A 126,123-nucleotide genomic window follows, 5' to 3' on the forward strand; every position below is an offset into this window, starting at 1 on the left:
GAACAGGTGTTCTTTATGTGTGTTGTTACACCCTGTATGAGTTTTAAACTTCAATTTGAACTCGAGTCATCGTTGTCCTTGATTTTAGCTGTTGGTTCCAAAACGCCGCATTTATACCCGTTTTTGTTGTAAAATGTCTAATCATAACAATTGTTGTAACTACGCAATTAAATTCTCATGTCGATTAAATTTAATTTCAAACTGCATTACACATAATACCGCGTTCACAGTTTTGGACACAAATCCATACTTCTTGGCTTCTCACACCATCATCTTCTGGTTGTTGTCTATTCCAGATAGACACGGTAGATCCGATTGATTTTTCATATTATTGGAAATCACCTACAAAGCTAGAACTTATGTAACGTAGTGTCAAGATGCAAAACATGAGCTGTAGCAATACTATCACTTGCACTGGTAACCGTTGATCGACTTTAATATTATTTTTATGACATTTCATAACTAAAAAAACAGCAGGGGCTTATATACTTCCATCATATTATTACTTCACTATGTTTCCTTGAATCGAGAGGGTGGAGCGCTCGTGTGAGTCAAGCTTCTCAGAGATGACTGCCCCGTGTCCACTGGTGGTGATTTGACCCCACTACCCCTTCCGTCACCTCCAAAGTAAAAATAATTTCCTTCCCACGCGTATTTGCATAACCAATTACTTGGAATCTTACCACACTAGGATTATACGCTATACAATTAAAATATGTAATTTTCATTCTAATTAGACATACCACAAAGAAATTTTGCTAGAATACGAAAGAAGATTCCAAAATATGAATCGAAAAAAGGGAGACCGCAACGACGTCTTCAATCAAGGGAACGCCGTCTACTTTGGCACCGTTCATCATTTGGAATACACTTGCAATTGGTTTTACAAAGCGGGAAAAGACTTGCATTACGGTAGAGATCCTTTCTTCCAGATCTCCTTCGCTTTCCAAGTGTCCAAGGCAGCTTCGAATACATTAAAAGACTTAGTCAATCTGAGGTAAGACACCATGTTATTGGAAAAATCATTTGCTGAGATTTTATTTACGCGAAAGAATAATGAACTATTGGGAGTCTGGACATGATATCAGAGCCAACTTTCTGTTGAACAAGAACGCCTGCTCAAAATACTTGAAAACAAAGCAGGGCTTAGCGTTTTCGAAGACGTCTCTTGATGATTTTGGAGCCATATTTCTCGTGTACATCTCTTCAATGGCCATTTCCTTTTTGGTAATGCTCGTAGAGCTACAACATGCTTTCAACAACTATCATGCGGAACGGAGTTCTTGAACTGAGTAACAATAGCATGAACTAAAACTTTTATTCTGAAAGCATTGATTGTATTAGGCAAAGTCCCAAAATTAAACAATTCGTTTTAGGGCTAATTAAAAAATACTGTGCGAGTAGGCAAAGACTTAAAAAAGTAAACGAAAACCGGACAAAATGGATACTTTCGAAAACATGATTAGAATTTAACTATTTTAAAAAATAACTGCATTAGTTTTTTATCAAAGTTCCCTTTTCCGAAAATATTTTATGATGAAATGATATCATACAAGTTTCAGTGAAAACAGTTAGTTGCCCGTTTTTTATTATTATTTTAATATTTTTTAACGAATATTCCACTAAATTAAGGGGAATTGTTTTTTACGGTTCAATAGATTGTATACTGTATATTGTATATTAAATAGTATTTAATTTAAAAATAACCCATCCAGCACAAGCACGGAAAAAGCACAGTGACAGTTTGGGGTTTGTCAAACCCTCCAATAGATATGTTAACTAGTAATGGGCCTGTCCGAAAATCTTTCAAGGGCTTGGGGCATCTTGTTGAAACGGTCCCGCCACGTGCGTATGAAGGTAATAAACTTCAGCGTGTGAGGATTTTAACGTTGAAATCAGGTTAGCTCTTCGTTTCAATTATGAAGCGACCTATAAATTAGCGTAACTGCGCTGGCGATTGTAGCCATAAGACCACTCACCGAGGATTCTTTTCAATCTATTCGGAAAGTCATATGTCGTAACTTGTTCGGTAAGAAGTTAAACACGATTCAATACCATTAAAACTGGATTGAGATCAAACCGTTTTAATTCAAAACACAAAACTACATGTATAACTCTAACGTCTCAAGATGCAGTTTTAAGATATTACTGTTGCACCTTTTTAAATTACCTAAGTATACATGTAATTGGTTCTGTGTAGGCTTAATAAACATTTATGTAACGTAACGAAAAATAAGTATGACAATCGATTTAACACGCTTATGAAGGTACGTTTGCTACAACTAAGATTTTTTCAAAACTAGCTTGCATAGAGGTGACCCCTACCATATCGTTCAATTGTCTCTAAAATAGTCAAAGGCCATGTTCTTGCTATTTCACAACCCCAAAACAATTACTTGATATATTTTAATGAAAATAACACTTTTACTAACAGAAACGTTACCTTTGGGTTTAATTTTTGTTTCATTAAGTGTGCCAGGTAAAATACTCAAAATAGGTAGCTTTTTAAAATGTTTTTAGACGTTAACTACGACCAAGGCTTAAGTTGCCTGTCTTAGGCTGTGTCTCTACTTAGTGTCTCTACTAGTGTATACCTTGGGTGATTGCACTTATAACTGCCGCCAGCAAATGCCTTGCCAAGCCAAAAGTGGAGTTCGTAAGGAAAGTCAACTTGTAAGGGAACCACGTGACCCTTGCTATGCTTTAAAAGCTGACTCCTTTGACCAGAAAGAGCAAATAAACATTTAATGAAAACAGTGTAAACAGGGAGAAAATGACATTTGTGAAACGAAAAGGCTCTTGGTCGTTTTAGTAGACATAATTTGTATACTAAACGACCCCCCCCCCATTTTTGTCGTCCATTATATTCCCAATTGTACCTGCGGTACCGCCGTCAAGGCACACGGGGACGACCAGTGGGCCCTTGAGCAGTTGACTGAAGCGGGACACCGTCAGCGGCGAGCCCAGCCTGGAGTTGGTCGGCGACAGGGACGGACTAAGGCAGTAGAAGGCTTGAGGGGACGGGGGAGGCCCCATCGAGCACAGCAGTACTATACGGTCCAGACGTGTATCCGCGACCCTCAGAGGGTTGCCAAGATCTGGGAATGAGCCAAAGCAAGACCCTGGTGGGGACGAAGAGCCGAGCAAAACGTACGCGGAACGGGGCAAGGAACGGTCTGAACCAAGGGTGAATCCCAGGAACTCGCGAACCGGCAAACTGAATTCGGGCCAACTCCACGACGACAAGGCCTTTTGCTCTGCTCCACCACAGTCACCAGCCAATGAAGCCGGAGGGGGTATAATTGACCACAGGGTCAAAATGCGCAAGATGGTCAATTTGTTGCTTAACGTGTCCATAGATATGAAGTAGTTCAGCCTTCTCTCGCAAACGTTTTAGCTTTGTTTAATTTTGCACAGGGTTCGAGCAAATTTTCAGCTGAAATTCTATTCAATGTCAAGAAAGAGTTAGATATGATCGAAGGCATAATCTAATATCTAAGTTACACAATTGTCCGAAACCAGAATAATCTTCATCAGACATAGACTGTACAAATTTTACCAAATGCGATTGGTATTTCCTGCAATATAAAATTAAACAACGTACGTATAGCTTCGTTTTTACCACTTTGCTCTATTTAACCTCATCATTTGTAAGAAAAAATGAACATTACGCTTAATGGCGTCGAAAACATAATGATGAAGGGAAAATGAACGCCCAATGGCTGAACGATTAAAATGCTAATTGCTTTCTTGACAATAAAAGCCACACTCAAGAAGAGGTGATTAACGGCGTTGTAATGGAGACTGGACGTTTAAATGACTTTAAACTTGGTTGCTCGATAACAGCTAGGGTGATGTGTTTGAAGCGTTGCCATGGTTTTAAAATAATTTAGCAGTTGGGAAAAACTTTGAAGTTTTAACCACTCGAAAGATCGTGCTAAAAATCTCAACTGGCGAGAACACTCCTATTCGTTTCATTGTGTTCAGGGTTCTTAGCATGTTTTGACATAAAGTTAAAATTAATGTGAAGAAATTTTGAAAGGTTAATCGTAAAAAAACAATCGAGTACCTTATTTACATAATTGGGTCACGTGGATATCCTAGAAGGCGACTTTCCTTTCGAACTCCAGTTTTGGCTGGGCGCGGGCAAGAGGCATTTATGGGCGGGATTTACATGTGCGGGATTTACATGTGAACTTATAAATCGCGCCTACTTGCTATATAAAATGAAAAGTAAACTTGTAGGGATCCCCTAGAGTCGCTTTATGCTGTAGTTAACCCGGTCGTTGCAGTATGTTTCTACTTAAAAGTATAATATTAAAGCCTTCATTAGTACAACTTTGCACTATTAAACGACTAAATCCTAGAAAAGTAATTATATAAAGTCAAAACCCATTATTGATTGGAAATCTCGTTAAGAGGAACGGACGGTTAAATGACTACTTAATTATTCTCAAACAGTGGTAAGCGCTAAAGAGGATCAATAATGGCCAAGTGATACGCTGTGGAACGGACGCGTTACAGAAACAAATCAATCTCGAGAAGATAATGACCCACATATTGGCCGATACTGAAGAAGATTAATTTTTTTTCAATCTCCCTTTTCATTTATATACTAAACACTAAAAAAATGAAAAAATGTTCACTCTCGCATTTCATTCATCTACTATACACATTTTTATCTTCGAAGATAAGACAGACTGAAAGCTCATAAGTCTCAAAGCGGTAAGAGGAGTAAGTGTACCCTGCCATTTAATTTTTTTTTGATTAAGCATACATTTTAACTCCCCAGATAGCCAGTGCGAGATTTCTATTGTCTCAAAGTGGTTCGAGGTTGTTGGTGGTGTAGCCTGTGCACCACCGGCACCGACTTAATAATATGTACTGCCCGATCCAAGGTTACGTCGTCTGCTGTAACTTCTAAAGGCAGGCAGTGTTCAACCAGTTGTCGGATAATAAACATGTTCTAACTTTAAACTAGCGAGTCTTTAATTCCCCCGACAACATGGTGTCAGAAGCGGGGTCGTAGTAATTCGCTTAAACAATAATTCAGTTAATAAACTCGTACTAGAAATTCCACTCGGAAAGGAAACATTCGTATATAGTATGGCCCAGCCAAGCCACAACGTACCGATACCAAGGCCCATGGAATGCTCGGGTGATATGGCGGAAAATTTTCTATCTTTTCGTGAAGCCTATCAAGATTACGCAACAGCGACAGCGCTATCCGCCAAAGCACACCCAGTACAGGTGGCTACGTTGCGCTCTATAGTTGGAGAGGAATGCCGTAAGATTTTACGTAACCTAGCACTATCAGCCGAAGAAGCTAGTACTACAGATGGCATTCTACAGGCCCTGGAAAAACATTTTGCGCCGATCAAAAACGTAAGATACCAACGTTTTTTTGTTTCGTTCTGCTGTCCAGCTACCAAGCGAGTCCGTGGATTAGTTTTATGTAAGAGTGCGAGCACTCGGAAAACTCTGTAAGTTCAACGCCTTGGAAAATGACCTTATCGCCGATCAACTCATCTTTGGAACACGGGACAAGGCCGCGCGCGCTGAGTTGTTCCGGTCCAAGGACGAAGTAACCCTCAGCCAAGTACTGGTAGCTCTCCGCATCAGCGCTACAACTCAAGCAGAGTTGAAACATTTTGACTCAGAATCATCATCCTCAGCTAACGCCGAAGAAGTAAGCTTTGTCCGTTCTTTTCCTCATCAACACCGGTCACAGTCGGCACATCCCCGAGGAGCCTCAAGCCATGCTCAAATGCCATTTCGCGCGCGAGCCCAAAGCCTGGGCTCTTGGCAGCGCTTCCCAGGCCGCACTGCGAGACGTTCTACACCAACATGTCAATACTGCGGCACAGCCCATGGTCCACAGAGACAATGTCCCGCGTCCGGTCAAGAATGTTCTTTCTGCCATCGCCTCAACCATTTTGCCAACGTATGCCGCCGGAAACGAGCTTTACAGGCGCCCGCCAATAATCCTTCAGTTCATTATGCCAACGACCAGTCGCACGCGCAAGATCAGCCAGACCAAAGCTATGGGTTTTTACAAACGCCCCGCTCACCCCCGGAAAATGAAGTCTATAACCTAGCACCTGACGAAGTACCCTCAGATTCGGAAGATCTATTCTGTATGACTACATTGCTTTCAGACCAAAACTCGCAAACACCAAAGAAGTTGTTCTGCAATCTCTTAGTTCATGAGGCGGGCAAGCCCTCGAAGAACCTCCGTTGCCAACTCGACACCGGCGCTACCATCAGTGTTTTGAATGCGATAGATCTACAGCGTTTAGACCCGGAACCCTCAGCTTTCACGGCCCATAGCCCACAAATGCTCTCTCTATATGACAGCTCGTTACTGCGGAAAATCGGAGAATGCAAACTGGAATGCTCAGTCGAGCAACGCCGTCTACTTGTCACGTTTAAAATAATTGAGGGTCCCCATAAACCGCCGCTGCTCTCAGCACGCGCGTGCTTTGATTTGGGACTAATATCAGTCAACTCGTTATGTTATACTTCAGAGCCGCCACCGGAAGGAGCCAGATATGCACAGGCGCAGCGATTAGCGGCGGATAAATTGGCACGTTTCCCAAATACCTTTGAAGGGCTAGGACAACTGCCGGGAGAGTACCACATAGAAGTAGACCCAACGGTCACGCCAGTACAGCACGCACCCCGGCGAGTGCCGTTAGCACTAATAGAGCCGCTGAAGCAAACGTTAGCAGAGCTAGAACAAAAAGGAATCATAGCTAAGGTGGCCACCCCAACGGATTGGATTAGTGGATTAGTAGCTTAGTAACCGTACACCGTAAGAACAAGATCCGATATGTATAGACCCAAAGGATTAGAATCAAGCTATCAAGCGACCCAAGTACCCCATGCCGATACTTGACGACATTTTACCGCACTTGACGAAGGCCAAGATCTTCTCCGTATTAGATGCAAAGGATGGACCCCGTTTGGGAGGTATCGGTTCAAGCGCATGCCTTTCGGTATATCCTCGGCCCCAGAAGAGTTGCAGCGAAGGATACTTGAAGCGCTAGAAGGGCTTGACGGGGTATTCGCTATCCACGACGATGTCTTGGTTGTTGGACGCGGCGAAACGGTGCAAGAAGCGATAGTCGACCATAACCGAAACCTGACAGCGCTGTTGGAAAGAGCATCAGAAAACAACTTGAGATTTAATCGAAGCAAAGTGCGCTTAGCACTACCGGAGGTCACCTATATGGGAAATGTAATAGCAGCCGATGGCATTAAGCCGGACCCGGGGAAAATAAGAGCGATCGTGGACATGCCAGCACCCACTGACAAAAAAGGCGTGCAACGCCTTTTGGGATGCGCGAACTACCTCGGCCGGTTTGTTCCTGCGTTATCGGAGGTCACAGAACCGTTAAGGAAGCTAATGGAGAATGAGGTCGAGTTTATGTGGCAGCGGTCACAAATAGAGGCGTTCAAGCTACTCAAAGAAAAACTCACACAAGCACCTGTTTTAAGCTACTACGATCAACGAAAACCAGTGACCATACAGGGCGACGCGTCCGAGGCGGGCCTAGGAGCCGTTCTTCTCCAAGAGGGGCGTCCGGTAGCATATGCGTCGCGCGCCTTAACGTCCACAGAGAAATGCTATGCGCAGATAGAGAAAGAATGCCTAGCCATAGTTTTCGGATGCAAAAGGTTTGTCCATTACATTGGAGGGTCACGAGAGGTCGTCGTTGAAACGGACCACAAACCCCTCGTACCCATTTTTGGAAAAGCACTCCGGTCACTCCTAAAAGACTACAAAGAATGTTGCTGGCGCTACAGCCTTACTCCTTGAAGGTGATATATAAACCAGGATCCACGCTCTACATTGCGGACACCCTGAGCAGAGCGTACCTTCCACACGTGGGGCCAGTTCAAGTCCCCCTCGTGTATATATACCGGGTCGAAGACTCAATCTTCGAAGAAATTGCTGCCGCAGAAAACGTTCGATTCCTCCCAGTCAGCTCGGAGACACAGAGGTTAATTAGGTCAGCCCCCCGGCAGATACAAACATGAAAAAACTGTACCAGACTGTGTTACAAGGCTGGCCTAGTACTAAAGAGAAACTCGAGCCGGGCATAAGAGAGTATTGGAACTTCCGGGACGAACTCACGGCGCAAGACGATCTGATCTTCAAGGGGACTAAGCTAGTAATACCGGCAGCAATCAGAAAACACATCATGCACCGCCTGCATTACAGTCACGTTGGAGCAGAAGCGATACTGAGGAAAGCAAAGTATTTAGTGTTCTGGATAAACATGGGAAGCGAAATAGTAGACTATGTAGATAAATGCACCTGTTGTCAAGCATTTCTCGACCGGGCAAGACGGGAACCTCTACAACCTTTGGAAATCCCTACATTGCCGTGGCAAATGGTCGGACAAGACATCTTCGCGTTGAACCAAGTGAACTATTTAGTCACAGTTGACTACTATAGTAGCTTCTGGGAAATGGACGTACTACCCAATATGGGGGCATCGACGATACTACGCTGTACAAAGGCACACTTCGCCAGGCATGGAGTACCGCAAGTAGTGGTCACCGATAACGGCACAAATTTTGTGAGTCAGGAATACTCGAACTTTGCGAGAGAGTGGGGATTCAACCACATCACCACGTCACCTTATCATAGCCACGCAAATGGAAAGGCGGAGTCCACGGTAAAAATAGTCAAACGACTCGTAAAGAAAGCATGCTACGCCCGACAAGACGTGATGTTGGCCGTGTTGGATTGGCGTTGTACACCACAGGCAGATGGCACTACCCCAGCGCAAAAGCTATATTCCAGGAAAATCAACTCCCTGCTCCCGCTAACGGAAGAAAAACTCCGGCCTGTGGTTGTAGAGAAAGTCACCGATATCATCGCCAGTCGTCAAGCAGCTATGAGGCCGTGGTACAATAGGGGCACAAAAGCCCTTGCGCCGCTGAGGATAGGCGAAACTGTTCTGGTTGATCCTCGGAAAAAACACACCCCCTGGATTCAAGGAGTTTGTCAAGCAGAAAGTGGCCCAGGGTCGTATACAATCATAACTGAACAGCGAAGTGCGATAAGGAGAAATCGAAGGGATATGCGGCCGTTAAGGGCCAGTGAACAACGTCAACCAAGAATACTGTCGCCGCCAGCTAGTAGAATCCTAAGGGGCGTCTTGGGATGCTCCGCTCTTCGGGTAAATACAGCCAGTGAAAGCGAGCCAATCCCAGCAAGCACGTTCGGGATGAGCTCAAGTCAAGACCACCCGAGCCAGCCCTCACAAACGGTGAATCAGCCAGTGTGCGGAAACGCACTGCAAGTACAGCCACCAGCTAGTCAGTCACCAGCGCCTGTGTCACACTCAGAAGGGGCCACTCAACTAAAGAGGGTAGTCTGGAACAGCCACTATCCCAGACACTACCAAAGTCCACAGTGAGAGGAAACACCTCGCTGGATAGAACTGAACGCATCCTACGGCCGAAGGACAAGTTGGTGAAGCCTAAGAAGTTTAACTAAATCTCGGTCAAAGAAAAAAAATGACAGTAACATGTAATAGTTAAGAAACCAATGTTGTAGAATTTTATAGTTTATTGTTTATGTGTTAAAGTTAATCGTTCGGAATAGTTTACTTTAATGTTGAAGATAGTTTTAATATTGGACAGAGTGTTTATTAAGTTCTGACTGTTAAACAAAAAAAAGGGGGAGATGTTGGTGGTGTAGCCTGTGCACCACCGGCACCGACCAAATAATATGTACTGCCCGATCCGAGGTTACGTCGTCTGCTGTAACTTCTAAGGCAGGCAGTGTTCAACCAGTTGTCGGATAATAAACATGTTCTAACTTTAAACTAGCGTGTCGTTAATTCCCCCGACAACAGAGGTGAAGTCGGTATATAAACCCCTGAAATATTCCTCATTATTCTACTATTATTACACCCTCCATAAACGTAGTAGTATTTCAAAAATTGGTTTAAATGTTTGTGTAACATTTGTGATAAGCGGTATAAGAGTAAAAACATTCTGTCGAAACACGTATGCAAGCAGCATGACGATTTTAAATGCCCCATTGGTGATCGGAAATTTATGATAAAATATACGTTGGAAAGACCCATCCGCGAACAGCATCGCGATACTAAATTAATCAAAAATGTCTTGATTAGAATCAAGACCTAAAAAGTATCGATAACACTGAGGTTATCACTTGACTGAAGGATCAGATATTAATTTTTCTTTTTAATTGAAACTTAAAGGCATGCTTAAGAAAAAACAACGTTCCATTACCGTTTTCCGTTGAAATAACTTATTTTACAGGTAATCAATTTCAAAAATTTACTTATCTCGGCTTTTCGACCACAATTCCATTCCCCGAAAACATTTTATCATTACATAAATGACTTTTGAGAGAGTACGTGTTTGGATTTTCTTTTTAAAAGGTTCCTAAAGACTAAACATCCACATTCGTGCCGGCACGCTTCGCAGTGGAACATTTTAATAATTCTAAAACAAATGGCGGCTAATGCAATAGGGACATGGTTTTGCAAAGTGATGTAATATAGAGTGTACTTTAGTCAACCGTCATATTGTTCTTTCTCATAGTTCAGGGCATGATCGCTGTTACTCCCCAATTTCTCTCTCTAGTTTCTAATAGTGGTTAGAGACTTTTGGTACAAAACGTTATATACATTCGTAAATTCTAAGTTGCACAAAAGGAAAAAGAATTTTTTTCTATTTTGGTTTGAAATAAATAAACTCATGAGAGAAGTTATAACGAACTGAAAGTCAAGGGAGTTAAAATAGTAATCTGGAATTTTGTTCGTTCAAATCTTAATATATGATGAAAAATTCAAGTGAGGAGGCGGCACTCCCTTGAAAGATTGATTTGACGTAAACGAGTAGTCCGTGAAATAGCAGATAACAGCGAAAAAATGGTTCTCTTCCTTTGGATCATAGCCCAGTCGATCCATGCTCACGGACGAAAGCTGCTCGCGCTAGAGCAGCTTGTGTCTTTAAGCGTGCGTGATCGAGTGGGCTATGCCTGTTACCGAAGTCCTCCCAGCATCCTCAGCGTTTAGATGATGCATCACAAGGTACACTGGGAGAGTTTCAGTTCCACAGGTCGCACACGATGATATTACAACTGCAGTTCACATCAATTCTCCCTGGTCGTACTAGTAGCGGTTTAAGCTCTAGTTTGTTCAGGTCCTGTTATGCTCGAAAGGGTTATATCGTGCTTGTGACTTTTAAAAGGTTGTCGTCATGGCTAAACAGACCGCTATTACAGTTTTATGGCTTATTTTGACACTTATCGCCCCAGGGTTGGCAAGTTTTAAACAAATTGTTTTAAACTTTGGTTTAAAACTTGTTTAATCTGTATTGAAGACTGATACTCAAAATTACGGATAACTTATTTTTTCGTCTACTTAAAACAATGCAACAAAGTTTCTCCTATGTGGTCTCTCTACACTGTTGGGACATTTTACTGTTCTTAACTGATTACGCGTAATCTTTAAAGCCAGGCCCTTGACAGTGCTAAAATTAATACGCTTAATACGTAAACCGAAAACATGAAGCTTCTAGAATGTAGTAAGGGGTGTGACGTTTCAAATGAGTTCTGACCAAGAAACTCTGAAGTACGGAAGCGGAAATTCCTTAATATTGGCCACAAAAGAAATCCAGCATTTAGACATAAATTGCATTTCCCTTTTGAAAAGATCACTTTGCTCTTTTTATACAGTCAGTAGAATATTTCAAATATCCAATATTAATTCAAATCGTACTCCCTTCTAAGTAATTAATTTCACGAAAAAACGTTGTAGGAATATCTAATTTTAAATCGTGTTTTAACCAATAAAGAACAAAACTCTTTTTCAACTAAATTTTTTCCAACCCTGGAGAGGATGCTTTCTTACATCTTCAAATTCCAAATTTTAGGAGCTCTTGATTTTCGTGTTTGACTTCGCACTACGTTTTCGTGTTCCGTTAGTCTAGGGGTATGATACTCGCACTGAATGCGAGTGGTACCGGGTTTAAATCCCGGAGGGTCCCGTCTTACAGTTTCATATTATAAATTTAGGAGTTTTTGATTTTAGTGTTTTTCTTCTAAATACGTTTTCTTGGTCCGTTGGTCGAGGTGTATGATACTCGCTTTAGTTTCAAGTGGTCCCTGGGAGGCTATTCTATAACAGCTCTCGATCTCGATATCGTATCGAAGTCGATCTCGAAAGGACTCACTTCGATCGAGAAGTTACATCTCGAAAAACGCTATTCTATAAAATACGCGAATCGAGATCGATAAACTCAGTCTCGCTTTTCGAGAAGCGAAATGATCATGTGACTATGACGTGCTTCCGACTTATCAGGCCCAATAAGAGAACATCCTTCATAAGCAGACACCATAACAAATACACGTGCGTTTTCCTTCATAAGCAGACAGCATAACAAATACACGTGCGTTTATCCTCATAAGCAGACACCATAACAAATACACGTGCGTTTCTCCCTATTTTCTATGTAGTTTGTAACGAGGCATCGTTTACTTTGTAGAATTATTTGGCAATAAAATATATTTTGAACAATATTTCGAGTAATATTTTGATTTGTAATATAAGCAATGAGTGAGGAGAAACGACAAACTAGAGTTTCAACTAGTCAACAAGAGACTATTGTTCAATTTATTATTCAAAATGAAAAGTTTAAAACAAAGAAGTTTTCCTCTTCATTTACGGCTGCTAATTACGAAAAAATGTGGCTCGATTTAAGCAACCTTTTAAATAGCGACGGTACTGGGCCAACCAAGACTGTTGATAGATGGAAAAAGGTTAGTTAATTCTCTCCTTAAGAGTTACAAGAATGCGTAACATTGTTTCAAATTTCAACGTGAAAAGGTTCTTTCTGACTGGAAGAGCAACACGAAAAACAAGAGTGCCAGGATAAAGAAGGCGGCCAAAGGAACTGGAGGTGGGGAAAAGTCCTCCGAGTCTCTTTCTCCACTAGAAGAAAGACTTCTGGCTGTTTATGGGACAGAATTTGAAAGCGGACTTTCAAACACCAAGGAATTTGGCATAATTGTTAGTACAATTAATAATTTCAAATAGATTAGATACCAATGAAATCTAATCCTTCGTAATGCTAGAGACTTACTGAGAGCTGGTTTGAGAGCGTGACAATTGACTAAACGCGGTTTTGCAGTCCATCAATTGATTTCAATTCCTATTTATTCTGTACCGAGCCGTTCACCGCGCCTCACCTGGCATACTTTGCTTTACGAGAATCTATAACGTTTAACCAACATGCTCTCAGTAACCAGTTATTACAAACTTATGGAACATCTCGTAGGAACTTATGGTCTAATTTATAACTGATAATGTAGGAGAACAACCATGATCATAGCGATTGCGGAAGTAATAATGGTCCAAAAGATAGGTCCAGTGAAAGTGGATGTAGTAAAGATCCATAATATATGGAATCATTGGTCATGGAGGAAACTCCAATTTATGTCGGGTTGGAAAACTTCGAGGTGATTGAAAGCCCTCCAAACCCCAAAAAAAGATCTTCCGCACATAATCCATGTGTCGACGAAGGCAGTTGTGACGTCGTTGAAAATCACGGAAAAAAAAAGAGGACTGAAGCAGTGAAACATAGTAAGTTGTCTCCTATGATAAAATTAGTGCTTTTCTGTTCATTCTGCTTAAACGACCATTATTTTCTGAAATCTGTAGGTGGATTAGACGAGAAGGGCAAATGCCATCAGAATTCCAAAAATGATTCGGCTTTAAAAGCGTCATCAGACATTTTAGAGAAGTTACAAGTGACTCAAAACGAAGCACTGTCAGAAATTTTAAAAGCTATAAATCGACAAGCAAAAGCTAATGAAGAAATAGCTGCAAATCAAAAAGTTATGATTGAGCAAACAAAAGAATTAATTTTAATTAAAAAGGAGAAAAATATGGTGGCAAAATTAAAATTGGCAGCAAGCAGAAGGCAAGCGGATGCAATGGTGGCCGTTTTAGAACAAATCGCCCGAAAATGACCAATTTTATTCAAGCCATGCTATTATTTATAAAAGCCATTCTATTATTTATTCAAGCCATGCTATTATTTTTTCAAGCCATTTTATTATTTTTTCAAGCCATTTTATTATTTTTTCAAGCAATTCTATTATTTTTTCAAGCAATTCTATTATTTTTTCAAGCAATTCTATTATTTTTTCAAGCAATTCTATTATTTTTTCAAGCAATTCTATTATTTTTTCAAGCAATTCTATTATTTTTTCAAGCAATTCTATTATTTTTTCAAGCAATTCTATTATTTTTTCAAGCAATTCTATTATTTTTTCAAGCAATTCTATTATTTTTTCAAGCAATTCTATTATTTTTTCAAGCAATTCTGTTATTTTTTCAAGCAATTCTATTATTTTTTCAAACAATGTTCAAAAACATGCAAAACCATAAAAAATAATAAAATTTTTTTCTTATGTTCAACGTGTAAATCTCAGTCTTATGATTTGTTGCCTTGTTTCCATCCCTGCTAAAAACCAATCGTCTCGCCTCGGTCCAGCTGGACCTCTGACTTCGCGCCACACTGGATTATCTTCCCATAGTCTGTCCATTTCTCCAAATTCACCAGGTTGTAAAGGTTCTAAATCATTAAAATCTTCAGGGACTCCTCTTAACCGACATATGTTATGAAGAATAATACAAGCATAAATAATTTTGCTTGCTTTATCTGGTGCGTAGTGCCTTATCTTTGAGAAGGCAACGGAAACGCTGTTTGAGAACACCATTACAACGTTCTATAACAGAACTGGCAGACTGCTGACACCTTGAAAATCGCTCCTCTGGCGAGTTTTCAGGCGGAATAATAATTGGTGTTATTAACCATGGGCTAAGCGGATATCCACTGTCACCTAAAGAATAAAATGGGTTAACTTTAATAAAACTATTTGCACGATTAGCGTAAGCCTAAAAGATCTGTTCCATAAGTTTGTCATCAGTTAATGAGAGCTTGTTGTAGAGTACTGCTAGTGAAACGTCATAGAGTTTCGTAATATGTTATTCTTACCTAGCAGCCAAGATCCTTTTAAAACTCCTTCCCGGTGGAGCCTCTCCAAATACCCAGATATATGGGATGTTTTGTATATGTATGTATCGTGTGTTGAGCCTGCAAATTTTGCATTTGCTTGCAAAATTACAAGATCGTAGTCGCAAATCTATTTGATGTGTAAATTTGTTTGAAGATCAATATACATTTTAACAACGCAATTGCAAACAACTGATAATTCTATAGTCTTACAAGTTGTACGTTTATGGAATGAAAATGTTTTCTATTGACATATATAAACTCCCTGTTTTCACCATTAACTTTGGAAGGAGGAACAATAGCAACATGTGTGCAATCTATTGCACCTAACACTCCGGGAAAATTAGTTTTTTCCATGAATCTATATGGAATTTTCTATTCGTTAAAAACCACCATTCTAGAACTCTAAATAATTAACATTATTACCTAAAGGGATCTAGAGGCTTCTGTTGTAGGAAACTTGATCCATTTATCCCCCAAATTGTCCACGATAGCTGCCGTAACACTGGTCAAAACACGACTTACTGTTGGCTGACTCACATTCAAGTACAAATCCTGCCCTACACATAACTGATAGGAGCCTACAGCGTAAAAACGCAAGGCTATCAATATCTGAAAAACGTCAACAGTCAACACACATCAATATACCACTACACCATAAACAACTGTATAAGATCATGGATTAAATATACCTTAAGGTATATTTAATCCATGATAAGATTAATTAATACTACTCACTTTTGAATCAACAGGCAAATTTGTTTTCCTCTTTCCCGACAAAGGCCTAGCTAACACTTCGCATAATTCCAAAACTATGCATTTTTCCAACCGAAATAATCTTCTAAAGCTTAAGTCACTTAACTCGAACGCTTTTGACTTATCGCGTATTACTCTTTCACGTCCAAAATTGCGTCTATTTACTCTTTCACGTCGAAAATTGCGTCTATTATTTTGGTTTTCTATATCGTAAGCTAAATATAGCAACTCGAGGCGAGCTGCACGCAGAGCCATTTTTTATTGACACTGTGAAGTGAATGGGGTAGTGTATACGGGGAATTAACGGAACGGAACGAACGTTCTCGTTTCATTGGACAAAATCCCATTCGAGATCGTTCTCACCACCTAAAAAACCGATGAGATCGAGATCGAGAACTCTGTCGACATCGATAAAGATGTCGCTCGACAAATGCTTATAGAATAGCGTTTTTCGAGATCTCGGCGGGTACTATCGAGATCGAGAGAGATATCGATCGACAACTGCTTATAGAATAGCCTCCCTGTTTCGAATTCCACACGGACAATTTCTTACACCTTGAAATTCTAAACTTTAGGAGTTCTTGCTCTTTTTATACAGTCAGAGTATTTCACATATTTATTACTGTTTTTTCTACTTGTCTAAAAACAGTTTAAAACAACAAATCGTGTTTTGAACAATAAAAAACACAACTTGAAAATAAAACCAATCTGGAATTTTCTGAGCCTGTGAAACCCGAACCACCTAAGTTCGAGAAAATTTCCGAGTTCAATTTCCAAAATTCTAAACTTGGAAAAGTGCTCATCACACATTTTGAATATCTTGGCCACGCAATAATTTTCGACGAGAAAGGTTCAAAGCTTTATGGATCAACATTCCTAAAGTGCCAGTAATTTTGTAAAACCATCAAAGGAAGCATTGGAAACGCCATTTATAATTTCACAAGACATATTGAGGTGAGTAACGTGCAGTTTTTTTCTCGTAAATAAATTCAAAAATATATTTTACAGTAAAGGGAGGGTGATAAGAAAAATCAAGTAATCTACAAATTATAAGACCAATCTGCATAATGAAACACGGGAAAAACCTGCGAATGATTCTAAAAATTTAATAAGTTTGAGATTTCAACAATAAATTTAAGTCGCGCCTTAGATCAATCTCTTAACGCCTCACCAAGGTGGATGACTTCATTCTCCTTGGCCTCACTTTCCCGCTAACAAAATTTCCATGGAACGATCTAATTTGAACTCTAATTTTAAAATCATTCCGAGATATCTCTGCTTTACCATGCACTTCGTTTTCTTTCTTTCTTCAGGCTTTACAAATCGAAAATGTTTTACCAAATTATTTGATAACCAATTCTTTTTTAATAAATGATCAGCTATTCTTTCAAAATTATCTCGGAACAAAAATCCAAATTAAAAAAGTCTACGGAACTAAAATATAGACCAAACAATCCAAGGAACATAAAACCACCAGCGGAAAAACCCAAGAAAAAATCCACAAGGTTCAAAAGCCAAAAAAATCTTTATTTGTCGAATAGTATGATTATCGAAATCTTATAGGGTAATGGCAGCTCACTGCCTTCGACTGTATTAAGCTCTATGTGGAAATAACATGGGGTGCCGCTAGTCTATTGTATAAGATATAGCCCTTAAAAAATTTCTAGTTGGCGAGTACCAGCATCGTACTCTTCGAATAAACCTTTCAGTTTTTGTTGAAAACTTTTGTGCTGAAATAAAGAAAAGCTTGTTGTCTTTATCATGTATTTTTTTCATTTTTTCGATAATAATGGTTCCCAAATCCATTTTGTGAAGAGGAATTAGATTAAAGAATAATTTTATGCAATTGAAGTTTGTTTTCTTCCAAATCTTCAGGCTTTACAATTCTAGACAAGGTAATGATTGCCAAGTCTCTAACTTCTTCATTAGGTAAATGAATCATGAGCTCGCCTTTTTGGAAAATTAGAAAACAGCGAGAGAAGGCTTGGCAAGCCGAAATTGCCAAATGGATTAGAGGAATTATCCACTTTTTACGTAAAATTTGATATATGGCATGATATTTCTTGTTTCCTTCTAGACCCAACACTTTTTGCTTATCTGGTTTTGCCAACTCATTCAAAAAGTAATCTTTAAGAGGTTCGATTTGTTCAAGCAAACATCCAGAAGCTGGTTGTAAAGTTTGCCATCTTGCCTCAATATTCTTGATAAAACAACGGGATGGAACTTTGTGTTTCATTTGTACTCTCTCGTAATCTTCTACACGAACTAATGACTCTAAACCAGTAAAAAATCAAGTTTGCAAGTTCAGAAACATCTTCTCCAAACTGATCAATGCCTTTCTTTAGGGCATTGTTCATATTGTGCAAAATGCAACTTCCAATATCCAAAAGGTTCACTTTACAATCGTATGATCGAGACTCTATTATTTGTTCATTGACAAGTCGCCAAACCTTCTTATTTATATTTTGATCCATCACTTCGCAACGCTATCATATTTTTCGTCAACAAGCTATTTTTCTCCACACTGTCAATAATATTCATTGATAAGTCTTCGCCTTTTGCATGACCCAGTAGATATCTTTGAAGATGGCGAACAACAACTTCGTTAGATTTCTCAGACCAAAATCTAATTTTTATCATTAGCTCTTTCTTATTCTGAGAATTGGTAGTTTCATCATATTGTAGACTAAAATATGGACTAGAAGAGTTTCTTAAACCATGTAACATCTTCTCGTGAAAAAAAGGTCCTAGACCTTCAGAAATAACATATGACAATTTTGAGTGACTCATGTTAAACGATTCATCTGTAACTGATCCTGGAAACATGGCTTGGAACATTTTCTCCATTCCATCACAAGACGCGAAAGACCAGTTAGGCGCAACAACCTTTAAAGCCCAAAAAATTTCTGCCGTGGCTTGTTGATTTTTGAGGCTTATCAAGTTGAACGAACACACTTCTCTTTATTCTCACTGGCACTATCACTCTCAACTACCTTTAACTCAGTTTGATTCTCCAGGGCCTTTAAATTTTGTAAATGTTTCTTGCCCGAAGAATGTTTCTGCACAGTAAAAAATAATGGTTTAGGTTTAAACCATTAAGTGGTATGAAACTTTTGTTAAAAAATCGTAACCTAAATGGTTTCATTTGAATCCATTAATGGTATGAGAATGGTTTACTTCGCAACCCTTTTTGAACCGTGTATGGTTTACTTCGCAACCCTTTTTGAACCGTGTATGGTTTACTTCGCAACCCTTTTTGAACCGTGTATGGTTTATCTTGAGAGCATGTACCGTTTGGAAGTGCATTTCCTTTAAACCATTTACGGCTTTGATCTGGTGTGCCATCAAACCATTTTTAAACCACATTTGGTTTCTTTCCAAACCAGAATTAAACCGAACAAGGTATATTTCCCACCCAATTTTAAACCGCAAACGGTTGCTTTCCCACCCAATTTTAAACCGCAAACGGTTGCTTTCCCTCTCAATTTTAAACCGCAAACGGTTTCTCTCCCAACCAGTTTTAAGCCATAAACGGTTTCTTTCCCAACCAGTTTTAAGCCATAAACGGTTTTTTCCCAACCAGTTTTAAGCCATAAACGGTTTCTTTAACAACCAGTTTTAAACCATAAACGGTTTCTTTCCCAACCAGTTTTAAGCCATAAACGGTTTTTTTTCCAACAAGTTTTAAGCCATAAACGGTTTTTCCCCAACCAGTTTTAAGCCATAAACGGTTTCTTTAACAACCAGTTTTAAGCCATAAACGGTTTCTTTCCCAACCAGTTTTAAGCCATAAACGGTTTCTTTCCCAACCAGTTCTAAGCCATAAACGGTTTCTTTCCCAACCAGTTTTAAGCCATAAACGGTTTCTTTCCCAACCAGTTTTAAACCATAAACGGTTCCTTTCCCAACCAGTTTTAAACCATAAACGGTTTATTTCCAAACCTGTTTTAAGCCATGAACGGTTTATTTCCAAACCTGTTTTAAGCCATAAATGGTTTCTTTCCCAACCAGTTATAAGCCATAAACGGTTTCTTTCCCAGCCGGTTTTAAACCAAACAAGGTTTCTTTCCGAACAAATTTTTAACCAGAAGTGGTATATTTCCCCCCACTTTTAAACCACACATGGCTTTTCCCAACACCACTTTCTAAACCAGTTTGAAACGATACATGGCAAGTTTCTAAACCAGTTTAAAAATTATTAAGCATATAATAAAATTCTATAACAAGTTTATTATTAACCGCGTTTTCGCGTAGAAATCAACAAATACATTTAAAGATTTGAAAATTAAAATTATGCAATACTTCATCTTAATTGATCGCAAAAAACTTGGTACCAAGCACGTTCTACCATGCGAAATATGAAAAATGAACTTTAAAAAATTATATTTTACAATATTTTTCAAATTGTTTTACAGAGGCGTGACATTTTGTATATGACAAACCTAAGTAGCAAGACTCTACGAAACTTAAAGTTTTATACAAAACTGTAGAGTAGGCCACATCAAAAATCCAATACAGAGAAATAACAAGTGTTATGGCCTCTTCAAACCCTGCTGCTTCTGTAACTTTAACTCCATCCAAATATATTTCGTAATTCGGATTCGATAATGGTTTTTGTCCACTATACACGATAGTCGGTACTTTAGGGTATCGTGAAGGTTCATCATTTTTGAGGAAAAAAAACTTCTCATGGTTTTCTTGAAAACGATGTGGAATAAGCAAAACTGTTAAATATCTCTTCGCATCTGAAAATTTCAAATACATAATATGGACATGTTGATGTAGTTCAGTAAGTAAATACAGGGTGGTTCAGATGATAAAACTCAATACGTATATTTTATTTATTTATATATTTTTTTTTCAAAATTCTTCACTTGGCGAAAATGTTTAATTATGTTTTAATTTGACCTAGTTCCATCTAACTAAAAGATAATTTTAATTTTTCGCCAAGTGACTAATTTTGAAAAAAATAAAAATAAAATATACTATTGAGTTTTATGATCTGTATAGGTAAATGGTGAATGCTGTGATCCTACTTTATTTTCCTTCTAATTCTCCAAAGAAACGAATAGCTCACCCAGCAAAGCCTCTGGATCCTCCTCCTTTTTGATCTCCGCCATTATTTCAGCTTTTAAGGATCCTACATTCTTTTTAACTACTTTCCAAATTTTTTCAGGGTATAGTTTTGACGATTCTTCGAAGTTTTTTTTAATATTTATTTTAGTTTTTCTTTCCAATTCCAAAAATATCTTTTAATATGCTAAAATTAATAACGTGCTCAGGGTTTTGAGAAACATGCATTAGGCTTTACTTGTCTGGCATCACTCAGATCAGGATCTTCTCACAAAACATTACCTACGTTTCCATTCTTTACTATTGACATTCTATCCGCCACTGTTTTATCCATTTTAGAATCGATCACCTCCCAATCAATTTTTTTTTCAACTCTTCCTTCATCTGACTTTTGTGTACAGCGATGCTCTCCTCGTCTTCGAAAACGTCTATGTCAGTGGGCTTGAAATATAAACAAAGTTAACACGTTGTATAAACTCTATTTTGAAATTATTTATAGAAAATCATAACTGTGGATAAGCGAAATTAATATTAGGGTATTTACCTCCACTCTGTTAACGTTTAGAAGAGTTTTTTCCGTCAGAGCCTTGAATTTCAGACTCGGATGCATTTTAATATGATGCCTTTCCATATTTTTCGTTACGCTCAGCCACAGTTGAAAAGTTTTGTAAATTTTGACGGAAGTTTTTGAACTTGGACCTTAAGGATATATACCACCAATCCTGCAAAAAAATATTAATTCGTGGAAAATGCATTTTAGAATGGATTTACAGGAGGGTTAAGAGAAAAACTAAGTGACTTTTTTTTTCATTCTACTAAATATAAGACCACAAAATTATTTTAAAAAGCGAAATTAAGAGTTCTATCTCCGACGAATCGTGTGACGCCCGCCTTCCAGTTAACATAATACCCGTGACATGCTCTATGTCGCGTGCCTTATCACATCTCGCGTATAGCGCGTGCCAAAGAAATTTTGTTAACTGAAAGGGTGGGAATTGATAGGAGTTGGAACTTTTAATAGATCGATGGAATTTGAAACTTTGAGAACAACTTCTAATTGAGCAAAAAATGGCAATTAAAATGCTTATGTCTAAGTTCTAACGAAATAAAATATAATGAACTGTTATTTCGATATCCCTATAAAAAATACCTACACCAGGTTCCGTTTTTAAGTGAGGATATTGCAAGATCAATTTCTCCGCAACAATTTTATGAAAGGATACCTACAAAGTATTATTATTTGAATCAAATTGAATTGTTGTTCAGTTTGAAAAGATAATATTTACAATCCAAATCTTTTAATTAGGTTGCTGAATAGCAAGTTTCTTAATTCTCTATTCATGGTAATCTTTTCATTGGATGAAAGGCTGGTATATTTATCAGCATTCTGAAAAACTTCAGGCAAATCAGGAAGCGAATACTTAAATGCAAATGTGGTTCTGGAACAGTTACTGCCAACGTCTCGAGATATATTTTCAGAAACCCTGAAAACAATATTATAGACAGATCCATAAATTACATGCAGGGAAACTAAGACAAAGGGGAGGCCTGCCATCTTAGGTTGTTTCCTTCGCGTCAAGAGGCAACGCCTTACGGAGCCCGAGATCACAAAACCCGGGAAGCTAGCCAACTATCCTACTGCCCCTAGCTTCTTGGCGCGAGTGAAATAACATAAGATGGCGACTTCCTATTGTGGGTTGGTTTCCTTGTCCGTAATTTATGGATTGGTCTATAAGTCTAGCAATAGAGAGGTAGGCCTTTTAACATAAAGGATTATTTAGCTTACCAGGCAACTAGTTCCGACTCCTTTTCAAGGGATAGTCTTTCATTTGTGTCATTCTGTTTATAACAAAAAATTTTCAGTGACACCTAATCATAGTTTTTCCTCTTGCAGGAAGGATTTGAGACTTGAGCATTACTTACCGGTTTTTCGTAAGAAGTCGATGGAGTCGCCATGTCATTTTCAGACACCCTTTGTATTTTCTTCGGCTGTAATTCTGAATCCTCGTTACCTCTTTTTTTCTAATTAGAAATGATTTCACTTGTACATGCACATTTCAAGTATGATGTAATTTAAATACATTAGGTTTCAGGCGGTTTTATAACTTTTTTTTTACCTTTAAAACTACCATCACTCTGGTTTTATTTTCCAAAATGCTATTTGGTTCCAGATTTACGTACTCTTCGAAATCTTTATCATACACCTATGATAAACAATCCTGAGAAATTTCTAGGTCACGTGTTTAGTTGTTTGCCTGTAGCTGGGTAACGCTGTATGAGTACATGACAATATCTAAGTGTCTTAAAGTTAGTTGCAAAAAATTCACAATGTTAAATATCTTAGAGAGGTTATAATGAAATTTCCAATTGAGTATGGACATAAAATTCCCGCCGCGCATACACTACAAACTGGATGTTAGAAAAAGATATGCTTTATATTTAGATATGCGGTTAAATCCATTGGAAATTTTTACAGGTTTCTAAAACCTTGAAATATAAACATTTAAAGGGAGGGTGAAATGGAAAAGCAAGTGATTTTTTTATTCTTCTACTAATTATAAAGGTAGGTCCACACTATGCTTATATCATAGACTTAAATTATGTCCAGAAACATAGACTTATGTCACCCAAAGAGAAATAATTATTATAAACTACTACTACGTAGACTTTAAGATTTATTTTAAGAAGCAAAGTAAATCGAAGGAGAAAGAATTTGGTAAAACACCCAACTTCAGTTCTTTCCCTAATAAATTCCGAAACTTTTGTTAGAGTTGACAGGAGAAAATTACCCCACATGAAGGGAAAAATAGCTCTATAGAACACACGTCCCAGTCAGGGGCTTGAAAAACTTCCAAGCAAAAACCCAAAAATCAGCTGATCTTTTGTGTCAGTATCCGAACTATACAAATTCAGTATCTGAACTAAGAGCCTCTACGTTTACTACGATGTGGCTGAAAAGCGAAACTAAGCGAAACTAAATTCCAATCGACGAGCGATACAACTACTACAGCAACATCTCAGTGAAACTAACAGCCCATCTACGATGTGGCTAAAAACCAAGTATAGGGTGTTTTCACACGTGGCGGATTCATACTATTTACACAAGGAGGCTAGGCTACTTGTAGGGCAAAAGTGTAGACTATTTTGCCTTGCCTCCTTGTGCAATTGGTATGAATCCTCACCGTGTGAAAACACCCTATATATAGGTTATACCGAATTTAGCACAGAGTGCAGTCCAGATATTCGTTGGTCGTTCTCTGACAAGCAGTAGCGCCGCCAGGATTATTTCTTGCGTAGGCACAGCATGATCTACAGGCCCCCCTCCCTCCCTTTTGTTTTGAAAATTTGTCATGCATAATTTTTTAATGTATTTCAGGATTTTGAGGAATATAATAGATTTAACGATTAGATTTCAGTATTTCCTTTTTTGTGAGATTATTAAGAGTACGAAGTTTTTGGCAACCGTGTCCTTGCGACCCTTCTTATAAATTTAGTCAATAATTACAGCTGTCTTGAAGTCTCTTATCAGGGATTATCTTTCGTTTCCGTGAAGCACCTAAAAAGTTACTCTAGTGTAATCTTGGTGTGTTTACAGTTGGAAAATTTTATTCCTCTCCGCGACGCATGCCGCCTACCGTTTTTAGGTTGGGAGGCGAATTTCCAACTCGTGTCCTTTCTAGTTTCTATACAAGAGAGGTGTAACCTGGGGGTCAACGGTCAACACTTTCGCGGGGGGATCTTGTTCTTTAGAATATAAAGAAAACGGGTTTTGAAAATGCTCTCTTGTACATTACAAAAGCTTAGTGTAGCGAATATGTCAAACAGGTGCGAGATGTTGTGTTAGATTTTTACAGGTAGAAATATAAACTATGAAAGTACATAAAGTAATTAAACGCTGTTAATGTAAGAAATAAAATTTAATTTGAAGGCCTCTATAGGCACGTTTTTAAACATTTGAAGGCCCCTCAAGTAGGCCAAATTTTCCACGTAGGCACGTGCCTACCCGTGCCTACTGCTGGCGGCGCGACTGCAAGCTCTCATTAAATCAAATGCATGTAAAACCACAGAAGTGGCATACTTATCGAAGATAAGTTAAAAACTTATGATACATTAGGGTTGTAAGTGGGAAACTTTTCCGGAAAATGACCGAGCTATATTTTTTCGGAAAATTTTCCGTATTTTTCCGCTACCAATAGAGTAATATCGGTACAGAGGGGGAGTGAACTGATGTGTATCCCCTTCGTCGGAGGCAACTTTGTATTAGAGAATACTATTTGCCTTGGGAAGGGGGGATATCACTAAGGTAAGAGATAGAGGTTATGACGTTGCCATATGTGAAAGATATTACTCTATTTTTTAATTAAAAAAGTTTAAACTTAAAATTTTTTTCAATTGCTTTTCTCTTGAAAACATTAATTTTCGGTGTTTTCGGAGGTAAAAAAAATTATCCGAGCGCGCAAAGGGTCTAATGATCCCCAGTGGCGCCGCCAGAGGTAATCGCGGTAAGCGACTGCTTACTTCAAATTTTGAAGGGGGCCTAATTTTGGAGGAAGGGCCTCATTTACAAAAATACGATTTTACTGAAAATATTCAAAATTTAGTCCTGGAGTCGCAGGTGGAATACCGCGGTGGCTATTACAGGTTTGGCCGACTTTTATCGCTATCATAATGGGATCGGGTTAGGTTAGTAAAGAATTCGCTTTGGGGATGGGGACCTTTAGTCCTACCGGGCCTAGAAGTGAGACGCGAAAATACTTTCACTTGATCGAAACCTCCTTCTGGTAGGAATTTATTGGAAGCGAAAGAGGTAGCTAAACCGAGCACTTTTCACTTCGACCAGCTCTATTGTGTTACTTTTTTGTGTACTGATAAGGATCGTCAACGGGACGGCGCTGACTCGAGGATTATTATTAGAGAGTTTATGCTGCACTACTTTTAGGCTTCTACGGTGCATTTGTCCAATGCACTGTAGAACCTTACACGTATAGCAACTTAAACTCTCTACTGTTACTTCTTATTTCGAAATAGTAAATACGAAGAGGAGAGAAAGAGGGAGATAGAAACGCGCTTTATAAAATCCGCCGAAAAATGGGAAAATAGGGGGTAGTAAAAACAATTTTCGGTACGTTTAGTTTTAGGACGCACATCCTTTGCGCAGGGGGGATTGACCTCCTCGCCCTATCTCTGTCATCCTCTACGTCAACTGTGCGCGAGAAAGCAGCGCTCAGGCACCGCGGTGCACCTTAGATTTACCCCCGTTTTCACCACGCATGGATCACGGCTGGGTAGGGGGCCCATACATAAAATACCGCTTACCCCGCAAAAGTTTCTAGCGGCGCCACTGATGATCCCTTTTCTCGATAGCAAAAGCTCAGTTATTGGGTTACTGTTTAGACGTTAGAGAGACCGAACCGTTAAGAGACATAAGTCTAACTAAATGTTTATAAAGTAAATCTTTAAATGTTTTAAAATTTACTCAAAGCTCACTTAATTGCTATTTCTATATTTTTCCGATTTGCGGAAAATTTTCCTCTCTCCGGAAAATTTTCCGCGTTTTATTTTCCCGGAAAATTAACAACACTATGATACATACTAGGTCAGGGTTGCAAATTAAAAGTATCTTATTCTGATGTATTGTATGAAATAATAGAAAGTGTTTAACGTCATTGGTCAAAGAGCGCGGGCCACTATAGAGGCGGACAGACAGACAATATTCCGGAAATATGTATAAGCAGGAATTCATAAAGCTAATAGGAATCATTGTGTAGTCATAATAATTTATCTCGCCGCGCGTTCAACCTTCACACGTGACGTGACGGATAGTACTCAAGCCCAGCCCACATAACCCGCATAGATATTAAAATGGAAGATATGGGGGCACAATGATTCCTATTAGCTCTATGGATTCCTGATATAAAATATAACACATAAGTTAGATACCTGATAAATTTTATCCGGCCCGGTGTAATCTCGTAAACTTTCATCGGTCTCGAGATGTTCCAAGAATGAGGAGTACCGTTGGTTTTTTATTTTAATTTTCCTCTTTTCGTCACCGAAGCACAAAAGCAACGTTATTTCTTCTTCCATTTTAGAAACCGTTTCGCGTCTTAACTAGAACTTGACTGGCCTTCGGCTGTAGGCTACAAGGTCAAAGACGTACTTGGTGAGAGGGATGGAAATGGGCAACCCGTTTTCTTTCTTTAACCCTTTGACGAGTAGAGATCGAACCAACGATTGTTTACTCTCGTTTCCGTTTTCCAGAAGAAATGACTCAAAGGAGGTATTTTTAGGTAAAATAAGACTCGGTGGATTTAGGCTGGTTTTTTGGGAGTGGCAGTTGCAAAATTTATGGTCTTCACTCAAACTCGCGATTTTTAAGGCTTTCTTCTTCTATAGAAGTTAGATAATTATGGCTCCGTCTAAATTATACAACTGTGTAAGATGTGTTTTTATTGCCAAAAGATTTGGAACTTTGTTAAATCACATGCGAAATAAGCATTCGCACGATCGGAACTTCAATATTGTTTGTGGCCTTGAAAATGTGGGAGGTCGTATAATAAGATTCCCTCGTACTATCGTCATGTCAGATATAAGCATAGCAACTTTCTTAATGATTCAAGTGACGAAATCGGTTCGGTTGATGATATTGAAAATGATGTTCAAGAGGTTAAGGATGATGATGATGATATCGAGTCTAACATAAATGAAAATAATTTGAAACACCCTGAAATTCGTGAAATCTTGATAAAAAATTATCCTTAAATATCAAAACGGTGTTGCAATCACTTATTAACGATCTTCTAATTTTTTGCGAGTATCTTTTAAATACTAATAAGGAAAACGTTTTAAAAGTGGTTCGCTTAAAAAACACCAACTTGGATGAAGCTGAGTTATTTCCAAAAAGCTATGAAGTGCGAGAAGTATTTGAAAGTTTGAACTCAAACTATAAAATCAACGCTGTTTGCAAGTCCGATTATGGATTAGTAGAGCCGATTGAAGTTACTTTTACTGAATCATTGGACAAAAAAAGACATTTTCGCTATGTTCATATCATAAATGTAATTGAAAAGCTATATACTTCGGATCTACAGTTAGAAAAACATGAAGATTTGGCAAGAATTCCAAATCAATGCGTTGGACACTTTCTTTAAAGTGAAACAGCTCAAAAAATAATTGAAAAAGACTCAAACTTCTCTTTAAACACACTCCAAGTACACCCCCACACACACACACACACACAGACATGCCTGTCGATTTTAGAACCTCTCCGTGACATACGTCACTCGGAGAGGTAAAAATACAAGGAGAAACCGTTTAAAGCCAGATGTTGTAGAGCGGCTAATTCTCTACCGGGAAAGTCGAATGGCTGATGTAATGAGCAAGCTGGATGTTTTGGAGAAGCGGCAAACACCTCTACAACCTGCATAAAAAGGCAAAAATAAAAATATCTATTTTTTTCACGCAAGTTTTAATCCTTAATTACACGCTGCTCAAAAAACGTTGACGTCTACCGTCTACGGTCCTATAGTTTAATCTACCCTTTGTGCTCTGATTTCAATCTCTCCCCGGCCTGTAGCCTATCGGTGCAGAAGATAATTGCTTTAAAATTTGGTATCCATAGAATATGTAGAATCAATTTTTAGGCTTAAACACATATAAATCTATTTTTATTTAAACAAGTTCCTTCTTTATGGTAAGTACCTGCCGATTCTAATATGCAAATTATTGTACCTTAAATTGACACCGCGCAGAAAGCCAATCTAGCGTTCGGCGTGCTATCGAAACAGAGAAATAAATTACTAAATAAAACTGAAATGAGTGGTGATATAGTGAGTTTTTTACAAATGAGATGAGTGAGATACAATAAGAATATCATAAATGAGATGAGATGAATGGTGGTACATAGAGAATTTCATAAATGAGATACAACAGGCGGTTATACTGTTCGAAATTTTTAATTGAGAAGAGTACCAACACGATTACAATTTAAAATGAGATGAACTTTGAAAAGAGGTCATTAATATGAGCTTTGACAATGAGTCGAGCGGTAAAATATATGAAGAACGCCAGAAATAAATGAAAAGAAAAAAAGATAAGCCTTAAAATTTTAATGAGATGATATTTGGTATTGAATTGAGAGCGAAATATGAGATGAGCGTCATAAGCTATTGAGTTCACAAAAACCATAAAGAGAGGTGAGCTTCGAGTATCGAAAAAACCAGTTGAAATGAGATGAGAGGAAACCCATAAATTCCTTGTGGAAATGGGCCCAATAATTTAGAGCTGACGGACTTGGTTTATGGAAGAGCGGAGAGCACTGTGAGCTCGCCATATTTTTTTGTGTCAGTGTGAGGCGAGAGCTTTTTGTGCCATTTATTTACTAGAGTAATTGAGCAGAGAGCAGCGGCATCTTGGAGAACACGCACATATTATTTTATGAGAGGAGAGGCTATGACAAATATATTGTAAAAGAAAGCGGAGAAGAGTAGCTACTCTTTTTCGCAAAACCAAAAGTGAGCGAGAGCTGAGAGCTCCTACTCTCTGAGTAAATACTCGTGAGCGTGAGCGTGAGAAAATGAAAAATCAGGAAAATGCCCATCACTGGGTTGGAATTTATTATAACAGCGTACCAACCTCCGTAATTTTAAGTTGTAAAGCTAGGTGATTCTTTAATTTGGGAATGGGTTAGTGATCACTTGAATGTGTAGTGAAATCATTTCTAAGAGAGTCAGCAACGTAATGCCCTTGATTCTGACTGATAATACTTAGTAATGGACGTTTAGTTATTGAGTTAATTATGTTTAAGACATAAAAATTGTTTAGTCTCTGACATAGCTGCAAATTATCTCCCAAACGTTTCTGAAGTATCCGTTTTTCTTTTCGTAGTTTCAATCTTGTCGACAAGATAACTAGAATGCTAGCCGAATCCCAAAAAACCTTAAGCGACACATGGGCCAAGATTGGCTTATGTGAAAAGGACCAAATGGTTAGACTGCAAAACGTCTTCAAATATCACCAAGACCTGCAACGTCAAATGGTAAACGAGGAGAAAGATCTGCGTGTTCGAATGGAAACCTTCGTTAAAGAGTTAGAAACCAAGTACCACAATCTCTGCCAAGAATTAATAGTGTTCCCGTTCTACGATTTTAAGGACAGGGGAAACATGGGACTCCTACAACAGGAGTTCCATTTGAAAGGAAGAGTCGAAAGGCTTTTGAAGGAAAAGTACCAACGTATGGAGCAGCTAACCAGTTTGCTCAAGGATGAACGAGAACTCAGCCAGCTTCTTGGCATGCCTCCAATTGATAATGGAACAGCCAGAACTGGAGACGAGGATCTCGATGAGGCCAAATTTCCATCCAAAGAACAATTGAATGAAAAAAAAACAACTTATCCTGATGTTACAAGAAGAAAAGGTAAAATAAAAACTCGATTTGAAGCCAGACTGTGTAAAGATGAATCGTTCACTGCGGCCACAATTCTAAACCCAGCAATTAAACTGGGGCTTTCTGAAAGTGAGTTTTTTATTTCATTACAACGAAACGCGCAAAGTTTTGCGTTAAAATTTGTGGGGCACATGCAAGAAAATATGATAATCTGATTCAGAACAAAATTATACTAACCCAAAGTTCAACGACTTAACTTTTTTTATATACTCAAATTACCAAAAATATATCTTAGCATGTTATGCGTATAGCAGGGTTCTAAATTTACTCTCTGCACTCTTAATTTAGTAATGTTCAAATATAGCTGGTTTATCGTCAAGAAACATGACGAAATATTAAAAATGTTCAAATTTGAAACAATATTATGAACTTTTAATGTTTTTTTTAAATTCTTAATCCTATTTCTAAATATCAATACAGATGCACTGGCGAAAAATCTTGGTTTACCAACAATTGAAGAGGCACGAGAAGCCCTTATCAATCAGCTAAACTATTATGTCCCAGATGATGAAAATCTCAATGTAGAGTCTGGTGAAATAGAACTGGATAGAAATGACTGTCATGAAAGCAATGATGATAAAGTAGAAGATAAAGGTATTTGTTTTTCTAAAAACGATCGCTATCGTAACCTCTATATGGGTAACTTCCATAGATGGCTTTAAGTGTTTTCTTGAAAGAATTTCACAAAAAAATCGACTAAATACATGCTAGTCCAAAGTGTCCGAGATAGAAGCGTATTTAAAAGAAGCATTTTCTGATACACAAAACCTTGAAAATCCAATAATATATTGGAAAAACAAAGAAGATTTATTTCCTAGGTAATATTATTCAATGCCATAATTTATATCGACTGTATATAGCTATACGAAAAACGTTACAGGCTCGGTGAATTGACCAGAATTCTTCTGGCAATTCCAGTCTCGTCAAGGGACGTGGAACGACTTCTTAGTGTTGCCGGATTCATCAAAAATACAAGGAGAAACCGTTTAAAGCCAGATGTTGTAGAGCGGCTAATTCTCTACCGGGAAAGTCGAATGGCTGATGTAATGAGCAAGCTGGATGTTTTGGAGAAGCGGCAAACACCTCTACAACCTGCATAAAAAGGCAAAAATAAAAATATCTATTTTTAGTAGTAGGGACTATACAAATAGCCACGGATCCAAGATGGCCGCCACCTCAAGATGGCCGCCCTCTCCCCATCCACCAGACTCAAACCAAAACTTTTCAGACAAGTCTGGACTAGCCCGAGCTGTTAGTTTCAACCCCCATGACATCATCTTCTTAACTTAAACCAAAACTAAACCTATAGTCAACCTTGACGTCATTCCCTGGCTTGCTAACATTGGGTGTTGCCCTTTAACCACTCCAGCTTTCTGTAAGCCTAAAGTTAATAAAAACACAGATTTTAAGACATCAAATATTTACTTTTTATAAGATGTACAGATATGGGTGATAAATAAATACAGAATATATATTACAAAATAATCAACAACCAACAAGGATAAACAAACATGTTTTAAAGAGTTCATTTTTCACGTTAACCCTGTATCGTTATTTGACTCGGAAGTGCAATCGGCGGAGGGACGTTTGGGTTTATTTTCTAATTGTTTTCTGCTTCGCCGTTCAATTTCGTAAAGAGTTAACAAAACGTTGACTATTAACCCGTAAACAAAAAAGAAAATGAGGCACAACATATTGCGAGGGCTATGATAGCAAATGATATTTAAATAGCTAGTACGTGCTATATGTAACATACTAGAGAGTTAAGCGGCAGTTTTAATTGGATCCTATTTGTCACATTAGGCGGAGCGTAAGTAAAGAGCTAATATCATTGGATAGGCTAATTAAGGTGGAGTTAGAAAATAAGCCTATAATTATAAGTCTGACAAGAATAACAAATATAGAAATAAAGATTTTTTAATAACAAACAATATAATATATACAATAACAAATATTTATATGAAAAACCCACCACCATTTAAAAAGATTAAACACCGGTCGACCCAAACCCCCCACTGCCGCGTGACGTCGGGGTCAAAGTCTAGAAACAACATAAAAATGTGTTACGTGCTGAAACCTAAATTAAAAAAACTTGAAAATATTTACCGCCGTTTCCACCGGTCTTAGCAATATAACCGGGGTCACTATCAATTGGGCAAGCCTATTGCCCCGCCGAATATTGTAGGCGGTGTCCCCGACGTTGGCTATGACGACTTTTATGGGTCCCCGATAGTCGGCGTCTATTATTGTTAAGAATTATTATACTTTTAAGCATTATAAAATAACTAATAAACATACCTATCGTCCCCTCGGCGACAAACAGCCCTTGGGCCGTTAAGCTGCTACGGCCAACAAGGCGGCCGTAGCTGTTCTCGGGCAGCATCACGCCTAACCCAGTCGACACGATTTTGATACCGTGAGGGTCGATTACGGTATCCACTGGACAATATAAGTCCAGTCCGGCCGACTGGGGGGTGGCGCGACGGGGAGTAAGCGCTGCCGGATGGATTTTAATCACGGGCAGGCAGGGCAAACGAGGAGCAGTAGAGAAAGACATCTTAAAGTTTTTGGGACTGGTGTTTCAGAAACAGAAGTTAAACAACTGATAACTTTCATTTTGAAACCTGGGGCTTATATACAAAATTAGCGAGGTCAAATCTAATAGTGTCTAGGCAATACTTTCAAGATTCTTAAAATTCAATAAATAGCCAAAAAGTTAATTAGATATATAGGCATAAAATTACAAAATCTCTCCGAGGTCTAAGTTTTTTTTCGTATGCAAAAAAGTTGTCTAGGTGTGTTTTAAATAATTCAAACGAGATCGTGTTATATAAAAAAAAACCCTTTAGCGAAGGTTAAAAAGAAGTTACTTTGATAAATGCCTAAGGGGACAAATATTATTCGTATGCAAAAACTTGTTTAGGCGTGTTTCGAATAATTTGAATAATTCTCACGAGATCGCTTTATATAAGAAAAACAATTTATTAGTGAAGGTTAAAACTAATTACTTTGGGAGGGACGGAAATTGTTTTTTAACATGATTTAAATTTAAATAAATGTATATTAATATTAAACTAGAGAGGTTATTTTTTATATAGATAGATATCCTAATGTCTTCTATAATCTTTAGTACCAACTCCACAGTAAAAAAATGTTTTTTAGGTCAAATTAAAAATAGCGTATCAGACATAATTATATTTTTTAAATTCTTAATAAAAAAAACCATGTCTAAGCCTGTATTCTAAAAAAAAATGGCCCTGAGATTTTGGGTATAAAAGCTTGAGCATTGGTATTGGATTCTCACAATCGATCCAGCCATGAACAAGTACCAAGAGTCTCAATCTATGTTTGAATCTCCACCGTCTTCTCCTAATAATCGACAAGGATCCAGCAACGGTCAACGAACGCTGAGTCAATTTGTAAAACCCGACCCCGTTGAGATCCTCCTCGATTCTGACGACGAGGAGTTTGTCCAGGACGTGTTGCAGAAACACGTTGTCGGCGTCAACGGGGTTGAGGGGTCCTATCGCTTGAGAAGCGACGGGCAATATTTCGAAACTAAAATCCCCCCGCGAAAGGGGGATTTCTACATAGATATCAGTATATATAAATTTAAAGATATAAAAGACGCCCAGGCGGACAAACTGTGGGAGTGTAGACATAAACGGCTAAAAAGAGTCGTTGACGCTAAAAACAAAGACGCCATCAAACTTCTAAACGCTTTCCATCGCTTGGTGGACGACGTGAAGAACGACGCAGAAGCCGCTCAGCAGCCGCCAAGCAAAGTAAGTATCTTATTAACAATAAATTTACAAACCAAAAATTTTGTTCCAATTTTTATTATTTCTGATAGAGATTCAAAAAATGAGTTCGAGCAGCGGCAGCAGCGGGAGTGACTCGGAGGGTAGTGGCGGAGAGGAACACGCACAGGTAAACCGGTACTACACAATTGAGCGGCAGATTGACAAAACGAGTCGCAAGTGGCATTGTAAACAAATCGATTTGCGTATAGCTTTTAAAAATTTGAATGACATTCCAACGCGAGATTTTTTTCGAATTTTTCGAAAAATTCTCGACGAAGTTATACGTAAATTAGTAACCGAGAATCCCGGGTATAATCGGGTTCGATTTGTTTTAAGCTCCCCCGGATTGACGACTCCTGTTAATATTAAATTTATAAAAATTGACAAATTCACCAGTAAGCGAATCATGCGAACCATCTATAGAGTAACGCAATCTAGTCGGGACTTTGTCTTTAATGGGGAAGATTTTCAGTTTGACATTATTTTTTTAAACCTCGACGCGAATATAGGAGTTTATTATAAGTCCATAAAAAATAGAACTTTGGTTAATTTGGATTATTTCGTTAAACAAAATAACCAATTTATTTTTATGGAGAATAATGATAACCTTTGTTTTGCTCGGAGTTTAGTTTTGGGTAAAGAGCTGGCCGATCGCAATTTTTATCGACAAAAAAAGCAAGGTCAGCCCTTTAACCAGAACAATTTCAAAAAACTGAAACGCGATAGCACCCTTGTGGGTAATATTGCAAAAATCTTGCACAGGAAAGCCGGAGTCCCCGAAGGTTTTGTTACTCTAGAAGATATTCAAAAATTTCAAAATTATTTAGCTCCCCATTATAGAATCGTGATAATTGATGCTGCGAATAATTTTACCATATTTTTCAAAGGACCCCAAGCTCCTAAATTTATCTATTTATTAAAAATTGGCGACCATATCCACCCCGCGAAAACTTGGCACGGCATGATGGGGGGTTGTATCTCTTGCGATTTATGCTTAAAATCTTTTTACAAATACGAATTGTTAAAAGAGCATAAATGCCCCGAGGATACAAAACCCTATATATGTTTTCGGTGTCAAGGAGAAGCTTTTCATTTAACCAACGAGGATGTTTTAAAACGTTGCGATGAATGCCACCGCTACTTTTTCCCGGGCCCCTGCTACGAAACTCATTTATTTAATGGCACCTGCGCGAGCCAAAAACGATGTTTAGAGTGTGGGCGACTGATGGGTGACGATCACGACTGCAATCCCGAATGCTCTCAGTGTAAAATAGTCCATCCGCCAGGTGAACATTTTGTTATGCCTTTGGAAACCAAAATGAAAGCCTCGCGGTTTATTTATTACGACATTGAGACTATTCTTAGAAATAATATCCACGTCCCCATTTTACTAGTTTGCGACGTAGAGACTGAAGCTGGCTTTGAAACTAAAATTTTTTACGGCGCTAATTGCGTCGAGCAATTTTTAAATTATTTATTTAGCGTCGAGCAGGTAGTTTTGACTGGACAGAAACGTAAAACGTACCAACCGCGCTTTACTAACACTCAAGTCGTAGCTCATTACGCGAAAGCTTTTGATAACTTCTTAATTCTTAACGCTTTAGTCCATAGACACGTCACCCCTGCCGTTATTTTTGACGGCAGTAAAATTTTAATGATTCATCTTGAGGGACCGCAAATTAGATTCCTCGATAGCTTTAATTACATTAGTCAACCTCTGCGTAATTTCACCAGCATGTTTAGCCTCGGCGATGTGGCGAAAGGATTCTTTCCATTTGATTTTCATACCGAAGAAAATCTTAATTACATTGGCGTCATCCCTGAAGCTTCGTACTTTAACGTAGCTCAAATGAAAGCCAATGATTATCGAGATTTTCAAACTTGGTACGCGTCAATGGAAGGATCTATTTACAACATCAAAGAGGAGCTTATTAAATATTGCATTCAAGACGTCAAAGTCCTGAGACAAGGCGTCGAAGCTTTTAGAAAAATTTACGTAGATCTAACCAAATTAGACCCTTTCTGCTTAAAAAATATTACTTTGGCGGGTGCTCTAACCACTATTTATCTTAACAATTACTATAAACCTTACAGCATGGGTATTGTTCCTTCTAACGGCTATAACGCAAAATTTAATCACAGTCAAATTAGCTTAAAATATCTCGCTTGGGTGGAGAAAACTGAAAATATAAAATTGCGCACTGCTTTAAGCTACGGGGGCGAGTACCGCGTGGGTCGCTATTTAGTCGACGGCTATAGCGAAACTCCTCCCAAAATCTACGATTTCCACGGTTGCTACTTTCACGGTTGTCCATGCCAAAAACTTAATGCCTACAATACCCAACTCAAAGCCAGCAACAGATTTCTGTACGAGCGGACCCTAGATAGAGAGCTGTTTATTAAAGAGAAGATGGTCGGGTATGAATATACCTCGATCTTTGAGTGTCAATTTGCTAAGCTTTTAAAAGAAAACGCCGAAGCAAAGGCTTTCTGCAAAAGTTTAACTTTTCGACCTCAAATATCAGCCCGTAGCGCTCTCTATGGGGGACGGACGGAAAATTTTGTTCTTAACTGCCACGTGCAAGGTGAGGAGAAAATTTTCTACAAGGATATTATTTCTTTGTACCCGAAAGTTTGTCGCGATTGTCCGTACCCTAGCGGCCACCCCATAATCTATAGCAGAGATTTTGACAAATCGCCAGGGTGGTATTTTGGCGTTATGAGTTGTCGTCTGCTTCCCCCTCAAGATCTCCACATCCCCTTAATTCCCTTCCGCAGCGGTGGTAAATTAGCCTACGCCCTCTGTCGCACGTGTCTAGAATTGCGAGCGGAAATCTGCGATCACACTGTCAACGAAAGGGCTTTCGAATCAGTCTGGCCAACGGTTGAAGTCTATGCCGCTATGGAGCATGGATATAAACTCCTCGATATATTCGAAGTGTACCATTATCCAAAAACGGAATATTTCTTTGCCCAGTACATGACTGATTTTATCGCCCTAAAAGTGAAGAATTCCGGATTTCCCGCTCACGCGCAAACGCCTCTGCAAAAAGAGGCGTATATCGCTGATATAAACAAGAATGAAAAGCTTTCTCTGACCGTGGCGGATATTCAATCAAATCCTTCACTGCGTAATATCGCTAAAATTAATTTAAATTCTCTTTGGGGTCGCATGGCTCTGAATACGGGAAAGATTCGCAGCATCTTTATCAACAATTATTACGAATTGATACGATACGCGAGCGATTACACTCTGGAATTAGTCGACTTACGGCCAGTTACGGAGTCGATCGCTCTTTTATCGTACAAAGCCAAAAGCGATTACGTTTCGGACTACAAACTGGGGTCGGCCATTGTGGGGAGCTTTGTTTCTTGCTACGGGCGACTCGAATTGAACAAGATGCTGCTTCAATTAGACCGCGCAGCCTTGTATTGTGACACCGACTCGATAATCTACCGCCATCTACCGGGAAAGTTTGACATTCCAACTGGCAATCATATTGGTTGCTGGGCGGATGAACTCGGCGGTGATTATATAACTTCCTTTTGTAGTACCGGTGCCAAAAGTTACTCGTTTCGCACTAGCAAAGGAAAAGAAGTCAAGAAAATTAAAGGGTTGACGTTAAATCGAGAAAATCTTGAAAAACTTGACTTTGAAACCTTTGAAAGTGTAGCGATGAATCCGGAAAAGGAAGTTACAGTCAATGTCCCTTTTAATTTTAAACGGGATAAATACAAGCTGCAGCTAGAGGCCGTTAAAATTACCAAAAGATTTCGCCAAACCTCGAATAAGAGATTGTTGAACGCCGATTTGACAACCAGTCGACCCTACGGTTTCAAAGAGGCAACACCCGCTTCAACATCTCTCTCGCATGAATTACGAGGCTAGGCGAAGACATACTTTTGAGGGCTTGTGGGAATCTTGCGTTCCTATCGAAGCCCTGGCCAAAGACGGTTTCTATCTTGCAGATGTAGAAACACAGACGACGCGCTGCGCCTTTTGCGGCATCGCCTTGTACCAGTGGCGTTGCACGGACCATCCATCGAGGGAACATCGGAAACACAGCCCATCGTGTCCGATGGTTTCCAAAAAACCGTGCAACAACAAACCACTGCGTCAGGGGTTTCCCGAATTCCCGACCAGCGAGGGCGAGGATGTTTGCGAGCCTCTAATCCAAACATGCCCAGCCATCAACAAAGAGCGGTCGGGAAACGAAAAAGTGCGCGTGCGCATAAATCCGTCGTGTTTTCTTCTGTAGTGCGTGTGTACCAACTACCCTCCGAGTCTCGCGTCAACTTTAACCTCCTCAACGTTCAACGCTTCCGCCAGCGTTGTCTGGAATTAGAAGAGAAACTTTTTAAAAAAACAATTACTTCATAGGGGATTTTTTTTTTTGGGTAAAAGGGTTTCGTTTATATTGTTTAAATATTTTTTAATTTGTGTTTATTAAGGGTCTTTGGGTTTTGGGTTAATTGTATTTTTGATTATATATATATATAAACTGTCAATTAAAATAAAAATGTTTATTAATCAAGATGAATCCAACCGAGTCAGTCTCGCATTCTTTAAAGTTCCAAACACCCGCCCAGTTTCTAATCGTGGGGCCAACGCAAGCGGGGAAAAGTTTTCTTTTAAGTAACTTATTGCAAAATCATCAGCTTATGTTTGACCCGCCGCATAAAAAGGTTATTTATTGCTACGCCGCCTGGCAGCCAAACTATGAAAAATTGAAACAATTGATTCCGGGAATTCAATTTATTCAAGGCTTGCCAACGGCGGATCCGGATTTTTGGGAGACTCATCGCGACTCCTACTTGATACTAGACGACTTAGCTAGCCAATTATTTAAACAAGCTCATATTGCCGATTTAGTGTGCGTGACGTCGCATCATTTAGGGTATACGGTTATTATTATTACTCAACAACTGTTTCCCAAGGGTAGCCAATCGCGGATAATTTCTCAAAACTCTTCCTATTTTATAATAATGAAAAATCCTCGAGATGTCGCCTCTATTAGATATTTGGCGCAACAAATAAGTCCAGATAACCCGAAGCGTATTACGGAGGCGTACAGACTAGCCACTAGAGAACCCTATAGCTATTTGTTAATTGATTTAAAACAAGAAACTCCGGAAAATTTACGATTAAGGTCGCGAGTTCTACCTCACGAATCACCTATGTATGTCTATGTCGATTAAATTTAATTGTCATTTGAATAATGGCCCCACGCGTTAAACGTCGATCAGCAAAACGCTCCCGGCTCGTCGTAGCGCGTCCCTCGACCAAGTTTGCCAAATTTGTCCCTTATTTACAGAGTTTGCGTCAAACTAGCTGTAAACAACGGCGAACCCTCTTAAACAATAGTAGCGCGCCTCAATTAAAGAGCATTCAGACAATTTGTAAGAATTTAAAGGGCGGAGGTATTTATTTGAGTAAAGACCGTAAGAAAAAGCTAGCAAAGTACAAGAAAATTATTAGACAACTCGGATCAAGTACCTTGTCGCAGAAAAGCAAAAAAAAGCTGTTGTTGCAGCAATCAGGTGGTTTTCTTACGACGTTGCTTGCCGCAATCTTGCCTTCGATTGTCCAAGCCATAGCTGCTAAACTATGAAACAAATGGTTCTTGTGCCCGCTAGCGCAGTAACTTCAACAGCTGCCCAAGAGCACTCTGCTTTGGACCGAGAGATTGAGGATATTTTAAAATCGCCATTGAATGCCTACGATAAATTATATAAATATTTAGACGCTTTTAAGAAATATTTAAGTATCGAGAAACAAATTCCTTTACCTAAATTTGAGGTCGTAACACAGGCAATGTCTAATGTCCCCACGCCGCCATTACCGGTCACCCCTAAAATGCCCCCGCGAAAAAAACAATTGTCATGGCCGAGCTATGCCACGTCATCACCGACAACAAGCGCTTCGGGCAGTTCTTTTACTACGCCTAAACGAGCCGAGCCTCGGCAAAAGGTTTTAAAAAGCGAAACGGCTGCGGGGACACCAACACCAGAAGATTTTTACCAACAATTTGGGCCGACCTATGTTGGAGATATGGTGAAACGGCAAGCCGAAGTTCTGGCAAATCATTTGCAAAACACATTTTTCACGCCAAAAAGAGAGCTAGAAGAAGGAGCTGTCGGTTATGCAAATCGTGACGACGATTTACAAGAGGAAATTGCCGATGAACAAGAGAATTTAGCGGAGGAAAACGGGGACAATTTAACGGACTTGGAAAACCTGTTTGAGACGGCCTCCGCTAAACAGAAGAACAAGAAAAAAAAGAAAAAACCTCGGAAGAAGAAAGACGAACTCCAAAACTTAGGACCGCTGGTTCCATCTAACGAGAGGAGAAAGAGGCATAATAAATGGAGCGATATTGATTAATAAAAAAAAATGTAATATTTAGACAAATAAAAAATTGTTTTATTGCGAACAATATCTGTGTACATGTTTTTTTAAATGTAAAGATAAATATAATAAAGCGACATAGTCGTTAAGTTTAAGATTCTGGTCATAGATGGCGTCTAATATCGTCTTTCTAGCTACGCCCTTACAGCGGAGTGCTAGGTACAGACAACAATGGACGCCACACAGTTGAAAGAATGGATGTTGAATTTGTTGTTTATTGTAAACAACTCGTTTCCCGTATCGTTTTAAATTAACTTTATAGTATCGCGGCGACTTTCCGTAAGTGCAAAACATTTCCACCGTGTCATTGTTAGAAAAGCACGCTATCCAATGTTCTCCAGCCTCTCCAGCTGCTTCATTATTGAATATAAAGCAAAATTTGGACCTTTTTGGCCGTTCTGGGAGTCTGTTTACTGGGAAGCATCCTAAATAGTATGGTCGCGTTCTTTTGTCGCAAGTTAAGAGAGCGTTTATTTGCGAAGTGTTCATAATTTATTCTTGACAAGACCCGTCTCGGGTAACGAGACTTTTTGTAGTTCGGCGCCGTAAAAAACACCCAGAATTTGCTCCCCCTTTAAATCCGCTACGCGATAGACGGGCGGTGACCTGGGTATGACGTCAACAACTCGAAATATTTCGTCAGTAAAGGTGCCTCCCGAGCTGGTTTTTCTAAATACTCTACTAGCTATAGAAAGACGCACGTAGTCGCCAACTTTAAGCCTCGGTGCGTATCGATTAATTCCGTTTGATTTCCCGTACAGTTTATTCCAAATGATTGATTCGTTATCTATATTAACATGAACCGGTGCAATTCCAGTAGTTGAATGAACCCGTTCATTATAGGCTTGAGTAATTAAAGGTAAATATTTAACGTAATTTTTATTCCCCGTGGCCGTAATAACCCGGGCAATTTGTTCCTTAATTGTTCTAATAAAGCGTTCCGCTAAACTGGCCTTATGCTGACTCCTGGCAAAATGTATTTGCACATTGTTTCGTTTCAAGAAGGAGGCAAAGTTGCGCGAACTAAATTCCCCACCGTAGTCCGTGTATATTTTTAAAGGGATCCTCTCTCGAAATATTTTTTTAAAAGCTTCGATAACCTCGCCAGATGTTTTGTTTCTAAGAGGTACTGTCCATCCGTAGCGGCTTAAGACGTCAATGACGCACAAAACATAGCGAACATTTTTATTAAAACGTTTTAATTTCGGTAGATCCAACAAATCAGCTTGAAAAACGTCATCGATAGTTGAGGCGTACACTTGGTTAGTTTTGAATCGGAAACGTCGAAATCGATGTTTCGTATAGGCGGGCTGTTTCTCGAGAAAGGCGATTAATTTTGCTTTTGGCACGTCCGGTAAGGCCTTTTGTAATCTGGCTAGCGACCCATAAGCGGCCGGATTTGCCACGTCGTAATAAATTTTTCTAATTTTAGCATCCATGTCTTGACAAGTATAAATAACGACTAAATGGTTTCCCAATAAACAACTTTATTTAATACACGCAAAGGTATTTTATAAAAACAATATCAGTTAAACAAATACGATATATCAATACATTTATCTTAATAGCCATAAATCAAGGCATTCTTTAAATCGGCAAAACTGTTGACAAAATAAGCGTAAATATCCTCTTGATCCTCGATCCATCCATGGTCGGTCTCAAATTGATGCAAAATTTTCTCACGATCCAGTTGAGGCAGCGCTTCGTGCAAATTACGCTCGACTCGATCGCTGAAATTTGTGTCAAATTCCGAGCAGCTTTGAGAGTGGCATATTTGTTTTCGACACTCGACGTTGGCGCAAGTGGAAGTGACGTCAAACAAGGTGGTAGTGAGCTCGTTTAAAATTAATTCGCGCATGCGACAGACAGCTATCCCTTTAGCCTTGAGATCCTCGTCAATCAACGGCTTTAAGTCGATCAACGTCTGCCATCCTGTTTTGTTCAGGCTAAATCCTTCGCTGGTGCTAAAGTTGAGGAAATAACGACTGCCGCTACCTCGTTCATAGTATCGAAGATCGATTAGACGTTCATCTTTCGAGTTGACGAAGCATTCCAGCTTGATGCGCTCTTTGACGGGCAACCAAATATGATAGCGAGGTATTTTTCCGTCAAAAAAGGACGTGAGTTCATTTTGAAACCGAAACAAAGCGTACCAGGCGTTAGGTTTTAATATAGTTTTTGTACGCGTATCCGATCTTTGAATTAATATTTTAGGTTCAATAGATTCAATGACGCAAATGTCGAGCTTTGGCGTAACGGTGTGTACTTGGTGCATCTTGGCTCGCGACTGATATTGTATTTATAAAGTTTTAGTCTTTTATACGTTGGGGTGATTATAAATAATTTCTCTGTTTTTAGATATTATTAATTGGTTGTTTGGAAATTCGGCCATGACAATGCACGTGACGTTTTCGGTTAGCGGAGAGCTAAATCTTAACGATAATCGCAAGTTACCAGTCTGGGGCATGGAATTTAGACCTAACGAAGCGAGATGCTCTCTACTCAAATCAAAAACAACGACAAAAAAGCCCTTCTTATATAAATCGTAAGAAATTATATTTCCTCGGTCAAGACCTAATATCTCGAGACCCTCGAATAAAGAATTGTAACATCTAACGTACTGGTCGTCGTCAAAATTGGGCGTAAAGGGGATATCGGGATAATTTTGCGAATTTAAAGAGAATTGCATGAAATCGAGTTTGAAGTGTTGGAGATCCAGGGGGTTAGAAGTTGCTTCCCCTACAAATTTTTTATTAGTAACGAAAGCCACGACAGTTCGCGAGGGTAATTGCCCTGTAAACAAGCTGTCCCTAATAAAATCTTGCGTTCCGGTGGTTATTAAGAAATTTTTCATAACAATAGAGTTTATTTCGTAGCGAGCGTTTATTCCCGAGTTTAACATCTGAGCGTGCGCTAGTTGCAGTTCGGGATTAACCTCAATTTCGCGCGTAAACAAGGTGCATTCCGTTAAATCAATCTTATACTTTTTGCCCTGCTCATTGTGAATAATAGCGAAATCCGCGGAGCTTCGATGAAGTCTAATTCGCACCTCGATATTATCTAGTAAGAATTTGGGCGTTTTGAACATATCCAAAAATAATTCGCCAATTACATCGCACGTCTTTGATTGGGCCACGCGTTTAGCGCGACGACCAATACCATTATCTTCTTTGTTAATATTGGCGTTATCTAAAGCCGTCGCCGGTTCGATAATGGTATCCAAATAATATAACATAGAAGTTAACCAGGAATTGGCCGCCGTTTGTCCATAATTTAAAAGTATTTTAAAATAGGCCATATATGGGTACATATTATTAGGTTGCTGGACAGCGACGCCATTGAGAAATAATTCTACTTGACAAAATAGCGAGGCAATTATTAAATTTGTCACCGAGACTTTCTTTTCCGCATCTGGAACGGCCGTGCCGTCCTCGTGCAAAACGCGAAATTTTACTCTCAAAAGAGTTTTAGTCAAATCATGATAATTGTTAGAGGGGGGAATGATAAATTCTACATATTTAGCATTAGTTAGTGGGGCAATGGGATAATGAGCAGTCGTTTTAGTCCCAACAATATTATTATTCACCACTGGCTTTTCAAATACTTCAAAGTCGGAAAGAACACTTTCGTAGGTCGACATGTTTAGTCTAGAAAATCGCGTTTAGTGCGTCGCTTAACACGTTTGCTCCGGCTTGTTTTAGCAGTCCTCTTTCGTTTTCGGCCCGTCCCGCTTTGAGTGTTGACGAACCGGTCCACGCCTTTATGTAGTAGGGAATTTATAGATTGTTTGACATTTCTTTTAATCGATTCTCGAGGTGATATTCCGGGGTTTTGGGCATCGCTAATTACTCTACTCGTTAACCCAACAGCTTCGGACGCTAAAGTACTAATGGCCGGCCTAATAAAGGGTGTAATTTTGCGCAATAAAGAATTAAAGATACCGCCAACACTAAAACGACCTCCGGATTGGAAAACGTTTGCGTGTAAAGCCGGAAGGGAGGATCCTCTTTGGAAATACAGAGTGTATCTATTAGGTACCATTGCTTCTGGGCTATTGACGTCGACGCCTAAAAAACAGTTTAATATATACTTTGCCCAAATTAAACGGAATATTTTCCCCGTAATCGGATTTCAATTCAATTTCAATTTCCTGTATATCGCTAGTTGAAATTGGATAAAAGTCGATATTATTAAATATTTCCTGGTTCTCCTCGTCTAGCAGCGAAAAAGCCGGCATTTTTATGAAACGTAGCAGAGGAGCTTGACCACCACCTACTACCTGTTGCCGAATAATATTGGTATAGACAAACATGGCATCGACGCCTCTCATGATATCCGCGGGATACTCCGAAGTCTCGTTATTAAGATACCGATCTAATTGATTGGCACTAAAGCCTAGCAATCGTCCCAGTCCCCTCCCGGGTGTTGTTTTGGGAAACAAAATGGAAACCGTATCGTTCAGTTTTGAAACCGTCACGGTTCCGTCTACATTCTGCGTAAATTTTAGACTTTTCCTATGCGCCGGGGACATGGCTTCGCCCATGGCACTTAAAACATCGCTAATATGATAATAAACCCCGGGAGGAATTTCACATGCAAAATTGTCAACTCGTTTGCCTTGAGGGTTATCCTGTTGATATCCGGGTAGGGACGGCTGGTCAGCCATATTTGGGTCTTCTGGAAATCTATCCACATCGTATTCGCTAGTCCAAAAATTATTATCCGCTGTCAGGGTCATTATTCTTAATCGAGGATTTACCAGAGCCACTCCCGAATGACTGTGTTGAAAAAATTCTCCCTCTTCGGGAATGTTAAATAACTTGGCCATTGGTCCAGCTACCGAGACGCGAACACCTGGCTCTATTTCGATACGAACATAAAATCTATCTTCCAGAGCATTTTTGAGAATGTACATTTTAAAATACTGGCGAGGCATATATTCTTGAACCCCCAATAACTGGTTTATGATTTTTAAATGTAAAGAGAAGGGAATTACGGCCCCGCTTGCCGTAAAATCGCAAATATAATCGCCCGCGGGTATTTTGATTTTTGCGACACTAGTCTTAGTAAATAGATGCATTAGTGAGTCATGAACGCGATAATTTACAAATGTGTCATTAGTTGTTTTGAAATGCGTAAAATTACGCTCTAAAGGTTTAGTGGATAGAAACGTCCCACCAACGTATTCAGCTTCTAAATTTAATATATCACGCAATTCCTTTGGGAAGAGCATTTCAATTTTTGCCGGACAATGGATTCTAAAATAATGCTCCGCTCCTTGCTTAATAACGCTAAATTCGGCCTGATGTAATCTTAAAGGGTCAAAATTGCGCGCAGTTATTTGGAGGTTTTCGGCAATTTCTTCATAAATCTTATAATCATCTGTCGATCTAAACTCGCCTGACACTTTAAAAAAGAAATAAAGCCAGGGTTCTTCCCAGGGGGTATAGCGCTTTATGGTTCTATTGACTCGATATTCTATGTATGCATTGTCTTTGTCTATAGTATATTCTTCTAACGTCATGCTCAAGGGTCCTAGTTGGTGTTTTCCGGAGTAATATCTATCGGGGTCAGCGCCAAGCAATTTAGCTACTTGGGGAGAAAATTTAATTTCCACCCATTCTGGTGTTTTGAAATTATACACGATAGCATACCCCCAATTATCTACTGTGTGGTATGTTACTTGAATTTTTTTAAATACTAATTTTTCTAAAGTGTTGGCTACGGCTCGATAAAGCCCTTCGGCGTTTTTCTCTGGCGTTTTACTGGCTTTAAAAGTTTGAGGTAAGAACAATACTGTGTAATTGTCATAATCTTCAGGGTTAATAGGCTTAGGCTCTTCGGGAATAATTGGTTCAGGCTTTTTTTTCGGCGGATCAACCGGCTGCGGAAACAAGGGTTTTTCATCAACCGGTGGTGGGGAGGGAGTCGGTAATACGGGTAGCTCTGGAGATGAGGGGGGTGTGGGCGAAGGTGTGGGTGTTAATGGTTCAAAGGGGGCGAGGGGTCTTGAGCGTGGGGGCGGTGGTGGAGTGGAGGGTTTTGGGGGTGGTGGCGGAGAAGAGGCTTTCGGGGGCGGTGGTAGGGTTTGTTTCGGGGCTGGTGGTGCTGGTGCCGGTGGAGGAGAGGGAGGTTTTGGGGGTGGTGGCGGAGAAGAGGTTTTCGGGGGCGGTGGTAGGGTTTGTTTCGGGGCTGGTGGTGCTGGTGCCGGTGGAGGAGAGGGAGGTTTTGGGGGTGGTGGCGGAGAAGAGGTTTTCGGGGGCGGTGGTAGGGTTTGTTTCGGGGCTGGTGGTGCTGGTGCCGGTGGAGGAGAGGGAGGTTTTGGGGGTGGTGGCGGAGAAGAGGTTTTCGGGGGCGGTGGTAGGGTTTGTTTCGGGGCTGGTGGTGCTGGTGCCGGTGGAGGAGAGGGAGGTTTTGGGGGTGGTGGCGGAGAAGAGGTTTTCGGGGGCGGTGGTAGGGTTTGTTTCGGGGCTGGTGGTGCTGGTGCCGGTGGAGGAGAGGGAGGTTTCGGGGGTGGTGGAGGAGAGGAGCGTCTCGGGGGTGGTGGAGGAGGGGTTATTTTGGGTGGTGGTGAAGGTTTTCGTTTTGGAGGAGGGGTTATTTTGGGTGGTGGTGAAGGTTTTCGTTTTGGAGGAGGGGTTATTTTGGGTGGTGGTGAAGGTTTTCGTTTTGGAGGAGGGGTTATTTTGGGTGGCTGTGGTTGTACAAATACTACGGGTACAGTCGTAGCAATAGGTATCGGAAGAAAAGGCGTAGTTCGCGGTAAAATAGGTATAGATGGCGGTACAGGTCTATATTCTGGCTGGGGCTTTTTTCTTATCGACGGAACCTCGTGGCTTGTTTTACGTTTAATGGCAGCTTTAGGAATGTACTTGTAGTCAAATTTTTTTTTAAAACTATCTCCAACATTATCAATTTCGATTTCCACGTAATTATTAGTGTAATTTAAACTTATATTTTTAGCATGCTTTGATACAGGATATTTGGATATATATGGAACATCTTCGTAATTATTCTCTTTAAATTCAAATAGCGTGGTCAAGGGGGAATCAGCTGGTATTTTGAACCGTATGTTCTCCTCTCCTAAAACTTGCAGGTAAACGGGAAAGTTTGTATCTAACTGTTTTCCCAGGGCCCCGTCCTTATATTTATTCACTAATTTAAAAGATAATTTGCCTTTTAAATACGGATGACTGTTTACATCATCATTTAACAGCTCGACAAAATTTTGGGGTAGTTCGTACTCTTTGGTCTTGGTATAACGATTGACAGGTATCTCTATTTTTTGATATTCAACAGGCTCTCTAACAGCTGCATAGTTGCCATGGTTTGGGTCACTTACAACCTGAATTTCAAACTTGTTAAACTCTTCGCTTATATTCACCCAATGATTTGGAAATATGATTTCTGCCAACCCAACTTCATAATCGCTACTCAAGTTTAGAGGTTGATGCAAATAATTTTTAAAACTTGATTGGGTATTGTTTGGGTATATATCTAAACACGTATTAGACGCTAAAGTTAAAAAGAAGTCGTCATTCATGACTAACGCCTGTTTATCAACTAACCCCAACTTCTTAAACAAACCTTATTTTATACATAAATTTCATAAAAAGATCGGCCATAGCTCGGTAGACTGGCCGGGATTTGAACTCGCCACCTTTTTAGGTATTACATTAGTAGACCCTGCCTTTAACCACTGAGCTATGGACGATCTTAAAATACACGCCGTTTATCTTCATCAAAAAAAACTTTAAAAAATTCTTAAACTTTTAAAGTCGTTACCCTTGAAAAATCTACGTAGCTAGGTAATTGACCTTACCCGATTCCAATAAAAAAAGACAACGCCCTGACTAGTTCGAGCCGGTTTCAACCTGTTTTCAAGCGGTTATTATATAAGACACGCGGCTTTAATAGTACGTTTCAGGGTGTGGTCGATTGGGTGTGGTCGGTAAAAAATAAATTTTTTTTTTATCTAGAGAACTTGTTTAATATTAAATCTGCTCTCGGTCATTTAGTATATAAGCTCTGTGTTTCGCGGAGAAAGTTATCAGTTGCTCAGTTATGCTCTTAAAAGTCCAACTAAAGATGTCTTGCTTTAACTCGTGCCGCTTTTGTTGGGTGAGTAAAGACCAAACTCAATTTTCCAACGGAAAAGGGACCAATTTCGATTATGCCAACTGTCTCTTCTCGGGCATTGCCTGAAAAGGGACCAATTTCGATTCATGGGCTAGATTTACGTAGCTTTTCGGGACAATCTCTACTCTGCTACATTTGGCTGCCCGAAAAGTTGCGTAAATTTGTGTGAAGTCGCATTTTTTTGGCCCACCACTCAACATCGACCATAGTTCGGGACCAAATGCAGGAGATTTACGTCAGAAATCCGGAGAATTTGGTCCCGGACTAAGAAACCAGGTGGAATAATGTTGAGGAAGTTCATGAATCGACCTTCATTGCAGCGTCATTTGCGTCCATACAACGGACTATTGCAATGAAGGAAAATCAAATTTAAGTTAAGTCCTGCTACTTCTTCCGCGGCAAGACTTAATTTGACGTGTTTTCCATTGGTCTCTTGAAAGTTGCGTAAAATTTGTGTGAAGTCGCCTCAGCCATCAGAATGCATGAGCAAAGCCTTTTGGTTGTGGTTCGATTTCATTCGCAAGGTCGGGCTGACACTGCAATGAAGGAGAAGTTCTGGCCCAAACAACCAGACCAGAACAAGAAGACCAGGCCCCCCACAGTGGCTCGGATGTAACTTCCTTCGGGAGGTAAAGGGTCAACGAAGAATTTTATAGGACATGGCCCGTACAACCCGACAAGCCCTACTACCGCATACGGTTCTGCGTACCCTGCACCAGCTGGAGCACGTTCTCTTCAGTGAGGCCTTGACTTCGATGTCCTTCTCAAACTTAACAGCTGTTCGCTCGATCAACGTGGATACGATTCGGAGCCGAAATGCCCAAGATCTTCTTGAGTCAATGGAGGCATGTAGCACCAGAGTGCCTGTAAAAAGCTGGCGGCCCAACGCCCCGCTAGAGTGAATGTCGCGTTGATGTCGTGAAATTGTTGATAAAACGCGGCGCTAATTACGATTTAAAGAGTGGAATTCAGTTAAGATTTCGACTAAAATATCAAGTTTTGAAAATCAAAATGTCACTTTGAGCAAGATGCTTTTTACGCTAGAGATAAGAACAATTACCTTCAAAATTACGATTTAAAGAGTGGTTTTCATTAGCGGTAAAAGTTGCGGTAAATATTTCTAGTTTTAATTTAATCTTTGTTTATATTTATATTCTTGTTATTCTCTATTTATATTCTTGTTATTCTCTATTTATATTCTTGTTATTCTCTATTTATATTCTTGTTATTCTCTATTTTATTGTATATATTATTTGGTATTTGTTATTAAAAAATCTTTATTTATATGTTTATCTTTGTTTCTCAGACATACTTTAAAGGTTTTATGGCGGGAAATTCAAACAAGAATCTTACAAAATAACTAGACTGGTTTATTAAAAGAACTACAGCTTGTTTTGGGGGAAAAATGGGTAAAACCCCTCTAAAGAGTCATAGCATGCTGGAAGGTAGGGTTGGTCAGGTAGGAGTTTAGCTTAATCTTTGTTTGCAAGTTTGGTGGATGAGGAGAGGGCGGCCATCTTGGGGTGGCGGCCATCTTGGATCCGTGGCTATTTGTATAGTCCCTACTACTATTTTTTTCACGCAAGTTTTAATCCTTAATTACACGCTGCTCAAAAAACGTTGACGTCTACCGTCTACGGTCCTATAGTTTAATCTACCCTTTGTGCTCTGATTTCAATCTCTCCCCGGTCTGTAGCCTATCGGTGCAGAAGATAATTGCTTTAAAATTTGGTATCCATAGAATATGTAGAATCAATTTTTAGGCTTAAACACATATAAATCTATTTTTATTTAAACAAGTTCCTTCTTTATGGTAAGTACCTGCCGATTCTAATATGCAAATTATTGTACCTTAAATTGACACCGCGCAGAAAGCCAATCTAGCGTTCGGCGTGCTATCGAAACAGAGAAATAAATTACTAAATAAAACTGAAATGAGTGGTGATATAGTGAGTTTTTTACAAATGAGATGAGTGAGATACAATAAGAATATCATAAATGAGATGAGATGAATGGTGGTACATAGAGAATTTCATAAATGAGATACAACAGGCGGTTATACTGTTCGAAATTTTTAATTGAGAAGAGTACCAACACGATTACAATTTAAAATGAGATGAACTTTGAAAAGAGGTCATTAATATGAGCTTTGACAATGAGTCGAGCGGTAAAATATATGAAGAACGCCAGAAATAAATGAAAAGAAAAAAAGATAAGCCTTAAAATTTTAATGAGATGATATTTGGTATTGAATTGAGAGCGAAATATGAGATGAGCGTCATAAGCTATTGAGTTCACAAAAACCATAAAGAGAGGTGAGCTTCGAGTATCGAAAAAACCAGTTGAAATGAGATGAGAGGAAACCCATAAATTCCTTGTGGAAATGGGCCCAATAATTTAGAGCTGACGGACTTGGTTTATGGAAGAGCGGAGAGCACTGTGAGCTCGCCATATTTTTTTGTGTCAGTGTGAGGCGAGAGCTTTTTGTGCCATTTATTTACTAGAGTAATTGAGCAGAGAGCAGCGGCATCTTGGAGAACACGCACATATTATTTTATGAGAGGAGAGGCTATGACAAATATATTGTAAAAGAAAGCGGAGAAGAGTAGCTACTCTTTTTCGCAAAACCAAAAGTGAGCGAGAGCTGAGAGCTCCTACTCTCTGAGTAAATACTCGTGAGCGTGAGCGTGAGAAAATGAAAAATCAGGAAAATGCCCATCACTGGGTTGGAATTTATTATAACAGCGTACCAACCTCCGTAATTTTAAGTTGTAAAGCTAGGTGATTCTTTAATTTGGGAATGGGTTAGTGATCACTTGAATGTGTAGTGAAATCATTTCTAAGAGAGTCAGCAACGTAATGCCCTTGATTCTGACTGATAATACTTAGTAATGGACGTTTAGTTATTGAGTTAATTATGTTTAAGACATAAAAATTGTTTAGTCTCTGACATAGCTGCAAATTATCTCCCAAACGTTTCTGAAGTATCCGTTTTTCTTTTCGTAGTTTCAATCTTGTCGACAAGATAACTAGAATGCTAGCCGAATCCCAAAAAACCGTAAGCGACACATGGGCCAAGATTGGCTTATGTGAAAAGGACCAAATGGTTAGACTGCAAAACGTCTTCAAATATCACCAAGACCTGCAACGTCAAATGGTAAACGAGGAGAAAGATCTGGGTGTTCGAATGGAAACCTTCGTTAAAGAGTTAGAAACCAAGTACCACAATCTCTGCCAAGAATTAATAGTGTTCCCGTTCTACGATTTTAAGGACAGGGGAAACATGGGACTCCTACAACAGGAGTTCCATTTGAAAGGAAGAGTCGAAAGGCTTTTGAAGGAAAAGTACCAACGTATGGAGCAGCTAACCAGTCTGCTCAAGGATGAACGAGAACTCAGCCAGCTTCTTGGCATGCCTCCAATTGATAATGGAACAGCCAGAACTGGAGACGAGGATCTCGATGAGGCCAAAGTTCCATCCAAAGAACAACTGAATGAAAAAAACAAAACTTATCCTGATGTTACAAGAAGAAAAGGTAAAAACATTTTTATGAACTCGAGGTATTCAATGATAAGTTCCATACTTTCTATCATTGTATTCGTTGATTATACTCTACCAGAATATCTTCTATGATTAAATGACAAAATCCAAAAGATAATACCGCCATCTAGTATTTAACAAATTCCTTTTTTTATTGCAGCGGCCTCATCCCTGAAGCCGTTGCAGACGATGACGGAGGGCTGAGCACCCTAATCCACTTTGGGACTATGTTCAGCCCGCCGCCATCTAAGCCCCTCCTCCTTTCTTATTATATCCTTAAAAAAACCCGTTCTAAAAATCAAACCGAGGCGAAAAGGAACGCCGGTTTGTTTCTTATAGTTTAGTTCGCCTTTTTGTTTCTGCGGATCAGTTCGTTTTGTTCCCGAACAGTTAGTTCGTTTTGTGGTTCTCACGGGACCAGGCACGGGTCCATTTCGGTTAAAGTATTTTTGAACGAAATAAATTGTATTCCGCGTGTATCGCGATTCCAATTTTGGATCTCGATTAATTTTTGACAGTTAAATTACTTCGACATAATAAAGAATTATTCGAAGATCAACCACAAGGTATGTTTATTTTCCTTTAAAGCAAATTCGATTATGGGACGATAGTGACGGTTTTGAGTTAGGCCTACACAACTGCCCTCGGTATTGTACACAAGGCACTTGTAGCGCGAACCCCTCCAACGACCGGCCGATAATTCTTTTTCCGAGGGGGAACCGTTACAAATGGTGCCGTGCCCGTCTTTCTAAGCCTCGGTCTCTTTTTTTCCGTCGGGGTGGTCGGGCCCGATTTGCGAGTTAGCTACAGGTTGATACACGTTTAGGCAGAACGCCGCCATGATGGGAACCTACTTCTCGAACATTCGAGGCGAATTTCCGATTTTATTTTTAGCAGATTGAGTTATAAAAATTATTTCTATCATTGATTTAAAGTGAACATAATTATTTTTGACTTATCTTGCGGTAATTAAATTTCCGGGATAAATATTTTGAATTATAGTATTTCCTAAATTAAATGAATACTCCCGAATCGTGCCCAAATTTAAAATTATACCGTGAAAGACAAGATACAGAATCCTCCTCAGCTTCGGACAATAATTCGGAATCCTCAGAGTCAACCTTACAGTTAGCTAAGCCTAACCTCGCGGTCGCGAATATTATACGTCCCCCCTAGATTGAGCGATTTAAATATGGCATATGCCCAAAACCAAGGTGACGATTCCCCATGGGACGATAATCTGGATTTAACCCCATAATGCAATACGCAGGAACAAGGAACTGGGCATGAGAATAATTTAGCCCTATTTGAAAGTACGAGTCAAAGTTATTACCCCTAGGGGAATAACCTCGTTAGAAATAGACACAAGGGGAGTACCCCAGATTTAGTTGCGTTAAGTGGGATAACGAGACCCAGTCTACTCAAACCAGACCCACCCAAACAAACGGAAGAGGTTAAATTAAATGCATACGCCAGGGCAAAGCATACTCTGAATAGTTTGGTTTCCTCAAAACCAAATATACCACAAGCCACGTCAAATGCAAATATTTCGCCAGTCACAGTAACTACTATCGCCCCCAGTGGGTCATTTCCACGTAGAAGTTCGGTCACATAAACAAATGCCCCTAGTAGGCCAAATAGACACAATCCAATAAACCCTGGACAAACCCAGAAACCTACGGGACATATTCCACAGGGCATTCCCCAGTCCCCTCCTAGAGAACAGCCTCAAGGTACACAAGGTACTAGTCAGCCCCAAGGGACATCAAACCCTCATCCCCTGAGTAGTCCAAATACTGGAGGTGCCCAGCAGGCAGCCTTCCTAGCGTCAGTCCTACAATCCTTTTCAAACCTGGCAGTATCAAACCAGGGTAACGTAAAGGGTTTAGAACCCCCTGAGAGATTAGCTTTTTACGGTAAAAAACACGAAAATGTTCCCGAGTTTCTTAAACAATTCGGAGAATACGCGAACTTCTATAAACTAAGTGACGAAGATAAGATGCTTTTCAGGCCCCTCCTGTAAAGGGACAACGCCCTCTGTTGGTATCGTTCCTTCCCCCAAGGAGTAGATTGGGCAGAATTTAAGAGACGAATGAAGCATCATTATAGAGTTAAGGATGAGGGAGCTAAGGCCCGAATATCTTTACATAATAGACGACAAGGACAAAATGAATCCATCGACGAGTTATTTGGCTAAATCAGAATTTACATCCCCCAATACCGGAAGATGAACTACTCATAATATAGAAACAAAATTTAAGAATGGAGTATAAGGGGTTACTAATGGTTCTACCAGCGCAAACGTTATCCGAATTGCACGATGTATGCCTACAGATAGAACAAACTTTTGAGTTAGATCAACCCCTCTCATCCCAAGACAACCCAAATTCTGTCACACAACAACAGCCACCTATGCAACAGGCACTGAGATATATAGCCCCGAAACCTCAAGTAAATCCTCAGTTCTCGGGTGTACAACCAACAGCTTTCCCTAAAACTGGTTATTCCCAGACAGGGACGAATCAAGGGTACATCCCGAATATGGGAACTCATACTAACAGGGACATCCCGCATGGGAACACTAACAATCCCCATTAGGAAGGATATTACAATCCTCCCCCTGTCCAAAATGATCCCCAAAGTTATCGAGCTCCCTTCCCGAGGCCAAATTCCCAACCAAGGCAATCCCACCTTGCGTCTAGACCTCCACGAAGAAGCCTACCCAGATATTATACATAAACGTCTTTGTTTGGACCAAGACCGAAAAAACCAACGATATGAGTGAGGTTTATCAATTGACTGAAGTTTCAGATATTGAAATTTTTCTTTAAGTATTTTTAGTAGTTTAATCCTTAATCACTATTTAATTCAATCAACTGATTTTACTCTTAATCGATCTATTCCCTCTAAATTTATTCAAAAAATTGCATATCTCCGCTTTTTCAAGAACAATTCCATTTTCCGAAAACATTTTATCATGAAATTAATTATTTTGAAGGGAGTACGTTTAGAGGGATCAATAATTAATATTAGAAATATTCTACTGAATTTCTAAGAAGAGCACCCATACACTGCAAGCACGGATGGCTGCAAAATTTTATATCATAACTCGTTTAGAGTGAAGTGATTTATGTATTAATTCCGCTGAAAAGAATATAAAATGACATTGTATAGTACTGAGAAATTTTTCTTTTTATGGAATCTTTACACTAACTTTTGGTTATTTTTATGCTTATATAATATTTTTCCCGTCCATGAAAGGAGAGCTACCTACTAAATGGTACCACATGGGTCAAAAGTTGTTCCTTTTCCTTTGAAAAACGACATCATTTTATTAGTCCGAGCAAAATAAATTACTCTTAATCATATTTTATCGAATATCAGTCTTCTCAACAAATTGTAACCGTTGAAAAAACATTTTTTTTGTTCAAAATTTCTCAAGCCACTAACATTTAAACCAATGTCCGTCAAGGTGCTTACGAGTTAAGGAACATCGATATGAAATCCCTTCAAAATAATTAATTTCATGATAAAATGTTTTCGGAAAATGGAATTGTTCTTGAAAAAGCGGAGATATGCAATTTTTTGAATAAATTTAGAGGGAATAGTTCGATTAAGAGTAAAATCAGTTGATTGAATTAAATAGTGATTAAGGATTAAACTACTAAAAATACTTAAAGAAAAATTTCAATATCTGAAACTTCAGTCAATTGATAAACCTCACTCATATCGTTGGTTTTTTCGGTCTTGGTCCAAACAAAGACGTTTATGTATAATATCTGTCACTTCAGTCTTAAGGCAGTAGTCAACTCTTAACAGTCTGAAAATGTCATTTCCCGTCCCTATTATCTAAGGAACCAAAAATGCTATTAGCGGTTTTTAATAAAATATAAATCGAAATCATCTTTGGTTTGTCATACATTAATTATAATGATGGCACGAGATATTAGTGAGTATTAAATAAAATTAATAGCCTTTTCAAAATCGTAAAGTTAATTTCGTAGAACTGTTTACTTTTTAAATAAGTGCATTGATTATGGCTAAAAGTGCGCCTCTTTTTAGGGTAGAAAGAAGCTAAAATACCATTTTTTTCAGAAAATTTGGGGCAATAAACAAGATAATTAGCAACAATCAGGGGTAAAAACAAATCCAATTTAGTAAAATTTTGGAACAGGGGAAATATATTCATTCAGTTGATAAAACTTGATAATTCCAAAAACAGGTGAACATTTAGCCGCTCATAACAACCTAGCCTAACATAAGCTTAACCCTGTATCTAAACCTAACATGATCTATTACATCATAAATTAAATGGGTCTTACGTTGCATATTTATACCCTTGATGATCTATACATATTCTTGATTATTATAATAATTTGCCCTAAAATGTTAAACTTACAGTTTTGGAGACTTGGGACACCACAAAAATCCGAAATTGCGTTCTAACACATGAATGCTCACTGAGAATAGCCAAAATAAAATTAACATACAATTAAAAAACAATGAAACCCTGTATACCTCATATGGAAGTGTTGAATTAACTGCGCTTACGTAAACACCACTGTCTTAACTGCCAAGCGAAAACACTTTTGTCATCTTTCCAGTAGTATTTTAAAGTGTAAAACCTAGGGTTAGGAACTTAGGATATGTTTCTAGCATGAAACGAAGCAGACTATATCAAATTCCAAAACAGAGCTGGAAATCAGCTTTTTTTATAATCTTAAAGGACGAAAGACGCTATAAAGAGTATATTACACAGACTTACCAAAATTCAACTTAAGCCTTGGCCAAAACGAACGTCGAAAAATTACTTCAAACGATATTAAAACCTCTATTAACTGTAATTATTTACCTGAATTACTTTTTTAGACGAAAATTGGACGTGATAAAAACAATTTTGGTTTTTAAGGGCGTTATAGTTCATTAGAAAAACCTAATAACGGTGTTAGAGCTCGGATGAAATATCAAAAAAATAATTAGCGTTGCCTTACTGTCGTCTGCTATCATAGCCCACTCGATCACGCGCGTCACGACGCAAGCTGCTCGCGCTCGAGCAGCGCAGCGTCCGGGAGCGCGGATCGAGTGGGCTATGCTGCTATGAAATAAACTTTCTTACTGTCGTCTGCTATGAAATGGGAATTCGAGGCATAATTAATTAGTTAAATTACAAAAATTAGACTTCAATTATTTAAAATCTAAGCAGGTAAGTTTCTCATTTAGTAAATTCTTGTTAATTTGAAAGTATTCCGAAAACTAACTTCGCTGTAGTTTTTCCGTATCGCCTATGACAATTTCCCCAAAAAAACCCGGTAAAATGTAATGCTTTTTCTATGGGACACTAACCCTAAAAAGGTGATTTTTTCGTTTAGCATTACAAACGGGTATCAAGTCATATCTACAAGGGCCTACCGGCCCTGTAGAATTTTTCTCACCAAACTCGGGTCTTTGAGAGAAGGAATCTTGAAGCTGAGCCTAGAGAGAACCAACCTCAACAAAATGAAATGCAACTCGTCCCAAGACGTCCACAGAATCAAGTCCAGGAGAAACAAGATCCTACGAGAGTCAGTCAGGACGACCGACCAGTCACTTGTTTCAACTGCGGTGGCTTACGTCACTATGCCAGTGAATGCCCATCACCAAGGGTGGAAAGACAAAGAGGTCCGTCTCCGGGAAACGCCAACCCGGGAGGGAATCCCAGAGGACGTCTCCCTCCCGCCAACCAATAGTCCCACAGGAAGAAACCCGAATTGTGGCAAGACCACCGTTACAATTGGCCACAATTCGACGAAGAAGATGACTCCACAAAAGAACTCCACACTTAATGAACATTAAATTTGAAAACACAACCATACAACCTAGAATATATAATGGTGCAGAAGTTTCCATGATTAGTTTAGACCAATGGCGGGCCATACAAAGATTTCGAGGGGATGTCAGATTAGAACCAAACTCAGAAAAATCAGAGTGTATCGTAATGGGAAATGGACAATACTCTTTCACTAAAGGCTCTACCGTATTAGATTTCGAAATTAAATTTGATCAAGATATAACGGGGAGATTTAGTCCAGAGTTCCACATCGTCCCTTCACTTCTCTGCGATGTAATCTTAGGCCTAGATTTACTAGAAGACTGGAAAACTATTATCGATTTTGGAAACTTAACCTGTAGCATTGATGGACTATCATTGGAACTTGTAGAAGTAACAGAGGTGTAGCGGACTTTGGGGTCATAAGGCCCCGCAGCGGTTGGCTATGCCGTTGTAGTTCGCGTACAAACTTATTTAAAAATAATTTTAGCCGTGGGGGTAAAATCCAAGATAACTTTATTACATGTTAACAGTGCAGAGGTTAAGAACGAAGTCGCTCGAATACAAAAGAGTTTATTTTTAGAAGCGAGAAAAACATCTCGTTCTTTACAAATTTCGAGTACTGTGACGAAAGGGTTAACAACAGGTATTGAAAAGGTCAGGGGTGTGAGTGCAGGTGTGTCCAGTATTAAGAGATACAAATTTATAGAATACAATGAACTGTAGAAGTTCGTAAAGTGAAGTCTAACAAAAGTAACTTGTTACAATTCCCCCCGACAAAGGATGAGAATGGGTTCGAATACTTAAGAAAAAACAAAAACAATTATGTTGTGTTACAAAAATACAAATTTAAGAGATTGAGGTAACAATGAGTTTGCAAAATACAACAAATTACAAGAGTAAAAAAAATACTTTTACACAATATTACTGTAGTAATTGACTAATTCAATTTCCGAAATTTAAATCAAAAGTTTAAACAAATTAAAAACAAGCATTGAAAGTATACAATTTTAATCAGTAAGTTGTAATTTTTTTTATTATTATTTTTTTTTTCATTTAGAATATTTAATTGCTTTTGTATTAGCTCGCTGAGGGCGGGGATTGTGTCGCAATGGTTGTGAGGCGTTAGGTTTTTTCCTTGGTTGGGGAACAGTGACCTTTGGCAAAACTAAAGTAGCGTCTCTTTCAACGTACGGTTTCATATTAGTAACATTAATTATACCCTGATCTTTCAATGTCTTAGGGTCAACCAAAGCGTAATTTAAATCGCTAGTTTTAGCCGAAATTTCGTATGGACCATCCCAGCGCTCGGCGAGTTTCTTCGTAAAATTTTTTATTTTCGAAGATTGGTGATGTGTGCGCGTCATAATTAAATCACCAATTTGATAATGAACATCGCGTCTATTTTTGTCATAATTTTGTTTTTGATGTTCATGCGCTTTTTCTTTAGAAATTTTGACATTTTTATTTATTTCCGTAGTTTTATCAGTCAAATGTTGAACATAATCGGAAATATCGTTAAGGGGGTCGGCAGAGGGGTTGCGTTCCAAAAAACGATGAATGGGTAGCTTGAGATCGCGACCGGTCAACATAAAATGGGGCGAGTATCCCGTGGACGCGTGCGGAGCTGAACGAATAGCTAAAGCTAGTTTGGGGAGTTGTTCATCCCAACGTTTATGTTCTGTCTCAACATATATAGTGACCATCTGTTTTATTGTTTTGTTGGAACGTTCAGTGGGATTCGCCTGTGCATGATATGGGGTTGTGTGCTGTACTTTAGCCCTCCAATCGTTACAAATTGACCGAAAGGATTCGCTAGAGAATTGGGAACCATTATCCGCTATTATGATTCGTGGAACTCCATATCTAGGGAAGATTTCCTCTGTGAGTTTTTTAGTGATAGCGGAAGTGGTGGCTTTTCGTAAAGCGAAAATCTCAACGAATTTAGAAAAATTGTCAATTATGACCAGCATGTATTCATTTTGTTTCGAGCTTCGCGGAAAAGGTCCCATTAAATCAAGTGCAATGGTTTCCCATGGTTCTGTTGCACCTAGGGTGCCTAAGAGACCAGCTGGGCTTTGATTGTCAGACTTGTAAGCCTGACATTTCTTGCAAGACTTAACGTAATTTTGAACGTCTTGATTTAATGTGTTCCAATAAGCTACTGTTTTTGCGCGCCATAGCGTTTTGTCTATACCTAGGTGTCCTGCAGTGGGATCGTCATGGATCACGCGCAGCAGGTGGGGTATCAATGTGCTAGGAATAATGGGAAGCCAAGCTATTGGTTTCGCGCATGTTTGCTCGTGGCGGCAAGGCCTTGTTTCCTGTAAGCGGTAAACCACGTTTTCTGCAATGACGTAACGGTCTGCTTTATGTTTAATGCGTCTAGCGAGCTTTTTATCTGTTGGCAAGCGACTAGATAGCAAATAGGTTTTAAGCGCTAAGATCTTTGGATCGTCATCTTGTGCTTTAGCTAATTTAGTCCTATCAAACACGTCAGTTAAATTAAAATCTACTATGGCAGAAGTTGGGTCAGCGCTCTTAATGGCGGAAACATTTAGGGAATGACAGGGACGGCTAATGAGGTCCTCAAATAAATCTGGATTATCCGCATCCAGGTGATCACCATTATCAGGGATTGGGTAGCGAGAGAGTGCATCCGCGACCTTATTGTCGACGCCTTTACGGTGTTTTACCTCAAAGGTGAAACCCTGTAACTGGATAGCCCAGCGTGTGAGCTTGGATGACGTATCTTTCATGCGGCGCAGCCATTGCAAAGCGCTACTATCCGTGATCAGTGTGAATTCTATTCCTTCAATGTAGTGACGAAATTTATTGATCGCCCATACCACAGCGAGAAGTTCGCGTTCAGTGGCGTGATATCTAGATTGAGCAGGCTGTAATTTTCTACTAGCGTACGCGACAACTTGTTCGGTGCCTTTGATGTCTGTCTGAAAAAAGTACCGCCCCTAGGCCTATCATGCTCGCGTCAGTTTGAAGGAAGAATGGCATCTGATAATTTGGCATTTTAAGGATAGGAGATGAGATTAATTTTTGTTTTAAAGCGTTAAAACTTTCATCACATGCCGAATTCCATTAGAACATTGTATCCTTCTTAGTCAGCCTAACCAGGGGTTCGGATAAGTCGGCGAAATCGGGTATAAACTCTCTATACCAGCCGGCACAACCTAAGAAGGCTCTAACGTCTGTAGCATTCGATGGTCTAGGGTATTCTGATATTACGCGTACCTTAGCTGGGTCAGCTTGAATACCAGCCGCGGAAACGACATGGCCTAAGAATAAAATTTCAGAACGATAAAACTGGCATTTATCGGGACGGCAGGTTAGACCAGCGTCGCGTAATTTGGTTAGAACGTGATGAAGATGAACGTGGTGTTCTTCGCGAGTTTTGGAGTAAACCAAAATGTCGTCAATGTATATCAATACAAATTTTCCTAATTCATTGCCAAAGATTAAGACCATGCATCTTTGAAAAGTAGCTGGGGAATTTCGAAAACCAAAAGGCAAAACATTAAATTCAAATAACCCACGGTGGGTGACTACTGCCTTGAGGGGTTTTGCGGCTTCATCAAGTTCTAATTGCCAAAACGCGTCTTTCAAATCAATGATTGAAAAACAAGTTGTACCTTCAAGGAGGTTAATTTCATCCCTAATTATTGGTAGGGGAAAGGCGTCAGGGACCGTTATTTCGTTTAGTTTCCTAAAATCTCCACACACGCGAGGGATTGAGGTAGTTTTCTTACCGACTAATAGCAAAGGGGAAGAATACGGTGAAAAACTTTTTCGAATAATACCCTTTTTTAGCATGGCTTCGAGCTGCGTGTCAACTATAGCTTTGCGAGCTGGGGAGAGGGGATATGCTCTCGATTTAAACGGTTCCTGGGAATTTAATACTATCTTATGCCTTAGCAAAGTACATCGGCCTGGTTCACCTGTAAAAACCTCGGGAAATTCTTCTATCAAAGCCCTGACTTCTGAATCACATGGGGTGACCGCATGTTTGTTGGCGACAGGGGTGCTGTTTACGCTAGAAGTGTCAGCTGGGATGATAGGGGAATCAACAGGGGTGCAAGGCCATAGAGGTTCAATTATAGCTAGCGCAGGTAAAGGGTTAGCGTTGGCTAAAGGGTACGTCGTGGGTTCATTCCCAAAATGAAACGTGCCTGAATGAGGTTTAGCGTGGATTAACGTAAATTCGGAAAAATCCCAACCTAGAACGACATCGCTATCAACGGAGTTGGAGACGGCGAACACGTACATCCAAGACCGTCCGGCGATGGTAACGTTTAACGCGGCTTCACCAATAACGTGAAACGGGGTTAAATCGGCGTTATTCATTTTTGGTCCTGACCACGGGCGTAAAGTATCTGACTTACCGCGTGCTTTACCCCATAGAGTAGTGGATATAGCGGAAATTTCTGCCCCACTGTCTAACACTGCTAAGCCTTTATATTGACCTAACGTTATTTCTACTTGAGGTCGGTGGGCAGCCACTCGTACCTTTGTTTTGAGATTTTTCTCAGGAATAACTTTCTTGTCATCGGGCCCTTCAGGGTATTCTAGGGGGAGGTTCTGCCAGCTGGGGTTATCAATGACAGAAGAACCTATTGGCGAAAAGGCATGTGACGTTTGCGGTGAAACGGCTTCATTTAGAGCGGCCTGAATCACGCCTGAAATTTGATTTGGGGAAGATTCATCTTCGCTAGCCGCCGTGGCTATACTAGAAACTGTCCCGGGAGGGTTAGACGCGTGGTGTTCGCTTGCCCTATTGCCATTTTGACGCCTCGCGCGGCATTGAAACGACTTGTGTCCCATTCTGTGGCATTTCTTACATTGCACTTGCTTAGGTTCCCTGACTACATTACTGGCGGTATTATTTACATGTGGCGATGGATTGTGGCTATTTTTAGGAAGCCCTGTACCCTGAATGGAGTCCCTAGAAGTTTGAGGTGGGTTTAAATTTTGGACAGGCCGAGGCCTATTTTGAAAGGTGGGACGTTGGCTTCGCGGATTTTTACCATCGAAAGCCTGACAACGCTTCCACAGATTCTCAGCCTTTTGTGCGCTTTCTTGAACATCTATTAGCCTTGGGTTGTCTGGTAACCTCATAAAGGGAATTAGATGTGGATTAAGGCTGTCGAGAATGTGAGTAACTACAGCTTGAAGAGTCATGCAAGGGTCATACTGTAGTGCTAAACGTTCCATCTCTAGAATAAAACCTAAGACTGGTTCGTCTTCGCGTTGCTTACACCTATTCAGCTTGTTTTGCAGCTGTTCTTTAAAATCTACACCGATAAATGCTCGGCAAAAGTGTTCTTTAAACTCCGATCACGTGGGAATACTTCGCGCCATACGGTCAAACCAGTATAAAGTGTCGCCCTCTAACATTCTTTCTACTAAATCCCTTAACTGTGGGTCAGTTAAATTACATATTCTTTGGAAACGCTCAGCCTCCGACAGGAAAATTAAAGGGTCTTTTCCCGCGAGAAATTTAGGAATTTGCCGTGGGTCTGGTCTAGCGTATGGATTTGTAAAATTTGGAGGGGGAATGGACAAATTAGGGAAGCTATAAGAGTTCAACATTTGACCATTTCCATTGTTTGACGGTACATTTACATTAGCATTACTTTGATTACTATTAGCATTTAAAACACTAGGAGAAGCGCCTGATGGCGGCATATTCGTGCTCGACGAATTACTTAAACTACTAGGACTAATAGGATTTGTAACAGTAGGAGTGGTCCCTGGAAAACCCAAGTTAAATTGACCATTGGTCAAAGCAGTTATTAGATTTAACTGTTGTTGGTTTTGTTGGGCTACTAGATTAGCTAATAGAGCACCCATACGATTTGCAATATCGTCAGCCAAAGAAGATTGGCTGGTAGTCGGGGTAGTGTTTGTGGTACCCGAAGTAAGACTACTGGTTATAGGGGTGGCTGTATTTGAATTGGGATTTCCAGAACCATTTGGATCACCTTTTGAAGACATTGTGTCTACTAATTTAGAGGAATCCTGATTTTGATAATTTGAACAGTTTGTGAATATATCTAAATCTACGTTATCTGATAACACAGGATTATCCTGTGAGGGGGAATAAATTTCTGTTTCTTCACCAGAAGAAATAATATCTAAGTTACGGGCCTGAGATCGCGTATAGCGTTTTTCCTTATCCATAAATTATACACTCTTAATTTAAACAATGATAATAAAATAGTGTCCCGTACTAGCAGTAGGTTGATAATTTTAGAAAAAAAATCGTTTGTGTCCAACCTTATTGTTTTCGGTGTAGAGTGCCGCTCCGGAGTCCCGCGGTCCTTCCGGTGATGATGGGCGACGATCCGCGGTGAAAATGTTCTATTAGCACGTTGTCCCGCAGTCCAACGGTAGATTTTCGAAGCGTGATGCGTCTTGTAGCGTGCCGTCCCGCAGTCCGGCAGCTGAGTAAGTCCTTACGGAGTTGATGAGTGACGAGGGTTTGTGAGGGTCACCTCGAGGCACGTTGTCCCGCAGTCCAACGGCAGAAATTCGTGTTGTTTGTCGTTCGTTCGGCAACGTACCGTCCCGCAGTCCGGCAGTGAAGAACAATTGACGGTGAGCAGCCACCTCGGAGTCGATTCGAGAGATCTTTGGCGCAGCTGAAGAGTCCCGCAGTTCTCCTCCCAACGACCAAAACGATGCTAGAGAACTCGAAGATCGACCAAATGCACGACGGAAAAGGCGCTATGGTACCACCGGCAACAGTCAGGAACGACGGCAACCTCCGGCAAAAGAAGTCATCAAGGATGGCGACTCGGTAGGGAAACCGACATCGAAGCACGGCGCCTCCACCAAAGTTGTAGCGGACTTTGGGGTCATAAGGCCCCGCAGCGGTTGGCTATGCCGTTGTAGTTCGCGTACAAACTTATTTAAAAATAATTTTAGCCGTGGGGGTAAAATCCAAGATAACTTTATTACATGTTAACAGTGCAGAGGTTAAGAACGAAGTCGCTCGAGATTCCTTCTCATCCGTTTATCATCCGAGGGGTTTTTGACCAAGGGGTTAACCTCCGAGGAGAGGAATCTCGTTCTTTTCAAATATGAATTCAAAAGAGTTTATTTTTAGAAGCGAGAAAAACATCTCGTTCTTTACAAATTTCGAGTACTGTGACGAAAGGGTTAACAACAGGTATTGAAAAGGTCAGGGGTGTGAGTGCAGGTGTGTCCAGTATTAAGAGATACAATTTTATAGGATGCAATGAACTGTAGAAGTTCGTAAAGTGAAGTCTAACAAAAGTAACTTGTTACAGAGGATAAACTTCCTCCCTCACCCCAAATGGTTTCTAACGTCAATGAAGCAGTTGAATCAACTTCTCTCTCATATAAGCAGAAGAGAGAGTTGAAAGAACTCCTTCTCCGATTTCCGGAACTCTTTAGTGATAAATTAGGAAGAACCAGCTTAGTGGTCCATGAAATTCATACCGGAAATGCTAAGCCGATACACAAAAGACCATACCGGGTTAGTGATGCCAAGAAGAAAACTATCGAACAAAGCATCTATGACATGCTTAAGGATGGAATTATCAAGCCATCAACGTCTCCATGGGCCTCACCAGTGGTGATCTTATAGCAAGACGACGGATACGGTACGGGAAAGAAGAAATACCGTTTCTGCATCGATGTCAGTGAATAAAATTCCATCACCGCAAAGGATCCCTATCCGATTCCAAGAATCGATGAGACTATCAGTAAATTGGGAAAACCCAAATACATCACCGCATTGGATTTGAATGGATTTGAAATCTGGATACTGGCAAGTTGAAATGGAACCAGGAAGTGCACCAAAGACAGCTTTCATAACGCACGCGGGAAAATACGAATTTAACGTATTACCGTTCGGACTTTCCAACGCGCCAAGTACCTTCCAACGCCTAATGGACGAAGTCTTCCGAGATGGAGAAAAATTCGCTATCGTCGTGTACCTCGACGACATTCTTATTGCCTCCAAGACATGGAAAGAGCAGAAGAACGCTCTGGAGTACGTAATGAATAAACTAAAGAACGCTGGCTTAACCCTTCAGTTGAAGAAATGCCGCTTTGCCCAATCGGAAGCAGTCGTCCTTGGACATGTAATCAACGAAACCGGAATTTACATAGATCCTTCCAAGGCTGATGCAATCAAGAAATATCCTCAGCCAAAGACTCTAAGACAACACCAAAGATTCCTTGGAATGGCCGGAGGGCATCATAGGTCCATACCTCATTATTCAAAGATAGCCACTTCACTCAATCTATTGAAGAAGAAAGGTGTCAAGTTCACCTGGGGTCCTGACCAAGAGGAATCTTTTAAGATAATCAAAGACGCCATTTGCAGCTCACCACCATTGGCCGCGTATAAACCAGATGCGCTGAGCATACTAACAACAGATGTGTCAGATGCCGGCTTGGGAGCAATGCTGTCTCGGATTCAAGATGGAATCGAAGTCCCAATCGCATATGCCAGCCGAAATCTTCGAAACGCTGAAGCAAAGTATAGTACTTCCGAAAAGGAATGTCTAGTGATATATTGGGCCATTGGACATTTCCGCCCGTACCTGGAAAGTAAACCTTTTACAGTCGTAGCCGACCATAAAGCTTTACAGTGGCTATTTGGACTTAAAGAACCAAACTCAAAACTCGTCAGATGGGCGATGTATCTAAAGACGTTCGATTTCAAGGTTCAACATAAGAAAGGAGTCGAAAACGTCGTGGCCAACGCCCTTTCGCGAGCTCCAATAGGACTTTTCGCCATGTCTGTAGCCTCCTCCATGGAAGAAGAAATTCAAGACACGTCATCTGAAGAATCTAACACTCCATTAGATCATTAGCACGTCGCGTATATTTTACCACCATATCCTCACGCAAATTTTCATATTTTTGATCGCGATGATATCATTACTGCTCAAGGGGAAGATCCTGCTATTCGAGAAATCATTGAACAATTGCGACAAGCTAACCCTCCAGTCAATACAGAGTACGAGATGGTAAACAATCTCATTTACCGAAAAGCGTCAGGAGTTCGTCCGGCGAGGATCTACCTACCCAGATCTCTCAGACAAGAAGCAATGAGACTTTTGCATGATCATCCTCTGTCTGCTCATAGAGGTAAATACAAGACGCGAGAGAAAGTAGGACATAGATACTGGTGGCCCGATCTTGACAAGGACTTCAGGCAATACGTCAAGGAGTGCGTCCTATGCCAACAGTACAAGATCAGTAACCATAGGACACCTGGTCTTATGTTATCTACAGTTCCAATTGGACCCTTCGACAAAATAGGAGTTGATATCATGGGACCCTTTCCAATCAGTAGAAGAGGATACAAATTTCTCCTCGTCTTTACGGATTAAGCATGGTTTTTACTTGGCGCAAGTCACGACTTTTCGCCCGACGTCAAGTGACAACCGAAAAAAAACCTAGTTTCACTGGACAGAAATTACGTTGAGTGTGGCGATATTAGGCTTCTATTTTTTCGGCCGCGTTCAACGTTAACGCTGAGCGCGAGCCAATCAGCAATAAGCTAGAGTCGTGACGTCATTTTCGACCATGCGTGTTCGGAAGAGGCCGTCCGCGGTCCGCCATCTTTTTATTTATTTCGATCCTAATCGAGTCAGTTGCTTGTACAAATCCCTGAAAATACCGAAGTTCAATGCTGAAAGGTTTATTGAAGAGGTTAGGAACAATACAAATATGTATGATATTAGAAACAAAGATTGCAAAAAAGAAAGACAATAGATGGGCCGCAATTAAAGCAATGTTAATCCGTTTAGCCTTGGTTCCATTATTTTTAGGAACTACGCTAGGTGAAAACGCTATAGCGCTGGGCGACAACGTAAAAAACAAATCTGACGTTTGACGTCCAGCTGCAAAGTAACTTTTTTGTCGGCCAAGTGAAAACCATGCTTTACCGTCGAATAAGTCGCTACTAAATTTCGTCAACAGCGTTTGGAATCACTAAAATCTTCTAGAAACATAGCCAAGCAAGCTATATATATATATATATATAACCATGTTAAAACTGAAAATTCCGTCATTACAGGAGGTCCCTTAAATGGGACAACCGAGACCAATTTGAAAGATATACAGACTAACCAAATTTACAGGGAGAATAGGGGTTGGGGAAGGCTTCTAGCCCGCGAGGAATTCGGCACTTTGTAATTATCATACCCAAATTTGAAATAAATTACGCAAATTAACTGATTTTAAATTGAATAGATAAGTTTCAAAATTCAAGGATGATTCCAAAAATATGCAGTGTATCTTGCCGCTTTGGTATTTAATTTTAGCAGTATTAATTAATTATTTAATTAAATGAAATTGGTTACTAGCATAATCCTTTTAATTTTATTAGTGTGAACCATCAGTTTATCACGCCTCTAATTACACAAACATGGGTTACGACTGGGCATCTTCCGCAGGCTACTGTGACGTAGGAACTCGTATAGCGCTAAGATCCGAAGAGAGAAAATTTTGAAATTTCTGTCGCGGTGCAGCCACAAAACGGTCGAGACGATTACTAAATGGGTCACGTGAAAAAAATCATCCAGTGGATTAAAGGAGATTTTTACGTTTCGTATAGGCAGGCATTGGAGGGAACGAATTTAACTTAAGCAACCCCAAACCCCTCTCTTTCTCTCAAAGCGATAAAAGAAACGCTAGGCTAGGCAGTACAATATTGTATTGAAATTGAGGTGATAAATGATACGGAGAGAGTATAGGGTCTCAATAAAGGGAGCCAGACAAACACTATTGCCATAGGATTAGCAGCCATTTCTCTACTAAGAGGCATGATAAAATGGTGTGAAAAGAGTGCCTGCGCGCGTCTTTTCTGCCCTCTTATTGTCGGAAACGATAAACCGCGGTGCGTTTGTTTTCTCGAAATTAATAGGTTTCATTAGCGACGTCTAAAATTTGTTAGTTTTTAAATATTCACTGAAAATACTGAGAGGAGGGTATGGACATCTGATTGTTATCACGTACTACTAAGAACTTAAGGTATATTCTACCCAAAATCCTGTCTGCCCTTTAACAGTATTGTTATGTTCGTAAATAAACGTTTTGCATTAATTAAATAACCTATTGTTGTATTCGGTTCAACTGATCTTCCAACAGAACTTCATTTTTAAAAGGTACTTAATATTTATTTGCGCCGTATCATAGACAATGAACTCGTTGTGGAGTAAGCTGGAGTTAATTTTAGCTTTAACTGGGGGTTCTTATGGGATCTCCACATCATTTCTGACATTGCTTTTCTCAGGATCTGGAAAGGTTTGTCCAATTCTCTTCGTACTATGTGTTTTGAGAGGTATTTTTCAATAAATTTACCGTGAGGTAGCTCAAGCATATTTCCTGAAGCTACTTCGCAGAGGAGCAACAACCCGGTGTTGTTGTCTCGACTGGCGTGACAGTAATTGGCACTTTTAGAGACCTAAAAGAATCAAATATTTGAAGTTAACAACCTATAATTTAACTCTTTATTAAAAGGCTATGTGTAGTACCATATCTGCAGAGTAAACTCCTTTTCCAAACATGTAACCAGTAACCGGATCTTCTGGTGGAGCAATACGAAGGCCTCGAGATAAGATGCCCGCCATGTTTGTGGTTCTGGAACCATGCCATAGTAGCTTTCCATTATGGAGTTTTTGAAATGGTCGGTAGTGTTTGCGTTCTCCCTGACGAGCAATTTTAAATACTTCAGCTACTTCAAGTTCATAACTCCTGTGATTCTCAGCGTCCGTGTTCTTTACGTATGTTACTAAAATTCTCATGTCTTGAATTCTTCGGATTCTTTATCTAATACTTGAATTTTAGTTTTCAATTGTTCATAATGTTGATCTATTGGATCTTTGGTCGTTCCACCTTCCTCTTTAACACTGGCTAACTTGTGGCCGATCTCCATTTCAAGAAGGAAATCTAGCATTTCTACCTTGGATTTTATTATCTCAACCTTTGCCAACATTATTAATCCAGGCCTGAGCGCGCATTCTCCGGGAGGCGGGAAGGGAGTCAAGGCGTGTTTCGGCACCGCGCATAGATGTCGCTTTTCCGATCTTTTTTTCTCCCGCGAAATTTTAAAGCCAGAAAAACTGTGGGGTTGAGGAATAAGCTTGGGTAATTCAAAATCACAATTATTAGAATCTTAGGGAATTGTTTGCACTTCTACATTTAAAATGATCTTTTCTTATCACAAAGGAATGTTACAACATTTTAAAACTAAGAACAAAAAAGTCTCACGATTAAAAATATAGATGAGATAGCGTCACATATTAAAAATATAGATGAAATAGCGTCACATATTAAAAATAGGACTAAAATAGTTTTACATTTTAAAAATATAAATAAAATATTGCGACATTTTAAAAATATAAATAAAATATTGCGACATTTTGAAATTAGCAATAAAATATTGTCACACTTAAAAATATAAATAAAAATAGGCATAAATAGGGTCACATTTTAAAAACGGGAATAAAATAGGGTTGGCCAAGTCTCAACATTATCGAAAAGAGTGGGCACTTTGGTTCCAAAATCATGAGGTATTACCGTAAAGAATCTATTGGTGCAAGCTATTAGCTGGGCTATCTTATTATTGACACGTTAATTTTCGAGTAAAGCCAGGAGTTTCGTCAAAACGGAATTCGTTTATTCAATTTGTTTTCTCGCAAGTTTTCCTAATGGCATTTTCAAACTCCGTCATGGCCTTCTTCATTTTCTCCACGTCAAAGATAAGGCGAATTTGTTCTTGGATGGCGTTGGGAAGTTTAGATCCAGATCCTACTACCAGTTTTTCTAAAGTTCCATTCTCGGCGCCATAGTCAATGTCAACGGGATACATTTTATTAGGAACCTTTGAGGCAGTGTGGCGTAACTCCCACGGAGTTCCAGTTTTTTCTTCGTAAAGCCTTTTGAATTCGGCAACAGCTTCATACTTAGTCTCAAACTGTTCCGTCTTGTTTCCATCAATAGTAGTTCCAACACGTCCTCAGCTCCGTGACACCCTGTAATTGTTTCCTTTGTCTGACTCTAGAAATTGAAGCTTGTAAAATGAATTAGATCCTTGAGTAATGTCGACTTTTGCGAGAACAGCGTTGAAAGCTTCTTCTTCGTTTTCTGACAAGTTTGTGATGGCTTCAAGATTTGAATCTATTTCAACAGCTACGCTGCCTTTCACTGTCAGTTTAACTTTGGTACTCTTTCCAGATGAGAATGTTGAGTCACTTTTTCCTACAGCCGCACTTTTGAGTCTTCTTTCAGCAGCGTAAGAATTAATTCTGTCTTCAGGATTTCCACCCCAACTGGCCATGCTGTATTGTTGGATCATAAGAACTAAAAATCCATTTTCCACAGCACTTAAAAAGTCTTCAGATACAACGTGAACATTGTGTTCCTTAGCTTCACGAATTTTCTTGATATTTTTCTCAACATCTTCCTTGGTACTTATAACGCAAGGTGTAGTTTTGTCAATTTGAGAGACAACATTGCCTCCAAATCGGGCTATGGTTTTCTTTAGAGCATCTTTGGAACTTCGAAGATTACCAACTAATACTATTTTAGCATTGTCCAATGGTTGTGGCTTTCTCTTGATACCCGAGGTTGATGGCAAATTTTTTGGTGAACTTGGAGTAGGTGCGTTTGTAGGAAAGTAACGGTCTCGCTTTATGTATTTGTAGCTGTTTAAGAACTGGCTATTGTTATGAAATAATATTTTAACACACACGACGAAGATATCAACGAATAGCTGACTTAATTTGAACACGTATGTAAAATCAACGGGTGGGACGACGATAAGAGCGAACTACTCTGCGTCACCCTAGACGGGGACGCGAAATATGGTTTGGGACCCAGTTATCCGAATTAAATGGCACTCAAAGAACATGGGAACAGTGGAAAACTCAATTAACAAATACCTTCCGTAGCCAGAGCTTTAACGAGCTCTCCCATATTCGATTATTGCAGCGGACACAACAACCCCAATAATCTTACGACCAATATGTTTATGACGTTCTTATACTCTGCTCCCGAGTCGACCTAAACATGCCCGACAGCGACAAATTACGGCACCTTTTGCGAGAGTTACAACCCCAGTTGATAGAGAAGAAGATTGTGATGAACCCTACATTGTAATCGCGCGCTTTCCACTGATACCCGAAAACACACGACTACGTAAATTCAATTAATCCAATGTATTTTTTAACATTTAAATCCGGTTAAATTATATATACAATCAGTTAGTAAACAATAAATATACAATCCGTTAGTAAACAATAAATATACAATCCGTTAGTAAACAATAAATATACAATCCGTTAGTAAACAATAAATATACAATCCGTTAGTAAACAATAAATATACAATCCGTTAAATAACATTAATTAAGTAGACAAAGTCAATTATTAACTGGTTCTGACGCCGGTCCTCCTCCCACTGCCCTGATTCCCGGGCAATATATCCCCTCGGGCCTCCGGAGATCAGCCAATCCCGGCTCTCGAGCAGACGACCGGTCTAAAGTTCAGCTTCCGGGGCCGTCTAGCGGGGAACTCTGGTATTGGTTTAGATCGCTCCATCTGGTGGTGAACCCTTGTATCGGGCTCTCCGTTACATCCTCCCCCTCTGCAAGGAACAAGCAGAGGCCCCGGGTGAAAGGGAAACAGCAGTGTAATGCCGCTGGGTGTGTCTGCAAAAGAAATAATGGGAAGGGAAACCCCACCCAGAACCAGGGAACCAAATTCAAAAACTCGGGTGGACCACAAATAAGGTGTCAAGGAGGAAACATATTTATTAAGTCCCGACGAGGGGACATCCCCACTTTGGGGGAGGGTACAAAGACATATACATATTGATATCGAGAAAACAATGAATAACACAAAAAGTTTTTTTTTTGGTTTTTTGAAAAGAATCTGAATAAATGCCTCTGTATTATGGGACAAATGAAGTAATTGTCTCAGGTTGTTGGTACAGTTAGTCAAAGAAAAACGTGGTCGGGACTCCGGGAATTGGGGCCTGGAACCACCGATTCATGGATATAGGTGTTCCATCCGCTTATGGAAACAAAAACAAAACAATACTCCAGAACAAAAAGGTCACAAAGGTTAACCCATTAAACCTATACCGGGTAACGAAACAACTTTTGGGAGGTGGTCCAGATGATGGAGGCCACGGCAACCACCGGCAAATCATTTGCAGCCGCAATGCGCTGTATGGCGACGAAGGTCAAACCGGGCGATGGTACAGCCGTCGTTGGGCCTTTGGTTGCTGCAAACATCGAGGCCTCTGATTGAGCCAGTAGGCGCTCTATCGGTATATCACGTAGGAAACGAATCATATAATGGGGCTCCATAGCCGGGGATAGGGCTAGGAACAACCGGGGGAATCTGGACAGGAATTTCGCGGCTACTTCGTGTCCTCCCGAGAAATTTAGCAGGACAATAGCATGTCCTTGGGGAAGGCTCTTCAGTCAAGACCCGGTAACATGTCTTATACGCCTCTTTGGTTTGCCGTCCGTCGCTGCATTGGACGAATACTGGATATCCATAGTTTTTGGCCAGTTGTAGTTGCCGCCGAAAGGCTTGTATTTGGGCTTCAGTGGGGCATAAATCAATGTCCCGGGAAAAATGCAGGCCGATAGCGCCGACCTCGCGGACCTTGGAGAACGCCAAGGCCATGAGAAGGATCTGCTCCACTCTTCGATCTTGAAGATATTCTTTTGCATACCGTGCCTAAGACACCGGGGTTCGAAAAGGCGGTGCGCATAAACTTTACATCTAATTCGTCGGGTATGGCCCCGAAGTGGGAAACAAATCCCGTAAAGCTCGCAGGAAAGCGTTCTGGCAAGTTTTTTACATGAAGGGAGAAACCCGCAATGTCCGTACCAGTGCGTGAGACAGCATGGGAGGGAGCAAAAAACGTCTACGTAACGCGGAGGCGGGGAGGTGGCTCTTGACACCGTGGCGGAAGTGCTGCTGCCGTTACGCACTACCAGTGTTGCGGAATCGATTGGTGATGATGAATCTAAGCCAGCGGCCGTCTGGCCTACCGGAGGATTGTCCGAAACAGCGACTGCCATTGGGTCCTCAGGATGCGTGAGCGATGGTGGAGAGCTGCTTGTGTCCTTCGTTACTGGGTGGTTTACTTCGACCACCAAGGGCCGTCCGTCTGTACGTTCCACGTCCTCGTCTTCACTAGACGATAGCTCGATTATTCGGAATTGCTCCCTAAACGTTGGGGTTGTGTCTCCCATAGCCTGAAAGGTAAAGGAGAACTGTAGCCGATACTAGCCTCGTCACTTTATGATCGCAAGGTCCATGCCAACATTCGTGAAAAACAAGCACCAAAAATAAAATTAAAATTAAATCGTGATACGACTGGTCGTGCTTCACCATAGAGCATGGCGAACAATCTCAAACGGGGGATACGCAATCGGTTGGGGCTTCATTCTAAAATTATGCATTCCCAACCGGCGGGCTTGGTCGCGATGCGTTCCTAGAAAGGCTGAAATCTGTTTGTAGGATCGCAGCTTTTCCTTAATTGGTTCCGGGGTGTAATAGTACACGTCCCCAATTCGACCTCCGATATCCTTTCTCAAAACTAGTTCCCTTTTCCACCCGTACTGAAAAGACGCCATTAACAAATGGTCCTGAATATTCTGACTATGACCTATCCCCGTGGGAGTGCCCAACACCGGGTCCCTCTGAGCACCCCGATTCTGCGTTCCTTCCCCGGAAGGACCTGCTACCGCTAGGTCTACCCCTTGCTCTTCCTGTTCCTCAACTCGAACCCGGCGTCGGAGATTACATTCTCTCCGTGGTATCGGGGTGGGAACTGAGCCGTTTTTTACCGGAATGCTAGGATTCGGATCGGGTATATCCGGTTCTATATGTATCGAGGTCGACGGCCTATCAACGACCCCTTCTGCCTGGCTTTGACGAGGCCGGAAGTCATACACTCTAACGGCACCGCATCCCAGACATTCTCCTGACCGTCCCAGGAGTCCGCCTCAATAAACGATCTTTCGTCCTGCGTTACAACCAGCTCATGTCCCTGCCCATCATCTGGGTCCGCAACGTTCTCCAGCTCCTGTTTTACCGGCGGGATTTCAAGTTCCGTGGTTTCCTAAGTTTCGAGGACCACAGAGTTCATTAGTAGTTTCAACTGATTTATATGCCAAGTAACGGCCAAAGCCTCTGACTCCAAATCAATAATAACATAGGAAACCGGTGATATCTTTTCTACTAGTCCATAGGGACCCTCCCACGCTGGGGCTAATTGAGCTGAGAACTTAGCTGCAGCGTTCGATAAGCTATGTCCTACTTTCCACACTAATTGCCCTGCTTCTAGTTCCCCAGCGGAATAGTTCCGGTCATAAAAACGTTTCTGTTTAGCACTGGCTTGCTCATTCATTTCCTGAGCAAAGTCACGGGACAACTGCCATTCCCGGAGTGGCCCATCCTCATAACCCCTAATCTCTCCTTCTATGTCCTCGGGGACATCGGCAAAGGCCCGCTCATCCCAGGGTAACGTAGGCTCATAACCATGATGTAAATAAAAGGGGGATGAACCAGTGGAAGTATGGATGGCACTGTTAATGGCCAACTGATTAAGGGGAAAGCTTTCGTCCCACTTCGCATGGGCATTCCCGGTATAAATACTCATTATTTCGCCTATAACCCTGTTTGCTCGTTCGGTCATATTGGCCTGGAGACGTGAATTTCAATTAAATTTTTAACGTTCGGCATAAGCGTTTCCATAATACAGATATGAACTGAGGCCCATTGTCCGATAATAAGGCTGTCATCGTACCATGACGTGAAACATACTGTAGTAAGATCTTACACAGTATAGGGGCGGTAACACTTCGTGCCGGAAATATCTCTACGTACTTGGTAAAATAATCTATCATTATCAATAAGAACCTATTCTGGGATTTCGTTACTGGTAAGGGACCCATAATATCAATACCAACCAAGTCCCCGGGATGGATTTTATGAGAAGGAATCATTAAACCTGGTTTCTTAGTATTCCTACTCTTATATCTCTGACAAACTTCACATCCCCGAACCTAGTCTTGAACCAGGGAATACAACTTAGGATGATAGTATTTAGTTTGCACCCGTTTATAAGTAGCGGTGCGACATCTATGACCCGATAGTGGGTGGTCATGAAATGCTTGACATATCCGTGGCACTATCGCGGTTGGAATAACTACATTTTCCGGTTGAAAACCCTGGGCTTTCCGGTATAACATATCATCTTTTATTATACAGTGTATTAGTTGGATGCCTTTCCCTTTTCTAAATCCCGTCGAATAGCCTGCCAGCCTGCGCTAACTTAATGTCGGCCTTAGTTGCTACATCTAACGGGAGACCTAATGCCACCGGATTACACGATACCATATTAACCCGGACTTCCTGGCCTTCAGGACCGGGCGACTGATCTATGTCGTCGTTTTCTAAGACCTTCGGACTGACTGTGTCCAAGTCTGATACCGGGCATCGAAACAAGGCATCGGCAACCACATTTTCCCTTCCGGATTTATGCAGGATTTCAAACGGCATAAATTCCTGCAGCCCCAAGGCTCACCGCATTAGCCGACTTTTCTTATCCTTCAAGCGTCGTAACCAGCATAACGCCCTGTGATCCGATAAGACCGCACCGGCCCTCTATATAGTGGCGAAATTTACGGACGGCCTCTACGACTGCTAATGCTTCCTGCTCTGGAGTATTATATTTTAATTCTGAAGGTCTTTGGTATAGGCCAGTGGTACTTCTACCTCCCCTTGAATCTGGGTAAACATACCCCCAATACCGATGCCACTAGCATCCGTGGTAACAATAAACTTCCCACCGAGGGTTGGGGCCTGCAGCATAGCTGCTTCCGCTATAGCCTGCTTTAAACCCTGATAAGACGTATCCTCATCGTCTCCCCACCGCCATCGCTGATGCTTACGCTTTAATCGATTAAGAGGGGCCGTAAGATCCGCGAATTGAGGGATAAACCGGGAGTGAAACCCACACATTCCCAAGAAGGATGAAACCTGTCTCATGGTTCGTGGTCTGGGAAAGTTCCTAATTGCTTCTACCTTCTCCGGGTCAATTTGTACACCTTGCGCGCTTACAACGTAGCCGAGTACGGCAACCTTAGAAACTCCGAAACTCGATTATCTCAAATTAAGCGTTAAACCGGCGTGTTTCGGCTGTGAAAACACATACCGAAGAGCTTCAAGGTGTTCCTCCCAGCTAGCATTAGCGATGACAATGTCATCCAGGTATACACTGACCCCAAAACGTCGTGCATATTTTAAAACCTTCTTCATCAAACGGGAGAGTGTTGATGGATCATTCTTTAAACCGAACGGCATCACATGCCATTCAAATTTCCCCTCCTTGGTAAGAAAAGCCGTTTTCTCAATATCATCCGGGTGCATCTCTACCTGCCTGTATCCGGATTTATGGTCGAGCTTAGTGATATACGTAGGCTTTCCCATAGAATCTATAATATCTGCAATACGTGGCACCGGATAGGGATCGTCCCCTGTAACGCTATTTAACCGGGTAACGTCTATGCACATGCGTTTTTCGGTAGTGTTTTTCTTACCTACTAATATCTGCAATACGTGGCACCGGATAGGGATCGTCCACTGTAACGCTATTTAACCGGGTAACGTCTATGCACATGCGTTTTTCGGTAGTATTTTTCTTACCTACAATTATAGTGGGTGATGCCCACGGACTAACTGAAGGTCTAATTAACCCTTGTTGCAATAATTCTTTTACCTGTGTATCGATTTCTTCATTTGCTTCCCGACTGTGATTATAGGGTTGACGGTGGATCGGGACCGTACCGGGTCTCAGTTGGATCCGATGTCATAACAGGTGGGTTCTACCCGGACGACCGGAGAAAAGGGATGAAAATTCTTGACAGATTCTGATTAAGTCCCCCACTTCTCGTTCCGTCAAAGTACCCATGTTTTTCTGGGACACATCAACTGTCCCGGTGTCGAGTTCTTGGTTGTGGGTGAACCCGAGCGCATGATCTCTCAAATAAATGAGGGGAAGAGTATATCCACAATACCGGAATTCGTTATGTTCATGGTCGATGCTGGCTCGCAACTCGTCCAATAGGTCCATTCCCAGGATAATCGGGAATTCTATATCTTTCAGAACGTGAAAGGGTACCGGTATTGTTCCCATTTGCCTCCCCAGATCTATCTCCAAGTCAATATAGCCTACAGAAGTCTTAGTTATGCCCTTTTGTACCCCATTGATAATTTTCGATTGAGGAACAATTAACGAAATGACTCCCAATTTATGTAAGAAGTCCCAGGCGACAATACTGTGGTCTGCCCCACTATCAAGAAAAGCAACACATGGTTTACATACGACCTGAATTACTATCTCCTTGAGTCGACTATCGTTAACACCATCCCCTCTGACGCAATGAAGTTGGATAGGGTCTTGTGAGTTCCGGCGCACATCCTGAGACCCGTCCAGGATGTGTCCTAAGCGTTTTCCTGACCTGGTGCCGGACCTTGCGGGGCAGCAGGCGGATGCGCCGGTTAATTTACCGCTTGACCTGGGCAAGGTGGTGTACCCGCGGGTCTAGGACAATCCCGACGAAGATGGCCAAAGCAACCACTACGATAGTATGCCTGGATGGAGATGGTCTATTAGGGCCACTTGTCTGACCGTTATTACTAGCTGCCGAAAAAGCCGCGGTTCCTGGAGGACCGGAAAACCGCACCCTCTGGCCAGGACTTGAATTATATCCCCCTGACCCTCCTGGGGTATACTTTCGGTCGAAACGGCTCTGGAAACGCTTAAACTCTCTTTGCACTTGAGCCATGGTACGACATAGACCCTCCGGCAACAGCAAGGTGATTTCCGGTAAAACAATGGTTATTAAAATTTCGACTAACTCGTGTTCTGCAATAGGGTCCATCAAGGTATCATTCAACTGTACGACTCGTCTACGGTATAACTGTAGATCTTCACCTACACCCTGTCTTATACTATAAAGGGCGGCCCTAATTTCTCTGTCCCTTCGAGACGACAAATATTCCTGATTGAATTGTAGAAGAAAATATCGCCAATCCCCGGGACGATTAGCATAGCGAGTAAGATTTTCCCACCAGCTGAGGGCATCTTCCTTCAATGACAGAGGTATAAATAACTCTAGGTCCTGGACCTCAAATCTATGATACCGGATAAACATTTCCATTTGGCGTAAATATAACTTGGGATCCTCCCGACCCGAAAAGCTGGGCAACAATATAGCCTGTCCCAGTACCGGGTTATAACGTGTGCCGCCGGCGGGAGTTGCTACTATCTAAACCGGGTTGGTGGGGTTCCCTGGTGGGGACATAATGGTTCCAGTCACTCTATGAGTCACTCGGGGTGGTGTTTGTGGAAGATTGGCAATTGACACATTTGCATTCAAAAGCTAGTAGTCTGTTATCATCGGTCGTACTCAGTTATGCACATTTATTAAGTTACTCTCGCTAATAAATATATTTCGATAATTTAAACCCGTTTGTTTATTTATTTCTACGTTCGGCTCTATATACGAATTAGTCGCGAAACACTGTTAGTCCACGCCCGTCAGCAGACTTAGTTTTGCGTAAACAAATTTGAATTGCTTGACTTTCCATTAAACTTTAACCATTTAAAAAATAGATTGGTGACGTCACTAGCGCACTTTCTGTCCGAAGATAGCAATTCCCACTTTACAATATCTTGATAGCTGCATTTGACCTTAATATTCCTTTTCTGCCCTCCATTAATTCGAGGGAATGATAGTTCTTCGCATCGTATAGCAAAGACACGGGACGGCTACCTTCTCCTGGTGCAAACGTTATTGTGATATTTGTGTCCAATAAATCATCAGCTGATAATAGCAAAGAGTCTCAGGCTCCACAATTGACGCTCTCTTCTTCCTTTTCCTCAACCCATTCTTCGTCACTATCAATTTCCTGCACATTGACACTCTTGCCCACTTGCCCATCACCTTCGATTGAGGGAGTCTCGTTCACTTGTGCGGCTTAACTTTGAGCAATATTTCTGTCGTTTTCGTTTTGACGAAATCAAGCGTTTCTTGCACCAACGTGTTCAAGAAGTCCTCTGAAAGAGTGATGCAACAAGGAACATTAACAACGGTGCCCTTTAACCATTTTTGCGCATCACAACCAAGAGATCGTATTTGAATGAAGGCAATTCGGTGTCCTTCCATTGGATTGAATCCCATTCGACCGAATTCCCAATCGACCAACTTTATCTCAAATATGATTTTAAATCCCGCCGTTTGTGCGGTTTCTGCCTTTTGGGATTTTTTTTATTAGGAATATTATTATTACTTATAAGGCTATATAAGTTAATTTAGCGATAGGAACATTCGTCTCACCGTGGCGCAGTGGAAAAGTATCGGACTACCGAGCGACAGTACTTGGATCGATTCCCCAAAATAAAAAGTAAACTACGTAATAATAGTTTCATGCAATTGATTATTAATTTCATTTGAACTTAATTGCAGTTACGTTAGACAGAGTGGGAAACTATATAGTAATAAAAAATACTATTGCAATAATGGCCTTGGAGTATTTTAAATATTTTTCGTAAATTTTATTAAAATTACGGTAATATTTTAGAGGGTTAGGTTAGGTTTGGTTTGGTTATGCTTTGTTAGGTTGGGTTAGGTAGGGTAAGGTTAGGTTTGGTTCGGTTAGATTTGGTTGGGTTAGGTAAGTTAGCTTAGGTTGGGTTACGTAGGGTTAGGTAAGGTTAGGTTAGGGTTGGTTGGGCTAGGTAAGGTTAGGTTTGGAAGTGGTATGATAACCGATTTTCCAAAATATTTTTATTTTCATTGAGGTCCCGAGCTCTTATCTTAGTAATTGCTATATGGTACGACATGGTACGAAAATGTATAAACTGACCAGGTGATGGTGATGTACAAACCTAAGACCACGTGATATTGTTTGAGAGACTTAAAACATGTAGTAGAAGAAGATAATAAATAAAGAAGATAATTTGCATAATAAAAGCGGGCCTTTACCAACAAATTAATTTTATAAAGATTCTGGAACAATTAACGCTGCATTTATAAAGTTCCTTGAACAATAAATATATGCCTTTTCCAAAACATTGATTGTTTTACGAGTCATTTCAGGTTCGCTTTGATTCGGCTCGGTTACAATAGAGGCATCCTTTTAAACTTGGGATTTGACCATCACAGTATCATTATTTATATAGGAAAGTGTATTGATAGACGCAAGCTTAAGGACAAGGGTATTTTCTTTAAACCAAAAGAGGTATTTTTTAATTCGGTTTTAAAATACGGCGTTAAAAATATATCGTTTAATAGCAATGAAAATTTTAAGATAATAAACCCGCACATTTTGGCTAAATTTGGTCCAATGGGATTCGGTTCAATGGGACATTGGGTCTAATAATATGCGGTTCAATGGGACATTCGGTATAATAAGATTCGGTTCAATGGGACATTCGGTCTAATAGGATTCGGCCCAATGGGCCAGCAGCGGGAATTCTAGGGCTAACAGGCCGTTGCTTGAGATTAGATAACCCTGTAATAGTCTCATTTACGACTGAAAAAAGGCATTAACGGCGCTGTATTTTGGAACCAGCCCCTTAGATACGGCTGCATGACAAGGCATGCACAATTCCACTAAGGGAGTTAAAACACTGGTAATTAATCCGACGCGTGCCTGAAAATCTCTAAACTTATTGAGGCCGAACTGTTCTTAAAACAAATTCTAGAACATATTTCGCTCTTGTGTGTAGGTACATCTTCAATCGATTCAGAATATATGGGGAACATTCTTAAAAGAGCAATATGTTATTGAGCTATTATCAGTAGTAAAATTTGTACATTCCACAACTAACTAATGTAAAAACCCCTGCAATATCGTTTGAAATTGTTGTATAAAGGAAGATCCATAGTACTGCGCCATCTACCCTCGTATTTATTACTGACATAAGTGTTAAATTGGCATTATACAAGCAGCAGAACACATTCATTCTTTAATTTGACTCTGAAATTATAAGTTGACATGATGAAACGTTCGAACTTGGGTAGAGCTAGAACTCGTAAACCTAACTTCAGTGATGAGGAGTTAGGCGTGTTATGTACCATGTTGGAAACACAACGGGACTTGGTGCAAAATGAACATGGTATGTCAACCGTCGACTGAAATTTACAATTGGCAATGGTGGCAAAAACAGTCAGTCGGGTTGGAGTCGCAGAATGCACTGTGGAAGAGGTCAAAACTAAATATAAGGCCAAGAAGTCGGAAGTTCGCCATAACGCCTCTGAAATAGGCAAATCTCAGAGGATGACTGGAGGGGGCGGAAATGAGACCATGGCATTAACCACGCTGGAAAAACGCTTCATAGCAATGGCCGATCCCCAAACATACGAGGGGATCCAGGGGGGTTTGGAAATTGGCCCTCGTTCCCAGAAACCAACCCTCGTCATACCACAGAAAATGTAAGTATCACATGCAATAGTGATTTATTTGTTAATGCGTAATAATAAAACAACATGCATTCCCAGAGGTACAAAGGAAACACCAAGTGAACTGGAAGAGTTCATCGCATCATTTGATATGACATCATTTGACTCGGACACAGGTATGTGTTTATTGTAATACAAAATAAAAACCATGTGGCGGTGTGGAGAACCGTAATTATTATAAAAACCCAAAATTCCGCAGTCTTAGAAAACTCCCCCGAGTCTGCCGCCATTGGTTTCCCACCTGAGCCGTTGGCTGGTGACAGCAACAGTCAGTCGTCAACTTTAGGCGCAAACCCTCGCTCATGCTTGCATGACGAGCCTCTTGTGGAAGTTGCTGGTAGTGCTTCTGACGGCCAACAACCTTTGAGAAAAAAACCGAGCTACAGTGTTCATTGTTACATAACACTGTAAAGGAGTGGTCGTTAGTTTTGTATTAACGTTTGACAACAATGTTTAACCTTCAAAAAGCATTCCAACGTAAATAATTTGCACATCTTTCAGCGAAGAAAGGACCGCCAACAAAACCATTATCTCTAAAAGAGAGGTTAATGGAGAATGCAGAAAAGGTCTGGGCAGACCAAAAGGAATTTCAGGACGCGGTGATTGAAAGGCTTGATCATCTGACAAATCTCCAAGAACGCCAACTGAGAATGTTGTAGCGAATTAAATATGGTTTTTCTCTTTAAAAGTCGTTTCTTATCTGCCTCGAGCTTTTGTTCCTTTGCACAAAGCAAGCCCCTAGTCGCCATACTGTAGTGGTAACCCTTAGTAATATCATTACACGAGTTGTAAAATTTAAGTTGACTTTAAAGGAATATATTGCAATAAAAAGCATTCGTTGTTATTATGAATTTGTTTCAATTTTTATTTTTTATCATCATTATTATTATTATTCACCAAATTCCCACTAACCGCGCTTAAACCACGCGTTTAAACGAACTCACGAGTCACTTATATGAGAATGCTAAAAGCAGACGCTTGTGGAGGTGTTGCCACGTCGGGGAGGCCAACGGTACCATTTCTCATTTATTTTACCCCCAAATTCGTCAAATACCGTGCTCTTAACCTCCCCGCTGTAGGCGCTGCCGTTGCTGAGGAGAGGTTTACAAAATCCACCAATCACATCTTCCTTGTTGTCACTGTTCGTCTACGTGCACAACACGTGACGGGTTTAGGAAAAAATTACATTGTCGTCAACACTAATCTTGAGTACTACGCATGCGCACTTAGCACCACTTCGTGCGGCACCTGGCGGCGACTAGAGCATACGTCTCCAATCATTTCCGTTGGATTAATACTGCCGGATATCACGTGATCCACTAATATGCCGAGGGGGCGTGGTCGTATTAGTTAGTTTTCAGCTGAATACGGCTGCTGAAATGTAAAGTTTTCCTTTTCATTTTCATGTCTATAGATCCGTCGCCTACTTAGGTTATTATTGATTAGCTTTCTTATATCGGATTTCCTTAACCAAATGAAATCATTGGGCAAGCTTATGGCTGTGGACCTAAAGGGACGACGGATGTATTCTCTACCACTAAATGGCTTTATTGCTCTATATTTCATTTTTAATTTTACATGTATCTTAATCAACAGAAAACAAAGCTCGCCCGCACCTATAATTGTTGAATTTTATTCTGATGAAATTGACGAGACACATGCAATGGAATTAAGCTATGACATCAAAAAGTAGGTAATTTTGCTGGCGATAGATGTTTTGTTTGAATATAAAACGACTGTCAAATCGTTCATTAAGTAGAATGTTTGGAAATAGTTATTTCCAGTTCACATTTTTCCTAATTTTCAATGTGGTTGCTAGTGGCGCTGAGTCGTCAAATGAAAAAAACCGAGGAAACTTCCAAACACTTCTTGTGAAGGAGCTGAAAAGGCTGGTGTGGGCAAAACACCAAATAAAACTTCGTTAAACGAAGAGGAAGATGTTTTTTCAAGCGGAAATTCAACTATCGAATAATTTTAAATAAAAACTGTCGATTAAGTATATCATACCACCCGGTGGTAAGATATGCTTATGTCAGTAGATAATTGAGTTGAGACACTTAGTACACTACTATTTAAACTTTGGCTTCTATTCTGTCATCTTCTTACAGCTATGTGGGATTTTTGTCGGTACGACGTTTTATGTTATCGATTATTGGAGATAGGTAGTGCAACAATGGGTTCACTTTTCCATTGTTATTTTGATGCTAGAACCAATTTCGGAATTTTTAGCTGAGTTAGAGACACTTGCCCACACGATCACGTGTTCCACGACGCAAGGAGCTCGCGCTATAGAAGCCCGTTCCAATAATTCTATTTACATGTATAAGCGCGACTCTTGAAGAAACTAGGAAGGAACTCAAAATTAATATTTCTATGGGAGAAGGTAGAGTTTTGGCCAGATTGTATGTCCTGTTGATCCAAATGACCAGACATTTTAATGAGACTTGTGTTTTGACGGGTTTTTACTCCATGTGGTTGTGTAATAACCTACGGAATAATGCGCTGATACCCAGTTATTTAGTTAGTGTGAACGTGAAAAGACAGTGCACTCGATTTCATGGATAATTCAATCGTAAAGGGGACTTGTAAAAGTTACGGCTTTAATAGTTCGAATTGTGCTCCCTGATGTAAGCTAAACTAGAAATTGCACCTTGAAGTGTCGTGGTCAGGCCTGGATCTAGCCAATGCGGGGCCTAGTTCTCTATATATTAATTTCAAAGCCATAAGAGAGGGCGCCGTCTACTATCACTTTCACCCGCCTCCCCTCCTCTCGACTACTATTCGGAAGAAAATGCTGGATACATTAGGCCAGTGTGACTGAGTAACTTATAGGGAGCTAGTATATGATTCACTCATGGTTCAGTGCTAATTGACTATATCTTCGGATCTACTGATTCAAATGCAATGTCTTGAAATTTGAGTGAGGGGTGTTTAACTGTCTGGTCTATTAAATAAAAAAGAATCAATTTCTTAGAGTTGCTAAGTTTTTTATAAACATTAATTTCCAGTGTCAAAATTTTAACTTCCCGTACTTAGAACCGTTTTACAAGGTAGAAAACCCAACCCCATCCTCCTTGTCCAAAAATATGGCTTTAGAGAGGAATAGATTAAAAAACCTAGACCTCTTGAACCAATTTTCTAAGACTTGTAAACGTCCAGAGGGCCAGATGTCTCGAAAGCCTTTTTGGTGATGCCCCCGACTATATTCCAAGCCATTCTGTTCGTAGTCAAACTATTTCATCAACACCAGAGCAGTTGAATTATTCAGAAAATGAAGTCTTTCTTTAAGAGCGTTTAGCACTAGCGAAAGAGGTATCAGTATTTGCTAATGATACTGATAAAACAGTAATGCATTAAAATGTAAAGTATATCACAAAAGGAGGTTCTAAATGTCGTCGAACAAGCGGATAACGGCTTCGAGGAAGCTTTTTTATTCTTGGCCGTCCTTGATAACTAAGTATAATTTTAAACTATGTCCCCACTGAATATTTGTGTTTTTACCAACAGCAACTGGTATTATGATACTTTTCCCCAACGTTCTTCAGTTAATTTCTTAATCCCCAGAACAGTTGTGTTTTAGGCTTTTGGAACTATAGTTTTGTTTAATTATAAGATATCTAGTGTCATGTATAAAGAATATGATTATTGTCGGAAAGGGGGTGAAAGTACTAAACTTATCATTTTGACGAAGCTAATTAATTTTGAACATTTTTAACCATTTTTAGATATAATAGATTGTAACACACCTTTCATTAAAACATCAGGTCAAACTAATCAATTATTATTATCTGATGGGCAAATTGCTAGTTTAACTACTTAAAAACGAAATATTCAGTTAACTAAATTACCCCTTTTTAAAATAAATTTTAATGTATGATATTGTATAAAAGAATAAATCGAGATCATTTTAAGAGTTAGCCGTTATTTGTAGCCTTGATATAGGATTAAGTTCATGTGGTTTTTTACAGTAAAAATTAGATTTCTGGCGTGTATTCTGCTTTGGAACATTAAGATGGACTCTAGACAGTAAATAGGGACAATCCAACTGACAAATTTGTAATTTTTTTTAGGAAACATATTTCAAGCATATTTCGCCTAACTCTTAGCGATTGTAGTCCAAGATATTCTATAAATTTTCTTTGAATTCGTTCTATTTTTGTAGACTCGATTCAGCACATAAATTAAAATATTACTCTCCAAAATACTTCTCACAAGAGATAAATATAGTATCTTAAAAACGTTTCCGGAATTTAATGATTTTGCAATTTTTATGGACATTGACAGCGTTATCATACGGGTGTACCTCGTATGAGCAGTTCCCGGTAGAGCAGTTCTCGAAATAGCAGCCGCGATTCCAAAAAGACAGCGGTGTTCTTCATAACTGCTGTTTTAGAAATAGCGGCTGCTGTTTTAGAAATAGCGGCCGCTGTTTTAGAAATAGCGGCTGCTATTTTGGGAAATAGCAGTGTTTGTCTTCAGTTTCGAGTATTTCTTAACAATACAGTTATATTCGTTGTTTTCGAAAACTACCTTTTTCTGTGATCATTTAGTCAGTAATATGACCTACTAACGGATCGTGTTTTTATAGTACACTTAAATATCACACTATTCTTCAGGCTGTATCAGTTTACAATTCTAATACCAGAATAGAAAATATTTAAAGAAAGCTTATTTTATTTCGGAAGTAGATAATTGTAAAGAGTAATTTTTTGGAAAAGGCATATTATTGTTTGGGAAGTGAAGAATGACAAACAACAATATTTTGGAAAAGACGTAAAATTGTTACACCTTTTCCAAAATATTACCAACCTAAGTCTAACCAATCAAAACAAAACCTAAAAAACCCAACCGAACCCAACCGAACCCAACCTAACCTAACCTAACCCAACCTAACCTAACCTAACCTAACCAAACCTAACCAAACCAAACCAAACCAAACCGAACCGAACCGAACCAAACCAAACCAAACCAAACCAAACCAAACCAAACCTAACCTAACCAAACCTAACCTAACCTAACCTAACCAAACCTAACCAAACCTAACCTAACCTAACCTAACCTAACCTAACCAAACCTAACCTAACCTAACCTAACCTAACCAAACCTAACCTAACCAAACCTAACCTAACCTAACACTATTGGGGGTTCAAATAATCAACTCGAAGCTAACCATATCTGACCTAGTTCTATTTAAGTTCATATAACACAGCGTACACCATAAAAAGGAGCAGTCGTTTTTCGCATTCCTGTTTTTCTGCTCTTTAGAGAACTGCTGTAATGGTACGCCGCGTTTACGAGAACCGCTGTAATGGTACGCCGCGTTTACGAGAACCGCTGTATCGGTAACTGTTGTAACGGGTAAACTGCCATTTCGGGAAACCGCTATTTAGGGAACTGCTGATATGAGGACCGCTATTATGGAATCCGCTCATACGGGAACGGCTCATCTGAGGGCTTCCCTATCATACTACGAGATGTAACGTCAGATATTTGTTCCTTGAAAACAAGCTTACTATCCAATATTATTCCCAGATCTTTATGGTAATGTAATTCTATCTAAAGTATAGTTGAAAGTTAACTTATTGGTTTTACCAGAAGTGAGATGAGACTAGAAGTGAAGGGCTCTAGCATTGATAGTAGATCCTGGCACTAGTGAACAAATTTGAGGATTTTATGCCGCTTCCCACGCGCTAAAACTAGAGAGAAAAAACTTGGTCGAGTTCCAAAAACATTTCCTATCCCCTTCCCCTCAACCTAAAGCGGCCCAACACGAACGCGGCTCCTTGAATCTAGTTCGGCGGTCTACTACCGCTAGCTTCTCACGTTTTGGAGGGAAAATTAAGAAACCGCTACTACAGGGCCAACCGTTCTTGTGTTATCAAGAATATTCACTTTCGCCGAGTGAAGAATTTGGTTAGCTCAGTACTTCTGGTCTCATCTCACTTCTGGTTTTACGTGTGTAAGTGACAATAGTTATTTTTTGGTTGTTTAATGGTAATTTATTAACTAAACTCCACCTCTCAACGCCATCAATGTCTCCTTGGAGAGCTAAGCAATCCTTGTGCGTCTTAATTAATCTGTACAATTTTGAATCACCAGCAAACTGAGATATGTCAGAAGATTTAACATACTTCGATAAGTCCTTTACGTATATTGTGAATAGAAGGGGTCCCAATGCGGAGCCTTGAGTTACTCCAACAGATGCAACATAGGATTGATTAGTTAATTCACCATTCCATTTAATTATATTTATCCTATTTCGCAAGTACGATCGCAATATTTCCAAAATATCCCCACCCATGCCATAATTGCTAAGTTTTCTGAATAGTATTTTATGGTCCATGAGATCGAAAGCATGAGATCGAAAGCCTTACTGAAGTCTAGAAATACGCAGTCGACCTGCTCCTGGTTTAACAGGCTATTAGATACTTTGTCCATAAATTGCATGAGATTGGTAGTTTTCGAGCGACCCTCGCAAAATCCATGCTGGGTTGAACTTGTCAGCGGTTTAAACCAATAACTCATATGATTGTATAGGACCATTTCAAAAACTATAGCAAATTTGCATTTAAGAGCAATTGGTCTATAGTTTCTGTCTAATTTAGAGCCCTTTTTGAAAACTGGATCTATTACGGACGTTTTCCACATATTTGGGAATTTATTTTGCCTCATTGATTCATTAAAGATATAGGTCAAAATTTTGGCTAATATGTCAGAACAACCTTCAATTATGAATGTTGGTATGCGGTGTATTCCTGTGGAAAACTTGGGTTTTAGTTTAACAATGGCTTCTTTTACTTCGAATTCTGTAATTGTAAGAACAAACATGTAAGTTGTTTGGGGTTTGATCGATGTCTTCTTCATTACTATCTCTGTCAGAAGTGTTGGGCTCTATGTAGAATTGCTGTCGAAATATTTCGGCAAGCTGGACTGGGTTGGTAATTATTCTATTTCCTTTCTTAATAGATATGTTATTGTCAGTTGGTCTAAGTCTTGAATTTGCATTTGCCCATAGTTTTTTTGGGTCTTTTTTAACGCTGTCAACTATTGTATGAGCGTTTTTTAATTTATCAGTGTCTAATGATAGTGCCGCTATCTTTCGCAATGCCTTATATATTAGGAAGTCTGTCCGTTTTTTAGTTCGTTTAAACTTCCGATGGAATACCTTTTTCCGCGCAAGAGCTTTCCTTAATTCTATGCTGAACCAATGCGGGTATCGAGACGAAGCTAAGTGCGACTTTACTGCGATATTTTCTTTCATGGAATCTTGCACGGCCCTTGTTAAAGTATCAACCACCACGTCTATATTTTTCACATGTAGGGTAGGAGTCCAATCAAACTTGTCCAGAGAAGTGTACAGGCCGTAATAGTCGCCAGCTTTGCAAACTAAGTATGTTTTAGAATCATAATCTTGTGAAATAATGGCAGGTCGGGTAATCTCCATTGGTGGATGGAAATTGTCAGGTGAAACTAAAGGACTTGTGGTAATTTCACTGCTAATATTGATGACGTTAGTAAGAATCAAGTCTAGAATGTTTCCGTTACAATTCGTTAACTCATTAACTTGCGTTAGATTCACTGTGTTCATGAAGTCTATTAGTAGCTAAGCCTTGGGTTTCACCGCCGATATACATGCAGTTGCATCATTGAGGTTCCACTTTATGCCTGGCAGGTTAAAATCACCAACAATAAGCAACTCTCCATCAAATGCTGATAGTTTTGGCAGGATTGTTTCTAAATAGTTGGCAAACTCCCACTCATAAGTGGAAGCAGGTAAGTAATGATTGCCTGTTAGTATTTTCCTCCGTTTCTGTACATGTATTTTGGCCATACACAGTCGTTTATATGTTCTAAATCTGCGCGTTACTGAAATATGTTTACGACATGCGATTAATACATTTCCACAGCGAATGTCTCTGCCATCTAGCGACGGACGATCCGCACGATAAACGTTATAGAGGTTCGGAAAGTAGTCTTCATTAAATGTGGTTAAGTTGAACCAGGTCTCTGTGAGACAGATGATTTCACCATCATTTAGAGTTGCATTTAAAAAATATTCTTTGGATTTACACCTTAGCCCTCGAATATTTTGATATATGAGGTTTAATTTAGCATTTGAATAATTTAAGAAATTTTTAAAGCTACTGGCCATGGTTACTTTTGCCATTACTATTGCAGCCTTTTTTATTATTAGGTTATTCCTAATTTGAGGACGACTCCCTGCTCATGCTTGTCTGGTTATTGCTTAGGCTTTCGTCGTTGTTTTCTCCGTGGGCCACTATTTGTGTGTTGTCATTGTGAACTATGTCTTTGACTATAGTTCTTTCGTCCAGCACAGTATCCTCAATCGCATCGTATTTGCGACTGGGACGGAGCCATCCTCTATATTATAAAAAAAACGTCTTTGTTTGGACCAAGGCCGAAAAAACAAACGATGTGTGTGAGGTTTATCAATTGGCTGAAGTTCAGATATTGCAATTTTTTTTACTTATTTTTATCCATTTAATCCTTAAAAAATATTAAATTCAATCAACTGATTTTACTGTTAATCGATCTATTCCCTCTAAATTAATTGAAAAAATTACATATCTACGCTTTTTCAAGAACAATTACATTTTCCGAAAACATTTTATCATGAAATTAATTATTTTGAAGTGAGTACGTGCTGAGGGATCAATAATGAATATTTGAAATACTCTGTCTAAAAAGACCAAGCGAACTTTGACATAATTCGAAAGGAAAATGTAAATTTTTAAAAGTGGATTCCAAAGCAGGGTGTTGTTTCATACAACATACATTTAATTTCGTACTACGAAATGCTACATTTCCAATGTCGCGACTATGAAGTAAAGGTTGCACTGCAATTTCCCTCTTCGTACTTTAGAATTTGAAACGTCACCACCCCTTTCTACATTGTTGGCGTTACTTGTACACCGGTAACGTATTACGCATAATCATTTTAGCACGCGTAAATACCATTTCGGAAAACACACAGTGGCGAGGCCACCATTGGGTATTCTCCCTCGCACCAAGGGTCACCGCCAGACGGTAACAAAGTTGACTACAGGCAGGAGGCTAGTCAACTTTCACTGCCTATAGCGGTGCTTCTAGGCGAGAGAGAGGACCTTAATGGCGGCATCACACCTGTGTTTTAATTCTCTGTATGTAATTTCTAAAATGGTCTACTCTCTTACAATTGTACACCGATTGGACTGAGTGATCGGTCCTTCAGGCGCTAGCGAGTGTCAAGCCACAACAATAATCATTCTTGTACACGAACGTTTTATAGTTTTAGGTTATTAAGGTTGGCGGGCAAGTCCGGAGAGTCATGTGAAAAGGTTTCGACCTATATGGTAATATTTGTGGATGTATTGCGTCGGCTCAGATAACCCAAAACACTGGAACCACTGGTGATTGTAAAATTTTATATATTGGGGAAATGGAGGAAGGGGGGGGGGTTAAGTTAAGTGTGACCTTCGTTTAACTGGTAATCAATGGAGATGAATATAACAAGCCATTGGAACTGAAACGTATTTCTTTTTATGCAATCTTTACCCTTACCTTTGGTTATACCGATATCATATTTGTCCAGTGTTACAGATAGCTACCTACTAAACGAAAGCACACAGGATAAACGATGTTGCTTTGTCTTAAATAGACGACATTAGTTATTTAGTTTATTAACTAGTCTGAACAAAATAAATTTAAACTATCATGTTTTTTTTTGAACATCAGTCTTCTTAGCAACTTACAGATATAAACTTTTTTGGGTGCAAATTTGAAAATTTGTCAAGCCAGCAACAATTAAATCTATGTCCGTCAAGGTGCTTACACGAAATCACTTCAAAATAATTAATTTCATGATAAAATGTTTTCGAAAAATGTAATTGTTCTTGAAAAAGCGTAGATATGTAATTTTTTCAATTAATTTAGAGGGAATAGATCGATTAACAGTAAAATCAGTTGATTGAATTTAATATTTTTTAAGGATTAAATGGATAAAAATAACTAAAAAAATTGCAATATCTGAACTTCAGCCAATTGATAAACCTCACACATATCGTTTGTTTTTTCGGCCTTGGTCCAAACCAAGACGTTTTTTTATAATATCTGTCACTTCAGTCTTAATGTTATTAAATTTTGAATAATTATGTTAGCTCTACCGTCATACATTTTGGGTTGAAAGAAGAACTTATGTATCGTTAATTACATTTAACTTATATAAAAAACATAGATTTCGATAAGCATATAATTTGTACTTTATTTAAGATAAAGTTTAAAAATTACAATATTTAAAATATAGAATAAAAATGTTTATTTGTTTCGTACACTCTATACATATACAGTGTGGTCGAGATCAGACCAACACCTTCCTTTATGTACAACCCCCAATACTGCCAACGGCTGATGTCTTACTAAATTATACAGCGTGTAAATAAATGTCTGGAATTCATGATTATTATATGCTAGTGACAAGTTACAAAAAGAATACTGGAGAATATGCCTGAACACAACAAAATATTTTAAAGCACAGTCCTACGATTGGTCTTAGAACGTGGGCCTCAAATTAAAACTTCTTAACTGTTTGGTAAACACATGAACGAAAATATTCGACGTTTCTACCATTGTGGTTGAGGCAGACGACTGTCCATGTCTTGCAATACATTTGCAAGCAGTAAACTCATGACGCCTGGTAAGACTAATGGTATTGCCGTCTTAGGTAATCCTTGTCCGTTAAGGCATGATGTAAGGGGTATGATAATGCCGGTAGTGATGCCATTGTAAACTGGCACAAACAGTAGAAAGGCTTAGTGCAACTTCTTGTTCCATCGCTCTATTATTACTTATTAGCATGAATTGGCTTCAAAACGTGCTACGATGTCAAAATCTCTATCCTCATTACAGACTATACAGTCTCTTCTACATTCACGATCTTGCACTACCGAAATCACGAAGGTGCTCGCCAATGTCGGCAAAGGTGCTTCGCACCGGATGTTGTCGGTGTGGAAACAGTTCGGCATAAAGCACTGCCTTTAGTTGAACGTTACTGCGACCTTCACCCAAAATAAACATCATGTCCAATTTGTCCTGGTTTGAATAGGTTGGCATTTTGCAAGGAAACGAGACTAACTACTGTAATTCTACTACTTAGCTCCTACACTGAAGACCCTGTATATAAAAAGGGACCGGAAGTACCTCAAAGTTGAGTTTTCAAAGATTGCCAGATTGAGCAGGTCATGGTATTTAAAGTGATGAAGGTCGCTTTAACGTTCAACAAGTGACACCGCAGTTTGTTTTTGTTCCTCCAATGTCCTGACCCGATAGGTGCAAACAATTACCATCCTGGTTTTTCGGCTCAGCGTTGCGGTATTGCCGGTTCCATTAGAAATACAAGGTCTGTAGGGTTACAATTGTAACAATACTCCTGTTAAAAAGGCACACATACTGTACCCCCCTCCCCCCAAAAAACTTCTAAATTTCGCGCCTTTTCAATAGCTCTCTTTTCAATATGGGAAAAATGATTTTAAATGACAATTTTTTTAAGTGTAAGAATTAAACAGGAAAATGGAGGCTAAGTGTAGTTTTAATTATAATTTGTTAGTTTAATTATAAGGTATCCATGAATTTACCAAAAACAATCGTGTTTTGGGTTAATTTTACATTAATTATACTTGATTAAGTTTAATTTAACGGTTTATCTAGTGTGGACTTAGTTTATAATACAAGTTTCAATGAAATATTAACTTTAATTGCAATTACTCTAAAATATGTATGCGCTTTTGATGTATTTAAATGATGAATTAAATTTATTCGAAAGTGAAATAGGAAACATCTGTGCCTGTGCGAAACACTTGCGTTGTTTTAATCTTAATTTGAGCGCAGTTCGGGAGAGTCGATTAAGCTTAAAAGTATAATTTATTGGAATTTTTTACCCTAATTGGAACGATTTGTGCAGTTTAACATTTTTGCCAAAGTCATTATTTTACCCTAAACTTTTGAATTTCGCGCCAATTAATGTACTTTAAACATAGTTGAAATTAACTGAAGTGTGAAATAGAAAACATTAGGATTTACCAACGGCTTGGGTAGTTTTAATCTTAATTAAACAGTTTATTTAAAAGTTATTTGAGCTTTTAATCCAAAAAATGAATATTTTTGGTTTAATTTCACGATAATTATATTTAATTGATTTAAAATTAACGTAGGATTGTGTTTTGGCAGTGTACATTTAGGTTATAAATGACTTTCAATATATACTTATCCTTAATTGCAATTTTTAGTGGGTTTTGAATCTTATTTTACCTTAAACTTTCGAATTTCGCGCCTATTAATGTACTTAAAAGATAATTTAAATTAACTAAGTATGAGATAGAAAACATGGGGCTATACTAACAGCTTGTGCAGTTTTAATCTTAATTAAGTATTTTATTTCAAAGTTACTCGAGTTCTCATCCAAATATGTATATTCATGGATGGACAATATGTTAATGAATGATGGGGTCATTCCTATTTTAGAGGCCGTTTTCCATAGTGGAAAAATTTTTAGTAGGATGGTAGTAAAAATAGTAGTATTCCCCCTACGAGGAAAATCGGAACCTATGATGGAGAAAATAGTATGAATTGCTACATTGTGCCGACTAACCATAAATTGCCGCCTTTTCCAAAATATTGCAGACTAACCATAAATTTCCGCCTTTTCCAAATATTGCTGACTAACCATAAATTGCCGCCTTTTCCAAATTATTTCTGACTAACCATAAATTGCCGCCTTTTCCAAATTATTTCTGACTAACCATAAATTGCCGCCTTTTCCAAAACATTGCTATATTACTGTCTTTTTCCGTGTAAAGAGCCGCATAATTAGCCTTTCGTGAATAAACAGGAAAAATGAAATGGGGTAATGCACTGGCCTTTTAACAAGGCGTTTTAAGTGTTCTAATTGCGAGGCCAGTACAGAATGAACATGCAAAACGAAATGTTGGAATAATACATTGGCCTTTTAACTAGGGGTCCTAAGAGACCTAATTGCGAGGCCAGTACAAACGAGATTAGACCAGGTTAGGTTAGGTTTGGTTTAGGCGAGGCGGGTGAAATTCCATGTCGGGCCTTTCAAGTAGGCGTTGGTAGTGGCCTACTTGAGAGGCCATTAGAAAATAAACATGCAAAACGGAACCGTGGACAATTACACGGGCCTCTGAACTAAGCGTTTGTAGTGGCCTACTTGAGAGGCAAGTAGAGAATAAACACGCAAAATTAAACTAGGGACAATACATGGAACTCTTATCTATGCTTTTATCGTCGGCTACTTTGCCGTTCGTGAATAAATATTAAAAACGAAATGGAATTATCACATTGGCCTTTAAACTAGGTGTCCTAAGTGGCCTAATTGCGAGGCCAGTACAGATATGTCCTAACGTTCAAACTAGATAAGTATAGGTAAGGTTAGGTTAGGTTAGGTTGGGTTAGGTTGGGCTAGGTTAGGTTAGGTGTCGGGCCGCTCATCTTCGCGTCAGTAGTGGCCAACTTGAGAGGCCAGTAGAGAATAATCAAGCAAAATGGATCCATGGACTATTACACGGGCCGCTCAACTAGGCGTCTGTAGTGGCCTACTTGAGAGGCCAGTAGAGAATAAACAAGCAAAATGGAATCATGGACTCTTACACTGGCCACTCAACTAGGCGTCAGTAGTGGCCTACTTGAGAGGCCAGTAGAGAATAAACAAGGAAAAGGGACCATGGACAATTACACTGGGCGCTCAACTAGGCGTCAGTAGTGGCCTACTTGAGAAGTCAGTAGAGAATAAACAAGCAAAATGGAACCATGGACTATTACACTGGCCGCTCAACTAGGCGTCAGTAGTGGCCTACTTGAGAGGCCAGTAGAGAATAAACAAGGAAAAGGAACCATGGACAATTACACTGGCCGCTCAACTAGGCGTCAGTAGTGACCTATTTGAGAGGCCAGTAGAGAATAAACAAGCAAAATGGAACCATGGACTATTTCACTGGCCGCTCAACTAGGCGTCAGTAGTGGCCTACTTGAGAGGCCAGTAGAGAATAAACAAGCAAAATGGAACCATGGACTATTTCACTGGCCGCTCAACTAGGCGTCAGTAGTGGCCTACTTGAGAGGCCAGTAGAGAATAAACAAGCAAAATGGAATCATGGACTCTTACACTGGCCACTCAACTAGGCGTCAGTAGTGGCCTACTTGAGAGGCCAGTAGAGAATAAACAAGGAAAAGGGACCATGGACAATTACACTGGGCGCTCAACTAGGCGTCAGTAGTGGCCTACTTGAGAAGTCAGTAGAGAATAAACAAGCAAAATGGAACCATGGACTATTACACTGGCCGCTCAACTAGGCGTCAGTAGTGGCCTACTTGAGAGGCCAGTAGAGAATAAACAAGGAAAAGGAACCATGGACAATTACACTGGCCGCTCAACTAGGCGTCAGTAGTGGCCTATTTGAGAGACCAGTAGAGAATAAACAAGCAAAATGGAACCATGGACTATTTCACTGGCCGCTCAACTAGGCGTCAGTAGTGGCCTACTTGAGAGGCCAGTAGAGAATAAACAAGCAAAATGGAACCATGGACTATTACACTGGCCGCTCAACTAGGCGTCAGTAGTTGCCTACTTGAGAGGCCAGTAGAGAATAAACAAGCAAAATGGAACCATGGACTATTACACTGGCCGCTCAACTAGGCGTCAGTAGTGGCCTACTTGAGAGGCCAGTCTATCTATTTTGAGCGCATTTAGAGTTCAAATGGATTTTATTTTTTGGAAATACGGCAGAGAAGATTATATTAAATGCGGTTCTGGTGCTCGAAAACCTCTTAATGAATAGCGATTATTATATTTCACAAAAACGTCTGTATCTACTGCTTGAATATTATGGCCTCCAAAACCGATTTAATACCCCATACATTATACAAATTGAAAACTTTCTGCCTTTTCCAGAAGTTTTTAATTGGTCATACGACTGACTTTTAAGTGCAGTTTCATACCGCGTTTAAGTCGATCAAATGGCCGACTCGGTATGCAGTTTTACACTGCATGCGAGGACTACCCTCACTTAAACGGGTATAGTTCTGCATGTAAGAACTGCCTTAGCGACAAGGGATTTCGTTCGGAATCGTTCCCTCAAGGCGGAACCTTGCTATAAATATAGCATTAATCACTAATAATAATCATAAATTATACATAGAGTAAAACCAAATGATAGCGTTTTAGTCAGAATTTAGTTTTCCATAGTATTTTCTCCCTCATCGGTTTAGCTTTTCGGTTCTAGGAAAAATACTACTATTTTTACTACTAACCTACTAAAAAAAATCCCACTATCGAAGGCGGCCTCTAAAATAGGAAAGATCCGAATGATGTTATTCTATAGTTTAGCTTGAATACCAGTAATTAAATCAAATACCTACACAATTCATAGCAATTTAAACCAATAAACAAACGGCAATGGGGACTGTGGAAATAGCAACGTAACCCTCCGTTTCTAACGTGGTTACGTTGAGAGAATCTGTGATGTAAACCTGAAAATTATTTCACCAATTAAAATATATAACGACACTGTCCTCCTGGATTAACCAGCACCACTGATACTTATGAATTAACCAAACCACTGTTGGTAACAAATAGTTTATAAAATGATAAAGGTAACATCATAGTATGACTGATTCAATAGGATCAAAAATGTTTTAACGAATAATCTGGGTATCTGGTCCTCTACATTGGTTTAGTTTCAGGAATTATATCACACACCTTCACAATTAGCAGCATTTTAGTGAGATAAACAAATAATGAAACCGAGTATACCTGTCCTCAAATGAGAATGTTGACGCGCCAACAAACAGTCATTAAGTTACGTAGCTTAAACCGGTAACCTAGGCCCTAGGGTTAGGATTTGTAGCATGAATCGAAGCAGACTGCGAATTTTTGTAATTCCAATCCAAAACAGTGCTGGAAATAAGCTTTCTTATAATCTTTAAAAGGAAAGACACTATAAACACTAAATTACATTGACAAACTAAAACTTAAGCCTTGGCCGTAAAGAACGTCGAAAAGCTTACTTTAAATGATATAAAAACTTCTATTAACTGTAATTATTTACCTGAATTACTTTTCTAGACGAAAATTCGACCTGATAACGACGTATTTCTTATTAAGGGTGCTACAGTTAATTAGAAAATACATATAAAGGTGCTCAAGCTCGGATGAAATACCAAAGTAATTTGTTAGCGTCCACTGCTAAGAAATTAGGAAAATCAGCAAGAAAGCCAACGTAACTTGTTAGCACCCACAAACCTAGGCCCTTCTAGTTTTCAACGAGAACGAAATGTAGAATTAGGTTTAAGCGTGCTATAAGGTTAGGCTGACTTCTGACCCAAAAGTAATTTTTTGACGTACTATCTTAATTAGTTAAATTACAAAAATTAGAATTCATTAATTAAAAATCGAAACAGGTAAGTTTCCCATTTAATAAATGCTTGTTAATTTAGAAGTATTCCGAAAACTAACTTCGCTATACTTTTTCCGTATGGCCTATGACAATTTCCTCAAAAAACGAAAAATTTTTAATGCTTTTTCTATGGGACGCTAACCCTAAAAACTGTGAATTTTCCTTTAACATTACGGAAGGGTGTCATGTCATATCTACAAGGGCCTACCGGCCCTGTAGAATTTAAGCTAATTTTCATTTCAGATTTGTGAGTTCGATGCGCGTGGCTTTTAAACGATCCAAAATTTGTGAATAACCTTCCACAACAATTAAAATATACTCGGTGCAAGTTTTTATGAGAAAAGCAGTGGTGAAAATATTTCTTATAAATGTTTGTGCTAAATTCACAACGTTCTAGACCACACTTGAAATCCATCATATCTGAAATTGTAAGTGGTATGGCTACATTACATCTCTTGATTTGGCCTTTTAGCAAATTTCTTTAAAGGTGCAAATTGATGAAAAATGTAGAGTTTCTACCCCCTTAAAGAGCGAGTGAAATGGCCAAGCAACTATATATACACCGGCTTCTCTATATTGGATCTCTCCAAGCCATTTCTCTATAGATTTCACTATGATTTTATCAGAGTAAAATACGGAGATAAGGCCATACTACAATTCACTGATACCGGTTTGTTTATCTATCACCCTATCCATGTTTTTATTTCCCCACACGCTAACCTAGACTTTCATTCACAGATAGTCTTATGTACAATATCAAAACCGAGGATCTGTACGCTGACTTTAAGGAGCACGGGGATCAGTTTGATTTCTCTGGATACCCTAAATCACACCCTCTTTTCAGTGATGCGAATAAAAAAGTGTTGGGCAAGATGAAAGACGAAATGGACGGAGTTCCAATAAAGGGTACTATTAGGTTCATTGTTGAGGTTAATTGAAATAAACCTTTTACGCTCTAGAGTTTGTAGGGCTCAGACCAAAGCTCTTTTCCATTCTTTCCGGATCTGGAGAGAAGAAGACGGCGAAGGGGGTCTTTCGTCGCGTTGTGAAGCGGGACATCCATCATTCGGATAACCGCGAATGTTTATTCGGTGCAAAGGAGACAACATTCGTCATGAAAAGGATTGTTAGCGTTCATCATGATCTGTACACCGTCAAACAAACCAAAAAGGCCTTATCGGCTTGCGACAACAAGAAATACATCCTCCTAGGCGGAATTAAAACACTCGCTTACGGACACCATTTCATCGACACATTTAATAGAAAATGTAGAGCTCTAGAGTCGGAAGATGAAAACGAAGTCTCTAAAATAAACTTTATTTTGAAAAATTGCATAAATATGTTACACTTTTAGATATGATTAATACTTCTTTTCAGTCTTATTAAATGATTACTGAAGCGCTTCGCGATCTTTAGATCATTCCGGCGTTGCCTCCGGGTAAACCCATCCAAAAAGCTCTTTGTACTATTCTTTCCACTCCTATGTATAATATACAAGGCACTGTATTGCCCGCAAACTTTACTGTCGAGACTTTGTAGTTGTCTCCTTACACACGACCATTTCTTACAATGTTTCGATAGAAACAATCCTATACTGGGTATAAAATATGGCGGCAAGCCGAAGCTATCGAAATAGTAACCGACACGTAGGGCGTCTATATAGATGGAAACCCAGTGCGACCCCCTTCTATGGTGCTGGTCAAAGTTTATGAATAGAGACATTGGATATTTGGAAACCTTATGAGGTAGCCTATCCGAAGCAAAAACTCCTAAAAATTCTCGGGGTTTTTGATAGAGCGTTATTTTAAATCTACTGTATTTGTTGCTGACATTAATAATCGACAATCACGTTTCTATTTTTATCAATTTGAATCAAGCTTTGACACTCGGCGTAAACGATACAAACAACGGCTTCGGGTAAGGCGGTTGTAAAGCCCAGATCTAATCGTAATTGACCTTGTTTAACAATATTCCAGAAGTTTGAATCACTAGCCAAAATATCAGGGGTTAAATCGAAGGGATATAAGGTGTACCCATTAGCGTACTCGAAAGGGGATATATCGTTACCGTCGTCCTTATAATGAATATTACACCCTGAAAACAACGTGTGGTACTTTCTCATAAACAAGCTTTTAGTAAAATTCGGAGCGAAGGCTTTAGAAGGTATCTGGTCGTAATCCACATACAAAGCTCAATGATTTAAATTGTAATTTTTAAAGTTAAAGGGGTTATGGGTTTAGCTACCCTTGAACGCCTTGTTGGAAACTAGACCGATTATGACGCGAGAAGGGAGGGCGCCTAGATGTATATTGTCGAAACTCTGACTCTGCGTGTACGCTGACAAAGTTTTAGTTTTAATCTCTGTTCGCATAAAGTTATACTGAGCAGCGCCTCTAGCGAGAGCAGCTTCATGCCCCAATAATATTTTAGGCGCCAGTTTAACCTTGCGTACATTTATCCCATCTTCTTTATGCATTATTTTACAACCAGCGAGGGTCGCGGTCTCTTTAAACATCAGCACAAATTCGTGTTTGTTTCTCAAGAATTTCATTTTAACATCAAAGGCATTCACCAGATATTCTGGTATATTAAATATGTCGGAAAAAACAGGGCAGTAAAATTCGATATCCACAGATTTTTCGACGGCTTTCTTTCTAACTAGAAAACCATACTGGTTAGATCGTCCATCTTTACAGCCTGGTCTTTAACCCATCCAGCAAAGGACAAATGAGTGCTTTTAGCGGCTGGGCCATAGTTTAGGAGTGATTCGATGTAGGCACGATATGAGTAGTTGTTTGCCACTGGTGTTACGAGGGTGGAGCCAAAACAGATTTCAGAAGTTCGCCATACAGAGTGAGCTGCGTTATTTACTAGAGCTACCGAAGCGTCGTCCGGTAGAATCCCACCATCATCTTTGGTCACACTTAGTCTGGTGTAATGCATCGTTTGCGCTAAATCCATGAAATGATCCCCGTTCCCGGGGATGTGGTATTCGACGGTAGAGCTGTCATTGAGTGCCGATAGGGGTTTATACCAGGTCCATTGTTCGTGTTCTATACTTGTCTGGGTAGCTGTTGGAGCAAAAATATCGACTTCACTCTTCAGGGCTTGAACTGAGAGCATTTTATCGTGAGAAAATGTCGCGTGGTTTCTTCTTTGCTCCCTTGAGAGTAACTGAGGGTTAAAATAAATGCCTTCTAGGATTTCGGTGACATTTTGTAGGAGAGCCATGGGATCCCTGTCGGTCCAGACTTTTTAATCTTTTTCGCCGTAGTCTTTTTCTTAGTTGGGGGGTATGGGGCCTATTCTGTAAGCTTCGGAAGCGAGTTGTCGATCGACATCTCTCTCGATCTCGAACCGAGATCTCGAAAATCACAAAAATGGTATTCTGTAAGAAGTTGTTGAACTTAAACATCTCGATTATCGACAATGTTGTCGAACTAGATATCGACAGGGTAGTAGCTGTCGAGATCGTCTTTTCGTTTCGAGTAACCCTTCTTTCATGAGTTTTAATCTTAGTGTAAATAGCTGCCCTTCTACATTTAGCTCGCTTTGAGTTAGATAATCAAGCTAGAGAAATTATTAGGTGAATTTTACGAAGACACCGTGTTGTCAGAAGTATATAAAATTTCATATATACCTCTGGTGTTGTAATGTTAACGCCCAGGCAAAACAGTTCCCCTTAAATTTTGAAGGGACGTTAAATAAATTGCTTTTAATCTATAGCCATCTTGAAAATGCTGCAAGAAATGTGGAATAATGTCTGCGCTTTTCAACTGATTCCCCGAACATTAGGTACACCGGTACACGGTATCAAATATACAGACTTTGTGAGTTTTGGGGTATGATTTGAAACCATATTCTAAAATGGCGGCCCAATAAGTAACAAAGATGTCCCGACGGGCAACGATGCTGAAATATATGCAGGGACGTTTCTCTTAAGTCGTAGGTGCACATCAAGAAATATGGCTTGAATGCACGGCCATCTTGAAAAAAGGCGGCGAGAAATATAACTATCCTTTCGGAATAACGTCCTACCCTCGAAACCGTTCGACTAAAAATAAAAAGTGTCTTATGGGTTTCGGGTTTAACATGCCGTCATCTTTTAAAATGGCGGTCGAAAAAGTAACACTAATGTTATGCCCCTTTGCTTGTAGTTAGAGATAAATCTATACGTTTAGAGCAGTCGAATAAAAACTTTATCCTGTAGATCATAGGTTATGGTTATGTAAATAATAATATGGTATTAGCCAAATTACTTTTAAGTACTTATTTTTATACTGTCTATCCTACTTCAAATTAGATCGCTTAAAACCTGCAAGAATTAAAGTAAACCCTCACATCCTAAACAAAAATAAACGATCCTAGTTTTTCGTTCGCTAATAATAGTTTCAAGTTTCGCGCCTCCTAGAGTCCTATTATGATTGGTCCCATGAAACGGAAGTGCGTTACTCTTTCGACATCTATGCTGTTCTCGAAGATCGAGAACTCCGGTATCGAACTCGAACGATACATGTTATAGAATACCATTTTTCGTTCGAGAAGGATCTCGATCGATACGACTATCTTCGAGATCGTGCTCGCTTCGAGATCGAGATCGACATCTAAGAAAATTACAGAATAGCCCCAAATAAATTTTTATCTCAAACTTTCCGATTTCAAGTTCTCCCAATCTTATATTTCCCAATCGGAATTTTTATTCCAAACTATTCAATTCTCATTTCTCCCAATCGAATGGTTTCGTCTAATATTTTATGCTGCAAAGGGTTGCTTTCAAAACGACTTTGATTATTTTTAATGCGAATAGGCAAATTATTAGAGTATTTTTTCGAGACTTTTTTAATATTTCCTTATATATAAGCTTTAGTTGAGTTAAAGGTTCATTCGTTTATTGAAATGAAAGTCGATTGGATACAAACCTCTAAAGGAAAAACGGTCCCCTTAGTCCGCGGACAAATAATGTCCATTAAAAATACTGTCAGAAATAGAAATTACTGGCGTTGTTCATTTGCGAAACGCCAATTTATAATGGCAACGGAAGAAAAATCTGTAATTTATATATAAAATAATCACAATCATGCCATCGACCATTTGCAAACCATTAAAAAGCGGGCCATGGAAAAAATGATAGAGGAAGTTACGGCCAATCCTTTGGAATCGATAAACAAGTAAGTTTGAAAAATCTATTTGTGAAAGGTGCTCAGGTTGCCGGCTCTAAGCCTATGTGTTTAGGTAAGGTTAGGTTAGGTTAAATAATTTTCCTACCAATTAATGTGAAGTGTTATTCTAAATATACTATATTTTTCTGCTAGATCCACGAGAAAGTTCGTGCACAAATTATCCCGGCGGCAGAAGGAACAGATCGTGAAGATCATGTACGGGAAGCATTGCCTTCCCATTATTCAGCGAAGTCATCCCTTTACAGAAGTCGACATCTGGTTCATCCAGCCAATCCTTTAACGCTCAAAGAAATCGACTTATCTGGCCAATAGACTAGAACGAAATCGGAACAAAACTTCTTGCTTTTAAACGATGGCTCTGAGGACAGAATCATAATTTTTGGAACTGAGCGAATGTTGAAGAGGATATGCTCCGCTGAAAGAGTATGCATGGATGGAACATTTAAAGCTGCACCACCTCTCTTTCATCAACTTTACACCCTTCACTGCAAAGTAGAGCAGAAAATACTTGCGCAGCTATTCGTTTTACTACCGGAAAATAAACGATCCACATATAATCGAATGTTTGACGGCATAGTGAAGGCTGCTTGCAATCGAGATTTAATATTTAATCCCCCTGAATTTATGATTGACTTCAAAGTCGCAATGGTTGCTTCAATTGAGGGAAAGTTTCCTTCGTCTCGTTTAAGGGGATGCTTTTCCATAATGCACAATCTATTTGGCGCCAGGTCCAGACACGAGGCTATGTGGACATTTATAGCAAGAATCCTGATTTTGAAAAAGCTATTAGAAGGATGATTGGTTTGGCAATGGTTCCAGAACATGTTGTCGCAACTTGACGTCACGAACTCTAAAAAACTAGATACTATCTTTTTGTAACTTTTTTATAACTTGTATATAACAAACGGTGTAAAACGGCGAAGGGCAGAGTTGCCTAAGGAGTTAACGGATAGAGTTCTTTGCTTGTAAATTTATCTCGATTTATAACGCGCAGTATCACTGTTAGTTTAATTTTAATGATCTCAATAAAACTCTGTTATTATTGAAGTTGAGTTTTAGTCTGGTTTTCGCATGTAAGGCTTATTAGTTCGCGACATTTTGGTGCCGAAACCCGGGAGTGAGAACTTTGAGAACGAGAAATTAGTGGACTAGTAATACGAGAGTTCATGAGCCGCCGAATCTGAGGAATTCATCGGAAGAACTATTATACTTGAGGATCTTACATGCCTAACCTATCTATGGAGACCATTAAAAAATCAAGAAAAGTAATTCGCCAGCGAACGACAGTACTATTGAGTAAGATCGAGATGTGTCTGCTAGATGAGAATCCGGACCGAGAAATCTTGGGAGAGTTACTGGAGCAATTAAAAGGCAAGAACATCAGTCTTAACCAGCTAAATACACAAATACAGTCGATGACAGACGAGACAGACATCGAAGCCGAGGTGGATTTAGCGGAGGACTATGCCGAGAAGATCATTGTTTGGACGGCACGAGCAACAAAGGCCATAACAGCTTCAGCGCTAGAAAGACCATCAGAAGTCATCCTGCACGAGACTCGAACTCAAGAGAGAAATAGCAACAGGACAGCAACCGTAAAACTGCCAACATTAACCATTCCAAAGTACAATGGAGATCGAGCCGAGTGGCAGAATTTCTGGGGTCAATTCGAGGCTTCAATTCACGAGAATCCTACGCTAGCGGCAGTGGATAAATTCACCTACCTGAAATCCTTCCTTGAGGGCCCAGCGTTGTCAGCAATAGGAGGATATACCTTATCAGAAGAAAATTACGAAGCCGCGATAGAGAAGTTGAGCGACCGTTTTGGCAAAAGATCGGATGCAATTAACACACACATGGTGAAGCTCTTACATCTTCAGCCGGTTAAAAGAGCGTCAGATGTAACATCATTAAGACATCTTTATGACACCTGCGAAATTCAAGTGAAGAGTCTAGAGGCTTTGGGAACGTCCGTAAAAACGTATGGCACCTTTCTCTATCCTATCTTAACGCAAGTTTTGCCGCATGAGATTCTACTGGAGTTCAATAGGCGATATGACGATGAAGAGCAGAGCGCGCAAACCTTGCTGGAGTATCTGAAGCGGGAAGTGGAAAGCAGAGAACGAGCCACAGATCTTCGTAAAGACGAGGACGAGAAATATACAGCATTCAATAGCCGATGGACTAGCAACAACGTCAAGAACGAATCCAGCCATTCTAAACATTACCGTAATCTTAGGAACAAGCCTTCTACAACAGCAGTACTCAAAACAGCATTGAGCAAGTCCTGCATGTACTGTGGTGATTTACAACATTCTACGAGAGAATGTCGAGCATTATCGATAGACCAGAAGACGGAACTCATCAAGAGCCAAAATCGATGTTTCGTTTGTCTTGCCCAAGGTCACATGGCGCGTCGCTGTCCATCAGGAGTCAGATGTGGACATTGTCAAAGGAAACACCATGAGTCAATTTGCCGTAAACAGTTTGAAGATCAATCTGAGCCTAAAAGTATCAGTTCAGAGTCGGAAGACAGCTCGCAACCAGAGAAACGTACCATGGCGATGAGTACCATTATGCCACAATATGAGAGAGACTTATCCCAACGACTACTACTTCAGACAGTGGTCGCATACGCAGAGGGTGAAAACTCCAGAGTACCGGTCAGATGCCTTTTCGACGGAGCCAGCGAAGGAACGTTCATTCAAGGGAATTTGCGACGCCGTCTAAACCTTCCAGACGTAAAGGAGGAAGTTGTTGATGTATTTCCCTTTGGGAAAGAGAAACCTGAACGAGTTACCAGAAAAAGGGTGAAACTGACGTTGAGAAGTACTACAAATCCTGAGGCGTTTGCGGATATTGAAGCCTTAGAAGTACCAATCATTAGCGGAGCGATGGTCACGGTACCTGGGAAAGGAATTCGGAGGTATATGGAAGACAGTAATCTACCCCTGAGCGATATTACCGAGGTCAATGGGATACCAGTTCCGCAAGAGGTCCTGGTATTGATCGGAGTCGACTACTTCTGGGCATTAAATACCGGAGAGAATAAGCGCATGGACGGATCTTTGGTAGCGGTGAAAAGCATCTTTGGCTGGTCGGTTCATGGGGCACAAAGTATGTCGTCATCTGTTAATTCTATCCAAGTCATGAAAGTCAGCGTTCAAGAGACCGAGATAGCAGCGTCATTAAAAGCCTTTTGGGAGATTGAGTCTCTTGGAATAACAGAGGAATCAGTATCATCGAAGTCTGAAGACGAAGTATTGGTTAACCACGAGAAGACTCTCATTTTCGACGCCGGAAGATATACAGTTCGACTACCATGGAAGAACAGTCAAGATAAAATTGGCAGCAATATGGCCCTATCCAAAAGGAGGCTAGAAGGCTTAGTCAAGAAGCTAAAACAAGATCCTGTCCTCTATATGAGATATCAAGACGCTGTATCTGAGATGTTGGACCAAGGCTTCGCAGAATACGTTCCTGAGCAAAACATAAACCAAAAGGAAGGGCTACACTACTTGCCTCATTTCCCTGTCATCCGAGATGACAAGTCTACCACGAAATTGAGAATAGTACACGACGCCTCGGCACATGAGAAGGGTTTCCCTTCGCTCAACTCTTGCCTGCATGTTGGGCCCAGCCTGGTTCCAGACTTACTAACCATTCTGATCCAGTTTAGACAGTACCGAGTCGCCCTGATGAGTGATGTCGAGAAAGCCTTCCTCCAGATATATCTCGACCCTATTGACAGAGATTATGTCCGTTTCCTATGGATAAAGACTATGCCAAAGACAGATGAGCCGTTGGAAATCATCCACTTACGAATGACAAGGGTTCTATTTGGGGTCGCCTCCAGTCCGTTCCTATTAGCAGCCACTCTACGATGTCATTTCAAAAAGTATGAACACCAGTATCCTGAAATCAGCGACATGTTGGCGAAACGACTCTACGTCGACGATTTAGTCACGGGGGGAGAGACCGTTGACGAAGCCAAGGAAGTATATCGCGTTTCAAGAGAGATATTCAGTCACGCTGGCATGAATCTGAGGAAATGGGTGACCAACTGCCGAGAATTAGCCGATTTATGGACTGAAGATAGTACACCAGTAAAACAACTCGGCAAGGTGTCAAGCTCTAACCTGCTCAAAGTCCTTGGCATGTCCTGGGATCATGAAGAAGACCTACTTACATTCGACATATCCTCATTGCTCTACCTACTGAAAGACAAAGAAGATACAAAGCGAGGTGTCCTGAAGGCAGCGGCGAGAGTTTTCGACCCTATTGGTCTGCTATCACCATTCTTGATCAGAGTAAAATGCCTTTTCCAAACGTTATGGGTGAAGGGAGTCGGATGGGACGATAAATTACCAGAGGAGGTGCAAGAGACATGGGATGATTGGATCATGGAGCTGAGATTGGTCGACAGGGTTAAAGCACCGAGATGGTATTACGCTGGTTCCAACGCCAAGGTCGTACATCAAGAATTCCATCTATTCTGCGACGCTAGCGAATTAGCTTATGGAGCTGTCCTGTATTTACGCCACGAGACTGAAGATGGAGACATTGGAGTATCATTGGTCTCTTCGAAAACTAGAGTTGCACCCATAAAGGCCCTTACCATTCCAAGATTAGAACTCATGGCAGCTGTTATAGGAGCCCGACTTCTAAACCACACGATGCAAGTATTCGAAGGCTCAGTATCCAGCTATAGTTGTTGGACAGATTCAGAAATAGTTTTACATTGGATTCGAGGTCTATCCAAGCAATGGAAACCGTTCGTCGCCAATCGAGTCGCAGCTATCCAGCAACATACCGAGCCAAGTCGATGGTCACATGTAGCCGGCAAGCTTAATCCAGCCGATATTGCATCAAGAGGTTGTCATATCCGGAACTTAGCAGAAAACTCCCTTTGGTGGAAGGGACCACCATGGCTGACGGAACAGAAAGATTTATGGCCCAGTTCCTCGAAAGCAGCTACATGTCCTGACGAAGAAATCATGCTGGATGAACGAAGGAAGATCGTCACGCTCTTCTGCAATTTGAATCCTGAACCCCTCTTGGATGTCAACAGACACAGTCGAATAAATCGAATCTACAGAATTACCGCTTGGATTCAACGTTTCATTCAAAATCTAAAGACCAACGAATCTTCGAGACAGAGAGGTCCTTTGTCCGCCACAGAGCTCCTAAGCGCCAAACTCTATTGGATACGTGAGATCCAGCGCCAAGCATATGCAGAAGACTACCAAAGCTTATCTGAGAAGAAACCACTATCCAAGACCTCGAAGTTACTTCAGTTCCAACCGTTCCTTGAGGATGAAGTCATAAGAGTTGGGGGACGTCTTCAGTTAGCCACCATAAGTTATGGGCTCAAGCACCCGTACCTGTTACCGGCCGATCATTACTTAACAGAGTTAATAGCAAGGAATTCGCATGAGATGGTCAAGCACGGTGGGCTCGATAGCACCCTTGTCCAGTTGCGAGACGAATTCTGGATTCCAAAAGGACGACAGCTTGTAAAGAAAATCGTCCATCATTGCGGGAGATGCAGAAGATTTCGAACCAAGCCAGGAGCCCAAGTACCAGCTCCTTTACCAGCTGATCGAATAACAGAGTCTCCTCCGTTTGCTACCACCGGCGTCGATTTTGCCGGACCATTGTTTATAAGAGGCGAAGAAGGAGAGAACAAAGCATACATCGCGCTCTTTACTTGTGGAGTGACTCGAGCCATACACCTGGAAGCAGTGACTGACTTAAGCACCGAAAAGTTCATGTTGTCTTTTCGCCGATTCATTTCTCGAAGAGGACTCGTATCTACGGTTTATTCAGACAACGCTCGGACCTTCAAAAGAGCTGAGAAGGACTTAAAGGATCTCTACAACAAAATCACGGAAGATCAGTTCCAGGACTTCCTGGGCCAAAGAAACATCCACTGGAAACATATCGTGGAGCGAGCAGCATGGTGGGGTGGATTTTGGGAGAGGCTCGTAAGATCGGTGAAAGATTGTCTGAAGAAAACACTGGGGCGTAGCTATTTGACGTATGAGGAGCTGAACACCAGTTTGATCGAGATTGAAGCCATCATTAATTCCAGGCCCCTCACATACAACTTTACTGACATAGGCGAACCCTCTCCTTTGTCTCCTTCCCATTTTCTTATCGGAAGACGCCTAACAAGTATCCCGAGTCAAGATTTCTCGCAAGTACCATCATCAGTCGGACGAAACCAGCTGACTAAAAGGCTACGCTACAGACAAATGCTGCTGGACCAGTTTTGGAATCGATGGAGTAAAAGCTACCTGCTGGAATTGAAGACCGCACATGCTAGTAAACCAGTACATGGAGTTCGCGAATTCAAAGAAGGGGATGTGGTCCTTCTTGCTGAGCCAAAACTACCGAGACAAAGCTGGCGTATGGGCCGGATACAGCAACTTTTCCCCGGGCGCGATGGCTTGATCCGAGCGGTGGCAATCAAACTTCCTGGAGGGACAATTTTACGACGAGCTATACAGATGTTGCACCATTTAGAAGTTTCACAATGATGAACTGTGTCCATCGGGGGGAGGATGTCGCAACTTGACGTCACGAACTCTAAAAAACTAGATACTATCTTTTTGTAACTTTTTTATAACTTGTATATAACAAACGGTGTAAAACGGCGAAGGGCAGAGTTGCCTAAGGAGTTAACGGATAGAGTTCTTTGCTTGTAAATTTATCTCGATTTATAACGCGCAGTATCACTGTTAGTTTAATTTTAATGATCTCAATAAAACTCTGTTATTATTGAAGTTGAGTTTTAGTCTGGTTTTCGCATGTAAGGCTTATTAGTTCGCGACACATGTAGATGAACTTTGGCTCCAAATGGAAAGCATATCACCGGCTCTTCCTGAGTATCAGCAGGATGGTGCTCGCGCGCACTCAGTCTTATAGTTCGGGAATTTCTTAACGAACAATATCCAGGAGGATGGATAGGACACGCTGGACCAGTGCTGTGGTCTCCCCGTTCTCCAGATTTAAATCCACTGGATTTATTCTTGTGAGGAACCATGAAAGCCATGGTTTACTTTTACCCGTGCCAACAAGAGACGTTCCTTGACAGCAAATCCGGAAATGCTAAACAGTGTGCAAGGGTCTTTTAGACGTCGGGCTCAGGCATGCATTAACGTTAATGGTGCTCTGTTTACGTTGAAGACCTTTTTTCTTCAATTTAATTATTTTGTTACGCCGAAATAAAGAAATTTCCAAAAATTGTCGTTTTTTATTGAAAGTAAAACTTGCACGTTTGGCCTCTGAATTTCATCCTCGCAAATAGCATCTCGACTTAAACTCTGACGTATTGAAGTACTTTTTATGATTCGTCTGAAGAGGGTAAAAAGCTCTAGCTGTCAATCAGCGGAAGCTTGGAGGCAAAAATGTGAATTTGTAAGAACTTCTTAATTTGGCAATCACCGATGATAGCTCATTTTAAACTACTCTTTACCTCTTGTTTAATACCCTCTTCAGACGACGCGTTAAAACTACTCCTTGCTTGAGAAAGATTGTGAGAGGCATTACAAGATATCGCGAGTTTCTTCTGAAAACCTGAATTTCGTTAAACCAAAATCGCTTTACGATCTGTTTGTTTTTTTCAAAAGTAACAAGAGTATTAAACAAGCTATGTCTTATTAGACCAAGTCCGTCTGAAGGGGGTATTAGGGCCCAAATGGGCCCGGAGTTTAAGGGCTTGTAACTCTGTAACGGTTCGGTTTAGACCAAAACCGCTCAGGAAATTTCGACTCCAAATTTTGCAAGGAATCTACTGTTACAAGGAACGCATAAATCTCTGAATCACCCTGTATATAAAATGTAGATACCTACCAACATAAAAACTATCCCAGGATCATTTGGAGGTTTTTTCTCAACGATACGTACAAAGGGGGCTGGAATAATAATCCAACGGTGGCGCAATTTAAATCGGCATACAAGAGCTCTTTTTTTTAGCAAAATTAGAAGCATCTGGATGCGCTAATGTTCTACCTCTAGATGACACCGCCATTCCAGATATTTTTGAAATGTCCGCAACCTTTTTAAGCGCAGCAACCACCACAGAGTCGTCAGATAATCAAGTGTCTGATGATCTCACAGAACTAGATTTTTACTTTGATGGGTCAAATCTCTTGAGAGATAATATCATTCAATACGTGGGTGGTTTTGTTGTGATGAAACTCAGAAGAATTCTGAAATGTGACATATGCAAGGCTAGCCTAGAAGAAAGTAGCTTTAGAAACACCAGTTTCCATGATTACTGCTTATCAGAGAGGGCTGATACATTTACGAGACCATGGAGGACTAATTTACCCATCCAGAACCGTTGTTACCCTGCTTCAAATTACAGAAAAATGCATTCGAAGATTAAATCTCGAAAAACATGGAACCACAAGCAATTCACTAACCTTAAAAATTGAGTCCCTTGTTAGGAGGTGCTTGGTTCATGTAACTCTTTTCCCAGATTTAAATGATGATATGTTCGATCAAGAGCTTGGTTTTAATCACCATTTAAACTTTCTTATCTCAAAAATAATCTATATGTACACAAACCAAGGATGAGGAAAATCGCCAAAAACTTTAATGAGAAAATGAGAAGGGAAGTTTTGAGAAAAAAAACTTACCAAAATAATATTGTTTAAAGGGCAGTAAACACAGTAGCTTTCAAGATAAAATCTGTGTAGCAGTTAAAAGTATTAAACTTTTTAAATCGGTCTTAATTATAATTAAAACTGAACAGACACAGCGGTTTTCAATCATTTCTTTCTGTCTAAAGCAGACGGATGCGGTGATAGTAACATAACTAGCATTTACTTGTTTTTTTCTAGTTTGTTTTAAGTAAAATAGATGGCGCTACCACCTAATGACGAAGTTGTCTGTCCGTCCCATATTTTTAAAAAAACTCGATATCCAAATAGGACTCTAGAAGGATATATGTTCTGAACTCAATGGCTAAAACATTTAATTTCGAATGTTCATTTTTAGAGTGTTGGACCGTATTAGCGTCAGTGTTCCTTTGTACTTTCTACTGACGATGCGATCAGCGATAGTAACGGGTGTCACCACAAAAATCATCTTCAACTTATTCGCTTAAACGATGACAATGAAATACATTACGACATAAAATCCTTGTAAAATGTAGGAAACTTTTCATTCTACATTGAAATCTATAGTACACGATGAAAAATACCGCGAATGTACTGTACAACTTAACTTACAAGGCCTAATTCGGCATTTACGACACGAATGTACTTAAGCAATTGCGCTGTAATTAGAATTAATAAAAACTACCACATGAATCATCTTGTTGATAGAAGGGGTTTATGATCGTTATAAGGGTAAAAATTTGAAAAACGGCGCAAACCGAATTTAAATCGCTTGTAAATTATGGACACAATTAAATTCAGCATTTGAAAATCCAAAATGATATCGTTAATTCTGAAAACCAGTCAATTATTATAGGTACGTCAAAGGTACTGAATAAACTAGAACAATAAGTCATTATTCTGATTCGACACCCTTAAAGAGACATTATATAACCATCTTGACACGAAAATCAAATTAAATTTCCGATTAAACCTTTAAATTAATAACGAAATACCTTAAGTTACAACTATAAAGATAATATTAGCCCTTTAAACTTAAACCTATCCCTTTAAAACAAACTGAAAAGAAATTCACGGTTTCCAAAAATAACTACAATGAAAGAGGAAATAGCCCATCAAAAATTGACAGCAAACTTTCTAGAACTATCCTATACCACAGTATCCACAGTGCAAAATGAAATACCTAGCAACGAAAACTTTTTCCAAGAAACCAGAGAAATACTACGCTTATTTAGAACACCAAGCAACAAGACCTTGAGTCACTATCCTGGTACCTGGCCCAAGAAACTTCTAGAACATTTTTTTTAACCCTTAAACTGACCAATACGTATTTGGTCCCATAACAAAAAGTTTTGCCTATTCGCTGTTAACATGAATACGCCCGGCTACGTCATAAATATGGTCCACTATTCGCCAAACCGAAGTCAATCAACAAACGTCATTGTCCCAGAAATCCTTGCGAGTAACTAGAAGTTATATATACGAAGTCCCTACTGTCCCACCCTCAGTCGATATCTGAACCCCTTAACGAAACCCTGTCGGCTCACCCTTAAGAAACCCTTAGAAATCCGGAGTATTATTTTATATCGGAGATATTTTTTATTCATTTTGATACCTTTATTTTTCGTCAATTTGAATACGTATTTTTTCGGAGAAACTCGGAAACATTTTATTTAACCCCTAAGTTGAAGAAGAGAAGGAGCGCGAGTGCGCGGGATATTAAAAGAAAAAAAAAGAATAATAATTAACCCTTAAATCGCGAGAAAAGAAAAAATCATAATTATCTCTTAAATCGAGAAAGAAAGATAAAAGATCCTGAATTAAAACCCTTAAATCGAGAAGAAGAAAAAAGAACCCTTAACCTTTGAGAAGAATATGGAAGAGGAGCAACTTGTCGTAAGAAATTAAAAACTTGAAACTATTTTGATAAACTGACTTGGAACTATGGTTAAAGAACTTAGATTATGGTTAACGGATTGATTCATTTTTTTTAAAATCCTAACTTTCTATTTTTGAACATTATTGTTTTAGTGCATAACTGCACGATTTTAACCCAAACACCCCTAAAATTTAAATTTGAAACTTAAAGGAGACATTCCATAGAGTATATTACTTTTAATTTTTTTATTTTGACCCTATAAAAGTGTGTGGAAATTTATGAACAAGATTGAATATTATGTTGAATATTAAAATTTGGATTAGAATCTATTTTGACTCTCAATTGACACATACCATCAAAACGCCGTCACTTTTGATTCAGAAATTTTATAAGCCTCTCGTTCCCGTTAAAAGGCCTTAACTCTCCACAACTGACTGCATTCTAACATCTTGTCTAGCGTTAGCGAGGTTGAATCATAAGTGAAAAAAGGTAGGTGTTTGTCTTATACTTTAACCCCTCTAATAAGAATAGAACACTCCACCTTACCCCCATAAAATATTAAAGAGCATAAAGAAAAGGCTTATAAATTGGCGCAGTCGGCAGGATCCGATCCTTCGGAATCTTATCAATATGATGGATTTTGACATGTCTTGAAGAGAGTCAAAGTTGGTTCAATTATTAAAAACCCCTGTATTATTTTGAGAAAATATTGAGAAAAATCGAGCAAACAAAATGACGGACATTACCCTTAACTCGTCAGATCTAGTATTATATATCGCCATTACCATAATGTTATTGTTGGTAGGAATTTCGTATGATAGAATCTTAAATTTTTTTAGAAACCTTATTATGAATATCGGTATTTTATTTCAACGTACAAACAATGATGAATCTAGTTATATGGATGACATGAGAAAATTAATTGAACAAAATTTTGAATTCAAAAAAAATATTAATCCTACAAAATGTTTACTCCCAAAAAATATTTATCCAACAAAATGTCGAATCCCAAAGAATATTTATTGAGGCTATTGTTGCCTTACGAGATAGTATGAGAAATTCATTAGAAGCCCTTAGAGGTTCCCCTCCCCAATCTTTGAGATCTAACTCAAGTTCGAGTTCAGAATCTGATACCCATCAAATTAATACGAAATATACCCATATGAAAGATATGCAAAAATCACCCGAAGAAAATGTTATTGATAAAGATGAAACCCTTAGAAGAGTCGAAAAGACTAGAAAGGAGGAAGAGAGATTAAGCCCCATATTTGCATCAACCCCTTATGATCAAAAAAGAACAATCAAGAAAGTATCCCTCCCCTCCACTATTTACGAAGAAAAACGTTCGGAAGACCCTTATGCGACGCGAATAGAAGAAACCCATACAACCCCTACTACTACGAGCGTGAATAATGAAATAAATATGCCAAAAGATATAGAAGCAGAGAAAAAACAAGAATTGCAAAACTTCTTTATCGAAGAGGTGAGAATGAATGAAAGTTCCCTTACGGAGGATGAAACAGCTGAAGACAAAGAAGAATTGAAACATAGCACCCTTACTTTTTACCCCAATGACATGTTTTTGAATGAAAACGAGTTGATTAAGACTTCAAGTACTAAAACGCCCATGCATCGAAAAAAAAATTAACGTGATCGTAAGATGAATATGTTAAGTTCGGGGACGAACTTTTCAGAAGAGGTGGGGATATGTAACCATCTTAATCCGAAAATCAAATTAAATTTTTGATTAATCTTTAAATTAATAACGAAATACCTTAAATTAACACTATAAAGATAATATTAGCCCTTTAAACTTAAACCTATCCCTTTAAAAAACTGAAAAGAAATTCTTTCGTACAAAAGAAAAGGAACTAGCCCCTCAATGTTGACACAGTACTTTCTAGAACGATCCTATACCCCTATATCCATAGTGCAAAATGAAATACCTAGCAACGAAAACGTTTTCCAAGAACCCAGAGAAATATCACGCTGATTTAGACCCCAAGCAACAAGACCTTGAGTCACTATCCTGGTACCTGGCCCGAGAAACTTCTAGAACATTTTTTTTAACCCTTAAACTGACCAATTCCCATTTGGTCCCAGATTTAAAAGTTTTGCCTATTCGTTGATAACATGAATCCGCCCGGCTACGTCATAAATATGGTCCACTATTCGCCAAACCAAAGTCAATCAACTAACGTCATTGTCCCAGAAATCCTTGCGAGAAACTAGAAGTTATATATACGAAGTCCCTACTGTCCCACCCTCAGTCGATATCTGAACCCCTTAACGAAACCCTGTCGGCTCACCCTTAAGAAACCCTTAGAAATCCGGAGTATTATTTTATATCGGAGATATTTTTTATTCATTTTGATACCTTTATTTTTCGTCAATTTGAATACGTATTTTTTCGGAGAAACTCGGAAACATTTTTTAACCCCTAAGTTGAAGAAGAGAAGGAGCGCGAGTGCGCGGGATATTAAAAGAAAAAAAAAGAATAATAATTAACCCTTAAGTCGCGAGAAAAGAAAAAATCATAATTATCTCTTAAATCGAGAAAGAAAGAAAAAAGATCCTGAATTAAAACCCTTAAATCGAGAAGAAGAAAAAAGAACCCTTAACCTTTGAGAAGAATATGGAAGAGGAGCAACTTGTCGTAAGAAATTAAAAACTTGAAACTATTTTGATAAACTGACTTGAAACTATGGTTAAAGAACTTAGATTATGTTTAATGGATTGATTCATTTTTTTAAAATCCTAACTTTCTATTTTTGAACATTATTGTTTTAGTGCATAACTGCACGATTTTAACCCAAACACCCCTAAAATTTAAATTTGAAACTTAAAGGAGACATTCCATAGAGTATATTACTTTTGATTTTTGTTTAATTTTTTATTTTTGACCCTTAAAAAGTGTGTGAAAATTTATGAATAAGATTGAATATTATGTTGAATATTAAAATTTGGATTAGAATCTATTTTGACTCTCAATTGACACATACCATCAAAACGCGATCACTTTTGATTCAGAAATTTTATAAGCCCCTCGTTCCCGTTAAAAGGCCTTAACTCTCCACAAATGACTGCATTATAACATCTTGTCTAGCGTTAGCGAGGTTGAATCATAAGTGAAAAGAGGTAGGTGTTTGTCTTGCATCTTCCTAAACCCCTCTAGTAAGACGTCGAACACCCAACCCCACCCCCATAAACAACAAATGAAGAAAAGAGCATAAAGAAAAGGCTTATAAACATGATTCAAACAAGTTGGGAAAACCAAAATATTACCTCTCCGTGTCAAGAAGATTATATAAACTTAAGTATCCAATGTAAACGTTATTATGTTTCTGAGTTGGGGTTTCCCATTTTTGTTGTTGTTTTGAAAAATATATCGCAATGCACGGGCCTTGATAGATATAGGAGGCAATGAATGAAATATATCACAATGCACGCGCCTTGATAGATATAGGAGGCAATGAATGAAATATATCACAATGCACGGGCCTTGATAGATATAGGAGGCAATGAAGGAAATATATCGCATGCACGGGCCTTGGTAGATATAGGAGGCAATGATAATCTCTCTCTTTGCACGAGAGGTTTATCTTTAATATTTAAATAAATATAATTATTTTTAATTATTTTAATCTTCAATAATTAACATTAATAATAGTTAAATCGTTTAAAATAAAGTTATACCTATTATCTTCTCAAACTTTGCTAATATTGACGTTTAAAGTGAAGGGTACCCCTCTTGCCCGCTTTTTTCAAATTTGGGGTATATATACGGTTCGATTCCATTATGATAGTAAGGAAAAAGCGCAATTGCGAAAACCTTTGGTGGCGATCCCACCTTAGGGAGGCTAGACGTTTCTCGTAACCCTAGCTGATCGCCGCGTATATCCTAAAACCAAACGATGATAATGGAGTAGAAGCCAATGATACAGATTGGTGTCTATGTGGAATAGACGGAAGACCAGTGGATGGTGGTGTTAGAAGCCAGTGTAAGTGCAGACTGGTGTCAATGTGGGATTGACAAAGAACAGAAGATGGTGGTGATTAGAAGCCAGTAAGAACAGACTGGTGTCCGTGTGGGCTGGACAAAGACCAGAAGATGGTGGTGTGAGAACTCAAGTAGAGGAGCAATTTCCGTGACTGTGAAAGCCTACTCAGTTTCAAGTCGGTAAAATGACTTTCCACGAAAATGCCTACGTATTATTGCCCACTCAGTTTCAAGTCGGTAAAATGACTTTCCACGAAAATGCCTACATATTATTGCCTACTCAGTTTCGAGTCGGTAAAATGACTTTCCACGAAAATGCCTACATGTTGTTGCCTACTCAGTTTCAAGTCGGTAAAATGCCGTTGCACAAAAATGCTTTCATCTTAGCGTCTACTCAGTTTCAAGTTGGAACAAGTTGGGAAAGCCAAAATAGTACCTCTCCGAGTGGAGATGACTATCACTACCCCTTAAACAACCTAAATATATGCATCTATCGCTTTTTTTAATTCTTTGCAAGTGCTGGAATCCAATTTTAAAATAGTCAATTGTTCAAGCCTTTTCAATATCTCTCAATTGCTGTGGAAACTATACTCTCTCGCTATACCTCAACCGTATTCTTAGTCTACCAGTATGATTTGTAACATTTGTCCATATCAAAACTGAATCATACCTCGCCACACAAAAAGCAAATGTCCCCAAAACATGGAAGCCACAACCCAGTCACACATAAGCTAGGCTCCCACTTAACCAAAATAATTATTAAACAGTTAAATACTCACAAAGATTGGCAAAATCAATGTCCTTCAGTAATACGTAGCGCTTAAATATATTATTTTCCGAACAAAATTAATCGAGCAAATTTAACGTTTAACTTCTGCCTTTGAAATTCTATCATCAAAGAGTGATTCAACTGTTTAAAAAAAAGGTTTTTTTCGCAAATAGGGCGCTATCATATCTACCGCAATTCCGTCATATTTAAAAAATATACATTGCCAACACTTTTTTAGACACAATAGTGGAAGTTTTAGCCTCATTTAAAACATGTAAAACATTATCTCATCTACAAATAGCTTACACATGTCTTTTTTACCAATACCTAGCCGTTTGGATTTTTCTAAAGCAATCTTAGCACCAAAATATTTTTTCAATATATTCTTCATTTTTGAAAATATATTTTTAAGCGTTTATAATGATTACTCTCTACACCTACACTAATCTTACACAAACAAGGAGTACTATAAACCCACTACTGGAAGCGGTATTTTTATTCAAACGTAAAACAATTTCGCTTAAGTTTATTCTAGAGGGCCGGTAGGCCCTTCTAGATAAGATCCCACACCCTCCCGTAATGTTAAATGAAAATTCACAGATTTTCGCCGATTTTGCCCATAGGAATAACATGGGGTTTTTGGTGCTCCTGTACATCGAATCATTTAATAACTACATGGAAGTTAGCTTTCGGAATACTTTTAAATTAACAAGTAACTATTCAAGGTGTGCCTTTTTCAAGTTTCATCAAATTTAATTAAGTCTAAGTATGTTAATTTAATTAAAAATGTAAGTACCTCAAAAGATTATTCTACAGCAGACGACGCTAATTGTTCGTTACTCTACAGATAGACGACGCTAATTTGCCATTTCACCGCCTTGAAACTTTAACTTGATATTTTTCAATAAATATAACACTATATTTATTAAAAACTTCTCTGGCGGGTCTAACTTTCGTTTAATTATGTGTCTCGGTTGAAATTCTATACTTAAGATACCTTTTTAATTTATATTTTAGATGTTAGTTTCGACCAAGGCTTAAGTTGCCTTACTTAGGCCATGGATTTATAATAGAAGCTTACGCTTCATGGATATTTCCCTGTAGCCTTCAGTAAGGCGTTTTGATTTTAAACACATTTATGTCACAAAATTTCGCGCGGGTGGGGACTGGGGGGGCTGATGACGTAGAAATTGAGGCAAACTTTTTTCTTTTGGCGCGCGTGCGCGCGCGCTATTCAAAATTACAACTCGATCACGTGAAAAACTTCAACCCCCCTCTGAATTTGCCTCAAATTCTACGTCAAAAACGCGCGTGCCAGGCTGATTCTATTTCAGACGAGGAATAAATTTTGTGCGCGTTTTAAGGTGAGTGAAATATCCAGGAAGCGTAAGCTTCTATTATAAATCCATGCTTAGGCAGATTATTGAGTGAGTCTATGCAATGGGTGATTGTAAATGCTGGAAGGATAGATGGATCAGTGTCGGAAATAAGGATATTTTTAAAAGTGGACCTGTGGCCTAGGTATTTTAATTAAAATAACTGTCCACGGTGCCAATCACTGTAAACGTACAAGGGCAGTGCACGCAATGTCATGGATAATTGCAATCGTAAAGTGGACTGTAAAAGATACGGCTTTGGTAGTTTAAATCGTGGCAGGTTTGTTTTGAAGTTGACTATAAAGCTCGGGTTCTAAAACTAATTGTGAGCCGTATCATATAAGAATTAGTAGAAGTGTAGAACCATTTTTAACCTCGTCCTAGAAGTGAAAAATTTCGCATTTTAGGCAAATATTATTTTATAATAGATTAATACAAATAAAGACTGAAGGAACAGATATTATAAAAAAAAGGACTTGGTTTGCCCAAGCCTAAAAATCAAAACGATAAGAGTTTTTTCCAGTTGACTGAAGCGCGGATATTTTGTTTTTCTATATAACTTTAAAGACAATCTGTATTTTACTACTCTTTAATTCAATCTCCTGACTTTACTGCTAATGGATTTATTTCCTATAAGTTAATTGAAATAAAATATTACTTATCTCAGATTTTTCATGATAAAATGTTTACGAAAATGTTGTTGAAGCCAGTTAGTAAAGACTAGTGTTGGTAGATGAATGGCCAAATTTCCGTGAACCGCGAACGCGTTCCGGAAATCGGGTATTTGTTTGCTCCGATTTGTAAACTGCGAACGCGGTCACGTAGGGTCTGACAGACAGACAGACAGACAGACACGGCCGGTGTATTACCTCTCCGTGACATACGTCACTCGGAGAGGTAAAAATGACGTTCGAAAAAATGCCTACATATTATTCCCTACTCAGTTTCAAGTCGGTAAAATAACGTTCCACAAAATTGCCTACATGTTATTGTCAACTGAGTTTCAAGTCGGCAAAATGACGTTCCGTCAAAATGCCGACGGATTGTTGCCCTCTCGGTTTAATGCTGGTTTCGTGACGCGCATCTTCTTTTCCAATTGTCGCTCGATGTGTTAGTTTTGAGTCGGTTTAGGGACGCGCAAATCATTTTCTGACGGTCACTCGACCAGATTATTTCAGCTGATTTAGTGAAGCACAACTCCATTTCCGACTGTCGCTCAACGAGCTATTTTTGAGTCGGTTTACTAACGCAAATCCCCTATTCCGATTGTCGCTCAACCAGTTAGTTTTGAGTCGACTTCAAGGCTTGTTTATTCTTAACCAAGAGCGCATTGACTACTCAACGGCTCGGACATGAAGCATTCTGGACCGACAGTTAGTTAACTCTTTCGGGCCGATTGATCAAATTTGGTGTCGGCCCGACAAGTTTTTGCTACTGGGGATATTATCATTTTAGTACACAAACGTTACAAGTTGGAAAAACCAAAATATTACCTCTCCGAGTCAAGAGGAGGACTACTACTACAAACTTATTTACCTAGATATGGAATTATTTCTCTTTTTTTGATGTAAAAATTTACGAATTATTGAATCAGTATTCCAAGCATAGCGAGTATACAGTAAAGCAGACGACATTTTACATCCAATAAGGGTAAATCTTGGACATATGGAAATCAGTCAATGGAGAAAAGAACAGGAAATTAAGTCTATAAATTTTGCTGAGATATAACATTTATGTGTTTGTAAAGGCCCAATTGTCTACGCTTCACCTGTTCACCCTATATACTCATAGATACATTCAAAACTGGTTTGCAGTGTAAACACTATCGTCTCATCTCACCTCAACAATATTCTTAGTTTGCCAACATGAGTGTTAACGTTAAATAACACCAAATCTGAATTGTGGCTAGACGCACTGAAAGTGAATGCGCACCATAAAAAGAATGATAACTCCGTAGCTAATACCAGTTTACCACTAGCCCTTTCACTGGTCTAATTGCCACCATGATCTTTTCTTCTATATAAAATCTATACCTGATTATTTAAACGTGCGTTTAACTTTCGGCTCACAATGAACCGTTAATGTCTCTTCATTACAGACACGAAAATCAAAACCCATAGTTTACTACAATTCAGGCCTCAATTATTTTCTCTTTAGTTCACTAGGCTTATTACGGTTAATACTTGATTTAACCGATTTAGGCTTCTTTTTGCAATCGCTAAAGAAAGGATTACTCTATATAAATATAAAGTTTAGCTTAAGTAATATATAAACAGCCATTTCAAATAATGATATTAAAAAATGTCCTTGGAATATCAAAATGAAACAGTTTGCAAGCTACAAAACTACTAAATACCTCGTAATTACGAAAAATATTTCCACATTATTATTAATATTAATATTATTATTATATTAATATTAAGGTTCTGTATGATTACTTTACACATCGAACTCCTAACGTGGCGCACTAGTGTAACAATGAACGGAAGGCATGGACCTAGCCAATGCGGGGCCTAGGGCAGATTGCTAGCGCGAGGCCCCTGATTTCCTAGTATAGGTTAAAAATTATATATTTATTTATTAATATCAAAATCATTGACCAAATCCTCGAGGCTAGATGACTTAGTATCAGAATTTCGTCTGCTTATATTTTGGTTCCACCCAGAATGGTGGCATGGCCTAATAGATCACGTACTCCCGCTACACAAAACTTATAGCGCATCGTCTACAGGGGTTATGACCAATCACGAACGCTTGTAATTCTCTTTTTGGGAAAGGTTTTAGTTCAGTTTTCATTGCAGCATGGGCTTTCTATTATGTTCTCAGCGGTATGTTAATGTAAAGCCCACCCTACACGTTCAATAATATGCGCAAAATACGTGGAGCCCGCTGTTTTAGTTACAAAGTATAAATAAACGTTATCCAGACTAATATTTGAGCAAAGTTCAAAGCCACAAAACGTTTTAGGAAATAAAACATCATTTACAATAAATTTTGCACAAGTTTTCCTTTAAAAACTGAAAATAAATATTGTGCGAGTTTTTTATTGGTCAATGTTATTTAAACAATTGAACGATATTTCGCATTCGAATAACATTAAACTCTGACTTTTTGACACCTTATATTTAATGTTTGGACAATATAATTGTACCCGGACTCTAAATCAAGAGTTTTATTGTGACAAAAATATTTTCAATATAATCGGAAATATCATGTGGAATTTAATCAATATATTTGTCCAATAACGTTTTAAGGGGTTTTTTCCAAATATTGGCCCTTCAATAAACCATTGGATTTTAATTTAGAAAACTAGAGAAAAGATTTGGAATAATCTATAAGATGTTGAATTTTATAGATGCCCCCCACTTTTAATTTAAGCAAAATATTGAGCGAGCAAAGGCCGCATAATCTGAATTCTCGAACAGTTGGATTTATTGAAATAAATTGAAAGGAAAAAAATTTGAAATTCTGAAGCGGCCCGATGGCCTTTGAAATTTAGCGGGGCCCCTCAAAACAGGGGGCCCCTGGGCCCGGTCTGCCTTGCGGACAATCCGGGTCTGATGGACGTACACACAGACAAAAAATAGACTGCTTTGTAACTCTTTCCGTATTAATTTTGAATTAAGAAACAAGATTATCTTAAATATTAGAATAAATATAATTAATATTAAATATTTCTTCGTTAGTTGTTCGCCTAATTGAGCGTTACATCGTTTTTTAAAAGAACATTTAAACGTTCTTGAGAAACTCGACTAATATTGTCGTGTGAAATGAAGCATGCGCCTTTTGTTTCGCCTTACTCAAATAAGTGAAGGATTCGAATCGCTGCTGTAGATAAGAACATCGCAATTGCGTGAACCTTTGGAAGAAGACCCTGCCATTGGAAGGCTAGACGAATCTCGTAACCCTAGCCGATGGCCGCGTACGTCTTGACCCTAATGAAGATGGAGTAGAAGCCAGTATGTACAGACTGGTGTCCATGTGGGATGGACAAAGACCAGAAGATGGAGGTGTGTAGAAGCCAGTGTATATAGACTGGTATCCATGTGGGATGGACAAAGAGCAGAGGATGGTGGTGATTAAAAGCCAGTGTGTACAGACTGGTGTTCATGTAGGATGGACAAAAGACCCGATGATGGCGGTGCTTAGAAGCTAGTAAATACAGACTGGTGTCCCTGTGGGATGGACAAATAACCAGACAATGGAGTAATAACCAGTGTAAGAGGAATACAATTTTCCAAATTTCCGGGAACTGTAAAAGCGGTACGGAAATTTAGAACATATTTGCTCAGATTTTCAAACGGCGAACGCGGTCCCCTCGGGTGTAACACCTGACAGACACACCCCCACACACAAACAGACGGATACGTCGAAATTAGAACCTCTCCGTGAAAAACGTCACTCGGATACATAACAAGCCACGGCTGCCGTGTAGGTAGCAAAAGCCGCAAAAACGTGTAAAGCATTCAAGCTAAGTAGAAAGTCGCCATGATTCAACGTTGTTTAAGTTTAAGCTCGTGAAAACATAAATTCACTAGGTACACCAAGGTGCTCATAACCCTACACCAAAATGTTCTGAACATAATATTTTGAAATAATAATGAAAGTAAAAATTTCATGATGACACCAAAGTAACGTTTCTGTTATACCCACTTTTCTACACTTGTTCAATCGATAAAAGGTAAAATTGAACTGAAACATCAAGGTTTTGTTTGATGTTTAGCAATATTAATGGATAAAGTTAAAATGGACGTTTCGTAGGTTGCCTGGTTTCTCATTTGTAACACAACAAAAGTAAGTATGTCTTTTCAATGGTATTACTAGGTTTTTCCATGTGAAATATGAATTGCGCCAAGCTACTTCTTATTTTTGAAACTTTAATAGATGTAGCACCTAGTGAACCGAATTGTTTCACTATATATTTTATGTGATATAATTTTTTGTGTAATTATAAAAAATGCAAAAGAAATCAGATGTGAAATATTGATACAATGCTAAGGCGTAAATATCGATTCCTTTGCAAATTAAAAATTTAAAATGATATTTTTTTGGAAAATTTAAAAGATTCCAAAATCCAATATAATTAAATTGCTCGAAATGAAACACTTATATTTAATTTCTTTACTTATATTTCGATCGAAAACTGCATAATATATATATAAGCGTACCGGACTTGTCGTTTTGGCATAAAGTTTTATTTAAACATGGTTTATTATGAA

At 39.5% G+C, this 126,123-nt stretch overlaps 6 protein-coding genes and 1 long non-coding RNA gene across 8 annotated transcripts; 3 read left to right on the top strand and 4 right to left on the bottom strand.

Moving 5' to 3' along the window:
• Positions 1 to 21,138: 21,138 nt before the first annotated feature.
• On the bottom strand, positions 21,139 to 22,119 carry LOC149654939 (uncharacterized). The gene is made up of 3 exons (XR_016370298.1): positions 22,059 to 22,119; positions 21,449 to 21,626; positions 21,139 to 21,345 (listed from the first exon to the last, which is right to left on the bottom strand). It is a non-coding gene; the product is annotated as an uncharacterized LOC149654939 (long non-coding RNA).
• A 67-nt stretch (positions 22,120 to 22,186) lies between these two features.
• LOC149654940 (uncharacterized) lies at positions 22,187 to 27,068 on the bottom strand. The gene is made up of 5 exons (XM_089844967.1): positions 26,845 to 27,068; positions 23,022 to 23,108; positions 22,828 to 22,926; positions 22,691 to 22,743; positions 22,187 to 22,388 (listed from the first exon to the last, which is right to left on the bottom strand). Exons 1-5 carry the CDS (start codon positions 26,989 to 26,991, stop codon positions 22,187 to 22,189), a joined length of 588 nt encoding a protein of 195 aa, XP_089701093.1. The 5' UTR covers positions 26,992 to 27,068.
• Positions 27,069 to 33,667: 6,599 nt separating this feature from the next.
• LOC149654941 (uncharacterized) lies at positions 33,668 to 38,694 on the top strand. 2 transcript variants are annotated; one of them, XM_089845102.1, is made up of 3 exons: positions 33,668 to 34,135; positions 34,204 to 34,280; positions 38,123 to 38,694. In XM_089845102.1, the coding sequence occupies exons 1-2, from the start codon at positions 33,668 to 33,670 to the stop codon at positions 34,216 to 34,218; spliced, it is 483 nt and encodes a 160-aa protein (XP_089701228.1). In that variant the 3' UTR covers positions 34,219 to 34,280; positions 38,123 to 38,694. The 2 variants fall into 2 exon arrangements, with proteins under 2 accessions (XP_089701228.1, XP_089701227.1); XM_089845101.1 differs by having other exon boundaries at positions 33,668 to 34,280; positions 38,123 to 38,132.
• A 44,774-nt stretch (positions 38,695 to 83,468) lies between these two features.
• Positions 83,469 to 90,238, bottom strand: LOC149654942 (uncharacterized). Its single transcript, XM_089844969.1, has 7 exons — positions 90,184 to 90,238; positions 89,472 to 90,131; positions 88,979 to 89,410; positions 88,548 to 88,796; positions 84,853 to 84,914; positions 83,621 to 83,751; positions 83,469 to 83,520 (listed from the first exon to the last, which is right to left on the bottom strand). The coding sequence occupies exons 1-7, from the start codon at positions 90,236 to 90,238 to the stop codon at positions 83,469 to 83,471; spliced, it is 1,641 nt and encodes a 546-aa protein (XP_089701095.1).
• Positions 90,239 to 99,816: 9,578 nt separating this feature from the next.
• LOC149654943 (uncharacterized) lies at positions 99,817 to 100,609 on the top strand. The gene is made up of 3 exons (XM_089844970.1): positions 99,817 to 99,976; positions 100,030 to 100,370; positions 100,487 to 100,609. The coding sequence occupies exons 1-3, from the start codon at positions 99,817 to 99,819 to the stop codon at positions 100,607 to 100,609; spliced, it is 624 nt and encodes a 207-aa protein (XP_089701096.1).
• Positions 100,610 to 100,901: 292 nt separating this feature from the next.
• Positions 100,902 to 102,301, bottom strand: LOC149654944 (uncharacterized protein F54H12.2-like). Its single transcript, XM_089844971.1, has 3 exons — positions 101,743 to 102,301; positions 101,315 to 101,650; positions 100,902 to 101,164 (listed from the first exon to the last, which is right to left on the bottom strand). The coding sequence occupies exons 1-3, from the start codon at positions 102,299 to 102,301 to the stop codon at positions 100,902 to 100,904; spliced, it is 1,158 nt and encodes a 385-aa protein (XP_089701097.1).
• Positions 102,302 to 105,557: 3,256 nt separating this feature from the next.
• On the top strand, positions 105,558 to 110,792 carry LOC149654945 (uncharacterized). Its single transcript, XM_089844972.1, has one exon. The coding sequence runs from the start codon at positions 105,558 to 105,560 to the stop codon at positions 110,790 to 110,792; it is 5,235 nt and encodes a 1,744-aa protein (XP_089701098.1).
• Positions 110,793 to 126,123: the final 15,331 nt, after the last annotated feature.

The sequence above is a fragment of the Phalangium opilio genome, unplaced genomic scaffold (genome assembly GCF_054372755.1).
Source record: "Phalangium opilio isolate 3A_F unplaced genomic scaffold, DU_Popi_V2 ptg000078l_1, whole genome shotgun sequence".
Lineage (NCBI taxonomy): Eukaryota > Metazoa > Arthropoda > Arachnida > Opiliones > Phalangiidae > Phalangium > Phalangium opilio.

Excerpts from the sequence above, each read along its gene's own strand:
- LOC149654940 (XM_089844967.1), bottom strand. The coding sequence starts at position 26,991 with ATGGAAGAAGAAATAACGTTGCTTTTGTGCTTCGGTGACGAAAAGAGG. Across the intron at positions 23,109-26,844 it reads GGCCGGATAAAATTTATCAG|GTGTATGATAAAGATTTCGA; the intron begins GTATCTAACTTA and ends TGTTTATCATAG. Across the intron at positions 22,389-22,690 it reads GAGTCGGAACTAGTTGCCTG|GGTTTCTGAAAATATATCTC; the intron begins GTAAGCTAAATA and ends TATTGTTTTCAG.
- LOC149654941 (XM_089845101.1), top strand. The coding sequence starts at position 33,668 with ATGAACAAGTACCAAGAGTCTCAATCTATGTTTGAATCTCCACCGTCT.
- LOC149654942 (XM_089844969.1), bottom strand. The coding sequence starts at position 90,238 with ATGTATATCGGCGGTGAAACCCAAGGCTTAGCTACTAATAGACTTCAT. Across the intron at positions 88,797-88,978 it reads CTGCGTATTTCTAGACTTCA|TAACTCAAGGCTCCGCATTG; the intron begins GTAAGGCTTTCG and ends CATCTGTTGGAG. Across the intron at positions 84,915-88,547 it reads TTACACACGTAAAACCAGAA|AATTATTGGAACGGGCTTCT; the intron begins GTGAGATGAGAC and ends ACATGTAAATAG.
- LOC149654943 (XM_089844970.1), top strand. The coding sequence starts at position 99,817 with ATGTACAATATCAAAACCGAGGATCTGTACGCTGACTTTAAGGAGCAC. Across the intron at positions 99,977-100,029 it reads GGACGGAGTTCCAATAAAGG|AGTTTGTAGGGCTCAGACCA; the intron begins GTACTATTAGGT and ends TTTACGCTCTAG. Across the intron at positions 100,371-100,486 it reads AGTCGGAAGATGAAAACGAA|ATCATTCCGGCGTTGCCTCC; the intron begins GTCTCTAAAATA and ends CGCGATCTTTAG.
- LOC149654944 (XM_089844971.1), bottom strand. The coding sequence starts at position 102,301 with ATGGCTCTCCTACAAAATGTCACCGAAATCCTAGAAGGCATTTATTTT. Across the intron at positions 101,651-101,742 it reads AAAGATGGACGATCTAACCA|AATATCTGGTGAATGCCTTT; the intron begins GTATGGTTTTCT and ends TTAATATACCAG. Across the intron at positions 101,165-101,314 it reads TTCCAACAAGGCGTTCAAGG|GGTGTAATATTCATTATAAG; the intron begins GTAGCTAAACCC and ends CGTTGTTTTCAG.
- LOC149654945 (XM_089844972.1), top strand. The coding sequence starts at position 105,558 with ATGTGTCTGCTAGATGAGAATCCGGACCGAGAAATCTTGGGAGAGTTA.